At 44.6% G+C, this 144,179-nt stretch overlaps 1 protein-coding gene across 2 annotated transcripts; it reads right to left on the bottom strand.

The window, feature by feature from the left end:
• Window positions 1-41,534: 41,534 nt before the first annotated feature.
• asip1 (agouti signaling protein 1) lies at window positions 41,535-123,791 on the bottom strand. Of its 2 annotated transcripts, XR_013500317.1 has the most exons (6): window positions 123,747-123,791; window positions 101,182-101,289; window positions 60,915-61,096; window positions 55,632-55,702; window positions 46,030-52,104; window positions 41,535-45,922 (listed from the first exon to the last, which is right to left on the bottom strand). XR_013500317.1 is itself a non-coding variant. In XM_078236896.1 (5 exons), exons 2-5 carry the CDS (start codon window positions 101,199-101,201, stop codon window positions 51,913-51,915), a joined length of 465 nt encoding a protein of 154 aa, XP_078093022.1. In that variant the 5' UTR covers window positions 101,202-101,289; window positions 123,747-123,791; the 3' UTR covers window positions 41,535-51,912. The 2 variants fall into 2 exon arrangements, 1 of the variants encoding a protein (XP_078093022.1); XM_078236896.1 differs by having other exon boundaries at window positions 41,535-52,104.
• Between the last annotated feature and the right edge of the window lie 20,388 nt (window positions 123,792-144,179).

The following is a 144,179-nucleotide window of genomic DNA, read 5'->3' as shown; positions in this document are numbered from 1 at the left end:
TGTTAGTGAGTCAAAATCCTGGAATTTCCCCCCTAACATCATTGTGGGTTTCCCAACACCTCAGAGATTGCAGCAGTTCAATAAGCGAACTCACCACCACCATCTGAAAGATGTCTAAGGATGGGCAATAAATGCTGGCCTAGCCAGCAGTGCTCATATCCCATAAATTTAAAAAATCATCAAATTGAAATTTTACACTTTTCCAATATCCAAATCATTTATATACTTCTTGTCCACAATCCTCCATTCTTAAAAAATAATTTTACTACAACTTGCTGTTTTTGTCCTGAAGTCTACTTTTATCCAAGTTGACACCCTTCAATTCCTTGTACCTCAATTTTGTACACCAGCCTTTTTGTGTGGTACCTTATCAAAAATGTCAGTTTGTTCAGTCCAATTAACTCATACCTCTCCATGGGTCACTTAATACTTTACCTGAGTACTGTTTCTTTTTTAAGATGACTGGGCTGCAGTATTAGGAATATCCTTTACATGTTTATTAAACAAGGGTGCATTTATCCTTTTCCAATCCACTTGGACATTCCACATACCTAGGGAAGTTTGGAAGCTTATGGCAAATATTTTGCTATCTCTATCCCCACTTTCCTCAGCAACCTGGGTTGCAAACCATCTGGACCAGGTGACTTACCACTCATACTCATTCAGTATTCTAGCATTATCCTGTGCCCATAAGTGTATATCCTCTTCTTTGACTCTCATCGGATCTATCACACCTCTTACTATATTTTATTATTTACCATTGGAAGATTTTTGGGCTCCCTTTTATGTTAACTGCTATCCATTGAGATGGCTCCTCAAAATAGTCCTACCTCTGGATGGGTTTCCCAGGGCAGGCTCTCAGTGGAATTTGGAACCCACTTGTCAGAGGTGAGAAAGCAATTAAGATACTTAAGGCCTCAATTAATGGTGAGTTTTAAAGTGAAGTCAAAAGAGAAAATGCTGGAAAATCTCAGCAGGTCTGGCACCATCTAAGGAGAGAAAAGAGTTGACGTTTCGAGTCCAGATGACCCTTTGTCAAAGCTAAAAGGCATAGAAAGTGGGAGATATTTATACTGCAGGGTGAGGGAATGAAAGGCGAAGGGACTCTTTCCCCCTACTTTATCCGCCTTCCCTTCCCTTTTCTCCCCCTTTTCTAAATTTTACCTCTGTCCCATAATTCCGCCCCTCCCCCCCCCCCCCCCCCCCCCCCCAAATCTTCACCTATCACAGCTTACCCTCTCATTTTAGCTTCTCTGCCGTTTGGCCATTCACACCCTTTATTCTCTGTGGACAGCTATTAGCAGCCTTCCCCTGATTTCTGTGGTTTTGACTCATCTTTCATTCCCTCACCCTGCAGTATAAATATCTCCCACTTTCTAAGCCTTTTAGCTTTGACAAAGAGTCATCTGGACTCGAAACGTCAGCTCTTTTCTCTCCTTACAGATGCCGCCAGACCAGGTGAGATTTTCCAGCATTTTCTCTTTTGGTTTCAGATTCCAGCATCCGCAGTAATTTGCTTTTAAAGTGAAGTGTTGCATGGGCACCATGGAACTTCAAAGATGGTCACAGCACCCTCATTGTGTGCTGTAACATAAATCTGGAAGAAATGATCAGAAAGGCAAGTGTGCATGTGGTACATCCTTAGCTGAATTTATTCATGTGGAGGCTTCCCCTTGCAGACTGATGGCCCAGATAATTCTGGGACTTCATTTTTCGCATACTACTTGGATTCATGAAGACTTCCAATTTGAGGTGCCACCCTGCTGTCCCTCTGCCTGAGCAGCACTGATTGTCGTAGTGGGTGTTTTGGTTAGCTCTCTGTCAGGCTTTCCGATTGGTCCTCACAAGTTCATTTTTTTAATTCATTCGTGGGACATGGGTGTTGCTGGCTGGCCAGCATTTATTGTCCATCCCTAGTTGCCCTAGGAAAGCAGTTGAGAATCAACCACATTGCTGTGACTCTGGAGTCACATGTAGACCAGACCAGGTAAGGACGGTAGATTTCCTTCCCTAAAAGACATTAGTGAACCAGATGGGTTTTTACGACAATCGACAATGGTTTCATGGTCATCAGTAGATTCTTAATTCCAGATATTTTTAAAAATTGATTTCAAATTCCACCATTTGCTGTGGCGAGATTTGAATCCGGGACCAAGATTGGATGGCAAATGTGAAGGTAGCGAGTTAATTGACTGCCTCACATAAGATTGTGCAGCTGACAAGGGTCAAGTTGAGACAAAAATGGTCCTGGTCCTCATGAATTTTATAAGTCTCGAACGTTCTGGCCATGTGGCAAGGACATGAAAGGTACAGGACCAATTATCCCTTCAATTAAGTGAGTTCTGAAAGGCAACTGCAGCAATGCAAAACTGAACACAGTATCTAAAAATGATTATCTTTGGACTTGCTAAAAGGTTAGAAACATGCAGTATGAATTGAGAAAATAAGAATAGTGTGAAGAAATCTCCAGTGTATATTTAACGGAACAAAATAATGCTCAATTCAAATTGATAATTTGTAAAAAAAAAATAGACAGCTTATTGCAAAAGCCATCTCCAGTGAATATCCTTTCTTGAGGCCATGAGCGAATTTTTTGAGAATAAAGTTCGACTGCATTTTGCCAGAGCAAGAAGTGAAAAAGTACAGATTCCAGATCTTAAGGGATGTGGTCCATTTGCAGAAACCTTTGGCAATTATGTAAAAGCTACAAAATCTGTAACGGCAGATGTTTATTTAGCGCAGTGAGGTGCTGAATTAGGATTTGAACTCAAATTTATAAGTTTTAGTAGTTTTAGGCTTTTTCATATTTTCCATTCATTTACCTTTCTGCTTATTCAAGATAGGGGGCTTGGAAAACCTTGGATTTTAAAAAATATATATACAAGATATTTCCTAACCTAACACTGATGTGTTTCAAAACAGTTTCGATCTTGAACATCTTGCGGCTCTTCGCAACAATATATAGCTGAGTATCTTCCACCACTGGTGATATGTGCATTTCATTCCACATATGATATATAATTCCATCTGACAGAACTGTGACAGAAATAGGAATTTCTGTCATTATTTGACATGATTTTAGATAGTTACGGCATATATGAATTAGAAATTACATTAACCAGCTGTCTTTCTCTCTCTCGAATGTCTATGAAATTTTCTATGTGCTATGGCAGTTAGTCTCATGGGGCCCAGTGCATGTGGTTGGGTACAGACAAACAGGTGTTGCTAAACTGTTTGAAATGAATGTTTAGTCTGACTTTTATTCTGTGGAGATATATTCCGAAAAAGCTTTGATGTGACTTCCCCACTTGGGGAGGTCTGTCTAAAAATGTAAGAATAGAACTACCTGATCTCCCTATATAGTCTAGTCCCAGTGCATGGAGGGAAAATGGGTGGGATGGACTACGCACCCCTTAATGAGCCTGCCCAATTTTCCTTTATGTGCTGTCACCACAAAAAACCAATATGCTTTGAATGTAAGAGCATGCAAATCTGTTGTAACTTTAAACAAAATCAGAAACTGATTGAAATATAGCAAGTCTATATATGTTGAGAGAAAAAGGTAGGTTAATGCTTCAGACCGTGGGCCTGATTGAACCTGATATTTTACCTTTGGGAATGTCATCGATGAACAGCATTCAAATGAGAATTGAAAGGGGCCATGGATAGCAACCTTGGGCGATAGAGTTAATGGTGGTAGAATGGGAGGTTATAGCTATAATTGGATAACTAAGAGTCAAACTAGGTAAGGAGAAACCAATCAACTGATTAATGAGGTGCATACCCAGCCAGTTCAGCTCATTCCATATGACATTGAAATCGTTGTGTACACCAGAAACAGCAAAGGCTGAGTCCTGACAACATTCCTGCTGTAGTACTGAAGACGTGAGATTTATAGCAATTCTGATACAGCTGTGAAGCTGATATCTACTTGATAATGCGGAGATTTTTAAGCTTTGCCCTGTATACAACCTAGCCAATCACTGCCCTACCAGCCTATTTGCAATCATCTATAAAATGAAGAAGCATTCAATAGTCCCATAAAGCATCAATGCAGTAATTCAGCCAAATACCAATTTCCCGCCACCAACACCCTTTATTGTGTACCAAAGGAAATGTCCATTCAGTGGCTTACAATCAGGTACTTAATCCACTAGCAATAAAGGCTAATGTGCCATTTACTTTCCTGTATGCTAACTTTCTCCGTTCCTTGTGTAAGCATACTCAAGTCTTTTTGAACATCAACACTTACAAGTTTCTTACCTTTAAAAAAAATTCTGCTTTTTTCTTACAACTTCATACTTCCTTATATTCCCAACTACCATCTTGTTGCCTGCTCACCTAATCTGTTTATATCTCTTTACAGCTTCTGTGTTTAGTCTGCAGCTAACCTTTCCGCCTAGCTTGGTCTCATCGGCAAACTTAGAAGAGAGAATAATGTCTCCATGTCATTAATATAGATAGTAAATAGCTGATCCTTGCAGCACTCCACTGTTCACTGGCTGACAACTTAAAAGAGCCCGTTTATGCCCATTCTGTTTTCTACCTGCTAACTAATACTTTATCTGTGCTAATATATTGTCCCCAATTCTATGAGCCCTTATCTTACCTATTAATCTTTTTTGTGGCACCTCATCGAATGCTTTTTGGAAATTCAGGTTTACTGCATCCACTGGTTCTTCTTTATCTACCCGACTAATTACATCTTCAAAAAATCCTGATTTATTTGTCAAACAGGATTTCCCTTCAGCAGACATACAAGACATTTCTAAGTGCATTGTTAAGACTTGCTTAAGTATAGATTCCAGCATTTTCCCAACAACTGATGTTAGACTAACTAGTTCGGTTTTCTCTCTCCCTCCTTTCTTGAAAAGCAGCGTAATATTTGCCAACTTGCAATCTAATATTCGGCAACTGTTCCTGAATCTAAGGAATTTTGGAAAATTATAGCTAGCAATCCACTATCTCTGCAGCTATCTCTTTTAGAGCTCTAGCATGTAGGCCATCACATCCTGAGGGTTGTTGGATTTTAATCCTTTAAATTTCTCCAATACCATCTCTGTTGATATTAATTTTTCTAATTTTCTTTTTTTTGCCCCAAGACTATCATCTATTTGTAGTATGGAACCTGTGTCTGCTACTGTGAAGACAGACACAAATTATTTGTTCAATGTCCCCACCATTTCCTCATTTGCCATGACATTTTCTCCTGCTTCTGCTGCTTCATGACTTGGGCATCGCTTGGAACCTGCCACTCATGGTGAGGATCTCCTTCCCCAGGCTTTCCACAGCGGACACCACCTTTGCAGTGTTGGCCTGGGAATCAGGCAAGACAGGCAAAAGCTGGTCTGCCTGGAAGATTGGGGAACTTAATTAAAAGACACAAAGCTGGATAGGCAATGGCCACTATTTTAAGATCACATGCAAGCATTGCAACCATTATACATTATTTTCTGGCATAGAAACATCAGAAACAAAGTGGTACAGCCATGGATTGCAAAAGAAATTAAGGATAGTATTAGATCCAAAGGGGACTCACATGTAGTTGTTGGAAAAGTAATAAACCTGAGGATTGGGAGCAGTTTAGAATTCAGTAAAGGAGGACCAAGCGATTGATTGAGGGGTAGAGTATGAGAGTAAACTTGCAAGGAACATAAATGTGGACTGTAAAAGCTTTTATCAGTACATAAAAAGAAAAAGATTAATTAAGACGAATGTAGGGCCTTTACATTCCGAAACAGGAGAATTAATAATGGTGTACAAGGAAATGGCAGAGCAATTTAACAACTAATTCAATTCTGTCTTCACAGAAGAAGACATAAATAACGTCCCAGAAATGCTAGGAAAACCAGAGTCTAGTGCGAAGGAGGAATTGAAGGAAACTAGTATTACTAAAAAAATAGTGTTGGAGAAATTAATGGGACTCAAAGGTGATAAATCCCCAGTGCCTGATAATCTACATCCCAGGATGCTAAAGGAGGTGTCCATGGAAATAGTGGATGTGTTCACTGTCATCTTCCAAAATTCTGTGGATTCTGTGATAGTCCCAGCAGACTTTTTTATTAGAAATTCATGGGATGAGGGCACCCTTGAACTGAGCAACGGAATTAGACAAAGTCAGCATCAGTTTTTGAAAGGGAAATTATATTTGACAAACCTACTGGAGTCTTTTGAGGACATAAGTACTAAGAGCTTAGTGTTCAAAATTAAAGTGCATGGGATTGGGGGCAATATAATGTAATAAATTGAGAATTGGTTCGCAGACAGGAATCAAAGTGTAGGAATAAATGGGTCTTTTTCGGAGTGGAAGGCAATGACTAGTGGAGTCCCACAGCAATCAGTGTTTGGATCCCAGCTATTCACAATATATGTCAGTGATTCAGATTAGGGAATCAATTGTAATATTTCCAAGTTTGCTGATGACACAAAATTAGGTGGAATTATGAGTGGTGAGGAGGAAGTAAAGAGGTTTCAAGGCGATTTAGACAAGTTGAGTGAGTGGACAAATACATGGCAGATGCAACGGATAAGCTTGAAGCTATCCACTTTGGTCAGAAAACCAGAATGTCGGAGAATGATTTAAATGGTAAAAGACAAAGCATACCGTTCATAGAGGAGGAAACAACAGAGTACAGGATGTAGTGTCACAGTCATAGCTAGGGTGTAGAGAAAGATCAACTTAATGCAAGGTAGGTTGATTCAAAAGCCTGATGGCAGCAGGGAAGCAGTTCTTGAGTCGGTTGGTACGTGACCTCAAACTTTTGCATCTCTTTCCCGACGGAAGAAGGTGGAAGAGAGAATATCCGGGGTGCGTGGGATCCTTAATTATGCTGGCTGCTTTGCCGAGGCAGCAGGAAGTGTAGATAGATTCAATGAATGGGAGGCTGATTTGTGTGATGGATTGGGCTACATTCATGACCTTTTGTAGTTTCTTGCGGTCTTGGACAGAGCAGGAGCCATACCAAGCTGTGATACAACCAGAAAAAATGCTTTCTATAGTGCATCTGTGAAAGTTGGTGAGAGTTGTAGCTGACATGTCATATTTCCTTAGTCTTCTGAGAAAGTAGAGGCGTTTGTGGGCTTTCTTAACTATTGTGTCGGCATGGGGGGATCAGGACAGGTTGTTGGTGATCTGGACACCTAAAATCTTGAAGCTTTTGACCCTTTCTACTTCGTCCCCCTGATGTAGACAGGGGCATGTTCTCCTTTACGCTTCCTGAAGTCGATGACGATCTCCTTTGTTTTGTTGACATTGAGGGAGAGATTATTGTCGCCGCACCAGTTCAGCAGATTCTCTATCTCATTCCTGTACACTGTCTCATCATTGTTTGAGATCCGACCTACTATGGTGGTGTCATCAGCAAACTTGAAAATCTAGTTGGAGGGGAATTTGGCCACACAGTCATAGGTGTATAAGGAGTATAGTAGGAGGCTGAGAATACAGCTTTGTGGGGCACCGGTGTTGAGGATGATCATGGAGGAGGTGTTGCCTATCCTTACTGATTGTGATTTGTGGGTTAGGAAGTTCAGGATCCAGTCGCAGAGGGAGGAGCCGAGGCCCAGGCCATGGAGTTTGAAATTGCAATAAGATTTAAATACAGGAGCAAGGATGTCCTACTGCAGTTGTATAGGGTCTTGGTGAGACCACACCTGTACAGTTTTGGTCTCCCTACCTAAGAAAGGATATACTTGCCATAGAGGGACTGTAAAGGTTCTAGACTAATTCAGAAGTATAAAATACTGGATGCAGGGACGATGTTTCCCCTGGCTGGTTGGGGTGGGGGGAAGGGAGGGGGGCGGGGAAGGGGGTAGAGGTCTGGAACAAGGGATGATTGTCTCAGGAAAGGGGGTAGGCCATTTAAGACTGAGAACGTTCTTCACTCAGAGAGTGATGAACCTGTGGAATTCTCTACACATTAGGCTGTGGAGGCCAAGTCATTTAAGAAAGAAATAGATAGATTTCTCAACATTAAAGTGTGTAGGGATAGAGCAGGAATATGGCATTAAGATAGAGGATCAGCCATGATCACATTGAACGGCAGAGCAGACTCAGTGGGCCGAATCACCTACTTCTGCTCCTATTTTCTATGTTTCTAAGAGATATATGACTGTTACACAATTAAGATTTGGGACTGTATTCTCAAGAACTGGAGTTGACTGCTGCAATGATGTCCTTAATGTGGTCACATCTCAACTGACAGTCTGAGTCTAGGGGACTCTGAGTGGCCGGCAGAGACTAGTGAGGTACCAATGAGATCAGTTCCTGGGCCCCAGCTGTTCATGACATATATAAATTACCTGGATGAGGGAGCCAAATGTATCATTTCCAAGTTTGCTGACAACACAAAACTAGGTGAAATTGTGAGTTGGGAGGAGGATACACGGGGGCTTCATGGTGATTTAGACAAGTTGAATGAGTGGTCAAACATTAGATGCAATACAACGTGACTAAATGTGAAGTTATACACTTTGGTATAAAGAACAGAAAGGAAGAGTATTATTCGAAAGGTGATAATATTGGGAACTGTGGATGTCGAAAGGATACTGGATGTCTTTGTACATCTGTCAATGAAAGTGGAGGGGTAGGTGCAGCAAGCAATTAGGAAGGCATATGTTGACCTTCATTGCAAGAGGATTTGTGTTCAGAAGTAGGGATATCTTACTGCAGTTATGTAGGTGAGACCACACCTGGAGTATTGCGTGTAGTTTTGGTCTCGCAACCTAAGAAAAGATATACTTGACATAGAGTGCAGTGAAAGTTCACTAGGCTGATACTGGGGTTGGCAGGAATGCACTATGAGAAGAGATTGGTTCAAATGGGCCTGTTTTCACTAGAGTTTAGAAGGTTGAGAGGAGATCTGATTGAAATATACAAATAATCAAAAAATATTTTTTTTTAGATTTTAATGGCATCAAGGGGAAGGAAATGAAATATGGCATTCAGAGAAAGGATCAGTCATGATCATATTGAATTGCAGAGCAGGCTTGAATGGCTGAATGGTCTACTCCTGTTCCTAGTTTCTCTGATTAGTGATGCTTTTAATCCTTACCCGTTCCCTCTGCAATTATGGCATTGTTTGGGGTGGATGGAGATTGTAGGGCTGAAATTTAACTCAAAACCTATTAAATTTAAACAGACACAAAAAAAATTGGACACATGTGTATCTCCAAAAAAACAACTGAAGGCCCCAATGTGAGGTGAGGATCCAGTATGTTTGTACCTTTCCAATGAATTCCTGCCAGGGTTGTACCAGCAAATTTATGGATTTACAGGCCCAGCAACTCCTTTGTATGCTGTACTAGGCAGTAATTTTGAAGCGAAGTGACAAGTCCAGTCATATTTGAAATTCAGAGTGCACTCATGCAGTCAGCCATCCTCATTCAGAAACAAAATGAGTTTTCATGGAGACAGTCAAATCAGGCTGATCTATTATATTGTGGGCAGATACAGCTTTCAAAGAACACTGAAGATTTTGGCGTGCAAAGATGTCCATTTTTCAGAGAATCATATAGCAAAGAAGAATGTAATTTGCCCCATCATATTACTCTAACCAGCTTCTCTGACAATCCTTGCAATTTGGTCACCGAGCCAAGAAACCTCATGTATCTAACTGACACCAAAGCATGAAGAGTATAAATGAATGGACAACGGTACAGTTAAGTGTCTTCAACAGAACTACTAAATTGATCCAGTCAGGCAGCATCAGCAAAGGAGGTCTGAGGAATCGGATGACCTCCTACGGGGTGCTTCAAGTCAGTGGACTGGTCCGTATTTAAAAACTCTGCAACTACCCTGAACGAGTATGCCACTACAGTAACTGACTTCATTAGTAAGTGTGTAGAAGACTGTGTGCCAAAGAAGAAAATCCGTGTGTTCCCCAACCGAAAATCATGGATGAACTGGGATATCCAATACTTGATGAAGTCCAGATTTGAGGCGTTCAAGTCAGGGGATACTGACCTATGCAAGAAAGCCAGATACAATCTAAGGAGATCCATCAAAGATGCCAAAAGACAGTACCGGACCAAGCTAGAATCCCAGGCGGCACGGTAGCACAGTGGTTAGCACTGCTGCTTCACAGCTCCAGGGTCCCGGGTTCGATTCCCGGCTCGGGTCACTGTCTGTGTGGAGTTTGCACATTCTCCTCGTGTCTGCGTGGGTTTCCTCCGGGTGCTCCGGTTTCCTCCCACAGTCCAAAGATGTGCGGGTTAGGTTGATTGGCCAGGTTAAAAATTGCCCCTTAGAGTCCTGAGATGCGTAGGTTAGAGGGATTAGTGGGTAAATATGTGGGGGTAGGGCCTGGGTAGGATTGTGGTCGGTGCAGACTCGATGGGCCGAATGGCCTCCTTCTGCACTGTAGGGTTTCTATGATTCTATGACACCGACCCCCACCGACTATGGCGACGTCTGCAAGACATAACAGGCTACAAGATGAAGGCATGTAAAATCGCTGGCTTCAACGTATCCCTCCCCGATGAACTCAATGCATTCTACGCCCATTTTGAGCAAGAGGTCAGCGAGAGTATGCCCTCCACCCTGGAAGCCCTGGATGAACCTGTATCTGGGGTCACCATTGCAGATGTCAGAGCAGCCTTCTCAAAGGTCAACCCATGGAAAGCGACTGGCCCGGATGGGGTACCCGGACGAGCATTCAGATCCTGTGCAGATCAGCTGGCGGGGGCATTCACAGACATCTTCAACCTCTCTTTACGACAATCTGAGGTCCCTATCTGCTTCAAGAAGACGACACCATCCCAGTACCTAAGAAAAACCAAGCAGCGTGCCTTAATGACTTTCGTCCGGTGGCTCTGACATCCATCATTATGAAGTGCTTCGAAAGGCTAATCATGGCACGAATCAATTCTAGCCTCCCAGACTACCTGGATCCACCACAGTTTGCCTACCACCGCAACAGGTCCACAGCAGATGCCATTTCCCTGGCCCTGCATTTAACCCTGGAACACCTGGATAACAAGGACACCTATGTCAGACTCCTATTTATTGATGACAGCTCAGCCTTTAACACTATTATTCCAATGAAACTCATCTCCAAACTCCGTGGCCTGGGCCTCAGACTGTTGCCCATCAGTAAGGATAGGCAACAACACCTCCTCCACGATCATCCTCAACACCGGTGCCCAACAAGGCTGTGTTCTCAGCCCCCTACTATACTCCTTATACACCTATGACCGTGTGGCCAGATTCCCCTCCAATTCGATTTTCAAGTTTGCTGACAACACCACCGTAGTGGATCGGATCACAAACAATGATGAGACAGAGTACAGGAATGAGATAGAGAATCTGGTGAACTGGTGCGGCAACAATAATCTCTCAATGTCAACAAAATGAAGGAAATTGTCATCGACTTCAGGAAGCGTAAAGGAGAACATGCCCCTGTCTACATCAATGAAGTAGAAAGGGTCGAGAGCTTCGAGTTTTTAGGTGTCCAGATCACCAGCATCCTGTCCTGGTTCCCCCATGTTGACACTATAGTTAAGAAAGCCCACAAACGCCTCTACTTTCTCAGAAGACTAAGGAAATCTGGCATGTCAGCTACGACTCTCACCAACTTTTACAGATGCATCATAGAAAGCATTCTTTCTGGTTGTATCACAGCTTGGTATGGCTCCTACTCTGCCCAAGAGCGCAAGGAATTACAAAAGGTCATGAATGTAGCCCAATCCATCACGCAAACCAGCCTCCCATCCATTGTCTCTGGCTACACTTCCCGCTGCCTCGGCAAAGCAGCCAGCATAATTAAGGACCCCACGCATCCCGGACATTCTCTCTTCCACCTTCTTCCATCCGGAAAAAGATACAGAAGTCTGAGGTCACGTACCAACCGACTCAAGGACAACTACTTCCCTGCTTCTGTCAGACTTTTGAATGGACCTACATCGCATTAAGTTGATTTTTCTCTACACCCTAGCTATGACTGTACACTACATTCTGCACTCTCTCGTTTCCTTCTCTATGAACGGTATGCTTTGTATAGCGCGCAAGAAACAATACTTTTCACTTTATGTTAATACATGTGACAATAATAAATCAAATCAAGTCAAAAGAGAAAAACAGAGTTAATCTTTCAGGTCTGTTTAGAAAGGCCATGGACTTGAAATATTGGACTGAATTTTATGCCTAACCAGAAAGAGTTTGCTGGAGGGTGAGGTTGAGAGGGGGTTGTAAAATTGGGCTCAAGGCCAGGAGTGCCATTCCCAACGTGCACCCATCCCAACTGCAACTTTACTCCTGAATGGGGGCCTGCTGGCCTGCCACTAATGAGACCCCACCCCCAACACTTAACTTCATATCCAGCTCCAGGGTGATTCCTGTCCGGGACGGAATGCAGCTGCCACCACTCCCAGGGGATAAGAAGGAACTTATTCTCTCAGAGCGTAGTGAATCTGTGGAATTCTGTGGAGGCTTGGTCATTAAGTATGTTCAAGGCTGAGATACGGATTTTGAATCAGTAAGGGAGTCAAGGTTATGGGGATAAGTGGGAAAGTGTAGTTGATGATTATCCTATCAGATCAGCCATGATCTCATTGAATGGCAGAGCAGACTCAATGGGCTGAATGGCTGACTTCCGCTCTTACGTCTTATGACCTTATGGGACCAAAATAGGCAGTGCACTCTCCTCATGCAGCAAGAGCTATCTGTCTGATGGGAGGTGTCATCTTCAACTTTCTATCTTAACTCATTTTGAAATGTTCTATAGTGGTTGAAAGATAACCTCAACTGCTAGATTCAATACTTGTGCTTCAAAGGATCAAGGTGGTTGTGCTCCCATCAATTTAAAATGAAGAAAGCTCGGAAGCAATACAACAATATTGCAGAGAATCTTTCCAGGTGAAGCATTCAACACTTGTAATTTTTACCTCCACTTGGCAGCTATAAATACAAAGTTATAAGAGAATCTAACTGTAAATAGGCATCACTGACAAGGCCAACATTTATTATCCATGCTCAATTGTCCAGTCTGCCTTCTTGAACCCTGTAGCCCGGGCAATGCAAAGTTTGCAAGCTGCCTTCATTACTTGCAATGTGATCCCTGTGCTGGTTTCCAGAGTTTAACCCTTGTTAGCTCTATTCAATCACAGACAGTTTTGTAATATAGACTAGTATCTACTTGCATTGAAATTGCTCAAACTCATTTCAAAAATGACTTACTACAAGCAGAGATTGGATCACAATCTAGATTGGATTTGAATAAATAGGCCAGAAAATGATGGATGCAAATGATTTACAACAAAAATTCATACTTAAAAATGTATACCAGACACATGCAGACGGGTTTGAGTTATGAAAGCTGAAATCATTCAGTGATTTATACAGAAATAATATTAAGTCCCAGTGTCTTACTGCAACGTATTTTGTGATATTCAATAATGATGTTTGAATTGATTGATGTATGTAAGCAGACTTTTACAGATGTGACCCAGGTCTACAATGATGCTATTTAATTCAGTGCCATTCTCTGGTAACTTATACCATATGCCTATTAGGCTTTGGATGCACGACTTCTGCCTGACTTCCCTTTTAAACCTTGAGGTTTAACTGGAGTTGATACTTATAAAAAGAATAAAACTTAGGTGACTTCTACAAGCAGTTCCCTAGTCAGTGGGTTTATAATTTCCTTCCATTCTGAAATAATTGCTTCCCTTGCCCAGACGTTTCTGTGGTCTTCAGTAACAGACTGATTTCCCAGCAACTTGAACTTCTGTCTGCCAGTAATGATATTATTCCCATCTGCATCAGATGGGAGCCAGAGTTGGGGCATGTGAATGAGACCTGGCTGTTAACATCACTGGGGCTACACGCAATGATAGACTAAATAATTCACCACCCTATTCCCACCCCTCCAATTCCCACTCGACTTACAATTTGCCTTTGTATTGTGCATCATTCCTTTTATTCATTTATGGAATGTGGACATCGCTGGATAGGCCAACATTTATTATCCTTAGTTGTCCTTGAGCTGCCTTCTTGAACTGCTGCAGTCCCTGAGGTGTAGGTACACCAACAGTGCTGTTAGGGAGGGAGTACCAGGATTTTGACCCAGTAACAGTGAGGAACAGCAATATATTTCAAAGTTAGGATATTGCTTGACTTAGAATGGAACTTCCAGGCGGGGGTGTTCCCATGTGCCTGCTGCCCTTGTCCTTCTAGATGATAGTGGTCTTGATTTGGAAGGTTCAGCCTGAGGAGCCTTGGTGAGTTCCTGCAGGGCATCTTGTAGGTGGTACTTATTGCTGCCACTGTTTGTAGGTGGTGGAGGGAGTAAATGTTTGTTGAAGGGGTACCAATTAAGTGAGCTGTTTTGTCCTGGATGGTGTCAAGCTTCTTGAGTGTTGGTGGAACTGCACTCATCCAAGTGGAGAGTATTCTGTCACTGTATTTATATGGCTAGTCCAGTCAGTTTCTGCTCAATTGCAATCTCCTAGGGTGTTCCGTAAGAAGTCCCACAACACCAGGTTAAAGTCCAACGGGTTTATTTGGTAGCACGAACTTTCGGAGCATTGTCCCTTCATCAGGTGAGTGAAGAGTTTGATTCACAAACATGGCATAATTAGACACAAACTCAATTACAAGATAATGGTTGGAATGCAAGTCTTAACAGGTAATCAAGTCTTTACAGGTACAATGTGAGTGGAGAGGGTTTAGTACAGGTTAAAGAGGTGTGAATTGTCTCCAGCTAGGACAGTTAGTGAGAATTTGTAATCCCAAGCAAGTCGTGGGGGTTACAGATAGTGTGACATGAATCCAAGATCTTGGTTGAGGCCGTCCTCATGTGTGCAGAACTTGGTTTCTGCTCAGCAATTCTACGTTGCCGTGTGTCGTGAAGGCCGCTAAAGGAGGCCGCTAAATGTGAAAGAAGCCATCCCTTACGGCCAAGCCCTCCGTATACACAGGATCTGCTCATGAGGAGGATCGCAACAGACACCTACAGACGCTGAAAGACGCCCTCGTAAGAACAGGATATGGCGCTCAACTCATCGATTGACAGTTCCGACGTGCCACACAGACCTCATCAGAAGACAAACACGGGACACGGAGGACAAGAGTACCCTTCGCCGTCCAGTACTTCCCCGGAGCGGAGAAGCTACAACATCTTCTCTGGAGCCTTCAACATGTCATCATGAAGACGAACATCTCGCCAAGGCCATCCCCACACCTTCACTACTTACCTTCAAACAACCACGCAACCTCAAACAGACCATTGTCCGCAGCAAACTACCCAGCCTTCAGGAGAACAGTGACCATGACACCACACAACCCTGCCACAGCAACCACTGCAAGATGTGCCAGATTATCGACGCAGATGCCATCATCTCTCGCGAGAACACCATCCACCAGGTACACGGTACATACTCTTGTGACTCGGCCAACATTGTCTGCCTGATAAGCTGCAGGAAAGGATGTCCCGAGGCATAGGTATATTGGGAGACCATGCAGACGCTATGACAACGGATGAATGGACACCGCTCGACAATCACCAGGCAGGAGTGTTCCCTTCCTGTCGGGGAGCACCAATCGGACAATATCCAGGCCTTGGCTGACAAGTGACAAGTACCATTCACACCACACAAATGCAAGGCAATGATCATCTCAAGCAAGAATTTAAAAAAAAAATTGGAATTAAAAGTCTAATGATGACAATTAAATCACTATCAATTTTCATAAAAACCCATTCTGGCCCACTAATGTCCTTTAGGGAAGGAAAACTGCCATCCTTATCTGGTCTGGCCTACACATGACTCCAGATCCACAGCATCGATGCTGACCCTTAAGAACCTTCTGAAATGGCCTAGCAAACCATTCAGTTCAAGGACAATGAGGGATGGGCAATAAACACAGGACCAGCCAGTAACGTCTTCATTCCATGAATAAATAGAAAAAAATCTCCAACAAGACAGAATCTAACCATCACTGAATCCCCCACTATCAACATCCTAGGATGTGGCGTTGCCGGCGTTGGACTGGGGCAGGCACAGTAAGTACTCTCACAACACCATGTTAAAGTCCAACAGGTTTATTTGGCAGCACGAACTTTCGGAGCGTTGCCCCTTCATCAGGTGAGTGAAGAGTTCGGTTCACAAACAGAGCATATTTAGACACAAACTCAATTACAAGATAATGGTTGGAATGCGAGTCTTAACAGGTAATCAAGTCTTTACAGGTGCAGACAATGTGAGTGGAGAGAGGGTTAAGCACAGGTTAAAGAGGTGTGCGTCTCTTGACATCAACTTACCTCCTTGTCTGTTGGCATCTCTTAGGTACATGATAGGTTCTGCTGGATGTGTGCACTCATGTGGCTCGAAGGTCACTGGCACTGAGGTAGTTCTTGTCACACACATCCAGCCATTCCTCGAGGCAGCTGTTGCTGGTGCATGGTACTCTCTTGTCCCCCTGGCTGATCTCTGCCCACTTTAACAAATTTAACACACTTGTACCATTTGTAATGGTGAATTTAAAATGTTGGTAATGTTTCTTTGATTGTAATGAAGCATTTCAGATTGCAACATAATGTATGTAGGAAACCTTATTAATGCACTTTGTGTGAAGGTCATTTTGAAATCTTTGAAATGTTCTTTCAGATATTTTACAAATAAAGTTTATTTTTGCAAAAAAAAATCTCTCCCCACTTTGAAACCCACCTAACAGCCACAGAGCAATCATTCACTTAGGCTCACATGGCTGTGCAGAGTTGGTCATTGACCTACTTCTGACATTGTACCCATGGCACAGCTGAACTCCATAGCTGCCAACTTCCACTGCTACGTCTCTCCATGCTTCCTTTGTCAGTCTGCAGGTTTTTGTTTTGATACCTGTTAAAAACAAAGCCCCCTGCTGTTCCCATGCAACTTGCAGGGAGACATTGCAGAACTGTGGGACATTCTCCTTTTGCCTTGTGCCATTCCCCTGCTGACCAGCCCCTTGTTCAGCTTCCAGATACTGGTGATGAAGGATGTTGGTGTGGCCGATGAGGAACCTAGATCTTCCTGATATACGTTTTATGTCTTTCAGGTGAAGGCTGATGGTTTCTATTGTACAGTGGATCCTTGGTGCAGGCACAACAAACTGACTTACACCACTACAGGTAGGCCTGGCCAGTTGCGCTGTCATCATGTTTGGCCAGAGGGTTAAGATCCAGGCCAGAAGCTCCAAGGTGTTTTATAAAGTTGGCCTAAGTTTTACATTGATTTTGGCCACGCTGAGTATTAGGTGTTTCACTCCAGGTAGGATTTAAGTGACCCACTAGGAAGCTTTTATCAAATAAAGTTTATTTAAGAACACAATTAAAATATAACATAAATAAATTAGCATAACTTTTACTAATTACAAGATTTAAACATAATCCAGTGTACTCCTAACAGCTAGCTATCTCTGTTGTTCCAAGTTAAACATCATCTCCCAGACATGCACCCTTCAGACTTGGCACAGAAACCCGTATGCTCATGTGATGCTGGCTTTTCGGCTTTTTAATACCTGCTGTGAATTGGTCCTTTGAATGTTGCATGGTCTGCTCCCCGCCCGCTACGATTCACATGGCAGGTGGGGTGGGAAAATCCCCCCCTTTGCGTGTAAATGCATGAATGGCCATAGTTTCATTTTGAGTATCTGAAGATTGGTTGCTGGGCCTGATAACATTTAACCTACAATGTTGCAGAAATCAGAGAGGTATTAGGCAAGCTATTTAGCTGAATAATTGTTCTTTGGAATCTGTACTAGTTTGAATTGACTGGAGAAAGAGTTTGATGCATGACTGCATTCACACATGTGCCAAGACCCATTCATTGATATCTAGATAGGAACATATGTGAGCAAGGGTAGGTCATTCAGCTGCTTAATCTTGTTCTGCCATTGTGGTTGATCTGTAACTTAACTCTATTTACCCAGTTTTGTTCCAAAACTTGTAATTAAAACTGTAATTCACCTTTAAATAGACTTGAATTACACAATTAAACTGTTGCATAACGAATTCCCAGCTATGTTAAAGATTCAGTGATTCATGGTTTGATATAAAATGCCAACAAGCACTAATATTTTTCACACCAGTTTTCACTCCAGATCTTATGACACTCTGCCAAAGGAAATCAAGAGGGCGTGTTTCATGCTGTCATACGGGAGGGGGAGGGGAGTGGTGCAGTGGGGGTGGGGGGTGCGGGGTGGGGGGGGGGGCCTCAACACGCCAGCAAAACCCGGCTGCACAGAGATCTGGGCGCCATCATTAAAGGTTGCCCTGATCATAACCTGAGAAAACCTCCCCACTACAGCCCACTACAGAGGTCTCAGGGGCTTCCCTTATCATTGTGGATTGGAGTTAACACTTCTCTACCCGCCCCTGACCATCAGCCCTTTCCCCCCGTCCTCACACACCGATCATCAGCTCTTACTTAACCCCACCCCCCCGATCATTGGCCCCCTTCCCCCACCCTCCTCACCACCTCAGTCATCGGCCCCTTCTAGATCTACTCCACATTCTGAGCCAGAACTCATTCCCACCTCCCCCCCACCTACCCCAACGGCCATTGCTAGCATCCCCACCTCCTCTGGCCTCTCCTGACTACCACCATACCTAAATGAATCTACCCCCCCTCCCCATCCCATCCCATGAGACTTTCAATGGGGCCCGCCCTTGGCACAGATTGGCATTGCCAAGTTGGCACAGAAGTGTCAAATCTGTGCCAAGGGGCAGTGCCAGGCCACTGTCTGACCGTGTCGCTCTCCTCCGGTGGCTATGCATACTATTGCGCCCCCAGGAGACCCTCATGATAGGTTCACATCTAGGTGTTAATATACGGCAGAGGGTCAATATCTGGCAAGGGGACAGGTGAATTATATTAAAATCCATTCAGTTCCATGTAAAGCAGGTTCACATTGCCAGCGAGGGGTGGGGAAGATCCAAAATCGTGAAATTCACCAGTGAAAACTGTGACTTCTGAATTTTAAAGTTTATTTGTTAGTCACAAGTAGGCTTACATTAACACTGCAATGAAGTTACTGTGAAATTCCCCAAGGCGCCACACTCTGGCGCCTGTTCGGGTGGACTGAGGGAGAATTTAGCATGGCCAATGCAACTAACCAGCACGTCTTTTGGACTGTGGGAGAAAACCAGAGCACCCGGAGGAAATCCACGCAGACACAGGGAGAACGTGCAGACTCCGCACAGACAGTGACCCAAGCCAGGAATCGAATCTTGGTCCCTGGCGCTATGAAGCAGCAGTGCTAACCACTGTGCCACCATGCCACCCTGGATCTTGAGCTCTCTTCAACATTCACACGGACCTCGGACATGGGCTCAAGATCCCCCATAGTCTTTTATTGAATCTGGAGCATGGAATATTCTCGGAATGTCGTTGTTATCCATGAGCCTTAATCTGGCAGGCTGGAGCCTGCTAAATTTTGCTCCTGGTCATTGCCATAGGAGACCCTTAACCTCCACAAAGGCAGCTTTTTCCTTGACTACTGCTGCAGTGAAACCTAAAAAAAAACTCCTTTTGCCTCCGTAGAGCAGAGTACCTTTCTGTCTAGCCAGGCACAGAATTGCCTCCTTGACATGATATCAATGGAATTTAACAATGAAAGGCCTCGGCCACTGCCCGATATTTGGCTTAGACTGCAAGCTTTGGTGCACTCGGTCTAGCAGTGGCATCTCAGGCATATCCAGCAAGTCTTTCATAGCTGTGCCACAAATTCAGAAAGACAGAGGGCCCTCACAGTTTTTCCACACCCCAAAAATCCTCAACTTGGATCTCCTCGATCTTGTTTCAAGGTCTTAGGTTTTAACCATCCATTTGTCAACTACAGATGAAAACAAGATGTATTTATTCTCAAGTTGCACCACTCACCCTTGAGCCTGCTCTACGATTTGATAAGATCATGGAATCATAGAAATCATCATAGAATCATAGAAACCCTACAGCACAGAAGGAGGCCATTCGGCCCATCGAGTCTGCACCGACCACAATCCCACCCAGGCCCTACCCCCATATCCCTACATATTTTGCCCACTAATCCCTCTAACCTACGCATCTCAGGACACTAAGGGCAATTTTAGCACGGCCAATCAACCTAACCTGCACATCTTTGGACTGTGGGAGGAAACCGGAGCACCCGGAGGAAACCCACGCAGACACAAGGAGAACGTGCAAACTCCACACAGGCAGTGGCCCAAGCCGGGAATCGAACCCAGGTCCCTGGAGCTGTAAAGCAGCAGTGCTAACCACTGCGCTACCATGCCGATGATTATGGCCTCTATTCTGATTTGTTTTATTTACTTATGGGATCTGGTTTTTGTCATGTTGAGGTAGTTAGAGCACTGCCTGCAAACTCTAGGGGTAATAGCGCCTTCTCCAGACCCTACCACCTTGACCTCCCTGTTGGCCTTGCAGCAACTTGGCCTGTGCCTGTCCTCTAAAATTGTTATATACATAAATTATATAAGTGAAAATGTGGGGATGAATGTTGAACAAGTTTGCAGATGACACCGAGATTGGTAGGGTGGTTAATAGTGAAGAAGATGGCCGTAGGTTACAGGAAGATATAGAACATAGAACATAGAACATAGAAAGTCACAGCACAAACAGGCCCTTCGGCCCACAAGTTGCGCCGATCACATCCCCACCTCTAGGCCTATCTATAGCCCTCAATCCCATTAAATCCCATGTACTCATCCAGAAGTCTCTTAAAAGACCCCAACGAGTTTGCCTCCACCACCACCGACGTCAGCCGATTCCACTCACCCACCACCCTCTGAGTGAAAAACTTACCCCTGACATCCCCCCTGTACCTACCCCCCAGCACCTTAAACCTGTGTCCTAAATGTGTTAGTCAGATGGCAGATGGTATTTAACCCTGATAAGTGCAAGGTCATGCACTTTAGAAGAAGAAACAAGACAAGGGAGAATTTAATGAATAGCAGGAGACTGGGAAGCTCAGAGGAACAGATGGATCTTGGCATACTTATTCACAGATCCCTGAAGTCAGCAAAGCACATGAATCAGATAGTTAAGAAGGCATATGGGACACTTGCTTTTATCAGTGATATTTTATTATGGAGTATATGAGCAAGGAGGTAATGTTGGAGTTGTACAGAGCATTGGTTAGGCAATGGTAGCACAGTGGTTAGCACTGTTGCTTCACAGCTCCAGGGACCTGGGTTCGATTCCCGGCTTGGGTCACTGTCTGTGTGGAGTTTGCACATTCTCCTCATGTTTGGGTGGGTTTCCTCCGGGTGCTCCGGTTTCCTCCCACAGTCCAGAGATGTGCGGGTTAGGTTGATTAGCCATGCTAAAAATTGCCCCTAGTGTCCTGAGATGCGTAGGTTAGAGGGATTAGGGGGTAAATCTGTAGGGATATGGGGATAGGGCCTGGGTGGGATTGTGGTCGGTGCAGACTCGATGGGCCGAATGACCTCTTTCTCTACTGTAGGGTTTCTATGATTTCTGTGAACAGCTGGAGTTTGGTGTGCAGGTCTGGTCACCTCACTGTAGGAAGGATGTGATAGCACGACAGGTGGTATAGAGGAGATTCACCAGGATGTTGCCTGTGATGGAGCATTGGATCTATAAGGAGAGACTGGATAGGCTTGGATTGATTTACTTAGAATAGAGAAGGCTGAGGGAGAACATGATTGATTATGACGGGTATGAACAGGGTGAGTAGGGAGCAGCTGTTCCTCTTGGTTGAGAGGTCAATCACGAGGGGGCATAATTTTAGGATAAGGGGCAGGAGATTCAGGGGGATTTGAGAAAAACATTTTTCACTCAGAGCATAGTGGGAATCTGGAATGCACTGCCTTAGGAAGGTAGAGGAGGCCGGAAACCTTACAACCTTTAAAAAATACTTGGATAAGCACTTGAAATATCATAACATTCAAGAATATGGGCCAAGAGCAGGAAAGTGAGATTAACATGCTTCTAGTGGTAGTTATTGTCGGTGCAGACTCAATGGGCTGAAGGGCTGTTTCTGTGCTGTATGTCTCTGTAACTCTAAGGTCTCTTCCCGGGATGCTGCCTGTGCAGACTCCTCCCCCTCCTGCCCCTTTCTTTTTCAGAGGAAGAGGCTCTTCAAGTCGGCCCTGCCCCCGACCACTCGGGGGCCTTCAATGGCCTCCGGACCCACTGGTGAGGCCATCATGTCAGGTCCCCGTTGCTGGGACCATCTGTGATCCTTGACAGCGAAGACCACCACCAGTGAGGTAGGAAGGGTAAGTGAGTCCAGACTATTGCGTTCCGAGCTCATTATTGACACGACAATCATGTTATTAATGGCATGAGGCTGATCTCGCCAGCAGAACAGAGCCTGCAATATCGCAAGAGGTGAGAAATCAGGCGCAAATCCCAATTTTCACCTCTCGCTCATACTTCCTGTTCTGCTACACTACTCGACCAACGCAGCGAGGCAAAATACTACCTATAGAGTTATATAGTTTAATTCATCCATACCACTTGGAATCTTAAAACTTTGATAAGGTTTGTCTGGAACCCCTACTTTAGTAATGTACGGTGCACTTCCCATCCACAGTGACTAATTCTGGTCATCAAGGAAAAAGTTATGACTGAATCATGACTAAGGTTGAAGCACGAGTTTGCTGACAAACTTCAGCAAAGAAACCTGAAATAAGAAACACATGCAGCTAGCAAAAGCTGCTGCCATATAAAACCATAAATTGCACGTCTTTTTAAAACTAATTGACATTTGTTTTTAATCATAATGATTTAAAGTTTATGCAATGTTTAATTTCTGCTACTTCTCTTATAAGGTTGGGGCTGTGTCAGCAGTGATTTACATTTAACCTAACTGCAATGTTATTTTGGATGACAGAATTAGACAGATCCTGCAAGCAGTCCGTCTTGAACAAACTGCACTAAGAGTGCATTTAATTATACTTAAGCAAATTTATTTGTTTTTTATGCCAATTCAATTTCCAAAGCAAACATCTTTGCTAATCTATCAGCGATGTTTTCTGAACAGCAAGTGAGGATTTCAATGCCGAGTTAAAACTATACTTTTATTTGGTAATGTGCTCAATCCAACGTCCCAGACAAAGTTTAATGGATAATATTTTTCTATTCTGTTGACATCTAAATTGGTTTTCATTTTGGCCCTATTTTGGACTTTAGATATATCTTTGCCTCAAATTTACGTTCCAAGGTCAGGAGCGTGTGCAATATTGAGGTCAGCAGACTGGTGTGGGAGTTGGAACGCAAACCTGTCAATGATTAAAGGGCCAATTAAGGCCATTTAAAAGCACACTGACTGCAATTTTACATTCATTTCAAGGGCAACAGGCAAGCGGGCAATAGATTTTTATCAAATTGTCATCCAAGCATGGGCTAAAGGTCCCTGGAACACATGAATTTTTAAGTTTATTTGTGAGTTTGCTGCTGTCTTGCTTCAGCGTTTTGCCAGATTTCCTTTCAATGGCCGTTGCTGTTTAAGCCTGCCTAGCAGTATTTGATGACATAATCTTCTCTGGAAGCTCTGCCTGAGGATTGCAGCACAATGAACACTTAATTGCAAGGCATGTCCTTGTGCATCTCATTGCACAAGGACATGCAATGTTCAGCGCCATTTTGCGACTCCTCAGATACTGAAGCAGTCCATGGCCAAATGCAGGAAGACCTGGACAATATTCAGGCTTGAGCTGACTTGTGGCAAATAATGTCCACACCACACAAGTGCCAGGCAATAACAAGAGATGTTCTAAGCATCGCTCTCTGACATTCATAGAATCCCTACAGTGCAGTTGGAGGCCATTAGGCCCATCGAGTCTGCACCGCCTCTCCAACAGAACATCTTACCCAGGCCGTAGCCTAGTGTATTTACCCTGCTAATTCCCCTTAACCTACCCATCTTGAGACACTAAGGGGAAATTTAGCATAGCCAATCAACCGAACCTGCACACCTTTGGACTATGTGAGGAAACTGGAGCACTTGGAGGAAACCCATGCAGACAACAGGAGAATGAGCAAATTCTGCACAGTCGCCCAAGGCCGGAATTGAACCCTGGTCCCTGGCACAGTGAGGTAGCAGTGCCACTGTGTCACCATGCCGCCCTGAATTGGACTAACCATATAAATACTGTGGCTACCAGAGCAGGTCAAAGGCTGGGAATCTTGTGGCAAGTAACTCACCTCCTGATCCCGCAAAGCCTCTCCACCTGCAAGGCTCATTTCAAGATTGTAAAGGAATACCCTCCACTTGTCTGAATGAGTATAGCTCCAACAATACTCAAAAAGCTTAACACCATCCAGGTGTTAAAGCCCACTTGATTGCTACCTCTTTCAGAACAATTCAATCCCACCATCACCAACGAACAGTGGCAGCTGTGTGTACCATCTACAAGATGCACTGCATGAACTCTGCAAGGTTCCTTAGACAGCACATTCCAAACCCATGACTACAACCATCTAGAAGGGCAAAGGCAACAGAAGCATGAGATGCCAGTGATTCAAGAAGGCATCACAACCACCTTAAGAAGGGCAGCTAAGGATGGGAAATAAATGCTGTTCTAGCTAGCAATGACTACATCCCATAAAATGAAACTTAAAAAATCAAATGGGGATAGTATTTATTAATTTTATTTATTAGTGTCACAAGTAGGCTTACATTAACACTGCAATGAAGTTACTGTGAAAATTCCCTAGTCGCCACACTCCGGCCCCTGTTCGGGGACACTGAGGGAGAATTTAGCATGGCCAATGCACCTAACCAGCACGTCTTTCTGACTGTGGGAGGAAACTGGAGCACCCGGAAGAAACCCAGCAGACACGGAGAGAATGTGCAAACTCCGCACAGTGACCCAAGCCGGGAATCGAACCTGGGTCCCTGGCGCTATGAGGCAGCAGTGCTAACTACTGTGCCACCATGCATATATTCAGCTGATGGATCCTCCTCTGAAATGAAGACAGGGGCAAGAGGGAGAAGAGGCCAGGTGAGTGTGATATTATTCCAGGCAGAGGAGACCGTTGGGAGGAGAAGAATAGGCTCAGTTGGTATAGGCCCAGCAGGGATGTTAGGGCAGCATGGTCTGCAGAAACAGGCATTGCTCCAACAACCTCAACATGTGTGAGGTCCAGTGCTGAAGGAGGCTCCATCTCTCCAGGGACACAGTGACAGCAATATGTCAAATAATTGGACTGGAAGTTGCCATCAACTACATGGATGGGCATCCAATGCCAGTGGTTTTGAAGATCACGGTGGCCTTCAATTGCTACTCTCTTTCCAGGGATTAGCAGGGAATATTTGTGGTGTGTCTAAATCAGCTGCATACAATTGCATGAAACTTGTCACTGACTCTCTCTTCAGGCACGTTCTCACATTTATTCATTGCTGGACAGATGAGGCCAGCCAGGTGGAGAGAACCAGAGGCTTTGCGGTGATTGTTGAGTTTCCCCACATCCAAAGTCTCATCGGTTACACTTATGTGGCCCATCAAGGCTCCAGCAGGTGAGTTGGGAGTCTTCATCAACTGAAAGGACTGCACTCAATGAATGTGCAGAAGGTCTGTGACCATAGAATCATAGAATCTCTACAGTGCAGAAGGAGGCCATTCGGTCCATTGAATCTCCAATGACCACAATCCCACGCAGGCCCTATTCCCACAACCCCACATATTTAACCTGCTAATCCCTCTGACATTAGAGTCAATTTAGCATGGTCAATCAACCTAACCTGCACATCTTTGTCATGAATGCTGCAAAACCTCTGGCTCTCTCCACCTGACCACCCGATTCTGCAAATTTGTATCCATTATCCTGGGTGCTCACATGATATTTACATATTGGAACACAGACACCAAGACTGTTCATGACTCTGCGTGACGAGCTCTATCCCTTGAAAAGGTGGCTCATGATCTCACTCCAGCATAGAAGAAGAGAAGCGGAGGAGATATACAACAGGAGCCATGCCTCCACAAGGGCAGTGGTGGAGAGGACAGTTGGGTTGCTCAAGATAGACTTTAGATGCCTGGACTGATCAAGGGTGCATTTTTGAATCCTCCAGTGCATGTCTCACTTATAGTTGTAGCATTTTGCATTCTGCACAATCTAGCTCTCGCAAGGGGGACCACCAGGAGGCTGAGAAAGTGAGGCAGCTCCACAACCACAGAGGGTGATTTCAGTAATGTTTCTGCTGAGGAGCCCAAGGAGGCACAGTGTGACAATGTCAAGGCAGACGGGGAAACAGTCAGGGAGACAGGGACACCAAGGGTGTCTTGATCTTGTAATCCTTTGACTAGGCCTCCAAGGCATCATTGCTAGGTCATCCAACTGTATCATCTTCTTTAGAAACAATCATGATATGTTAGACCAACCCCCAAACTCCATCTGTGGACTATGCAATACAGTTACAAGCTTGAGCTGCATCCAGTTCCTATTGTAACCATCAAGCCAGCTCAGCCCATTCAAGCAAGTATCGATGTATACGTAATTTTCAATGCACCAAAGAAAACATTCTGGCCACACTGTACGCAAATTTCTAAATAGTGAGTGTAAATAATGTCGCCTATGACAAGCCCCTGTGTGCTCAAGGTCGTTGTGAAGGATGTTAGCCCTGAGAAATGGCTCTGGGATCGTCTCTCCCAGGTCAGGGACAGCACAGGACACTGAAAGTAAAAGCTGCTTCTATTCTGTCTCAACAATGAGCCTCAATAGAAGTGCAGACTCTATTGCAGCAGTACAGCATTATTTCCTAAACCTCTCTGAAATAAAAGGCAGAATTCTACTGGCTGCTGAATGGCGGAATAAGAGGAGAGGGCCAGTAAATCACAGGGGAGCTGCATTGCATTGGCTTCCTAACATAGTTCTGCCACCGGGGAGGTTTCCCTGTCTTGGGCTTGGCTGCCCGCCAACTGGAAGCAGGAGGCCTCTTTAAAGACAATCCTCTCTGCAATCTCTTTAGCACCTCTACATTCTATTTATAACCAGAATTGCATACAGTACCCTTAGTGTAGTTCAATGAAGGCTCGATACATGATTAGCATAACTTCAGTGATTACTGTGTTTGTACCACATGATCCCTTTGTTGGTCTACACCACCGAGACTTGCATCCCCAATCTTCCTACCAAAATATACTACTTCACATTTATCCTTAGAACCATAGAACCATAGAAAATTACAGCTCAGAAACAGGCCTTTTGGCCCTTCTTGTCTGTGCCGAACCATTTTTTGCCTAGTCCCACTGACCTGCACTTGGACCATATCCCTCCACACCCCTCTCATCCATGAACCCGTCCAAGTTTTTCTTAAATGTTAAAAGTGACCCCGCATTTACCACTTTATCCGGCAGCTCATTCCACACTCCCACTGCTCTCTGCGTGAAGAAGCCCCCCCCCAATATTCCCTTTAAACTTTTCTCCTTTCACCCTTAACCCATGCCCTCTGGTTTTTTTCTCCCCTAGCCTCAGCGGAAAAAGCCTGCTTGCATTCACTCTATCTATACCCATCAAAATCTTATACACCTCTATCAAATCTCCCCTCATTCTTCTACACTCCAGGGAATAAAGTCCCAACCTATTCAATCTCTCTCTGTAACTTAGCTTCTCAAGTCCCGGCAACATCCTTGTGAACCTTCTCTGCACTCTTTCAACCTTATTTACATCCTTCCTGTAACTAGGTGACCAAAACTGTACACAATACTCTAAATTCAGCCTCACCAATGCCTTATATAACCTTACCATAACACTCCAACTTTTATACTCGATACTCCGATTTATAAAGGCCAATGTACCAAAGGCACTCTTTACGACCCTCTCCACCTGTGACATCACTTTTAGGGAATTCTGTACCTGTATTCCAAGATCCCTCTGTTCAACTGCACCCTTCAGAGTCCTACCATTTACCCTGTACGTTCTACTTTGGTTTGTCCTTCCAAAGTGCAATATCTCACACTTGTCTGCGTTAAATTCCATTTGCCATTTTTCAGCCCATTTTTCTAGTTGGTCCAAATCCCTCTGCAAGCTTTGAAAACCTTCCTCACTGTCCACTACACCTCCAATCTTTGTATCATCATCAAATTTGCTGATCCACATTATCATCCAGATCATTGATATAGATAACAAACAACAATGGACCCAACAATCCCCATCCGCCACCACTCTCCTCCACCTGGCTGAACTGGTTCTCTCACTCAACAATTTTTCCTTTAACTGGTCTCACTTCATCCAAATAAAAGGTGTGACTATGGGCACCCGCATAGGTCCCAATTATGCCTGTCTCTTTATGGGTTATGTGGAGCATTTCCTGTTCCAGTCCTACTCCAACTTCCTCCTACAACTCCTTTCTCAGTATATCAATAACTATTTTGGTGCTGCTTCATGCTCTCATCTGGACCTGGAAAAATGATCAATTTTGCTTCCAATTTCCATCCCTCTATCGCCTTCACATGGTCCATCTCTGACACTTTTCTTCTCTTCCTTGACCTCTCCATTTCTGGTGATAAACTGTCCACCTGTATCCATCACAAGCCCACCGACTCCCACAACTACCTTAATTATAGCTCGTCACACCCCACATCCTGTAAGGACTCCATCCCATTCTCTTAGTTCCTTCGCCTCCGCTGCTTCTGTTCTGATGATGCCACTTCCCAAAATAACACGGCCGATATGTCTTCCTTCTTCCACAATTGTGGTTTTCCACCCACTGTGATTGACAGGGCTCTCAACCGTGTCTGACCCATTCCCCTGTGACATTAGTGTACCTTTAATAAATGTTTTTTTAAATCATGTTCTCCGCAGTTTTGATTTAATTGCTGCCGAGTTGACTGGGCGGCACGGTAGCACAGTGGTTAGCACTGCTGCTTCACAGCTCCAGGGTCCCGGGTTCGATTCCCGGCTCGGGTCACTGTCTGTGTGGAGTTTGCACATTCTCCTCGTGTCTGCGTGGGTTTACTCAGGGTGCTCCGGTTTCCTCCCACAGTCCAAAGATGTGCGGGTTAGGTTGATTGGCCAGGTTAAAAATTGCCCCTTAGAGTCCTGGGATGCGTAGGTTAGAGGGATTAGCGGGTAAATATGTGGGGGTAGGGCCTGGGTGGGATTGTGGTCGGTGCAGACTCGATGGGCTGAATGGCCTCCTTCTGCACTGTAGGGTTTCTATGATTCTATTCTATGACTGTAGAAGTCTTTTTATTGCTACTTAAATGGGGTTTGTTTATTTTTACTCTGGGATGGATCTTTTATGACCCTGCATTGTTAGGAGGAAGGTCATGTGTTTTGGACAGTTTTTTTTCCTTCCTAGTGAATCTAAGGTTTCATTTTCTGTTTGGCTGGCAGCAGTGTTAGTTTAGAAGGGACATCAAGCTTAAAAGAAGAATTTCTCGCTCTCCCTAGTTTTGGAAATTCTGCTGGTTAGCTGAAAGCAAGGCTTCTTGCCTTCCTGGAATAGAGAATCTGCTGCGGGTGGCTTGATCAGATTCTTTCCCTGATGTTCTGAGAAGCTGTTCTGACTCCAACCTTGTCTGTGTGTGCCTCAAGAGAACTGTAGCATTCATCTGAAGGACTCAGTTTCAGTATCACGTGAGCATTAGTCTTTGCTGTGTTAAACCCTTGGAAAGGGTTTTTTTGTCTATGGGAAATTTTGTTTGATTGGAACATTTTAGATATATTTGTTAAGGGTTATACATCATCGTGGTTGTTTTGCTTTATGTTTGTAATTGATCAATGTTATTGCTAATTTTCTTTCCCTACATGTTAACTATATTCTGAAATAAATTTTGTTTGCTAAAAGCTCCCTAGTGGGTCAGTTGAATCATACCTGAAGTGAAACATCTCATGCTTATCCCAGCCAAATTCAAAATGTAAAACTTACGATACACACAGGCTTCATAAAACACTTTAAAGTTTCTGACCTGAATTATAACATAGAGTCATAGAGGTTTACAGCATGGAAACAGGCCCTTCGGCCCAACTTGTCCATGCCACCCTTTTTTTTAAAAACCCCTAAGCTAATCCCAATTGTCCGCATTTGGCCCATATCCCTCCATACCCATCGTACCCATGTAACTATCTAAATGCTTTTTAAAAGATAAAATTGTACCCGCCTCTACTACTACCTCTGGCAGCTTGTTCCAGACACTCACCACCCTCTGTGTGAAAAAATTGCCCCTCTGGACACTTTTGTATCTCTCCCCTCTCACCTTAAACCTATGCCCTCTAGTTTTAGACTCCCCTACCTTTGGGAAAAGATATTGACTATCTACCTTGTCTATGCCCCTCATTATTTTATAGACCTCTATAAGGTCACCCCTCAGCCTCCTACGCTCCAGAGAAAAAAGTCCCAGTCTATTCAGCCTCTCCGGACTGAACATCCCGGACCACTGCTTTCACCCCCTCCCCTCCCTCCCAAAACCAGGCTAGGGTCGCCCTTATCCTCACTTTTCACCCCACCAGCCTCCATATTCAAAGGATCATCTTCCATTTCTGCCAACTCCAACATACTGCCACCATTCAACACATCTTCCCCTCACTCCCGCTGTCAGCAATTCGCAGAGACCCTTCCCTCTGGGACACCCTGGTCCACTCCTCTATCACATCCAACACCTCACACCCTGCCCACGGCACCTTCCCATGCAATCATAGAAGGTGCAACACCTGTCCCTTTACCTCCTCCCTGCTCACCATCCCAGGGCCTAAACACACCTTTTAGGTGGAGCTGCGCTTCACATGCACCTCCTTCAATCTAATCTATTGCATTCACTGCTCCCAGTGCAATCTACTCTATATCGGAGAAACCAAACGCAGACTGGGTGACCACTTTGCTGAACCCCTTTGGTCCATCCGCAAGCAGGACCCAGACCTTCCTGTTGCTTACCACTTCAAAACACCACCCTGCTCTCCTGGCCGCATGTCTGTCCTTGGCCTTTTGCAATGTTCTAGTGAACCCCAATGCAAACTGGAGGATCAGCACCTCATCTTCCGATTGGACACTTTACAGACTTCCAGACTGAACATTGAGCTTCAGAGCATGAACTCTTCCCACCACCTTCACCTCATTTCCATTTTATTTCATCTTTCATTCTTACTTCCATTTTTCCACTTTTCCATTCTCGCTCTCCTTCTGCTCCAGAATTGGGGCGGGCGAGGCTCACAGAACGGCATTCTACATGGGCCTCGGGCAGGATCTTATGAGCCTTGGGCGGGTGAGTTAGTAAAATACCGGCCGTTAGCTCTATTCTCCCTCCACAGATGCTGTCAGACCTGCTGAGACTTTCCAGCGTTTTCTGTTTTTGTTTTAGATTCCTGCATCTGCAGTATTTTGCTTTAATCCACTAAATTGCTGATCACCCAACATCTATTCCTGTTTTCCATGCTAACTAATTTATTAATGGTTTGTCCCTTCAGATTTTCCTTTGACAGATTTGACCATCAATCACTCTATTTTGTGGGGGAACCCAGAAGTGGGATGCTGATGCCAAGACTAAGTTAAAGAGCCACAGTAGAGTCAGAGAGTCATGGAGGTTTACAGCATGAAAACTGGCCCTTTGGTCCAACTCGTCCATGCAGCCCTTTTTGATGTGGAGATGCCAGCGTTAGACTGGGGTGGGCACAGTAAGAACTCTCACAACACTAGGGTAAAGTCCAACAGGTTTATTTGGAATCATCAGCTTTCAGAGCGCTGCTCCTTCACCAGGTGAGTCAACCTGATGAAGGAACAACGCTCCGAAAGTTCGCAATTCCAAATAAACCTGCTGGACTTCAACCTGGTGTTGTGAGAGTTCTTACTGTGCCCTTTTTTAAATCACTAACCTAGTTCCAATTACTCACGTTTGGCCCATATCCCTCTATACCTATCTTACCCAGGTAACTCTCTAATTGCTTTGTAAAGTACCTATCTCTACTACTACCTCTGGCAGCTCGTTCCAGACACTCGCCGCCCTCTGTCTGAAAAAATTGCCCCTCTGGATCCTTTTGTATCTCTCCCCTCTCACCTTAAAGCTATGCCCTCTAGTTTTAGACTCCCCTACCTTTGGGAAAAGATATTGGCTATCTAGCTGATCTATGCCCCTTATTATTTTATAGACCTCTGTAAGTTCACCCCTAAGCCTCCTACGCTCCAGGGAAAAAAGTCCCAGTCTATCCAGCCTCTCCTTATAACTCAAACCGTCAAGTCCTGGTAACATCCTAGTAAATCTTTTCTGCACTTTTTCTAGTTTAATAATATCCTTTCTATAATAGAGTGATCAGAACTGTACACAGTATTCCAAGTGTGGCCTTACCAATGTTTTGTACAACTTCAACAAGACGTCCCAACTCCTTTATTTCATGTTCTGCCCAATGAAACCAAGCATGCCAAATGCCTTCTTCACCACTCTGTCCACTTGCGACTCCACTTTTAAGGAGCTATGAACCTGTGCCCCTAGATCTCTTTGTTCTATAACTCTCCCCAACGCCCTACCATTAACTGAGTAAGTCCTGCCTGGTTCGATCTACCAAAATGTATCACCTCGCATTTATCTAAATTAAACTCCATCTGCCATTCATCGGCCCACTGGCACAATTGATCAAGATCCTGTTGCAATCCAAGATAACCTTCTTCACTGTCCACAATGTCATCAATCTTGGTGTCATCTGCAAATTTTCTAACCATGCCTCCTAAATTCTCATCCAAATCATTAATAAAAATGACAAATAACAGTGGACCCAGCACTGGTCCTTGAGGCACACTGCTGGTCACAGGCCTCCAGTTTGAAAAACAACTCTCTACAACCACCCCCTGGCTTCTGTCTTCAAGCCAATTTTGTATCCAATTGGCTACTTCACCCTGGATCCCATGAGATTTAACCTGATGCAATAACCTACCATGCGGTACCTTGTCAAAGGCTTTGCGAGAGTCCATGTAGACAACATCAACTGCACTGCCCTCATTTACCTTCTTGATTACCCCTTCAAAAAACTCAATCAAATTTGTGAGATATGATTTTCCACTCACAAAGCCATGCTGACTGTCCCTAATCAGTCCTTGTGTCTCTAAATGTTTGTAGATCCTGTCTCTTAGAATACCTTCTCACAGCTTACCCACTACAGGTGTTAGGTTCACTGGCCTGTAGTTCCCAGGCTTTTTCTGCAGCCTTTCTTAAATAAAGGCACAACATTTGCCACCCTCCAATCTTCAGTCACCTCACCTGTGGCTGTCGATGATTCATATTTCTCTGCTAGGGGACCCACAATTTCCTCCCTAGTGTCCTACAATGTCCTGGGAAACACTTCTTCAGGTCCTGGGGATTTATCTACCTTGATGCACTTTAAGATTTCCAGCACCTTCTTCTCTAATATGTACACTCCTCAAGACGTCTCTATTCATTTTCCCAAGTTCCCTAACATCCATGCCTTTCTCAACAATAAATAGCAATGTGAAATATTCATTTAGGATCTCGCCCATCTCTTGTGGAGCCGCACATAGATTACTTTGTTAATCCTTTAGAAGCCCGACTCTCTCCCTAGTTACTCTTTTGCCCTTTATGTATTTGTAGAAGCTCTTTGGATTCTCCTTTGCCTTATCTGCTAAAACAATCTCGTGTCCCTTTTTTGTCCTCCTGATTTCTCTCTTAACTCTACACCTTGATCCCAGCTGCCTATGCATGTCATTTGTCTCCATCTTCTTTTTGACCAGAGCCTCAATATTCTGAGTCATTAAGAGTTCCCTACTTCTATCAGTGTTACCCTTCACTTTAAAAGGAATGTGTTTACCCTGAACCCTGGTTAGCACACTTTTGAAAGTCTCCCACTTACCTTTGTCCCTTTGCCTGCCAACAGACTCCCCCAATCAACACTTGAAAGTTCCTGTCTAATACCATCAAAATTGGCCTTGCCTCAATTCATGGTTATCTTAAAACGAATGGAATTATGGTCACTGGTACCAAAGTGATCCCTCACTAACACTTCTGTTAAAAAAAAAGGGTGGCATGTACAGGTTGGGCTGAAGGGCCTGTTTCCATGCTGTACACCTCTATGACTCTATGACCTGCCCTTCCTTATTTCCAAAAAGGAGGTCAAGTTTTGCCCCCTCTCTAGCAACGCTCGAACAAATGGATTCCCAACCCTCTGTTGGCCTCTCAGTTGCACGCAGATCTGTGATGTTAAACTTTTGCCCATGTTTCTGGTCAATGATTGTCTGAAAATTTCAGAGATATCTGATTTTTTTTATTACAAAGTTAAAGTTTGTTTTTGAAAGTTGGGTTCTGTAATAAGATCATTTTCCATTCAAGGACAAAGGAGGGAAATTATGCGTAGAACCAAAGGAAGTGGGTGAGATCCTTAATGAGTACTTTGCATCGGTATTCACAAAGGAGAGGGACACGTTGATTGATGGTATCTCAGAGGGGTATGTAAACCCTCCAGAGCAATTCATCATTACAAGGGAGAAAGTGTTAGGTATATTAAAAAGCATTAAAGTAGACAAATCCCCAGGGCCAGATGGCAGCTATCCCAGATTACTGAGGGAGACGAGAGGAAATTGCTGGGCCTCTAACAGAAATCCTTGTTTCCTTGTTGGTGAGGTCCCAGAGGATTGGAGGATAGTCAATGTTGTCCCGTTATTTGAGAAGGGTAGCAAGGATAACCTGGGTAATTATAGGCCAGTGAGCTTGACGTCAGTGATAGTGAAATTGTTGGAGAAGATTCTTAGGAATAGGATCTATACACATTTGGAACTGCATGGTCTTATTAGCAACAGACAGCATGGTTTTGTATGAGGGATGTCATGTTTCACCACTTTGAGGTTTTTGAGGAGGTGACAAAAATGATTGACAAGAGAAAGGCTGTGGATGTTGTCTACATGGATTTTAGTAAAACATTTGACAAGGTCCCTTATGGCAGGCTGGTGCATAAGGTTAAATCACACGGGGTCAAGGGTGAAATAGCTAGATGGATTCAGAACTGGCTTGGCATGGATGACAGAGGGTTGCAGTGGAAGGGTGTTTTTCTGAATGGAGGTCGATAACTGGTGGTGTTCTGCAGGGATCAGTGCTGGGACCTCTGTTGTTTGTAATGTATATAAATAACTTGGAAGAAAACGTAGCTGGTCTGACTAGCAAGTTTGTGGATGATACTAAGGTTGCTGGATAATACAGTAGGATATTGATAGGTTGGAAAATTGGACGGAGAAATGGCAGATGGAATTTAATCCGGACGACATAGAATCATAGAATCCTACAGTGCAAAAGAAGGCCATTCGGCCCATCGAGTCTACACTAACCACAATCCCACCCAGGCCCTACCCCCATAACCCTATGCATTTACTCTAGCTAATCCCCCTGACACCATGGAGCAATTTAGCATGGCCAATAAACCTAACCTGCACATTTTTGGAGTGTGGGAGGAAACCAGAACACCTGGAGGAAACCCATACAGACCCGGAGAGAACATGCAAACTCCACACAGACAGTGATACAAGGCCGGAATTGAACCGGCGGCATGGTGACACAGTGGTTAGCACTGCTGCCTCACAGCGTCAGGGACCCGGGTTCGATTCCGGGTGCTCCGGTTTACTCCCAAAGTCCAAAGATGTGCGGGTTAGGTTGATTGGCCATGCTAATTCTCGCCTCTCGCCCTATTGCCGCCCCGGTTCTGCTGGTGAAATTAGCCTCACGCCTGGGAAGGGCAGGAGGCTGATTTAAATTAACAAGCCTGGGACACAATACACACACTTACTTTTCCCACCTTGCTAGTGGCAGTCCTCACCAGCAAGGATCACAGATGGTCCCCACTAACCAGATGTGATGGCCTCATCGGTAGGACTGGAGGCCATTGAAACCCCCCAGGTGTTTGGGGGCAAGGCTGAACTGTGCCCCTTGCGCAGTGTCAGCCTGACACACTGGCACTGCTAACCTGGCACCCAGGTACTGCCCACCGGGTACCTCAGCACTGCCAAGAAGTGAGGTAAGACAGGCCAGGGTATGGCTGTGCAGAGCCTGATTGGCGGGGGTGGGGAGGGGGGGGGAGGTCCATAGGAGATGAAGGAAGGGGGGAACTCTGTATCGGGGGTGGGTGCTGATGGGGGGAAGGGGTGGCAATTTGTCGGGGTGTTGATTGGTGGGGGCACGGCGATCGGGGGGGGTTGCAGGCTGATCGAGGCGGTGCAGCGATTGGCAGGGGTGGCAATCGGGGGGGGGGAGCAGTGTGGCGATTGGGGGTTGTAAGCTGTTTATGGGGGGCGGCGATCAGCCGAGACGGTGATCTGGTGGGCGTCCATGGGGATTGAGGGGCAATGTCCGTGTGGGGTGATGGGGGGTGCAATCTCCCAGTATACTGTCTACTGGCGAGATCTACTGGCTTCTGTGTTGCACAGAGTGCTGCAAATTACCACCACTTGCCTCGCGTGAAAAACGGGTGAGAAAACCTCCTGTTTTCTCCCCTGTTTTACTCTTAGAATATTTCTGAGAAAATTCCGCCCAATTTTTCCAGGTTTCGCTCTATTGTGAGATGACACTGGCCACTAAAACATATCTCCATCACAAACAGAGCCAAACATCTGAGTAGCGTCATATTCAGTAATACTCAGGAAGAATATTTTAACTATGTGGTAAGAAATCTCTGGAAGAGATAAGAATTTCACTTGCTCACTTTACATATGCTTCAAATTATTCTGAGTTGGATTTATGTGCAGTAGTGGATGAAACCGGTTCTAACTGTACAGCATGAACTGAACATTTGAAATTAAGTAAAAATTGACTGAATTCCAGAGATAAACTTTCATGGTAAGAATGTTTTTTTCCTTCTAACTATCGTGCAGAGGCTTCTGTTTCTGCATCTGACAGGTTTATTACAAGAGTACAGTGCATCGGGGAAAATTGTGTGTACTCCTTTAGGACTGTGCGTTCGTGTTTACTCCGATCTCTCCAAATGCTGCACTATGATGCTGTAAAATAGCCAGGTGCGGGAACAGGAAAATCTGCTCTGAATATCTAATTCAGGCATTAAATGGATCAAAATGGACAGAAATATTTTTTCTTGAGGGGCTAGATGGCCTACTCCTGCTCCTATTTCTTATGTTCTTAAATTAGAAAGCTATCACTAATAAAACAAAGTTAATAATTTTAATTTATTCTATTTGTCTTAAGGATCAAAGAGGAGGCAATGGCACAGTGGTATTGTCACTTGACTAATAATCCAGAGACCGAGGATAATGTTCTGGGGACCAGAGTTTGAATCCCACCACGGCAGAAGGAGGAATTTAAAAACTCAACAGGTTATCTAGAATTAAAAGTCTAAAGATGACCATGACCATTGTTGATTGTCATAAAACTCCATCTGGTTCACTAATGCAGTTTAGGGAAGGAAACCCGCCGTCCTTACCTGGTCCGGCCTACATGTGACTCCAGACTGACATCAATGTGGTTGACCCTTATGTGCCCTCTGAAATGGTATTCAACCACTACAAATGGAGCATACAGGAATGGACCACCCAGCATTGACCTAGGCACTGTAAACAACAACAATTCCATCCCAGCCGGGTCGATTCTGAAAAATCCTCTTTACTAACATCTGGGAGGCTTGTGCCAAAATTGGAAAAGCTGTCTCACAGACTGTTCAAGCAACAGCCTGATGTAGCCATACTCACAGAATCATACCTTACAGATAATGTCCCACATGTCACCATCACCATTCCCGGGTATGTCCTTTCCCACCAGCAGGACAGACCCGGCAAAGAGAGTGCTACAGTGTATACATTCAGGAGGTAGATGCCTTGGGAGTTCTCAACATGACTCTGGACCCCATGAAGTCCCATGGCACTAGGTCAAACCTCCTGCTGATTACCAAAAAAACCTCCCCCCTCAGCTGATGAATCAGTGCTCCCCCATGTTGGAGGAAGCACTGAGCATGGCAAGGACGCAGAGTGTACTCTGGGTCATCGCCGCCAACCCCCCCCCCCCCACCCTCCCAAGCAGCCCATAACCCCCAATCACCAAGCGTGGCTTGGTAGCACCATCACTGACCGAGCTGGCCGGGTCCTAAAGGACTGTGGCAGATAGTAAGGAAACCAACAAGACGGAAAAACATACTTGGCCTCATCTTCATCAACTTGCTTGCTGTAGATGCAGCTATTCATCACAGTATCGATAGAAGTGACCACCGCACAATTGTTGTGGAGGTGATGTCCCGCCTTCACATTGAGGATACATTTCCGTCATATTGTCAAAAGGTGAACCTGCCATTTTTTCATTAATCACTGATGCCAAAACCATCAGCACTATTGAGCTGAATTTTGTGGCTGAAGATTTCAATGGTGCAAACAAACAAAGGCTGCTGCTATTAAAACTAAACAATATAGGGTGGAATTTTCCAATTTTGAAATTGTGTGCAATGATAGGTGGGTTCCATGGCGTGTTTTCTGCTGGTTAGAATGGCGGAAAATCATGCCTGATTCATCGCTTGAAATCTCATGAATTATGCACAGATGTATATCTCTCTGAATGATCTGGTGGGTTGGCAGCTGATTTGTCTACCCTGTCATTACCTGACTGCGTCAAAGGTCCGGGCATCATAGTTAAACATCAATCAAGTGCACACATCTCATGCTCTCCATCTCATCTGTCTTCAGGAGATGTATTGAGTTGTTGGGTGACTGGAGGAGGAAATCTTCAACCTGTAAGAAGAAGGGAACACCCCACTTCTTTCCCGACATCCTCAAGGTTTTGATACAAAGAGAGTGGGAGCAAAGGTATATGCTGAGGCATGGATCCAAGAAGCATACCGGCCTCACCTTTCTGGCCTGGGAGGCCATTGTAGGGGATGTCAGTATATCTGGCCACCACTCCTGCAATACCATCTGGTGTATGCAGTGGACGAATGATCTCACCCACTCCACCAGGGTAGATGATCCTTCAATTTCCTCCAAAATCAAGCTCTCAACATGGTATCATGTTTTCAAAGAGCTATTCTCTTCAGGGATCTCAAAGTACTATGAGTGGGTACACATAGCACCACTGATTATCTCATGGAAACTTTCACATCACCACCACCACTTCATCTAATATGCTGCGCAACTCCATCTTCAGCCCTTCTAGGGAGGGTTCACTAGACGCAGAGGACATGCATGTTTCACAACCTCTGTTCCATCCCTTCTCATTGCATTCCTTTCTTTGATCTTCATCCAGGACAAGCCAGCCCACAGCAGACAGGAAAGATGCCAGACTGGATGAAGGGAGGCCGAATGTCATTCCCATCATGCAGTTCCAGGAGGATGCTGCTGAGCTGGCTGGGAAGACAGGGATCACTCCTGTGGGGAAGGGGAGATCAGATTGTCCCAGCAACCTAGTATGGTGACATGCAATCTTATAGTCCACCTGGTCGTGACCTAAAACCCTCTTCTGTCTTTTATAGGTACCAGCAGGTCAAGGCACACAATGATGGCCAACATAAGCCACATCAGATGAGGAAAGTGAGGATGAACTTTCACTGCGCTCACCAGTATCCTCATAGACACATAACTTTATGGTGCATAGCTCTTGATTGGGCTTGGGGGTCACCTACTGCAGAACACCTCACTAATGCTTTCCCACAGCAGTCAGAGGCAGGGACAGTCTCCGTCTCCGGCACTCAGAGGGCTGCTGGAGACTGTTATGTATTGCACTTGTAAGATAAAAGAATGTAAAATGATAGTATGTGGGGTTGAGTGAAAATAACAATGCAGGTTTATTGATGAGCTGTTGACCCTCCAGATGCTTGATCGAGACTGGGCAAAAGCCCGCAAAGCAACCCACAGACTGTACACATGACGAGACTCTTAAAGTGGCAGCGCAACAGCACAACAACAACAACAGGTGGCGGGCCAGTGGAAATTCTGAAATCACTCAGCAGACCAGAGCACAGGATGGAGTCCATCAGCATTCTGTCTGACGTGGCTCCGACATGCAAGTGTCTCGAGGTCACCGTGGGAAGAATGCCGACCACCCATGGAGATCTTGGTCCAACAGGTTTTGCTGGATTGGCAGTAGACCCTAGACTCCATGGTCACACAGACTGGTGGGCACAATCAATATTTGGGCTAGTGGGGGAATGAGACACCTTGACCTCCTTCCAGGTGTCCCTTCTCCTTAAGGAGTCACAAATCCACAGGGGGGATGTGCATCAGCCAGATATTTTACAATTCAGTACATTCCAAGGGTGTCCAGCTGCTCAAAATCCCTCTGGCTGTGACCCATCTACTCCAGCTGCTCAGGCCATCAAGCGTGCACTGAGCAGGAGACCCTTATCAGGCCAGGGCCCTCCAGGCCTTGGGCCACTAAAGGACGGGGTCATCACAGATTTTAGGATGCAGCAGGCTGCCTCCACCTCAGCTGTGGATGTTGGGGCTGCACCTTGGCGGAGTGGTAGGGTTAAGAATGTTAAGAAATATTGAAATTACTTTTGAATTATGGGTGTACAACCACTGTAAAAATATTGCACTTCTGTTAGCACATTTGATCCTTGTGTGAATGGCTTGGTCAACTGAAGACATTGTGATTCCATACATATGAATCCTTTCATTTTGCCGTTTACCATCCTCCCTCAGGTGAATCATAAGGCTGGAAGGTGCAAGTCTGAATGCTGAACCTGCTTTCAATGTGACTGGTTGGACATCCAGGGCCAGAAGAAGTAAGACCATCTCCCCTTGCCTTCACTTTACTCTTCCTAGAGTCTGGTGGTAATAAAAGTGGCATGGTCGTGTCTTCCACATCTTGCTTCCTCGTAGGCGGCATCCCATGGAAGTTCCCCTTCATCACTCTCTTCAGTTTCCTGGCCCATCTGCTCTTCATTCTGCAAGGAGCTCTCATCCTCCTCCATTTATGAAAGGTGCAACACACCATGATAATGCAGGATACCGTATCTGGAGTGTACTGCAGTGATATACAAATACCAGAACCATATCTTTAGAATGCTAATGGTCTGCTTGATTAGGGACCGTGTGGAGATGTGAGCTACATTGTACCTCTCCTCTGAAGCACTCTGAGGCCAATACACAGGTGTCATGAACCAGTGTTTCAGTGGGTGCGTCTTATCCCCAAGCAGTCATCCCTGAAGAAAGGACACTCGAATAGAAGGCCCCATTCCATGAACGTCCAAATTTTCTGTGACCAGTGGCTGGACATCGTGTATGTGTGTGCAGGGTTCCCAGGAAGCATACTTTATGACAGCTTTATACTGCGGCACTCACATATACCTCGGGTCTTTGAGGACCACCTCAGGCTGCCAGGATGGCTCTTGGGGGATCAGGCCTACCCATTAACGTCAGGGCTGATGATGCCAGTGTGGAGGCCTGAGACCGAGGCAGCTCCATAAAACCCTGCTCTAAACTAAACTCCCCCCCCCCCGGAAAAACCTCCCCACTCCCACCCTCATCCCCACCACTCCGAAGATCTCATTGACATCTTGCCAGGGTGATGGGCCTGGTTTGACCATGTGACTGTGTCGTTAAGAAAAGGATAAGAAAAGGATCCACTACAGAACATGGAGGAAAATCACAAAACCTACCATGGAACATGCAATAGAGTCACGACAAAAACATTAGATGGAATATTTCTTCATTGCAATACTGACTGTTTGTGCCAATAACAGGTATCCTTTATTTATTTAGTCTAATGAAAGTTGCAAAATAATGAAGTTAGAGAGCAAATGAAATCCAACTTAAATCAATACAGCAATTTATTAGATATTACAGAGAAGCAGATAACAGTAAGAGCAAAATATACTGCTTTCAAAAACGATAAAAATAAAGCAATGTTCCTCTCCACACAATACTGATTACATTGGCAATGCATGGTTGTCAGCTATGTAAGACATGACTGTTATAAAACCACAGACCCAGCTGCAGAACAAGCAACTAACAAAAATATGAGTAGGGAACCTGGGTCAGATGTATCTAGAATGATGGAATTAAAGTCTCCTTGCGCTGATGGCTTCAAGTATTCCATAAAAGGAGTCTAGGGCCGTCTTAACCCGGTTTCTTGTGGACATTATCACACAGCAAAATCTGGTGCTAAATTGGTAGCCTCATTCAAAGAAAGAAAAATCTTGCATTTATAAGTGGCATCATTTTGCAGCTGATTAAGTACATGTTTTTGAAGTGTGGTCAATGGTATAATATAGGGAAATGCAACAGCCAATTTGCACACAGCAATTTGCAGAAAGAATGAAGAGATAAATGACCAGATAATCCATTTTTGTGGTGTTGCTTGATGGATAAATATTGACCAGGAAACCGGGAGAATTTCCTTGCTCGTCTTGGGATAGTGCCATGGAAATTTTACATCCATCTGCAAAAGTAGTCAGGACCTTTGATTAAGATCTCACCAGGCTGGATTTGGTTAATTGCTGAGGGAGGGGACGGATGATTGCAGTTGGGATTCTGTTTGTGGGGACGTGGAATAGGGCCTTTTCTGAGTGGTGTGAGTGCTTCTATCACTGAACTGGAAAATAGTTTTGGTTGGTGGGCTAGATTGAAACACTCGTACTCCTGACCCACAAGTCATGCAGGAAAAACACTTACCTGTTCCATGCAGCAGTTCTCACCTCCCTTTAACTGTGAGTCTCCCAGGGGTTGGGAAACACAGTTGGCCAGTGTCAAAGCTGAGAAACTGGTTAAAATCTGAAGTACACACTCTGCTTAATAGAATTAAATGAGTGACCTACTTTCTGGAAGTGGTTAGGTTACACACTCCCCATACCTCCCTAAAAGTGGAAGTGTGTGCGTTGATTGAATTAATTTTGTTGATTCATAATTGTTGCTGCATATTACCTTAGTCAGAGTGCTCAAAACCCACATATTAATTATATTTGACTATTGGGGTATTTAACAATGAAAGTTTCTGGGTGAATTATGTATTATTTACCCTTGGTCTTTTGTCAAGCTTCAACATGTTACCCTAACTACTTCAGCAATTAACAGAAAAATAAATTCATAAGGAAATAAGGGAAATTAATTAATTTTATTTATGAGAAGAAAATCATAATGGTATTGTGATATGTTGGTAAAATAGAACATGCGCCCATTCATGTGTTAATCTTTATTCCAGTGTCAGTATCTGTACATTTTTTTGGAATCAATTCCTGTGTCATTATCTGAACCTCTGCTGGTCTGTATTTCTGCGTCAGTATCTATACTCTATGGGCGGAATTTTACGCCCGTCTTGCGGCAGGAAAATGTCGTAAAATCAGGCATAAAGTGGCTAGCGTGAATGGCGCCGGTTTTTGCGCCTGTCACGATTTTACGACACCCGGATTTCTGCCGTGGTCAGCCTCTCGCCAAGAATGGGCGAGAGGCAGGTTAATTTATTGAAATTTATTCAACCGTTAATTTCAATGTGTTTAGTGAGCCTGGCGCTCAATCGTCCGAGCTCGCTTGCCTTTATGATCTCACTGGGAGAGGTTCACTCCAGCGAAGAAAACACCCGCTCCCCATGACTGGGGAACAGCTTGTGTTGGCCTTGGCGGTGGAGGGAGACCAAGTGCAAGGCAGGGATGCACCTTGGGAAGTGCCAGACTAGCAATGCCACCCTGGCATCTGGGCAATGCCAGCCTGGTACCTGGGCAATGCTAGCTTGGCACCTGGACAATGCCCACCGGGCAATGCCAGGGAGCGGGGCCAATGGGGGAAGGGCCAAAAGGGCAGGCCAGGGGCTGGGCAATGGGGGGTCCCACTACACTCTGCATGCGATTGGTGAGAGGGAGGGGGGCCACGATCAGTCTGGGCAGTGGGGCCGTGATTAGTCTGGGCGGCAGGGCCGCGATCAGTCTGGGCAGCGGGGCTGTGATTGGTTTGGGTAGTGGGGGACAGCGGGTGAGTGGCGGGGGCTGCATCTCAGGCCGGGGGAAGCTAGTTGAGGGTGCCTGCAGCAGCAGGAGCCTGACAGCTTTCTCATTGTCTGTCAGATCCCTGCTACTGTTTATGTGCATGTGCAGCATCAGAGGTCTGCACATGCGCAATACCTCCCTCTACAGGCTGTCTGGTGTGTTAAGCCCCACCATAGCCTCTCTGGCTGGAAACTGACTGGCCTATCCTTTTACAGACAGAGTGCATTAGATTGAGTGTGAAAACTCACCCAAAAAACAGATCTGGAACTCTCCCATTTTCAGATTAGCTGGACTCTTAGAAAAATCTCGTAAAATTCCACCCACCCTATTTCTGTGTTGGTATCTGTGGGGGCGATTTTGAGCCCACAGTCTCCATCTGCGGGAATGGTGGCACGTGCTCAAAATCCAGAGAGCGCAATTTGAGCTGGGAAGTTTCCGAGTTCCCATCTTCCCGGCCCCTCACTGGTGGAGTGGCAGGAAACACATCGCGGGACCACAGAAAGCTCATTTTAATACATTAGCATGTCACTAACAAGCACTCTCTCTGGGACTTACCCCCTCACCGGATATTCACTGGGCACCAGCGTGACATCACGCTGCTGCCATTTACAACAGGTCTACATAAGTGTGAACCTGGCGTCTTCACCTCCAAGGGGGATTTTGGAGGTGAGCACTCAGGCAGCCAGCACCCTCCGTGGTGTGCACTGCTCAGGGGCATTGGAGAGGATCAAGGGACACAGATAAATTCAACTCGGGACAGGGGACGGGTGTCCCAGAATTGCCATTTTGGGGAGAGGGATCAGGAGAGGTCACTTGTGGGCCTTACCTTCCCTTCATGTTGGGACACCCCTTGCTTTATAAGGTTGTGAAGTCTGGTTTGCAGACAGCGCTTCCCCTGTCCTCCTTCCTGGGTTCCTGTCCATATCAGAGCTGAGGGAGTGCCCTTCCTTCGGGGGGGCTAACAAGAAGGTGGGAGGGACATAGCACTGCCATTCTTACACTCCACAGGGATGAGATGCTGGATGAGCACAGTGGTTCCCCCAAAGTTGGTGGCATGAATAGACAGGATGGAGGCTCTGTGGGTGAACAAATTGAAATTTATTGCCAAATATTCAAAACAAAATGGTGACCTATCTACACTAGTGCCTATATTCACCCATGCCCACTAAATGCCTATGGTTTCTTAATCTTCCTGACCCTCCCACTACGTCTAGTTGTATCCCTCGGATCTATAACTGAGGTTGAGGTGGCCTGCCGACTTCCATGCCCTTTTGCCTAAGATGATCCTGGTAGGCGTCCTGGGGTCTAGGACCTTTTGGGCAGCATGGATGCTTGACTGCTTCCCTCCTCGGTGCCAGGGTCTGAAGGTGTGTCGCTCATAGGGAGGGAGTGTCAGATAGGCTGGAGACACCCAGGGTCCCCTGGCTGGAGGGCCCCGGGCTGTACTGCTGATCCTTTTCACTTTGGGTTCCTAGGGGCCCCTGTGCTCCTCCATGGGATGGAGGGACAGATAGAGTGAGATCCAGAAGCCCCACCGTCCTCTGGTGCTGACTCTTGTGGATTCGTACCAATGCCTGCACCATGCAGTTGAAGCCCTGCACCATGGTTCGGACATCTCCTATCATAGAGCGAACGCCCTGCACCAGGGTTTCCACTGCGGACGCCACCCCCACAGTGTTGGCCTCGGTGCGCTGCAATGATGGCACCATCTCCTCAGATAAAAGGTGATAGGACTCTTGCAATTGGCCTTGCACTGCAAGGAGGGCTGCTGTCATCCCTTGCTGATACTCAGGACTCTACTGTTGCAGCTCCAGCAGCTGTGGGACAACTGGGCCCAGGGGCACATCATCAGCAAGGGGCTCAGCAGAGTCCTGCTCTTCAGCATCCCTCTGAATGCTCGTTCCCTGTGACGTCCCTGTCTCCGCCTGCTGTGTATCTTCAGCTGTGAGGTGCTCACCAGTGAGTGACCCAGAAGCCTGCCTTCTTATTGGACCCACCGAGGTTTGAATATCTGTGCTGGTTCCGAGTGCAAGTGACAGCTGTGAGGCCTCTTTAATGGTGGGGTTGGAGAAGTCCCCCTCTGAATTGTTGGAGTCCGGTGAGTCCAGGGGCTGCAAGGATGTTCCAGCCTGTTCCATTGGCTGGCCTGCAAGAGAATGGACATGGCATCAGTACAATAAAGGGGACATGGAGGGAACGTTGATACTCACTTGAGACTTGAGGAATGACACCATATGTGTTCAGGATTCTTACGTTTCACTGCTGTCCCACTTCACCAGCAGTACAGGCATGTTCTTCATCCTCCATGGCCAGCTGAGGGTTTGCTCCTCAAAATGTGTGAGGGTTCTCAACTCGGGCATGACTCCAGCTGGCTGTGCCCAGTGACACCTGTTGTGGTTGAGTTGGTCCTGCAATGACACAAAGAGGAAGAGTGTAGGTGGGATGTTGACATTTAAGATGGTGATGAGGTGTGGCAGGTGTGGGTCTTGAGTGGGAGCTGGAGTGTAAGCAGCATAACAGCAACTGGGGAGCATGGTGATTGTGAGGGGGAGGGGGGGTGCCTGGTGTTGGCAAAGGCCAAGGTGACTGAGTGAGAGAAAGAGTTTGGGGTGTGACGGATGTGCGAGGGGGTCCAGTGGGAGACTGGGAGTGGTTCACTTATCTTGGCTGATCAAAGATCATTCATCTTCCGACACTGCTGCCCTGTCCTCTTCCAGTTTGCTGCCATTTCATCCCAGGCGGTGGTGGTCACCCTGCGAGACAGCCATCTCCTGGAGCAGGGGTCTAGAGGGGGGGGGGGGTGTCCCGCCTCTGCACCACTCGATGAAGCAGTCTAGTGATGGCCCCCTCTATAAAGTGCGGAGCTGGCTTCTTGATTGCCATCCCCTGCAGTCTTTGTGGAACAAACGCTGGGGAGCCATTCATATGACGTTTCTCAGTCTTTGCAGCAGTTAAGTCATTGCGGGGTGGGCGAATCAGAGGGAACATGCTGCTGGAGTGCCGCGCAACTCTTGGACATAAAAATTCTTGCTCATGAACCGCTCCATTTTTCATGTTGGAGCCAACACTCTGCCATTTTTTAGTAAGATATCGCCCTGTATCTATGCCAGTCTTTATTCCTTGATTGATATATGTACCTGTAGTGGTACATATTCCTGTCCCAGCATCTGTCCCTGTACTGGAATCTGTTCCTTTATCAATATCTCCAGCTGCTGAAATCTACAGATGTGTCTACTTGTACCTGTACTGGCAATTATTCCTCTGTCTGTCCTTGTCTTATATAATTCCTTTGTCGACATCTGTCCCTGTCGTATTATTTATTTCTGTGTCTGTTTTTGTACCTGTTCAGTACTGGGATCGATTCTGGTGTCAATATCTGTCATTTGGTGGTATCTAATACTGTGTGGGTATTGTTATTGTGCTGGTATTTAATATTTTGCGAACATCTGTCCTTTACAGATATCTGAAATTGTGCAGGTATCTGTTATGGTGGTGATATCAAACACTGTATTTTATATTCTGCTGTTATCTGCCTCTACTAGTATCTGATATAATGTAGATATCTTTTTCTGTGCTAGTGTTTGTCCATGTCTTATTGCATGAGTATCATTCCATGTGTTATTATCTGTCCCTGTACTGGTATCTGATATTTTCTTGGCATCTATAGCTCTCCAAGTATCTATTTCTATGTTCTCATCTATTCCTATGCTTCTATCTGTCCCTATTTGACAATATGTAGGTTGCTGTACCTGTATTGGGTTTTGCTATTATGCTGGCTCTTGTTCTGTTCAGTTATCTGTAATTGTTGTCCCCCTCTCTGTTGGTTCTATGACTGTGCTTCATTTATATATATTCTGGTGCCTCTTTTTGCAGTGCAGCTATAATGTGCATATGGCTGACATGATGTGGAGATGCCGACGTTGGACTGGGGTAAACACAGTAAGGAGTCTAACAACATCAGCATCTCCCACTCACCTGATGACGGAGCAGCGCTCCGAAAGCTAGTAGAGTTTGCTACCAAATAAACCTGTTGGACTTTAACCTGGTGTTGTTAGACTCCTTACCATATGGCTGACACCAGTGCTAATTAAGGTTGTCTTCTGAAGTTCTGAAATTTCTTGGTGAATAAGCACTCCCTCAAATTTAAAAATAAATGTCAATGAATAGTCACTCTTACAGTTTATGTTATCCCCAAGGTGATTTTTTTAAATTCATGGGACATGGGTGTCGCTGGCTGGCCAGCATTTATGCCAATCCCTAGTTGCCCGAGGGCAGTTGAGAGTTAACCATATAGCTGTGGGTCTGGAGTCACAAGTAAACCAGACCAGGTAAGGACAGCAGATTTCTTTCCCTAAAGGGACATTAGTGAACCAGATGGGTTTTACCAACAATTGACAATGGTTCATGGTCATCAGCAGATTCTTAATTCCAGATATTTATATGGAATTCAAATTCCACCATCTGCCGTGGCGAGATTTAAACTCAGGTCCCCAAAACATTAGCTGAGTTTCTGGATTAATAGTCTAGCAATAATGCCACTAGGCCATCGCCTCCCCTCATGCTTACTTCATGCTTCTGCACCACCTTCCAATGGTGGAGACATGAGTTGTTAACTTCTTTTGGACCTATTTCTCCTGAGCTCTCACAATTATAAAGCCAAAGGTGCAAATTGGGAATAGGTGAAATTGCTAACTACTTCACAACCTGATATTTAAATCCTTATTTATTTTGAAACATACCAACTGCCATGCCAGTAGAGAATAGAAAGAACTCTTTTGGCTGAAACTAGAATTTAGCAAAAATTGGCTGCCATTATATTTTTCCAGAAATGGTAGTCAAACCACAACAGAAGACACGGGTAAGAATATAAAAAATTGCAAAACAGTATTGTGTCCCAGCAGATAATTTGCAGCATTTGAAAAAAAATTACTTCTTTATCTCATATCCTTAGGGTCCTTGCATGTCAAACATCTGTCCAGTTCCTTCTTCTGCATTATGCTGATCCTGCAGCTACTCCTGGGGAAAAGCTGGAAATCCCAGTGTTGTAGGGGTATAGACCTGATGCAATGGATCTCTGTCCTTATTTCCTCTCAACCCTTCCTACGAAGTAGTGTTCCCCAGAAGTAACAAAAGAAAATATCCTTTATCTTGTACCAGTTGTGAAATGAAATTTTAGTTGCTTATATATCCAATGACTCCTTGACAGAGCAGATAAGTCTTTGGGTTTCTTTGGGGTTGAATTGGCTCCATCTTGACATGTGTACAGGAGACTGGAACTGTGTTGTTCCTCATCAATTGCATTGTTGATGAGTGATTAGTTAGACTGGATGAGAACTGGAGAAGCAGACCTGCCATTGAGAGTTAAAAGTTCATCTCAGCTCCAAATAACCATGGAAACCAATGATCCAATAGCTGCGGGGAAGTGGGGGAGGTTGTTGTTAGCTGGATAAGAACTGGAAGAAACTCATTGCTACATGCAGGTAAAAAAGTTGGTTTTAACTGATCAAACTACAGCAGTGTCCCTGTGCATGTTTCTAATTTCTTCGTTCTTGACTCGAGGCAACCTATATATATATCCAAGTTCTCTGGATTTAATTACATGGGCTCTGTTCCTATGGCCAGAAAGTGTGCATCCTATAATCAGATAAATAGAAATTTTAATTTAATGTAAATTAATTTCAGGTGGAATGCAGTCTGCCATTTGCACTGATATAGTTGAAGTAACTGTAGCATAGTGGTATTATCACCAGACTGATAATACAGATACTCAGGATAAAGCTCTGGGGACTTGGGTTTGAATCCCACCATGGCAGATGGTGAAATTTGAATTCAATAAAAATCTGGAATTAAAAGTTTAATGATGACCATGAAACCATTGTTGATTGTTGCAAAAAAATACATCTGCTTTACTGTTCTTTAGGAACATAAGAACTAGGAGTAGGCCATGTGGCCCCTTGAGCCTGCTCCGCCATTCAATAAGATCATGGCTGATCTTTCCATGGACTCAGCTCCATTTACCCACCCGCTCACCATAACCCTTAATTCCTTTACTGTTCAAAAATCTATCTTTGCCTTAAAAACTTTCAACGAGGTAGCCTCAACTGCTTCACTGGGCAGGGAATTCCACAGATTCACAACCCTGAAGTCTTCTCTAGGAAGCAACCATGATCCTCCAGTGCCAATATTTTACATTTCTTTCAACTTCAAACTAAGTTTTCTTATTTATTTGTGCATCAAGTGAACACACATGGCCTTCAGAATTGTGTCTCTTTCTTTTCATGCAATCTTTGGCATCATGGAAAGGTCAATGAATCATATGTTTATCCAGCTTCCAAAGGAAAAAATTGATCTGTTTTTCTTCCTGCTGCTGGTTAAGATTGAAGAACAATATGCAACAATATTGTTCCATAAAAATTGAGCACTAGACTTCATACAAGTTTTTTTTTTAATTGTTCACGGGATGTGGGCATCTCTCTTATTGCCCATCACTGAGGTCATCTGAGAGTCAACCACATTTTTGCTGTAGATCTGGAGTCACATGTAGGCCAGACCAGATGAGGACAACAGATTTCCTTTCCTAATTCACTAGGTTGATTCCGGATTCACTGGGTCAATTCTGGAGTTGAGAGGGTTGGCTTATTAGGAGCGGCTGAGTAGACTGAGGCTATACTTATTGGAATTTAGAAGAATAAGAGGGGATCTTATAGAAACATATAAAATTATGAAGGGAATAGATAAGATAGAAGCAGGGAGGTTGTTTCCACTGACAGGTGATGCCTATCAGAGCAGACAGCAAAGTGGATTTAGGGCCACAATCAAATCAGCCATGGTCATATTGAATGGTGGAGCTGGCTCAAGAAGCCAATGCCCTACTGCTTCTATATCTAATGGTCTTATGCCAGTTATATTGCTCGTGCTCAATGGTGAACTGTAATACAGCCAATTATTCCTCCAAGATTGCACAAATCTGGGTGATGAACTGGATCTTGCAACATGTCTTCTTACACAAGATCACATGATTGCTCTGAAAAAAAGTGTCCAAATGACAACAGACTCCAGTTAAAAATTTGGAAATTAAAAGTAAGAAGGGAAGACAGTTGAAACTTTTTCACTAAAGGGGGAATAAACTTGTGGAAGTAGCTATTAAAGTGGCGTCATAAACTGGCTCATAAGGCAATTAGATACATTTCTAGAGAGAAAAGATTGAGTAGAATAATGAGAAGGTGACCAGGTATGGGAGAGTTGTAGCAAATAGCAGTTCATTTGTTGAGGTAGGTTTTCCTCATTAGTGCTTTGGTATAACCCTTTCTCTAAGCTTCATCTGATAAAAGAAACACAAGCATGGAAAACTATCAGTAGGTAACAAAATTTTCACAATGTTCCTCTTTATGTTTTGCCTAATCTTTGCTTTCTGAGTTCTGTAGAGAGGGGATTGCGCTCTCAATCCATTTTGTTATACTTCATAGGTCAGTTACTTCAACTACATCAGTGTAAATGGCAGACAGCATTACACCTGAAGTTAATTTACATTAAATTAAAATTTCTATTCATCTGATTATAGGATGCACACTTTCTTGCCATAGGAACAGAGCCCATGCAATTAAATCCAGAGAACTGTCTTTCAAGAGTCAAGAATGAGGAAATCAGAAGCATGCACAGGAAGACTGTAGTAGTTTGATCAGTTAAAACCAACTTGTTTTCTCATAAGTGGTAATATAGACCTCAGTGAGCTGGAGCTCCCCCACTCTCATCTTTCTTCGGTGATTCTCTCAAAAGCATGCTGTGTTTACGATGAAATGTTCAGTAAATTTGTTTTTATTTGTTTACAAAGATATTGCAGGATGATCAAAATCACACCATTGCATTGGCCATTGATAAAAAACTCTTCTAGCTGTTCTCCCTCCTTCCCTCACTCCCTAAAAACATTTGCCAAACATTTCTTTAGATGCAGCCAATGATCCTTTAATTTCAGAGTTATTATTGTTGATTTGTAGATAATTCCCAGTCATTTGGGACCTATGTCTACCTTTATCATAATCCAAATGAACAATAACCAAAAAGAAGGCATGCATATTATTTACTGTTGATTTTATATGCTGGCTGGCTGTGCTTTTTTTAAATCATGAGACAAACTGCTTATGTTCGATCCAGACACTTGGCATTCAGCTTCCGGCAATAGCAGACAGTATTGAAAAAACGGCAGTGGCAGAAGGCACAGGGGTTGCAACATGGTGGAGATGGCGGTAGACACATTCCCCAGAGCTGCACACAATGCCCATTGTATGGCCTTAGCTTCTTCACCTTATGGACCATTGTAATTCCGTTGTTCTGTATTTGAGGAAATGAAAATTAAAGATGAAAAGATTGCAACATAATCACTATAACAATCATCTATACAAAGATCCTGTTAAGGTTATATTTCATTACCAATCTGCATTCTCTTCCTAATGAATATTGGAACCAAGATCCAAACTTCAAGACACCATCAAAGAGTGAAGAGAATGGATTGAAAACGAGAGAGCTCAAAAGCTAGGAGTTGCGGCAGCACCAAGCTTAGGTTTTAAATACTTTTAGATTGCATGAGGATGGGAATGTTGAAGGATGGAAAGAGTTTTGCACGTTCCAGGCAGGATTGTATAGCATTTAGAGACTGTAAAGAATTTTGATTAAAAGAAGGATACAGGGAGGAAGAGCATATAGATAGAACTCTGTATTTGGAGTTTTGAAGCAACAAGTTTAGAGAAGGAATAAACAGCAATATTGATAAATAGAGGAAGATGCAAGAGAGATTTCAATGCATTCATTTCTATTTTCTTTCACTTTTTTCCTTCAATACTTTGCACCACACCATGCACCATTTGCTTGGCCAGCATAACAGGAAAGTGATATACGGCTCGGTGCTCTGCCAATTCCAGCTTTATAATCAGCTGTCCAGCACTTGGCTGAGAGTAACTCCCAAAGATGACTCACTTCTGTTGTCCCTATCTGTGAAAAACTGCTTCCTCCCATAGAGACAAAACGGAGATCAGATTCAAAGCCATAGATCCTGCCTGCCACCCTGTGGCAGATCAAGTTAGTAATCCAAAATGTTGAAGTACAGAAAATGAAGTAATCTTTGGTGTCAGAATGCATGCAAAACAGACAGTGATGATTTTCTCCCATCTTTAACTTTACTATAATTCTTAATGAAGAGAGCTCATAATAACAAGGCACCAAAGATGCTCTCAATAGTTGAGGTATGTCATGTTGCATTGAAATCCCTACAGGTTTTAAACAAGATAGAGGCCTGAATTTTCTCAAATGATGGAGAAAGTTTCCAGCTTATCCAAAATGGCCTGAATCCAGCGGTCGCATCCCTGATCCTGGCCCCCATCATTTTCGCAAGATGGGGGACTGGAATGAGTTGCACTTTTGACACTGTGGTTCATGTAGGCAACTTCATATGTTAAAGTGAAGCTGCCTTCTGTCAGATCCAATTTTCATTACTGGGATGTCCAGAAGTATGTCTTGTGCACTTTAGATCTGTCAGGAGAAGCTCTACAGTTAGCAAAGTTCTTTGGAGAGGTATGTCCCTCCTACTGGTTATGGGGCTTCTGGATATGGCCCGGGGACACATTTCGGAGAGGTCAAGTGCTCTTTGGAATTATTAAAAGTATGTAAAAAGTGGATAAACCCATTTGAACTGTCAAACTCATTGGAATTGTCAAGGTAACTGTCAAAGGAGGTTTCAAAATGACTGTCAAAGGAGCTGTCAAGCTGTTAAGTTGTGAAGGAATTTAAATCTCCTGCACTTTAAATCTTTGGAAAAAAAACTGTCTACAGAGTTAAAAGGAACAGTGCTCTGAATGTTGACATAAATCTGAGGGTTATCATTTCAGGATTAGTGCTGCATGACTGATTTCATAACCTATCATTATCACCGTATGGTACCTGCCAGTTAACAATTTAATTGACAACTTCAAGTGCTTTTAAAGACTTTGGAGTATGACTATGAATACAATTGCCTGTTATTTTATAAGGGATTGAAGTGTTTTTTAAAAATTCATTTATGGGATGCGGGTTTTGCTGGCTAAGTCAGCATTTATTGCCCATCTCTATTTGCCTTTGAGCTGCCTTCTTGTACTGCTACAGCCCTGAGGTATAGATATGTCCACAATGTTACTGCTGCCAATGTTGGCTGATGGTGGAGGAACTGAATGCCTGGAAGGAGTAGCAATCAAGTGAGCTGCTTTGCCTTGGATTTTGTATGAGATTCTTGAGTGTTATTGGAGCTGCACACATACCGGCAAATGGAGAGTATTCCATCACACTCCTGACTTATGCCTTATGGATGGTTGAAGGAATTTAAGTTATTTAAATGTGATTTTTAAAAATCAATATGTGCTTTTAAATCATGAATTCATCAATAGACACTTAAAAATGTATTTTATTTTCTCCCTGCCTAGATCCTAAGGTCAGCCATGGTGGATACTGAGTGAGTTGGCACAGAGGATGTAAGGGAAATTGGTGGTTATGTGTGAGGCATGTATTTGTATGAGTTGGCACTAAGTTGACATAGGGGCTATAAAGTGCCATGGGGTGTTGGTGGAGAGAGCTAGTTTGGCATGGAGGGTATGACAGGCTGAGGGGCTGATTGGGGCCATAGGTTGGCATGGTGAGCATGAGGGTCCATGAGTTATGGATGGGGAGCATGAGTTGGCATGGGCATGGGAAGTGTGGGTGTTGACAGCTAGAAGACTATTTTTGTTTCAATGTCTCATTATTTCAGCAGGGACAAAGAGCCGGGTCATTGAGGTTGGCCTTTTGTCTGGCCGATCTACACACCCATCAGCTACTGTGCTATCTCCAAACTGTTTCTGGAGTCATTGGGCATGATTCCCATTACACCCTGAGCCCTCGGAATAAAAATCAACAAGCCACACAACAGTCGGAAACCGACCATATGATCTGTTGCGAAAAGGGACAAAAGAGGAAGGAGAGACAGCTGAACCCTGGCTCCAGAATCCACCTTCTTCAGAGCAATTAGTTCTCTCTCTGCCCAAAGAGCTGTTGCTTCAGGAGTGGCCAGCTGAGTTACCCAAGAACACAAAAATCACAAAAGCTGGTATACAATTTCCTCATTTTGCGGGAGTGATGACAATGATGATGCGGTGCGATAGGCCTGCTTCCAGTTATGTTGGTGCAATGAAGTCAGGATCTTTGGCAGACAGCGGGATGAATCCAAGCTGTGCTACCTAATGAATCTGCTGGCAATATTGGCTGACTCATGTTCAGTTGGCTCGTCGTTGAGCTCTTCTCCCCCGTAAACAAACAGGCTGCCATTTTAGTTTCAGCGACTTAAATAAAACACATTCTTGCTCCCTCAGCTTCAGAGATCGAGGCCCCAAGCCGTTTTTCTCTTAAAAGTAACAATTATTATATACTGTTGTTCTGACACCACCTGTTAATGTTAACTCAGCTGTTCTCCACAGATGTTGCCTGACTTGCAAAGTATTTCCAGCATGTCTTGTTTTTCTAATTAATGTTAATAAGCCACTTAACTGTGGGTAAGGAATTTTAACCAAGCTAAATCCTACCCACAGCTGACATTCATACTTGCATTCTGAAAGGCTCATTGGATAGCAATAAGAAATAGCAACCCTAGCCAGGTTGTCTCTTTGACCCATGGGCCACATGTCAACTTTAAATCTGGTTCTGTGGCTCTGCCTCAGGAGCTAGGACCAGATATTTGGATTTGTGACCTCCCTGGGAGTATAACTCAGTGTCACATTGGACAGTGTATTTACCCATTAAGTAATTTGAACAATTTTAAAATGTAAGCATCAGTCTACAAAAAACTGTCTGATTTTACTTACTTTTTTTTGTTGATTGGGGCTTATTCTTCCACCAGCTCTTCTGAAATTTATTTTTCTACTATTTGGCAGTTCTGTAAGGAAGTTGCAAAAGGGTTGGGAAACAGCAGAATCGATGTCTGAAGCACAGTAATAACTATCTGAAATCATCATAGAAATTATAGAAACCCTACAGTGCAGAAGGAGGCCATTCGGCCCATCGAGTCTGCACCGACCACAATCCCACCCAGGCCCTACCCCCACATATTTACCCACTAACCTATGCATCTGAGGACTCTAAGGGGCTATTTTTAACCTGGCCAATCAACCTAACCCGCACATCTTTGGACTGTGGGAGGAAACCGGAGCACCCGGAGGAAACCCACGCAGACACGAGGAGAATGTGCAAACTCCACACAGACAGTGATCCGAGCCAGGAATCGAACCCGGGACCCTGGAGCTGTGAAGCAGCAGTGCTAACCACTGTGCTACCGTGCCGCCCCTCTGTCATCTGTCTGATAGAAGATGAACCAGAACTTCTGAAATGTAACAATGGTCACGATTTTCCCAAAAAGGATTAAAGAGGCGATCTTAAAAAAAAAATTCTAAGTGCCAAACTAGCATGAAAACGAGAGAGAATCGCGCCCATTTTTTTGGGCATGCTCCCAGAACAATCCAGTATGGTACTTAGGAAAAAAAATGAGGTAAAATGTGATTCTCGCGGCTAAGACCCCCCTGCACTCCACCGGCAAACCGGAGGTTGTTGCTCAGTGTTACTCACCTTGCTCACTCTCATCACTACTGCATCACTAAACCATGCTTATATAGAGCAGCTATAATTCTCATTGGCGCCCATAGAATTCTGAAAGATAATCACCAATGTGTCCATTGGGAGGAATCTTACCAAAATATTTAGGACGGGATCAAGGTGGGAAACTTCTTGCCTGTTGCCATCAGACTTTTGAATGGACCTACCTTATATTAAGTTGATCTTTCTCTACACACTAGCTATGAATCTAATACTGCATTCTGCATAAGTGAGGGGGGAACATACCTTAAATACATGCTCTCTAGTCTTTGATCCCTCTATCAAGGGAAAGGTTCCTTCCTGTCTACTCTATCCATGCCTCTCATAATTTTCTACATCTCAATCATGGGACCCCCTCAGTCTCCCCTGTTCCAAGGAAAACAACTCCAGTCTATCCAATTTCTCCTCTCTCCTGGAGAGAGTGCACGCTGATGATATGCTGATGTATTAAAATGAGCTTTCTCCGGTCTTGCAGCGTGTTTTGCGCCACTCCACCACTGAGGGGCAAGATTGGAACTTGGAAGCTCGCTGGCGTAAATCACACTCTCCAGATTTTAAACACGCATTGCCATTCACGGAGACGGAGATTGCAGGCTCAAAATCACTCCGTATGCCTCGGCCAATAAAGGCAAGTATACCCATATGCCATCTTAACTATTTTATCCACCAGTCCCGCTACCTTAAGGGTCTGGTGTACATTCACACCATTCCCTCTGATCCTCGGTGCTGATAGCACTGTTGATGACCCTTTCCATCACTATCAATTACGAAGAGCAGATTGATGGAGCAGTAATTGATTTGATTGGATTTGTCCTGTTTCCTGTGAATAGGACATATTTGGGCAACTTTCCACATTGCCGGGTAAATGCCAGTGTTTTAGCTCAGGGCATGGCAAGTTCAGGAGCACAAGTCGTCATTACTTTTGCTGAAATATTGTCAGGGCCCTTAGTCTTTGCAGTATCCAGTGTCTTCAGCCATTTCTTGATATCATGTGGAGTACATCGAATTGGCTGAAGACAGATGTCTGTGATGCTGGGGACCTCGGGAGGAGGCCGAGATGGATCATCCACTTAGCACTTCTGGCTTAAGATCATTAAGAATGCTGCAGCCTTATCCATAGAGTTATAGAACTTGGCCCAACTTGACCATGCCGCCCCTTTTCTTAACCACTAAGCCAGTCCAATTGTCCACATTTGGCCCATATCCCTCTATACCCATCTTACCCATGTAACTGTCCAAATGCTTTTTAAAAGACAAAATTGCACCCAGCAGCTTGTTCCAGACACTCACCATCCTCTGTGTGAAAAAATTGTCCCTCTGGACCTTTTTGTATCTCTGCCCTCTCACCTTAAAGCTATGCCCTCTAGTTTTAGACTCCCCTACCTTTGGGAAAAGATGTTGACTATCTCCCTGATCTATGCCCCTCCTTATTTTATAGACCTCTATAAGATCACCCTTAAGCCACCTATGCTCCAAGGAAAAATGTCCCAGTCTATCCAGCCTCTCCTTATAACTCAAACCATCAAGTCCCAGTAGCATCCTAGGAAATCTTTTCTGCACTTTTTCTAGTTTAATAATATTCTCTCTATAATAGGGTGACCAGAACTATACACAGTATTCCAAGCGTGGCCTTACTAATGTTTTGTGCAACTTCAACAAGACGTCCCAACTCCTGTATTCAATGTTCTGACCAATGAAACCAAACATGCTGAATGTCTTCTTCACCACTCTGTCCACCTGTGATTCTACTTTCAAGGAGCTATGAACCTGCACCCCTAAATCTCTTTGTTCTATAACTTTCCCCAATGCCCCACCATTATCTGAGTAAACCCTGTCCTGGTTCGATCTACCAAGATGCATTACCTCTCATTTACCTAAATTAAACTCCATCTGCCATTCATCAGCCCACTGGCCCAATTGATCAAGATCCCGTTGCAATCCGAGATAACCTTCTTCACTGTTAACAATGCCACCAATCTTGGTGTCATCTGCAAACCTACTAACCATGCCTCCTAAATTCACATCCAAATCATTAATAAAAATGACAAATAACAGTGGACCCAGCACCAATACCTGAGGCACACCGCTGGTCATAGGCCTTCAGTTTGAAAAACAACCCTCTACAACCATGCTCTGTCTTCTGTCATCAAACCAATTTTGCATCCAATTGGCTACCTCACCCTAGATCCCGTGAGATTGAACGTTATGCAACAACCTACCATGCGGTATCCTGTTTAAGGCCTTGATAAAGTCCATGTAGACAACGTCAACTGAACTGCCCTCATCTACCTTCTTGGTTACCCCTTCAAAAAACTCAATCAAATTTGTGAGATATGATTTTTCACTCACGAAGTCATGCTGACTGTCTCTAATCAGTCTTTGCCTCTCTAAATGCCTGCAGATCCTGTCTCTCAGAATACCTTCTAACAACTTAATCACTACAGATGTTAGGCTCACTGGCCTTTAGTTTCCAGGCTTTTTCCTGCAGCCCTTCTTAAACAAAGACACAATGTTTGCCACCTTCCAATCTTCAGCACCTCATCTGTGGCTGTCGATGATTCAAATATCTCTGCTAGGGGACCCACAATTTCCTCCCTAACCTCTCACAACGTCTTGGGCTACACTTCATCAGGTCCCAGGGATCCTTATTGCACTGATGTGCTGGGCTCCTTCATCACTGAGGATGGGGATATTTGTGGAGTCTCCTCCACTGAGTTGTTTAATTGTCCACTACCATTCACAGCTGGATGTGGCAGGACTAGATCCGATTAGTTGGTTGTGAGATTGCTTAGCTCCGTCTATTATTTGCTGCTTATGCTGTTTGGCACGCAATTAGTACTGTTTTGTAGCTTCACCAGGTTGACGCCTCATTTCTAGGTATGCCTGGTGTTGCTCCTGGCATTCCCTCCTGCATTCTACATTGAACCAAGGTTGGTCCCTTGGCTTGGTCATCATGGTAGATGGGGGATGTGCCAGGCCATTTGGTTACAGATTGTAGTTGAGTACAATTCTGCTGCTGATGGCCCACAGCACCTCATAGAAGCCCAGTCTTGATCTGTTTGAAGTCTATCCCATTACGCATGGTGTAGTGCCACACAACAGAATGGAGGGTATCCTCAGTGTTAAGAAGTTTCTACAAGGACTGTGCAGTGGTCACTCATGCATCTGCAGCAGGCAGGTTGGTGAGGATCAGATCAGATACGTTCTTCCCTCTTGTTGATTCCCTCACCACCTGCCGTAGTCCCAGTCTAGCAGCTTTGTGCTTTAGGACCCAGCCAGCTCAGTCTGTTGTGGTATTACCAAGCCACTCTTGGTGATGGACATTGAGGTCCCCACCTAGAGTACATTCTACATCCTCACCAGTGCTTCCTCCAAGTGGTGTCCAACATGGAGGAATACTAATTCATCAGCTCCCACCGTGCGTAATGGGATAGACTTCAAACAGATCAAGACTGGGCTTCTATGAGGTGCTGTAGGCCATCAGCAGGAGCTTTCCTTGCTCGAGTTTGACCTGGTGCCATGAGACTTCAGAGTCAATGTTGAGGACTTTCAGGGCACCATGAAAGGACATTAGTGAACCAAATGGGTTTTTACGAAAATCATTTCATGGCCATCATTTTAATTCTAGATGTTTTATTGAGTTTAAATTCCACCACCTGCTATGGTGTGATCTGAACCTGAATCCCCAGAGCAATACCCTGGGTCTCTGGATTACTAGTTCAGCGACAATACCAATACGCCAGTGCCTCCCTATTCCTTTATAAGAATTTTTAAAATTCAGTTTTACTTTTCATCCTTTCCCCTGTTTTGATTGTCAAGGTCTCTGCCAGAGAGGGTAGCCCTGCTGTTGCCCACTCCAGCTATTTAAATAATCCTACACATATGGTTTAGGGGTGAGGTCTCTATTCATATCCAAGGACAGATGGGAATTCTACTCCATTACATTTCTGGTTTAAGAATGGTATTTCCAGAAATTTGGCTCCTAAGAGTTTGCCTGTAACTGATTTTAGATTAATTGAGTTAAGCATGTAACCCAAATATTCAGTTTTCACTGCAGTTACTGTGGTTGATTGGGAGAATCCCCAAGGAAATTAGAGACGTGAATTTTATTTCATAACATTTTCCCAGAAAGATGTTGAAAGTTAATTGAAAAATTCAAATGATATATGAAGCAAATTGGAATCATTATGTTAAACACCAAGTTCAGAGCTCTTTGTAACCTCTGCATGTCAATGCTGTAATGGGAGAGCAGACTATTTCAGGATCAAGTCAAAACCAAGGAGAACCCTTTAATAGTAGAATGCTGAATGCTTTAAACAAAATAACTTAATTGCTCAATCATATTGGAAGTGATTGTCAATATCTCCATTGACTGTTTGACCCTCAGTTTGAATGCCAAGCAACTAATTTAAATACATTTCTGCTCCATCTTGACACTCGCTTCCCTGCACCTGCCCCATCTCCCCAACACTGAGTTAACAGACAATCTCATGACTAACCTACTATGGAAATGCCAGTGTTCTTGGATTGCCTCTCAGGATGGAGATCAGAAATATTCTTGTTTTGTGGAGTTCCAGGGGATTTTTCTTCCATAACTAGATGTGAGTATACAAGGAGACAACAGGTGTATTGGAGAATCCAGCAAAAATGCATTGCCCTAGCCATCTTGAATGTTGGAGAACTAAAAAATAGATAAAATAAAACAATTTATTACTTGTGCATCTTCAACAAAGACAACATATTTTCAATGATAAATAAATAATGCTTTTTACAGCCTGAATATAGCCTGAACCACTTTACACTCAATAAAATACTCTTGAAGTGTAATCACTGTTGTTATTTAGGCAAAGATGCCAAGCACTATTTACAAAGGAAGATATCAGAATTTTTCATATAGTTTCACAGATTTGTTACAGTGCAACAGGAGGTCATTTGGCCCATTCTGTCTGCACTGCCTTTTGAATACTTCTATTGAGTCTCCTCTCGGCTTTCTTTTTTTGAAGGAAAACAGCTGCAACTTCTCCAATCTACCTTCCTAACTGAGGTTCCTCACCCCTGGAATTATTCTTATACAAATTCAACATAACCTCCTTGCTCTTGTACTCTATGTACCTATTAATAAAGCTTAGAATACTTGATGCTTTATTAACTGTACTTTCAACTAGCCCTACCACCTTCAATGACGATTGACATCAATACCCAGTTCCCTCTAATCCGGCACTCACTTTAAAGTCGTACTTTTATTTCATATTTTCACAATAATAAATCAAATCAAATCCTAACCTACACATCTTTGGATACTAAGGGGTAATTTAGCATGGCCAATCCACCTAACTTGCACATCTTTGTACTGTGGGAGGAAACTGAGGCACCAGGAGGAAACTCACACAGACACGGGGCGAACTTGCAAACTCCTCAAACAGTCACCCAAGGCTGGAATCGAACCCGGGTCCCTGGCACAGTGGGGCAGCAGTGCTTACCAATGTGTCACCGTCGCGCCGGAAATCCAAACCTGGGAGACCCAAGCGCGCGGTGTGAATGCTCGCGGGAATCCCGCGATTTGGCTCATGCGCAATTCTCCCAGCCCGCTGCACTAAAGATCAGTCATAAAAAATTAAAAATCTTGTCTGAGTGCAGTTTGTACATTCTCCCCGTGTCTGTGTGGGTTTCCTCCGGGTGCTCCGGTTTCCTCCCACAGTCCAAAGATGTACAGGTTCGGTGGATTGGCCATGCTAAATTGCCCCTTAGAGTTGGGGGACTAGTAGGGTAAATGCATGGGGATATGGCCTAGGTGGGATTGTGGTTGGTGCGGACATGATGGGCCGAATGGTCTCCTTCTGCACTGTAAGATTCTATGATTCTATGAATGGTATTCATAGTTAACTCCTGACTGCCCTACATTGATGCGATGGCTTGCATGATACAGCTGTGCCCCTTCACTGTTGCCTTCATTCTCTAAGCTTCACTCCTACCTTATAATCTGTCAATGACAAAACTTGATGTGAGGTTACAGAGTTCTGTCAATCCTTTTAATAGTGCTGAAATGACTGGCTTTCTGTTGCTTCTTGGACAACAAGACCTACCTTTGTAACTGATGTAAATCTTGTCCTTGACACCAAAAAGTGAACGTGCGTTCCAAGAAGGAACCCCATAGCATAGTGTATCATGGTCCTCCCACACTATCTCATACGCCTCCTAGACAAAATCAATCTCACTTTCATTTTTGCATGATGTTGTTGTTGTGGGACCTCAGAATGGTGCTGTACTTTAGGATCGAGTTCAACCCTCCCTCCCTCATGTGCATGTACCTCCAATTCACCTGGACAGCCTCACAATGTGCAAATTGAATTACCTCCTGCTATTCTCCATCCTATCCCATTAATGCTAGATCTCTTCATTGCAGCGGTCCAACCCTCCCCCTGAGCCCATCACCTGCAAAACACTTACGTGGACCTCTAGACACCTCATCTGAAGGCTGTGTGCAACATTACATACAGAGGTGAACCACCCCGCCCTCCCGCTCCCCCCCCCCCCCCCCCCCCGCCTCCCCTCCTTCCCATGAGAGCTTCACTTCTCTCCCGTATTATGTCTTCCTACAAGTCTCCAATCACCATCATCATTTTCTCTGTAGCCAAGTACTGAGCCAACCAGGCTCAGGGACATCCCTGCACACTAACCTGTGCTTTTTTTTGGTGTGGAGCACACAGCTCTTGCCCTTCCCTGTCGCTGGAGTACACTTTGCTTCCAATGACTGCCCCTGCTGCACTTCTGCACTGTCTCCAATTGCTGACTTCTGATTGTGAAGTCCATAGAGCCCTGGACTGCTTGTCATCTGCGACTCTTTTCTATTTCACAGGAGGAATCTCTGCAACCTGACTCCTGTCTGCAAGCCCCTGAACTAAAACGGGAACCTTGACATAGAGGACTAAGGAGTGGCCCACCCAAAGCACAACAGCCCCAACTTCTGATTGTTGGTGCGAACCACCCTCAATGTGCCATACTAATGAGCTTCCTCCACCCCCCCCCCCCTCCCTTTGGCCATTCTGGAGTCTGCGTGCATCCTCTTCAAGTAGACAATGTGGTATCCCTTTCCGCAAGAAACTACAAAGGGTTGGGGATGAAGCCTAGTCCATCACTCAAACCAGCCTCCCATTCATTGACACTGTCTACACTTCCCACTGCCTCGGCAAAGCAGCCAGCATAATTAAGGACCCCACTCACCCCGGACATTCTCTCTCCCACCTTCTTCTGTTGGGAAAAAGATACAAAAGTCTGAGGTCACATACCAACCGACTCAAGAACAGTTTCGTCCTTGCTGTCATCAGACTTTTGAATGGACTTACCTCACATTATCTTTCTCTACATCCTAGCTATGACTGTAACACTACATTCTGCATTCTCTCCTTTCCTTCTCCATGAATGCTATGTTTTGTCTGTATGGTGTGCAAGAAACAATACTTTCCACTGTATATCAATACATGTGACAATAATAAATCAAATCAAATCACTGCAATCCCTAAACCTCTATTATTATGCAGCATTATAAATTCAGTTTAGCATTTAGCCAGGACCCAGGGGACATCCTGGTCCACTCCTCCATCACACCCAACACCTCATCCCCTGCGCACAGCACCTGCCCATGCAATCGCAGAAGGTGCCCCCTTTACCTTCTCCCTGCTCACTGTTCCAGGTCCGAAACACCCCTTTCAGGTGAAGCAGCGCTTCATGAGCATCCCCTTCAATCTGATCTATTGCATTCGCTGTTCCCAGTGCAGTCTACTCTACATCGGAGAGACCAAACGCAGACCGGGTGATCGCTTTGCTGAACACCTTCGGTCCATCTGCAAGCAGGACCCAGACCTTCCTGTTGCTTGCCACTTCATCATATTTAAGTTTAAGTTTATTTATTAATGTCACAAGTAGGCTTACATTAACACTGAAATGAAGTTACTGCGATATCCCCCAGACCCACACTCCGGTGCCTGTTCGATTACACTGAGGGAGAATTTATGATGGCCAATGAACCTAACCAGGTGCTTGGGGGTGGCACAGTGGTTAGCATTGCTGCCTCACAGCACCAGGGATCCAGGTTCAATTCCTGGCTTGGGTCACTGTGTGAAGTCTGCACATTCTCCCCGTGTCTGCATGGGTTTCCTCCAGGTGCTCTGGTTTCCTCTCACAGTCCAAAAGACGTGCTGGTTAGGTGCATTGGCCATGCTAAATTCTCCTTCAGTGTACCCGAATAGGTGCTGGAGTGTGGCGACAAGGGGATTTCCACAGTAACTTCATTGCAGTGTGAATGTAAATCTACCGATTGGGCACTTTACAGCCTTCCGGACTGAACATCGAGTTCAACAACTTCAGATCATGAACTCTCTCCTCCACCTTAACCAATTTCCATTTATTTTGTTTCATTTTTCTTCATCTCATTCATACATTTTATCATTCATCTTTCTTACTTCCATTTTTCCACTTTTCCATTTCAGCTCTCCTTATTGTCCTTTTTCCCCCCACTTCCCCACCACCAACCGCCCCCCCCCCCCCCCCCCCCACAACTCCCCTCCTCCCCCAACCCCCTCTTCAGGGTAACTGCCGTAGTCCCCAGGCAGTCCCTTAACCATCTTTTGATTTGATTTATATATCTGTACCTCTGCTCTGCCACTCACACATTTTGATCATGTAATGGACACTTTTAGCATCTTCTCAGCCTTCTGTATCCTCGTTTACATTTCCTTTGTCCCATTCCACCCTCCCTCTCCACCCCCAAAGTATAAATCTCGGCTGATTCTCTTTGCTCTTAGCTCTGACGAAGGGTCCTCCAGACTCGAAACGTTAGCTCTATTCTCTCTCCACAGATGCTGTCGGACCTGTTGAGATTTTCCAGCATTTTCTGTTTTTGCCCCAGGGGAGACAGTCTCTGCTTTAGTCGCCAGGCTTTGCCAAATGGCTGAACATTGTGAGTTTGACCCATTTCTAATCGATATATTATGTGACCATCTCATATGTGGCATTAATAATTTAAACATTCAGAAGAATTTGCTGGCAGAAACGAAAATATCCCTAGGCAAGACAGTTGAATTGGCTAAAGCGACTGAAAGTGCTGAACAAAGCGCTTTTGAACTGCAAGGTATGCAAAGTGAGGTGAATCAAATATGGTGGGAAATGGCAGTCACTCAAAGTACCATAGTGAGAGCACAGCAGAGCATGAGAAAAGGAAGAGAAGTCATCAACCACATGGGTTTGACATGTGTTATCGTGGGAGAGACCATCCCCAAGACAGATGCAAATGTAAAGAGTTAATTTGTTTCAGGTGCAATAGGAAAGGCCACATACAGGCAGGATGCAGAGTCAAACAGACTATACCTCGTTTCAAACAAAAATGACGCCAGTGAATTGGCTTGAAAAAGATACAGATGAAAAGTCTAAAGTTTATAAGCTCAATTTTGTGAAGTTAAATAAAACAATCCTATTGAAATCACCCTTATGGTTAATGGGCATGCATTAACTGTGGAGGTCGATACAGGCGCTTCGGACACAGCATTACAAGAGCAAATATACCAAAGTTTACAGGGAGGTTTGCAACACTAGAGGCTTAGTAATACAATGGCCAAGTTGTCAACCTATACAGTGGAGGCACTGAAGATAATGGGCATGATGTCAACACCAGTGTCATATCAGCAGCAGTCTTCCCAGGTTCCCCTGATGGTAGTAAAAGGACAGAGGCCCAGCATCTGGGCCTCAGAGCGAGATTGACTAAAGCAAATCAAGTTGAACTGGCTGGAAATATTCAGCATTATGGATGGGGATTTCCAGAAACTCTTGTGCAAGTATCAAGAAGTCTTTTAGAGAGAACTGGGGTGCACATGAGGAGTTAAGCCCAAAATTTATGTGAACCCTGGACCAACGCCAAGATTATTTAGAGCTGGGCCTGTCCCTTATGCCCTACATCAATATGTTGAGGTTGAGTTGAAACGATTGGAAGACCTTTCAACGCACCATGAAAAGTCTTCTACAAGGGATCGCAAGAGTTGTGTCTCTGGACAATGTCTTAATAATGGTGGGGGTGTGGGGGAGGGAGTGGGGAGGGGTTCACCCAAAGAGCATATGGCCAATTTGGAGGAAGTCCTCAAAAGTTTCAAGGAAACTGGTATCCATCTAAAAAGAGAAAAATGTACTTTTCAGACTGATGAGGTCACACATTTCGGATTCAGAGTTGATACAAGAGGCTGGCACCCACTAGATAAAAAGGTAAAGACAATAAAAGAGGTGCCGGCATTGAACAATGTATCAGAGATGAAGTCCTTTTTAGGGATGGTCAACTATTAAGGCCACTTTTTGCCAAACCTGCCTACCATTTTGGCACCCTTGTACCAACTTTTAAAATATTAGTGTTGGCAATGGGAAGATTCTCAGAGAAAAGCCTTTGACCAAGTGAAACAGGTCCTATAATCATCTACCTCATTCATCCATTTTGACCCAGGCAAGCAGGTAATAGTGATGTGTGATGCATCAACTCATGGCACAAGGGTCGTACTGTCCCATGAGATGGAAAATGGCACGGAGTGGCCTGTCCTTTTTGCTTCCAAGACTTTGTCGGATGCTGAAAGGAAGTATTCACAGATTGATAAAGAGAATCTGGCAGTCATGTATGCCATCAAAAAATTCCACCAATATGTTTATGGCCAACACGTTGCCATCATCTCAGACCACAGGCCATGACTAGGGCTGTTCTGAGAAGATAAACTGGTTCAGCGATTTCATCAGCCTGACTACAAAGATGAGCTGCTTATGGCTGCTTATAGTTATACTTTTCAACACAGACAAATGCCAATGCACTATGTCAGCTTCCACTTCCACAGGTGGCACCTTCACTGCCCATTCAACAGGAAGTAATGCTTGCTTTGAATGATCTGGACACTCTGCCCATTTTGTCGGCCCACATCAAGAAATGGACCCAGGGGGACCTGGTTTTATTGAAGGTTAAAAGAATAGTTTTCACCATTTGGCATTTTGACAAATCTGAACAAGGCAAAAGAATAAAATCATCTGGGAAGACAGGGTGCATTTATGGGGGAGTTGACTGGTAGTACTGCCCCTGGGGTGACAAATACTTCTCCAGAAGCTGCACAGTGCACCCTGGGCACACCAAGATAAAGATGTTAGCTCGGAACTATATTTGGTGGCCAGGAACTAACCACAATAGAGAGTGTGGTCAGCCATTGTGAGCATTGCCAAATATAGCAGATCCTTCCGCCCGCAACAAACTTACACCCCAGGGACTGGGCCAACCACCCTTGGATGAGGCTCCACATTGACTTTGCTGGCCCTTTTATGGGAATTATATTCTGTTGTTTAAAAAGAGTACAAAGTGGGCAAATTGTTAGAATTGATCCTGAGAGATCAGATAAACTGTCATTTGTAAAGGCATGGAGTAGTCAGGGATAGTCAGCATGGTTTTGTTAAGGGAAGCTAGCCTTACAAATTTGATTTAAATCTTTGAGGAATGACAAGGAGGATCGATGGGGGCAATGCAGTGGATGTTGTCTACATGGATTTTAGTAAGGCATTTGACAAGGTCCCACATGGCACTCTGGTCAAAAATGTAAAAGTCCAGGGGATGCAATGTGGCGAAATAGATCCAAAGTTTTACTAGAATATTGCCAAGGCTCGAGAATTGTAGCTACAAGGAGAGATTGGAGAGGTTGGAGTTGTTTCCTTGGAACAGAGAAGGCTGACAGGTGACATGATTGAAGGATACAAAATTGCGAAGGGTAGAAATAAAGTAAACGGTGAACCCATTTCCCTTGGCAGAGAGTTAAAATACCAGAGGTCATAGATTCAAACTAACTAACAGAAGAATTAGAGGGGACATGAGGAAAAACAATTTTATGCAGAGGGTGGTGGGTATCTGGTATTCGCTGCCTGAGTTGGTGGTGGAGGCAGAGGCCCTAAACTCTTTTAACAAGTACCTGGATCTGCACCTTAAGTGCTGGAAGCTGCAGGGTTATGGGCTGTTACTAGGACGATGGGATTCGAAAGGGCATCTGTGTGTCTTTGGGTCGGCATGGACAAGATGGGCTGAATGGCCCCCTTCTGTGCTGTATCATTTCTACGGTTCTATGATTTTTAATTATAGTGACTTAGTTTTGTCCAAAATTTTGTTTGGAGATCAACAAAGAACAATACAGCACAGGAACAGGCCCTTCGGCCCTCCAAGCCTGCGCCGCTCATGCCCAACTAGACCATTCGTTTGTATCCCTCTATTCCCAGTCTGTTCATGTGGCTATCTAGATAAGTCTTAAAGGATCCCAGCGCGTCCGCCTCAATCACCTTGCTTGGCAGTGCATTCCAGGTCCCCACCACCCTCTGTGTAAAATACGTTCCCCTGACATCTGTGTTGAACCTTGCCCCCCTCACCTTGAACCCGTGACCCCTTGTGTTCGTCACCTCCGACCTGGGAAAAAGCTTCCCACTGTTCACCCTATCTATGCCCTTCATAATTTTATACACCTCTATTAGGTCGCCCCTCATCCTCCGTCTTTCCAGGGAGAACAACCCCAGTTTACCCAATCTCTCCTCATAGCTAAGACCCCCCATACCAGGCAACATCCTGGTAAACCTTTTCTGTACTCTCTCCAAAGCCTCCACGTCCTTCTGGTAGTGTGGCGACCAGAACTGGACGCAGTATTCCAAATGTGGCCTAACCAATGTTCTATGCAGCTGCAACATCATATGCCAACTTTTATATTCTATGCCCCGTACAATAAAGGCAAGCATGCCATATGCCTTCTTGACCACCCTCTCCACCTGTGCTGCCACCTTTAAGGATCTGTGGACTTGTACACCCAGGTCCCTCTGTGTGTCTATACTCCTGATGGTTCTGGCATTTACTGTATAGCTCCCCCTTACATTAGATCTACCGAAATGCATCACTTCGCATTTATCTGGATTAAATTCCATCTGCCATTTCTCCGCCCAATGTTCCAGCCTATCTATATCCTGCTGTATTCTCTGATAATGTTCATCACTATCCGCAACTCCAGCAATCTTTGTGTCGTCCGCAAACTTACTGATCACACCAGCTACATCTTCCTCCAAATCATTTATATATATCACACACAGCAGAGGTCCCAGTCCAGAGCCCTGCGGAACACCACTAGTCACACACCTCCAACCAGAAAAAGACCCCTCCACTGTTACCCTCTGTCTTCTATGGCTAAGCCAGTTCTCCACCCATCGAGCTAGCTCACCTTTTATCCCGCGAGATTTAACCTTTTGCACCAGCCTGCCATGAGGGACCTTGTCAAACAGCTTGGTTACCCGGGAAGATAATTGCAAGGAGCGGCCCAGTATCTTATGTTGTCGACCTACAGGGCCACAAAGTGCAGAGGCACATAGATCACATCAGAAGGCAGGAAGCTGCAGCCCCCATTGCCAGTCATCTGGACCCAGTAGTATAGTCAAGTGTGCCGAATCAGCTTTAGCAGAACTGATAAAAGTTTATTTATTAGTGTCACAAGTAGGCTTACATTCGCACTGAGATGAAGTTACTGTGAAAATCCCCTAGTCGCCACACTCCGGCGCCTGTTCGGGTACACTGAGGGAGAATTTAGCATGGCCAATGCACCCAACCAACACATCATTTCGGCTGTGGGAGGAAACCGAAGCACCCGGAGGAAACCTACGCAGACATGGAGAGAACGTGCAGATTCCACACAGACAGTGACCCAAGCCGGGAATCGAACCCGGATCCCTGGCGCTGTGAGGCAGCAGTGCTAACCACTGTGCCACCGTGCTGCCCCCGATGCTTCCCAAGGGGAAATCTCACCTGTCAGTGGAAGCGGAGGAAGAGGGCATCAGCCCTGGATCATCATCGGTATCTGTCAATCTACATACCATTGTCATAGACTTCGATACTCAAGCTTAGAGAAACCAGACACAGAAATACGGCACTCTGCAAGAGTTTGAAAGTCCCCAGACCAATTAACCTTATGAACTTTGCCAAATTGCCTCCTTTCTGGAAATTCTGATTTGGCTGTACTTAGTTGTAAAAAAAGGATTTTTTTCAGTATGCTTGTAAGGAAATTTAAGGGGAGGAGCAGAATGTGATAGCGTGGCCCTTTCAAGGGTGATTGTTCATGGGTCACATGACCCTCGCGAGACCTAATGGAATGAAATGAACGAACCTCAGCCTATTGATTATTCAGGCACAGGTCCAAGGAGGTGGAACCTGCAATGTGAACCTGGGAGTCGGTGGGACTAGACCTGTATCTGTGCCATGCTTGTCTGTATATAGTAATAAATATTGTTCAATAATTCACTGTTGTGATTTAAAGCTTCCTCATCGTATTAGCTCGCGCTACAATAATTAGTATCTCACGCATTTTTTTAATATTGATTTTTACAGTATTTGAGCATTGCTGGCTAGGTCAGCTTTTATTGCCCATCCCTAATAGCCCGAGAGAAGGTGGAGACGAGCTGCCATCTTGAACCATTGCAATCCATGTGGTGTAGGTACACCCTCAGTGCTGTTAGGGAAGAAGTTGCAGGACTTTGACCCAATGACAGTAAAGGAACAGTGATAAATTTTCAAGTCAGGATGGTAAATGACTTGGAGGGAAACTTCCAGGTGGTGGTGTTCCCATGTGTATACTGCCTTTGTTCTTCTAGATGGTAGCCCTTCTGGGTTTGGTAGGTGCTGCCTAAGGAGGCTTGGTGATTTCCTGCAGTGCATCCTGTAGATGATACACACTTCTGCTGCTGTTCGTCGGTGGTGGAGGGAGTAAATATTTGTGGATGGGGTACCAATCAAGTGGGCTGCTTTGTCCTGGATGGTGTCAAACTTCTTGAGCGTTAACGGATCTGCATTCATCCAGCAAAATGGAGAGTTTTCCATTATACTCCTGACTTGTATCTTGTAGAAAAAAAACGGATAAAAGAAAATTACTGCGGATGCTGGAATCTGAAACCAAAAGAGAAAATGCTGGAAAATCTCAGCAAGTCTGGCAGCATCTGTAAGGAGAGAAAAGAAGAGAAAAGGGTCATCTTTGACAAAGGGTCATCTGGACTTGAAACATCAGCTCTTTTCTCACCTTACAGATGCTCCAGACTTGCTGAGATTTTCCAGCATTTTTTCTTTTGTATCTTGTAGACGTTGGCTAGCTTGCAACTTCTTCCCTAACAGCTTCTTACCTGCTCTTATAGCCACAGTATTTACATGACTATTCCAGTTCAGTTTCTACTAACCCCCAGAATGTTGATAGTGGGGGAGTTAGTGATAGCAATGCCATTGAATGTCAAGGGGCATTAAAAGACCACTTCACTGGAATTAAATTCTCCCCCTAAATTAAGTTCCCTACCAGCGAGAATGTAGAATATTCATTTTTATGACTGCATACAAGTCGCATGCATCTGGCGAGTCTCACCTCTTCCAAGACTTTGAGGTCAGTAGATGTTGCATTTGCTTTCTTGGCATCCATGCATCAGTGTTCAGGCAAGAGAGGGGCAGTGGGTGTCCAGGGAAGTGGGGAGAGAAGTGTGTCTTAGAGAATGAGGCTTGTGATTTCAGTGGCGTAGCCAGAGCCTGGGCAGCAAGAGGAAGCGGGGCTTCAAGAAGGTCAAGGTATTGGTGAACAGGGTCCACTTCAATGGCAAGCATTGGTCCGACCATGAATGTATAGCAGGCAGTCTTCTTATCTTGAAATGAATGAAAGGCAATCCTAGAAGCATTCTCAGATATGCTGGGATGTGGTTGCTCATATCTGCCAGCTTCTTCCGTACAAGCAACAGCTGCAGGAACTCTGAAGGAGTAATGCGAAGCTTTTGGCCTACATTGAGTGATATGGCACCAGGATGTTGGACTGCATGAGGGGTGGCACAATGGCACAGTGGTTAGCACTGCTGCCTCAGAGTGCCAGGGACCTGCGTTCAATTCCAGCCTCGAGTCACTGTCTGTGTGGAGTTTGCACATTCTCCCCGTCTTTGCGTGGGTTTCCCCCAGGTGCTCCAGTTTCCTTCTACACTCCAAAGATGTGCAAGTTAGGTTGATTGGCCATGCTAAATTGCCTCTTATGAGTCAGGGGGACTAGCAGAGTAAATACGTGCGGTTATAGGGATAGGGCCTGGGTGGGATTGTTGTCGGTGCAGGCTCGATGGGCTGAATGGCCTCCTTCTGCCCTGTAGGAATTCTATGAAGGTAATTGCCCAGCGGGAATCATGTTGGTTTTCCTGCCTGCCACCCCAGAACAGAAGATTGTGTCCTATATTTGCATCGGTTTGTCATTATAGCTAACATATAATTTTGGCACCTTTCTGTAATTTTCTTGAAAATTTGTTCCTCTACATTCTTTCCACTAGATTATGGCCAATAGATTACACTGAGCAATGTAATTGCACCTGTTTTATTCCTGACCACTCGTCAAGTATAATCTGTCCTTGATCCCTCTGGGACACCCTCTTTCTCCAGCACTGCAATGCTTTCCCTCATCAATACCACCACCCCTCCCACCTTTTGTTTCTTTCCTATCTTTCTTGAGCGCATTTTCTCTTGGAATATTTAACACCCAGTCTTGTCCTTCTTTGGGCCAGATCTCTGTTATACCCACAATGTCATATCCACATGGTAATCTGCATCTCTAACTCACTAATCTTATTTACCACACTCTGTGCACTTACAAATGTAGTAGCCCTGATTTAATACTTTTGACCTTATTCTGACCCCACTATTAACTTAATATTTCCTATTCTAGTGTTATTGATTTCTCCCAGTATTCTGTGGACTTTGGTAAACCTCTTTGATATTACTTCCTGGTTTCCAAATCTTACATGCTTGTATCAACATTACAGACAGTAATGGAATAAATATTTGTTTATTAGTATCACAAGTAGCTTATATTGACACTAAGTTACTGTGAAAATCCCCTAGACCAGTTTAGCTGATCTGCTGGTTGAGGAATAATTGTTGAATAGGAGTGTTATGTTTATGTTTTTCTTATTCATTCATGGGACATAGGCATCGCTGGCTGGTCAGCATTTATTGCCCATCCCTAGTTGCCTGAGGGCAGTTGAAAGTCAACCACATTGCTGTGGCTCTGGAGTCACATGTACGCCAGACCAGGTAAGGACAGCAGATTTCCTTCTCTAAAGGACATTAGTGAACCAGATGGATTTTTCTGACAATCATTTCGTGGTTATCAGTAGATTCTTAACTCCAGATTTTTTTTTATTTGAATTCAAATTCCACCATCTGCCATGGCAGGATTTGAACCCAGGTCCTCAGAACATTAGCTGAGGTTCTGGATTACTAGTCTAGCAATAACACCACTAGGCCAACACCTCCCCATGCACAAATTTTGGAGTGAGTCATCTTTGACTCTGATGAGAGAGCTCCCATCTACGTACTGAAAAGCATCTAAGTATTCTTTAGAATGGAGGCACTGCAGTTGACATTGCATAAAAGGAAAATGGGAAAAATTGGACCGTTGAAAGAAATGGTTTTTGAAAGAGGGTGGAAGATGGTGATTTTGACGGCTTTAAAAGGGAAATTGTGGGGTTAAAAATGACTTACATTTATATAGACTTTCACAACATGAGACTTCTCAAAGTTCTTTGCAGCGAATTAAGTACTGTTGAAGTGTAGTCACCACTGTAATGTAGGAAACATGACAGGAAATTTGCACACAACGCGATTGCATAAACAGCAATGTGTTAATGACTAGTCTGTTTTTCAGATACTGAAGGTAACTGAGTGACCATGGAGAGAAAATCATTGGGCAATGTTAGGGCACTGCAGAAGCCACAGTTAGAGAGTTGTTGGGGCACTACTGTTAGGGACCAGATGAGAAACTCCAAGGTATGTTATGAAGTTAACCTAGATCTCAACTATCTTTGACTTTGGCATTAGTGCGAGCATAAGGTGTTTCACTCCAGGTTTGATTCTATTGACCCACTAGGAAGCTTTTATTAAAACAAATTTTATTTAACAACACAGTTAAAATATAACAAAAATAATTAGCATAACTTTAACCAATTGAAATACTTAAACATGACAAGATATAATTCTTAACTGCTAACTACTTTTAATAATTATAATTTAAGCAATATACCCATAGACATAAACTCCTCTTCAGAATCAGTTAGCAAGGCACACAGGCTTCTGTGAATTCCCAGTCTTCCAGTCTTTTAACCCCTTTGAACAGAGATACAGAAGACATCTTTTTCTCAAAAGAGCAGAACTCCAGAGAGAGAGGAAAAAACACCTCCTGTCTTGAGAGATACCTATTTTCTGTCAAGTCCCAAACTTCCAATTTCCAGAGAGCGAGAAGAGCTGCTGTTCCTTTTCAAATTCAAACAGCAAGTGCCTGCTTCTTTCCTCCCTGTAAATCTAGCTCCACCCACAATAAACCTAATCAAATCCTACTCTGAAACCCCAGGGAACAACGCTGAAGTATACAATAATGCATTAGCCCAGATTAAAACAAACACTCCAATAATTAGGAGCAATTAATCTTCTGAGCATCCGTACGTGTCCTGTTGGCTGTAGACAATTGGCACCATAATCAGAGTTGAAGTATAAAACAGTCCCTTTAGAAGAAACATGATAAAAATACATTTTTTAAAGGCACAGTATTGTCACACTACCAAGAACCACAAGGATGGTTTGGAAGCACAGACTCTTAGATTGTGGGGGGAACTGAATTATGTTTACATTGCTGAAAAGAATCATGAAATGTTACAACAGCAGCTTGCACATACATAGCACCTTTGATTGAGTAAAATGTTTCACGACATTTCATAGGAACATTATATTTTTAAAAATTGACACTGAGCCTCACAAAGGGATATTAGGACCCATGGCCAAAAGCTTGATCAAAGCAGTGGGTTTAATAGGGCATCTTAAAGAAAGGAGATAGAGAGATAGAGAGCCAAAGATTTAGGGAGGGAATTCCAAACTTTAGGGCCCAGACAGCTGAAGGCATCCCACAGTCAAAATTGGGAATGTTGCGCAAGCCAGAATCAGATGAGCAGATATCTTGGTTTGCTATGGGAAATTACAATGTCTAGACTATTTGACCTATCAAATCTCACTAGTGTTTTTCTTGACGAGTCAAACAATCTAATCCTGCTCCCCTGCTGTTTTCTCATAACTTTTTAAAAAGTATTTATCAAATTCTCTATTTTAAAGTAGACTGGAGGTACTGAGCTTTAAAGAAAACATTTGGGATAAAGTTTTTTCACGTGACAGGATGTCCCATGTGCAAAGGATTGAGAGAAGTCAGAATTCAGATCTTTAAAATGAAAGGCACTTTTAAATGCACATTTAGCTTGATTGCAATTTTCCTGTCATTTGCCATTTCTCACCATCTTGCTCTCATACCAACATGTCCAGTCCTTGGCCTGCTGCAATGCTCCCGTGAAGCCCAATGCAAACTGAAGGAACAATACCTCGGGGGCGATTCTCCCATCCTGCTGTGTTACAAAATCAATGCAGCGGGCCAGGAGATTTAAGCAACATCCAATCCACGGGATCCATGCTGGGTATCCGGCCCTGAGCATACCTTCCAGCGCCAGATTTCCGGCATTGTCAGCTCTGTGCCGGAAATGGGCGGCACAGTGGCATAGTGGTTAGCACTGCTGCCTCACAGTGCCAAGGACCCAATCGGGGCCAACCAGGGGGTTAGGCGGTGGGGTGGGGGGGACGTGGTGCCCCCTGGGCATGGGCACCCTGGCAGTGCCAGCCTGTGCCCCTGGCACTGCCCAAGGGGCAAACTGCTCATGCCCAGGGGGCACCTTGGCACTGCACATTGGGCATTGGGCAACACCAAGTGGTTGGGGCCTATTGGGGGTGGGGTCTAGGGGGCAATCGGTGGGTGTCCCACTGCCCCTCTGCCGAGGGATCGGTTGGGGGTCGGAACTGCGAGGGGGGGGGGGGGGTAACTCAGGGGGAGAATCGGTGTGGGGGGGGGAGTGCTGGAGAGATTGGAGCGGGCCAGGAGGGGGGGTTCGGGGCTGGTTGGGGGGCCAGCAATTGGGTCATGGTGGGGGGTAGGGGGCTGCGTGGGCCAGCATTGCAGGGGTCCCAGAGCTGGCCAGCGAAGAGGGAGGCTGCCAGTGCGAGGCCACTACGCATGCGCCCATCTCGGCACTGACAGATCGCCGCATGCAGTGGCCCGCCCAACGCGCTGGTTTCAGCCTCTCCAATGGGAATAGGCCCTGCCCCCTGAAATTTAATGATATTCTCGCAGGTGGCCTCTGCAGTGCACAGAGTGTGGGAGATTCCTCTCTGAACTCCCACTGAACAAATGAGCCTAAATTACTTGTTTTCATGCAAATGCGACATTTAGAATTGTTTTGGGAAAATTCCGCCCGTCATCTTTCAGTCAGGCCCATTACAACCTTTTGGATTCAACACAGAGTTCAACAACTTTAACCTGAATATTCTCTCCTCCATTTTGACCCTTTTTTGTGTTTTCTTTCTTTGTCCCCTCCTACCCCCCTCCCATCCCACACATTCATTAGTCACTTGTTCTTTCATTTTACTTTCACTCAGCACTCCCTTTATTTTCCTATTAACACATTCTGTTATCTTGCCTTTGCCACTATCAGCACCTTCTTCAGTCATAATACTATCATTAACACTTCCTTTATTTTGCATCTATGACATCTTTGTTAATGTCGCCTTAGCTCCTACTTATCCCCGACCTTCTATTCTGCTCCATCTTCTCCACCCACCTCTCCAACTTTATAATTCATCCCATTTTTACCCCTCTTCAGCTCTGAAGAAGTCATATGGACTCGAAGCATTAACTGTTTTTTTTTGTTCTCCACAGATGCTGCCAGAACTGCTGAGTTTATCCAGTATTTTTTGTTTTCATTTTAGCTTAAGCTGTGATTGTAGAGTCACAGGTAATTAGTCCAAAAAAAGAGAAAGCTTAAATGAGATCAAGAGTTAGAAGTTGTTCCTTCTCGTACTTCAAGACATAACAGTAAACTAACAAATGTTGTATAGATTAAAAAAGAAACTGGACAATTATTTGGTTAAGAAAATACCTGTTGTATAGAATTCCAATTGTCCAAAATCCTTTCAATTCATTCAGCATAAAGGGTTGAATTTTCACATACCGTAAAAAATGGTGAGTGGGACTCAAGTGTGGGAGCTCCGCCCCATTTCCGACAGATTAGTTTTTTGTCAGCATGGAGGAGGAGGTCACGCAAGAGGGAAACCCAAACCCAGGAGGGCAATTTGAACATAGTGCTGAGTTCAAACAGACCTAATTTTGGCTATTGAAAGGATGTTAACATGCAGTATGGGAGTCTCAATTTATGAAGTAGATGTAATCACTCTTGAAGAGTGCTTACAGCTTGTTTAGGTGGTATGATCTGAAGTTTATTTTTAAATCTCCTGCTCTTTAAATAAAAACATCACATTGAAGCTGTTAGTGCGACATAAAAGAATCTCTGCTGGACTGCTTTAATTGACAGGTGTAGGTGAGAAAAACACTGCCATCTAGATATGTATTTTTAATAGAGTTCTTCATTAATATTTTCCCAAGGGCTAATATTCTTGTGTCATTATAAATGCTTAGCTGAGTTCCTGAAACTACAATTGTCTCAACAGCTGTTCTGAGTTTACAGTTTGATTATACCATTAAAGGGTCAGCCGTCTTTGATGTAAGGACTGAATAGAAGTTTGAAATAAAAACATAAAATGCTGGAAATATTGAGCAGGTCCGGCAGCATCTGTGGAGAGAAACAGAGTTAATATTTTGAATCCATAAATGCCATGGGGGTGAGTGGGGGGCGTGCGTTGACATGGACATGCATGAGGGAATGATGGGATGTGAGGGATTAGGGCTTTCTCACGCACACATAATTTCACTCACATATACACACACTCTCTCACACAACCATTCTCTTTCTCTCTCTCTCTTGCTCACACACGCTTTCACTCACCCACATTCCCTCTCTTATAAACACATACACCCTCTCTCTCTCATACACACACACACACACCCTCGCTCTCACGCAAACTCTCTCTCACATACACCCTCTCTCTCTCACACACATATCAGGGGCGATTCTCCCAGCCCGCTGTGCTGCTTGAGTAGCGCAGCGGGCCAGGAGACATCAGCAGTAGGCCTGTAGTGGGACTCTCTGGCCCTTTTTTCCAATGTAATCAGCCTTGCGCTGGAAATCAGTGTGAAGCTAATTACAATTTGAAAATTCACGTTCCTATGTCATCAGCGAGCCTGAGACACTGTACTCCAGGCTCGCTAGTGTCAGCCCCCACTGGGAGAGGTTCCCACCAGCGGGGATTAAAGCTGGTCCCCATCAACGGGGACCAGGCATGATTATCCTGCTGATGGGGACAGAGGCCATTGAGGCCCCCCAGGATGTCAAGAGTGGGGGGGCTGCTCCTTGCGCAGTGCCAACCTGGCATTGCCAGCCTGGCACTGCCCACAAGACACCCTGGCATTTCCCACCAGGCAATTAGCAATGCCCACCGGGCATGCCAAAGGGATGGGGCTGGGGGGGTGCGGAGTGTATTGGGGGCTGGGCTGAATGGTGGTGGTGGGGAAGGACTCGCTGAACACTCTGCAATGGGATTCATAGAAGAGTGAGGAAGGAGGGAGATCAAGGCTGCACATTGCGGGGAGATCAGGGCTGCATACGATAGGGGGTGATTGGGGGTGCTCATGGGGGGGGTCAGGGCTGCACATGGGGGGGTCAGGGCTGCACATGGTGGGGGGGGGAGATCGGGGCTGCATATGCGGGGAGGGATTGGGCTAGATGTAGGAGGATCAGGGCTACATATGGTGGGGGGGAGATCGGGATTACATATGGGGGGGGATTGGGGCTGCACATGGGGGGGTCAGGGCTGCACATGGGGGGAGATTGGGGCTGCACATGGGGGGAGATTGGGGCTGCACATGGGGGGGTCAGGGCTGCACATGGGTGGAGATTGGGGCTGCACATGGGGGGAGATTGGGGCTGCACATGGGGGGAGGCCGGGGCTGACCAAAAAGGGCTGGCGATTGGGGCTGGCCTGGAAGGGGGGTGGTGGTCGGGTAGGCCGGTGATCGGGGGGGATCAGGGAGGCCCGCGATGGAGGGAGGGGGGGGGGGTGCATTGGGAAGCCGGCGATCGGGAAGGGGTGCCTGGGAAGCAATCAGGAGGCCGCCGATCAGTAAGCGGTAATGGGAGGCCAGCACACGTGTGCCCATCTCCCCACTAGCAGATCAGCACATGCGCAGTGGCCAGCCCAGTGCGCTGATTCCAGCCTCTCTTGTGCGATGAGGCCCTGTCCCCCACTTGCCGCATGCATCCCCCTGAGGCTCCCATTTTACCATCTGTTGGGCACTTTCTTTGTGTGACACACGCACACATACTCTCTCTCTCACACACACACACTCTCTCATGCACCATCTCTCTCACCTCCCCTCTCTCACATACAAACCCTGTCTTTCAGGCACTCACCTTCTCTCACACACACACCGGATTTTTCTCCCAATTTGCAGCATGTTTCTCAGTGGTAGGAGGCGACATGCGCTCACCGAGGAGGGATCTTATGGTTCTTCTGTTGTCAATGGGGTTTCCCATTGAATCCACCCCTTGCCGGCAGGGGAGTGTCATCGGCACAGCCGTAAGATCCCACCGGTGTGAACAGGAGCAATATTTTGCCAATCCTCTCTCATACACACACACACACACACACACACACCCTCTCTCTTGCACACACATCCTCACACAGACTGAGACACACACACACACAGAAACACACACACACACATAGACACACAGAAGCCATGTTGATCCAGACATGTTCTAGACTAGTGTGCTTTTGCAGCATCCAATAGGATTCATGATATATCATGGTGTGCAGTATCAGAAGACCCCACTGTATATTTCACACTGGGCCTCCCAGCAAACTCTCGACTTCCACCCACTCCCGGGCCTCACTGATATCTATCCACTCGGTGGACCTTTCCGACTTCCATCCACTGCAGGAATCTTCTCAATCTGTTCCCAAGCCTCCTGATCTCTGTCCATTCAGTGGACCTTCCCGACCTCCATCTGCTCCATGAATCTTCATGATCTCCTCCCAATTGCTGAACATGTGTTGCTTCCAGCTTGCCACTGTTCCCACCGCTCCTCTCCCAAGAACAAAAGAACAAAGAAAATTACAGCACAGGGAATAGGCCCTTCGGCCCTCCAAGCCTGCACCGACCATGCTGCCCGACTTAACTAAAACCCCCTACCCTTCCGGGGACATAGAACATAGAACATAGAACATAGAAAGCCACAGCACAAACAGGCCCTTCGGCCCACAAGTTGCGCCGATCACATCCCCACCTCTAGGCCTATCTATAGCCCTCAATCCCATTAAATCCCATGTACTCATCCAGAAGTCTCTTAAAAGACCCCAACGAGTTTGCCTCCACCACCACCGACGTCAGCCGATTCCACTCACCCACCACCCTCTGAGTGAAAAACTTACCCCTGACATCCCCCCTGTACCTACCCCCCAGCACCTTAAACCTGTGTCCTCTCGTAGCAACCATTTCAGCCCTTGGAAATAGCCTCTGAGAGTCCACCCTATCCAGACCCCTCAACATCTTGTAAACCTCTATCAGGTCACCTCTCATCCTTCGTCTCTCCAGGGAGAAGAGACCAAGCTCCCTCAACCTATCCTCATAAGGCATGCCCCCCAATCCAGGCAACATCCTTGTAAATCTCCTCTGCACCCTTTCAATGGCTTCAACATCTTTCCTGTAATGAGGTGACCAGAACTGCGCGCAGTACTCCAAGTGGGGTCTAACCAGGGTCCTATAAAGCTGCAGCATTATCTCCCGACTCCTAAACTCAATCCCTCGATTAATGAAGGCTAGTACGCCATACGCCTTCTTGACCGCATCCTCCACCTGCGAGGCCGATTTAAGAGTCCTATGGACCCGGACCCCAAGGTCCTTCTGATCCTCTACACTGCTAAGAATGGTACCCTTCATTTTATACTGCTGCTCCATCCCATTGGATCTGCCAAAATGGATCACCACACACTTATCCGGGTTGAAGTCCATCTGCCACTTCTCCGCCCAGTCTTGCATTCTATCTATGTCTCGCTGCAACTTCTGACATCCCTCCAAACTATCCACAACACCACCTACCTTGGTGTCGTCAGCAAACTTACCAACCCATCCCTCCACTTCCTCATCCAGGTCATTTATGAAAATGACAAACAGCAAGGGTCCCAGAACAGATCCCTGGGGCACTCCACTGGTCACTGACCTCCATGCAGAGAAAGACCCCTCCACAGCCACTCTCTGCCTTCTGCAGGCAAGCCAGTTCTGGATCCACAAGGCAACAGCCCCTTGGATCCCATGCCCTCTCACTTTCTCAAGAAGTCTTGCATGGGGGACCTTATCGAACGCTTTGCTGAAGTCCATATAGACCACATCCACCGCTCTTCCTTCGTCAATGTGCTTGGTCACATTTTCAAAGAACTCAACCAGGCTCGTAAGGCACGACCTGCCCCTGACAAAGCCGTGCTGACTACTTTTGATCATACTAAACTTCTCTAGATGATCATAAATCCTGTCTCTCAGGATCCTCTCCATCAACTTACCAACCACTGAGGTTAGACTCACCGGTCGGTAATTTCCCGGGCTGTCCCTGTTCCCTTTCTTGAATATAGGGACCACATCCGCAATCCTCCAATCCTCCGGAACCTCTCCCGTCTCCATCGACGATGCAAACCTCTCCCGTCTCCATCGACCATATCCCTCTATTCCCATCCTATTCATGTACTTGTCAAGACGCCCCTTAAAAGTCACTACCGTATCCACTACCACTACCTCCCCCGGCAACGGGTTCCAGGCACCCACTACTCTCTGTGTAAAAAATCTGCCTCGTACATCTCCTTTAAACCTTGCCCCTCGCACCTTAAACCTATGCCCCCTAGTAATTGACTCTTCCACCCTGGGAAAAAGCTTCTGACTATCCACTCTGTCCATGCCTCTCATAATCTTGTAGACTTCTATCAGGTCTCCCCTTTAACCTCCGTCGCTCCAGTGAGAACAAACCAAGTTTCTCCAACCTCTCATAATCTTGTAGACTTCTATCAGGTCTCCCCTCAACCTCCTTCGCTTCAGTGAGAACAAACCAAGTTTCTCCAACCTCTCCTCATAGCTAATGCCCTCCATACCAGGCAACATCCTGGTAAATCTTTTCTGTACCCTCTCCAAAACCTCCACATCCTTCCTTAGGGCGGCACGGTAGCACAGTGGTTAGCACTGCTGCTTCACAGCTCCAGGGTCCCGGGTTCGATTCCCGGCTCGGGTCACTGTCTGTGTGGAGTTTGCACATTCTCCTCGTGTCTGCGTGGGTTTCCTCCGGGTGCTCCGGTTTCCTCCCACAGTCCAAAGATGTGCGGGTTAGGTTGATTGGCCAGGTTAAAAATTGTCCCTGAGATGTGTAGTTAGAGGGATTAGCGGGTGAAATATGTAGGGGTAGGGCCTGGGTGGGATTGTGGTCGGTGCAGACTCGATGGGCCGAATGGCCTCCTTCTGCACTGTAGGGTTTCTATGTTTCTATGTTCTATGTTCTGGTAGTGTGGCGACCAGAATTGAACACTATATCCCAAGTGCGGCCTAACTAAGGTTCTATAAAGCTGCAACATGACTTGCCAATTTTCAAACTCTATACCCCGGCTGATGAAGGCAAGCATGCTGTATGCCTTCTTGACTACCTTCTCCACCTGTATGGCCACTTTCAGTGACTTGTGTATCTGTACACTCAGATCCCTTTGCCTATCAATACTCTTAAGGGTTCTGCCATTTACTGTATATTTCCTATCTGTATTAGACCTTCCAAAATGCATTACCTCACATTTGTCCGGATTAAACTCCATCTGCCATCTCTCCGCCCAAGTCTTCAACTGATCTATATCCTGCTGTATCCTCTGATGGTCCTCATCGCTATCCACAAATCCACCAACCTTTATGTCGTTCGCAAACTTACTAATCAATCCAGTTACATTTTCCTCCAAATCATTTACATGTATTACAAACAGCAAAGGTCCCAGCGCTGATCCCTGAGGAACACCACTTGTCACATCCCTCCATTCAGAAACGCACCCTTCCACTGCTACCCTCTGTCTTCTTTGACCGAGCCAGTTTTGTATCCACCTTGCCAACTCACCTCTGATCCCATGCGACTTCACTTTCTGCACCAGTCTGCCATGAGGGACCTTGTCAAAGGCCTTATTGAAGTCCATGTAGACAACATCCACTGCCCGACCCTCATAAATCATCTTCGTCACTTCCTCGAAAAACTCGATCAAGTTTGTGAGACACGACCTCCCCTTCACAAAACCATGTTGCCTCTCACTAATACGTCCACTCATTTCCAAGTGGGAATAAAGCCTGTCTCGAAGAATCCTCTCCAATAATTTCCCTACTACTGAAGTAAAGCTCACCGGCCTGTAATTACCTGGATTATTCTTGCTACCCTTCTTAAACAAAGGAACAACATTGGCTATTCTCCAATTGTCTGGGACCTTTCCTGTAACCAGTGAGGATACAAAGATTTCTCTCAACGCCCCAGCAATTTTCTCCCTTGCCTCTCTCAGTATTCTGGGGTATATCCCATCAGGCCCTGGGGACTTGGCTATCTTAATATTTCTCAAGAACCCCAATACCTCCTCCTTTTTGATCTCAACATGACTCAAACTATCTACACATCCTTTCCCAGACTCATCATCCATCAAGTCCTTCTCTTTAGTGAATACTGATGCAAAGTACTCATTTAATACCTCGCACATTTCCTCTGGCTCCACGCATAGATTCCCTCCCTTGTCCTTGAGTGGGCCATCCCTCTCCCTGGCTACCCTCTATAGCCTTAGCTTGCTTCCCTTGCACTCTGCTTTTCCTTGTGACCTCCCTGCTCATTCTGCCATCTTGGGCCTGTGCTCCTTCAGCCGGAGCCTGAGCAGGAGGCCGATGGAGAGGACATTCTGAAAACAAAGGAGCAGCCACACACCTTCACACTACTCGCTGATCATCCCATCAGAGACTAATTCTCTCCTGAATTTGCTGATGATAACCTATCAGCTGCAAACAAAGGAGATAAACAGCCTGTAGTTTATTTATTTATTATTCACAAGTAGGCTTACATTAACATTGCAATGAACTACCTGTGAAAATCCCCAAGTCGCCACACTCTGGCGCCTGTTCAGGTACACTGAGGGAGAATTTAGCACGGCCATTGCACCTAAATAGCACGTCTTTCAGACTGTGGGAGGAACTAGAGCACCTGGAGGAAACCCACGCAGGCACGGGGAGAATGTGCAGACTTCACACAGTGACTCAAGCTGGGGAATCGAACCCGGTTCCCTGGTGCTATGAGGCAGCAGTGCTAACCACTGTGCCACCGTGTCACCTAGTGTAATTAGAGGAGCAGAACTTTCATTCAAGTTACCTGTAATTTAACCAGCAATTCCAAGTGCCGAATATAGCAGTGTCAGGGGCTAATTTGTTATTCAGGGGTTAGCTTGTGAACCGTGGGCTGAGGGTTGGACACGTCCTTTCTAAAACAACTGGGGCAAAGTACCAAACAACCCAGGCGGGACTTCTAAACAGCTCCCTGTGCCCGTCTAGGATCTGCTTCTGAGATTGGTGAGCTTGGATTTAACTCCACCCTCACCTCCTGGGAGCACGAATTGGATTTAACGGGGCCCTTTAAACTGTTTAAATTGGGAAATTTCCCAACTCAAGCTACTCATCTGGGTAGCAAACCTTCAGCCCATAGTGTTCCAATGGACCAAACCATTCCAAGCTGTTTACTCTGATTGTACAATATTCTGAATCCAAGCTTTATTTCCGAGTGGCTCATTGGAGCAGAAATATTCTGCAGTTATCTGGTTTTGATATTCACTGCAAATTGTCAAGCTGTAGCTGAATTTACATGTCTAATATGTTTGGTCATTTGTTCAGTGGAATTAGGCTGAATGAATGATTCAGTAGATTCATAAATTAATTATTATGTCTACAATTTATGGAAATTCTGAAAACGTTGCTGGGCAAATTATTTCCTGTTCACCATAATTGAACTGTGGTTTAGAAATGCACTCATATAGCTGAAAGAAAGTAGTTCAGGGAAAAAAAATCACTTACGCCCATAAGTGAAGGGCTACAGTGTTCAATTGCTGGGTGATTTGTGAATGGTATGCGAGTGACATGAGCAAGGCCAGCATTTGTACCCATCCCAAATTCCCCTTGAGAAGGTGGTGTTGAGCCACGTTGAGTTGCTGCAGTCTATATGGTGCAGATACATCTACAGAAAGAGGTTCCAGGTTTTTAACCCAGCGACAATGAAGGAATGGTGATACCATTCTAGTCAAGATGGTGAGTGAAGTAGGGGAACTTGCATGGTGGCTCCCATGAGTCTGCTGCTGATGTCTTTTTTGCTGGTACAGGTCACAGGTTTGGAAAGTGCTATTGACAGATAGGAGTGATATATACTTGCATTGAAGACAATTCATAGCAGGATCACTAGGTTGATTCCTGGAATGAAGGGGTTTGTCTTAAGAGACAAGTTTCAGCAAGTTGAGCCCATACTCATTGAAGTTCAGAAGAAAGTGAGATGATCTTTTGAAGCCAAAAAGATTACATCTGATTTTACAGTTTAGTCCACCCCAGTCCAACATTGGCATGTCCACTTCTTGACAGTTCAAATGTTGAGAGGATGTTCCCCTTGGCACTGCCAGCCTGGCACATTGATAATGTTCACTGGGCAGTGCTAGGGGGTGCGGCCTGAAAGGATGGGGCCTGAAGGGGCAGGGCCAGGACAGGGCAGCCCGATCAGGGAGGGAAGGGAGGCCCACTGCACATTCTGTAGCTGTGGACGGTGGGGGAGGGAGTGGAGACCGCTGCGCCCTCTGCAGGAGAGGTCGGGGTGCACGATCAGTCTGGGCGGTGGGGAGCAAGCAGGAGCAATATTTCCAGGCGATGTGGGGCTTGTGATCGGCCGTGCGTTCCCGCGATAGCCGAGGGGCTTTCTTTCTTTGAGGCCGGCTGCAGCAGCAGAGGCCTGACAGATCTCTCTCTCTCTGTCAGGCCTTTGCTGTTGCAATTGTGCATGTGCAGCCAACAGAGGTCTGCACATGCACAATAGCTCCCTCTGCTTCTAGAGCAAGCTGGCTGGCAATTTAAGCCCTGCCCACCACCTCTAGTGGCTGGAAATGATCTAGCCTGTTTTTTCATGCACTGAGTGCATAAGATTGGGAGTAAAGACTCACCCAAAAAACAGATCTGAAATTCTCCCATGTTCACACTAGCTGGGCACTTAGAAACTTTCTCATACAATCGCAATGTCTGTTGTCTGGGAAATTAAACGCAGAAATGCAGAAGATGGTATCCATGATTTCTTAAGTAATTTCTCTTCCAAAGGATGTGATGTTGAAATCTCCACAGACAGCAATCTTTAGAAATCACTGAACTAACGAGAACACACCTCCTTTTGCTCTAATGGCATTGTTCAATAAACCAATAATCCTGCCCACTCTCCCCTACAGATGCAGAACGTAGACTACATACCAGCATCATGCCAAGCTCAACCGCTTTCATGTTGAGCTACCTTTGGAAGCTTTTGTAGATCAGATAACAGGACAAAATGCCAGATACAGAGATGCTCACCCAGTTGGCATGCCAGCTATCCACAGCATATTGAAACAGTCACAACTGACTTGGGCTGATCTTTGAGCCATAATGCCCAACACTTGCTTACCAAAATGAATCTTCTATTGAGAGCTTCGGTTTGGGGTGTGCTTTTGTGGCGGTCAAAGGAAGCGCTGCAAGGACACTCTTCACTTAGGCTTCACTTAGGGAGTTTTGATATTCATTTCCAGTCCTGGGAGAAGCTCCACAAGGATTGCTGCACCTGGTGCAACTAAATTAAAAAATGGTGTGGCTTCCTTGGAAAGGAAGGCAGAGAGAAAACTCAAGGAGAGGAATTTCCAAGCCAGCAACTCCTCCAAAATGTATCCTCTATGGTATCCTGTTCTGTTTATAGCAAAATCTCTGGGTGCAAATTGGCCTTAGCAGATTGACCTATCGAGCTACTTGAACTCTACTAAACACTCCAAATGATAAACATGGTCATTTTTGCCTTGAAGGATGAAGAAGAAAGAGATCACTGTTTTAACAGGGGGAGCCACTTCTGTTGCAATTAGTCTCAGAGTTAGTTGGCTAAGGAGGAGCTGAGGATCAGCCTTTGTCAGTAGGTCAAGGTTTCCACTCCACCTTACCCTTGCTTAAATATGTGTGTATCTGTCTCTTTATAGCAATGTAGATTTGAAAATGATTCAGTCATGTTGATACATGAGGACTGGATCTGATTGGTATAGGTACACCCACAGTGCTGTTAGGAAGGGAATTCCAAGATTTTGATCCAACAGCAATATAGTTCCAAGTCAGGATCCTGTGTGGCTTGGAGAAGAATTTGAAGTTGATGGTGGAGCCATCATAAATTGCCCTTGTCCTTCCAGGTGGTAGAGGTTGATTTTGAAGGGACCTTGGTGAGTTGCCGCAGCGCATGGTGCATCTTGTATACAGTACACAGTGCTGCCACTCTATGCTAGTGATGGAGGAAGTGAATGTTTAGTGCATTGGGATCTCAAACATTCAAATAAGGGGGAATACAGGGCCTTAGTTTAATGTCTTAACTGAAAGGTGGTATCTCCGGCAATGCAGTGCTGCCTCTATTCTGCAGTGTCAACCTAGATTATATGTTCAAGTCTCTGAAATGGTTTGAACCTACAGATTTCTGACCTGGAGGTATGAACTGTTACTGCTGAGCTTTGACTTTTTTACAAATTAATTTTTAGATGATGTGGGTGTCACTGGCTAAACCAACATTTATCGCCTATCCCTAATTGCCCTCAAGAAGGTGGTGATGAGCTGCCTTGAACTGCTGCAGTCCATGTGGTGTAGGTGCACCTAGAGTGCTATTAGGGAGAGAGTTCCAGGATTTTGACCCAACGATAGTAAAGAAAAGGCAATATGTTTCCAAGTCTGGATGGTGACTGATTTGTAGGGGAACATCCAGGTGGTTGTGTTCCCATGTGTCTGCTGCTCTTGTCCTTCTAGATGATAGCAGTTGTGGGTTTCGAAGGTGCTGCCGAAGGAGCCTTGGTGAGTTCCGACAGTGCGTCTTTTTTTATTCATTCATGGGATGTGGGCATCGTTGGCTGGGCCAGCATTTACTGCCCATCCCTAATTGCCCTTGAATTGAGGACATTTTATGAGCCAACCACATCACTGTGTGTCTGGAGTCACATGTAGGCCAGACTGGGTAAGGATGGCAGATTTCCTTTCCTAAAGGACATGAGTGAACGAGATGGATTTTTATGACAATCATGGTCAATGTTAGACTTTTAATTCCAGATTTTTATTGAATTCGAATTTCATCATCTGCCATGGTGGGATCAATATCCCCAGAGTATTATCCTGGATCTCTGGATTCCTAGTCTATTGATAATCATAGATTCCCTACAGTACAGAAAGAGGCTATTTGGCCATTCAAGTCTGCACCGACCACAATCCCACCCAGGCTGTATTCCCCGTAACCCCACATTTTTTCCCCTGCTAATCCCCTGACACTAGGGTCAATTTGGCATGGCCAGTCAACCTAACCCGCACATCTTTGGGCTGTTCACCTACCTCCCCGTAACTTATAGATGGTACACACTGTTGCTACTTTCATTGGTGGTAGAAGAAGTGAATGTTCATGGAAGGGGTGCCAACAAAGCAAGCTACTTTGTCTTGGATTGTGTTGAACCTCTTGAGTTGGAGCTGTACTCATCCAGGCAAATTGACAATGATTCATAAAACTCTTGACTTGTATCTTGTAGATAGTGGACTGACTTTGGAGAGTCAGGAGATGAGTTACTCACCACAGGATTCCCAGCCTCTGATTTGCTCTTGTAGCCACAGTATTTACATGGTGAGTCCAGTTCAGTTTTTGGTCAATGGTAACCCTGCCCCCAGGATGTCGATAGCGGGGGGGCTTTAGCAATGGTAATGCCATTGAATGATGTGGAGATGCCGGCGTTGGACTGGGATAAACACAGTAAGAAGTCTCACAACACCAGGTTAAAGTCCAACAGGTTTATTTGGTAGCACAAGCCACTAGCTTTCAGAGCGCTGCCCCTTCATCAGGTGAGTGACTCACCTGATGAAGGGGCAGCGCTCCGAAAGCTAGTGGCTTGTGCTACCAAATAAACCTGTTGGACTTTAACCTGGTGTTGTGAGACTTCTTACAATACCATTGAATGTCAAGGTACAATGGTTACATTCTCTCTTGTTGGAGATGGTCATTGCCTGACACTTGTGCAGCATCAGTGTTACCTGACACTTGTCAGCCCAAGCCTGGATATCGCCCAGGTCATGCTGCATTTGTAAATGGACTGCTTCAATATCTGAGGGGTTGCAAGTGATGCTGAACATTCCCAATTCTGATCCTATGATGGAAGGAAGGTCATTCATGAAGCAGCTGAAGATGGTTGGCCCTGAGGAACGCCTGTTGTGATGTCTTGGAACTGAGATGATTGACTGTCAAACACCACAGTCATTTCCATTCCGCCAGGTATGGCTCTAACCAACAAAGAGTTTTCCCCTGATTCCCAGTTCACTCCAGTTTTGCTAGGGCTCCTTGATGCCGCACTTAGTCAAATGTTGCCTTGATATCAAGGCCAGTCACTCTCACCTCACCTCTGGAATTCAGTACTTTTGTCTCTGTTTGAACCAAGGCTGTAATGAGGTCAGGAACTGAGTGACCCTGGCACAACCCAACAGGTTATTGAGAAGCAAGTGCTGCTGAAAGCGCTGTCGATGACCCCTTCCATCATCTTACTGATGATCAAGAGCAGACTGATGCGGTGGTAATTGACCATGTTGGATTTGTCCTGTTTCTTATGTACAGGACATACTTGAGCAATTTTCCAAATTGTTCGGTAGATACCAGTATTGTAGCTGTTGTAGAACAGCTTTGCTGGGGGCATGACAAGTTCTGGAGCCCAAGTCCTCGGTACTATTGTCGAATATTGTCAGGTTGCATAGTCTTTGCAGTATCCAGTGCCTTAGCTGTTTCTTGATATCTCATGGAGTGAATCAAATTGATTTAAGACTGGCATCTGTAAAAGCCAAGCTTATGAAATCTTTTTTTAAAAATTCAGTATTCCGAGACTCTGACTGCAGGCACCAGATGTTCTTAGCCTGGTGAAAGCATGTTTGAAAGCATTTTCTCAATGCTATGTTAATACCAGTTTCTGTAAACCAAACTAATACTTAATTTGAGCTGCCTCGGATTTAATTCCTGCCTCAGGCACTGGATGGTGTTCATTATTAGTACCAGCCACTCAGTAGATAAAAACAGGAAGAAAGTCTCACCACTTGATTTGTAGCAGTAGTAGAAGGGGAGCACATAACATAAAACAATGGTGGATTCAGTTTTCTGTAACATGCACTTCATTTATTTCAAAAATTAGTGTCCTGAAATCTGTTTCAATTTCACTGTAATGATTCCATTGGTCAGGTTTAAAAGGATAACATCAGGAGCTGTCATCACATTTTGCTCCTTAATTTTGGGTCCCCTTTATTATTATCCGGTTGAGACTGTAAGAAAACGAAGAATAAAGAAAGGCCATGCATCCCAATATAGCACTGTTTCTACAAAACAGAGATAGTCGACCCATTAATGGATTCTACCACTTGTTTTAGAGTTCTTAAGAAGTACAAGAAACTGCTACAAACAAGAGAATGTTAATCAAAAATCATCGCTTGAGTATTCCAACTCACGGAAATAGTCAAATTCAACGGCCGGAATTTTACTGCCCGCCCGCAATGGGAATTGGAGCAGACGAGGGGCAGACAATGGAAAGGTCCATCAAACTCGGACAGAATTTTCCGCTTTCGGTGCGAACGCAGCTGGAAAATCCCGCCCAGCATCTTTCTATCTAACTTGGATCATAAATTATTACAAGCGTTAGTTACCCTTTGAGTAAAGAATTTTTTCTCAAAAGCTGCTCTTAATTTACTTTACACTTATTTAAATGCTTCCCACTGACTTCCAAGAGCCCTCCCTTCTCCTTTTTAGATAATCCCATGGATTGCAGATGACTCTAGTTTGATGGATTCTGAGATGGTTGATAAGTCAAATGCACATACAGACTCTTCCAAATGCAGATAGAGCATGAAGGACCAGACAGATGAGAGGCTGGATTCTCCAACCTCGTAAGAAGTTTAACAACACCAGGTTAAAGTCCAACAGATTTATTTGGTATCAAAAGCCACACAAGCTTTCGGAGCCTTAAGCCCCTCACCTGAGGAAGGGGCTTAAGGCTCCGAAAGCTTGTGTGGCTTTTGCTACCAAATAAACCTGTTGGACTTTAACCTGGTGTTGTTAAACTTCTTACTGTGTTCTCCAACCTCACCAGCAGCTGGGGACGGCATGGTGGCACCGTGGTTAGCACTGCTGCCTCACAGCGCCAGGGACCTGGGTGCGATTCCCGGTCACTGTCTGTGTGGAGTTTGCACATTCTCCCCGTGTCTATGTGGGTTTCTTCCGGGTGCTCCGGTTTCCTACCACAATCTTAAAGACGTGCTGGTTAGGTGCATTGACCCAAACAGGCACCAGAGTGTGGCGACTAGGGGAATTTCACAGTAACTTAATTTCAGTGTCAATGTAAGCCTTACTTGTGACTAATAAATAAACTTTACTTTGACCTTTTAGGATCATCCGGTCCCGCTGCAGTGAACAGAGATTTGGCTGAGCACCAAATTCTCTGTTCTCGCTGGCAGAAGTGGCGGGGTGTGAGCGGCTGGAGAATTCCAACCGAGATGTTAGAAGGATTGTATGGCCTTTTTGATGCCTTAACTTCACCTATGAGTACTCCTGACGGAGTCTCTCAATGTGATCTGCACCTTCCCAAATACATCTCCATTTGGGTTAGTCACAAGTCAGGGACTCTCATGTGTCAACAGGGAAGTTTGATCTCTTCAGAGAGACTTTGAAATCATTTCTAAAGCATTTCCACTATCCTCCTGGAAATGTCCTTCCATGGCTGAGACAATTGTTTCAGGAGTCTGACGTCAGGCATGCAAGTGACATTCCCATCCAGCTCAATGATGCTGGAGATATTGGTTCTTGATGTTACTGATCACCACCTTATCTAATCTGCCACCTGCATCAACCCGACCCCCAAACAGCGAAGGCAACAGAAAAAATGCCAAAAGAAAATTATCAATGGCCTCAAAATCCTACCAAAGTGGCCCTTCTCAGCGAGCACCCTAATGCCAAGCTCAATCTCCAGCTTGATTTGATTGAGAATTTGGTTTGGAATGTTTATTTTCTTGTGGCTTTTACTTTTGCATTGTGGCCAAGAGGACAATATGATTGCTGTTGACAAAACAAAGATAAGAACTGGGACTGTTGTTGAGTTGGAATTTGGGGTTGTGTTTACTGGCTCTAAACAAGTGTCATTTTGGACTTGAAACATTGAGCCAAGTCTTACCAAAAAGTGGCAGAGTGTTGTTTCCAGTGAGAAATTCATAACATGAGTAAAGCACCCACCCACCCTCCATCCCCCTGCCGCCCCCCCCCCCCCCCCTCCCCCGAGCCCAGCCCAGTACGGAGGTCTCAGGGACACCCCTCCCCACCCGATTAGAGTTGGCACTTCTTTATACTCTCCCCCCATCATTGCCCCTCTCCTCCTCCCCAATCATCGACTCCACCCCAATCATCAACCTCTAATCACCCCTTTCAATCACCAGCCCTTTCCTCCCCGCCACAATCTGAGTTGGCATGATACAAACCTGTGCCAAGGGCAGTGCTAGGGGGCATTGCCAAGCCACTGTCTGGCCTCTCTTGGCGGCTATACTTATCTGACCCAGCGAGACTCACATGACAGATTCATGTCTGTGTCAACTGCACCCCCCTCATGCCCCACCCCTCTTCATGCCCCACCCCCACTCAGGCCCCACCCCCATTCAGGTCCTGTTATTGTGCCTGATGGGTGCTGTCAGGATGCCTGGTTTGCATTGCCAGCATGTCCACTGAGCATTGTTAGGCTGGCAATGCCGATGGACACTGCCCAGCAATGCTCCTGACCCCTGGGGGCTTCAATGGCCTCCGATCCCCAGTTTCATGGGAAGACCTAACATACTGATACTTTTTCTATTGGAACAGAAAAAATTAATAGAACTTTAATGAATGTTTTGAAATTGATGAAGGATTCAAAGGATCAATTTTATTAATTTGAGAAGCAATGATAAGAAGTCGTCAAACTAAAATTGTCACTAAGCATGTGAAGTTTTGGGAACTTCCTTTACACAGATGCATGTTTTTAACACATGTAGAACTGGGATCTTTGTAGGTGCGGAATTTAAGCCTACTTTTACATGTGTGTTCAGGAAACAGCACTGTGACTGTATATTTATTGTTGCAAAGTGGCTTACGTAAGTAAGCCACTTCAAAATCAGACAAAAAACAAAAAAAAATCTAGCTCTTTGTTGAACACTATCTTTACATTAATTATTTTCCCTATATCTTTAACTGGATGGCTATGCTATTTACCAGTGCAATCAAACCCAAAACAGAAAGTTGGTCTCTTACCCGTGTTTAGAACATTGAGGCCCTATCAGGGACACATTCTCAAACAGTTTCAGTCTGTATTTCATGGATCTCGTGCCAAACAAAGTCAGGCAGTCAAACACATTAACCCTAATCCTCTTAGGTTGCTCACCAGGTCATCTTCACCATATTACCTCTGCAGGCATTCAGATAGCCCAAACTCATATTCTTCTGCAGGCACTCAGCCTCCTTCAAGCCCTCAGGTGAGACAACTCTCTTCAAGCCCTCTCTTTCTCTACCCATTCCTGTTTCAGTATAATGTCTTCTTGGAAAGATAGGGAATATGACCAGCTGTGTAGTTGTGTGTAGAGAGGGACTGCCCCTTCTCAACTTAAGCCAGTGCTGTGTTACTCATGCTAAAGGAATCAGAGGTTATTGTGATTTTGAGAGGAAGTTGGATAAATACTTGAAGTAGTGGAAGTTTTAGGACTATGGAGAGAGAGAAGGATATTGGGATTGGTTTTGGAATGTTTTATCAAAGAACCAAAAGAGCTGAGTGTTCTTACATGTTGTATCCCTATAATTTTTAATTGCATCAATTTAATCCATGTTTATGCTGAATTGCTTTGCCCAGAAATTGTACCACATATCTAGTATTATGAGGAAAGAAATTCTTCTCTTCTGACATAGGAGCAACATCACAATCATTAACATTTTCCTTTTTGATTCTGATGGCATCTTCTGGTCCCACGGAAAGTCAATGGACTTTGGTTGGCCCACCGCATCCCCTGCGGCGATCTCTCAATGGTGAGGGTAGAATCTAATTTAGAACAGGAAACTCAAATTCTAAAAGCATCCGAGTTATTTTTTTTCTGAACCCTCTCTAAACAATCAAGATGCCTTTGAAGGTTGGATGCATAAAAATGCACACAATATTTTAAATATGTCATCATTCAGTAGAAGGGCTTGTTTTGTCTAAAAGCCAACGCTGTAACCTACATACTGACCTATTTGATTAACATTGTTCATGGGAGCTCAACCTTGACCTGACGCCCTCAATGAAGGATCTATAATTATATCCAGGTTCCCTCCACCTTTTTATTGTCACATTTTTCCTACTCAAAAAGGGGCAACTAAAGTACTTGATTGAGAAATGTGTACAGATATTTTTTATAGACCTCCAGAGACATTTGATAAAGAACACTATTAGCTGAGGTTGAAGTTCATGGAACTGAAGGCAAATTATTGACTTAGTTAGAAAATTGTCTGAGCAGCAGGAGACAAAGAGTAGGGATAATGTGCAGGATTTGACTACTGTTGTCGATCTGTCTGGGGACCTCAACTATTCACCAAATTTATTTTAAAAATCTTTGATGATGGAATAGAATAGGACCCAAATTTACTGATGACAAAAAGATAAGCAGGCTTATAGCAGCGTAAGTGGAAGTTGAAAATTATGAAAAAATATTTCAACATAAAGTCAATCGGCAAAACTGTGGCAAATAGATTTCAATGTAGCAAATGTGAGATCATTCATTTTGGACCTAAAAAGGATAGAACAGAATACTTGCTGAATGGTCCAATGGATCTTAGAGATCTACATAGATCATTAATATGCAATGGATAGGAATAATCTAAAATCCTAATGGAATGCTAGGCTTTATTTTTAGAGGAAGAGAATACGGGGCGTAGACATAATTCAGCTATACAAGAGACCTAGTTAGAGCAGATTGGTCATACAATGAGCAATTCTGAGCACCATAACTAAGGAAGAATATTTTAACCTTGGAGGGAGAGTAGCATAGCTTTATAGAAACATAGAAAATAGAAGCAGGAGGAGGTCTTTTGGCCATTCGATCCTGCTCCACCATTCATTTTGATCATGGTTGATCATCAAAAGCAATACAAAAACCGAAAATGCTGGAGAAACTCACAGGTCTGACAGCATCTGTGGGGAGAGAATAGGATCACCCAGACTCGAAATGTTGGCTCTATTCTTTCTCCACAGATGCTGTAAGACCTGCTTAGTTTCTCCAGCATTTTCTGTTTTTGTCTCATATTCCAGTATCTGCTGTATTTTGCCTTTATCAAAATCAATATCTTGATCCCCCCTTCCTCCCATACTCCTTGACCCCTTTCGCCCCAAGAATTATATCTATTTTTTTCTTGAAATCACACAATGTTTTGACCTCAACTACATTTTGTGGTAGTAAATTCCACACACTCACCACTCTCTGGGTGAAGAAATTTCTCCTCACCTCAGTTCTAAAAGGTTTACCCCTTAACTTCAAACTATGACCCCTAGTTCTGGACTCCCCCATCATCGGGAACATTCTTTCTGAATCTATCCTGTCTAATCTGTTAGAATTTTGTAAGTTTCTATTTATAAATTCCCTCCCACTCTTCTAAACTCCAATTAATATAATCCTAATTGACTTAGTCTCCCCTCATATGACAGACCTGCCATCCCAAGAGACAGCCTGTTAAAACTTTGCTCCTCTCCCTCTATAGTAGAAACATCCTTCCTCAGATAAGGACATCGAAACTGCACACGATATTCCAGGTGTGGCCTCACCAATGCCCTGTACAATTGCAGTAAAACATCCCTATTATACTCAAATCCTTTCACTATGAAAGCCAATAAACCATTTATCTTCTTTACTGCTTGCTACCTGCGCGCTTACCTTCAGCGACTGATGCATGAGGACTCCAAGGTCTCATTGAGTATTCATCTCTTTCAATTTACACCCATACGAATAATAATCTGCCTTCCTATTTTTGCTACCAAAGTGGATAACCTCACATTTATTCACATTATACTGCATCTGCCATGCATATGCCCACTCACTCAGCCTGTCCAAATCACGCTGAAGCAACTCTGCATCCTTCTCACAGCTGACCCTCCCACCCAACTTTGTATCATCTACAAATTTGTAGATAATACATTTAGTTCCCTCTTCCAAATCATTAATATATAATGTGAACAGTTGGGCTCCTAGTGAAGAGCCCTGCAGACCCCACTAAGTCACTGTCTGCCAATCAGAAAGATACTCATTTATGCCAACCCTTTTCTTCCTATGGATGTTCTGCTGGAGAATTTCTCGAAGAGGTCCTGCGACCTCACTATAACATGGAATGAACTTAGAAAGATAATTTGTCATACCAAGTAAGTACTCTATCGCCATCTGTCGTATAGCTATTGTCCTGTCTGGATCGGGCTTTACCACATTGGCTGTGAGTAGATGATCATGTAAGGAACCTAGTTGATCCTCAATTTGCATTTTGTAGGGTTAAGCTTCCATCAAGGTCAAGGCAAAGATGTGCATCATTTTCTTGCTTAGTCTGACCCCAATCCCAGGATGCCATCAACAAAGATCTCGCAAGGTTGTCCGTAAACAGTTGCCCCATGCACTGCTGGGAAACCTCACTGCCAGTGGAGATCCCATAGAGCAAATGAAGAAACTAATATCAGCTACTGGCAGCATGAATGCAGTTAGTTTCAAAAGTTCTTGATCTAATGGCAGAACCCACATTTTGCATCGTGGATGTTGAACACCTGAGCATTTGGGATGTCTGCTATCATTTTTTTGTCTTCATAGGGTGATGAGATCTGAGCAGCAAGCACCTTGTTCAAGTGAACTGAGTCAATGCATATCCTGACCTTGCCATCTTTCTTTACTGCGGCCACCATTGCTGAAACTCATTCTGTGGCCTCATCTATAGGAGTTATGACACCGAGTGTTGTCATCCGATGCAGCTCATTGACTGCTTTCTGCTTCATGGCTTTTGGTACTCTTCTCAAAGCACAAACTGTTAGTGGTACTGAATCATCTCATCTCCTAGTTTACCAATGGCATCACGGTTGAAGAGGACTTTGTATGCTATAATTTCTGAGGCCTGGTTTTTGTAAAGCATTAAATTCTGGACCAAGTTGAATGAGTCCCAATTTAATATTATCCCGAAGACATATTAGTGGCAAACATTTTAGAAAGAGAGCTGGAATGAAGAAGTGGAAAAATAGAAGTGAGAAAGAAGTATGATAAAATGGATGAACGAGATGATTCATAGAAGGTGCAATACCTGCCCCTTTACCTCCTCCCTGCTCACCGTCCCAGATCTTATACACCCCTTTCAGGTGAAGCAGCGCTTCATGTGCACCTCCTTCAATCTGGTCTATTGCATTCGCTGCTCCCAAAGGAATCTATTCTACATCGGAGAGACCAAATGCAGACCGGGTGACCGCTTTGCTCAACACCTTCAGTCTGTCCGCAAGCAGGACCCAGACCTTCCTGTCGCTGGCCATTTCAACACACCACCCTGCTCTCCTGGACACATGTCCGTCCTTGGCCTTTTGCAATGTTCCAGTGAACCCCAATGCAATCTGGAGGAACAGCATCTCATCTTCCGATTGGACACTTTACAGCCTTCCGGACTGAACATTGAGTTCAACAACTTCAGAGCATGAACTCTCCCCTCCACCTTAACCAATTTCCATTTATTTTATTTCATTTCATTTCATCTCATTCATCCATTTTATCATCCTTCTTTCTCACTTCTATTTTTCCACTTCTCCATTCCAGCTCTCTTTCTTTCCACTATACCCCCCACCCCCCTACTTCAGTGCAACTGCCACGTTCGTCAAGCAGTCCTTTAAGAATCTGTACCTGTGTTCTGCCAATCTCACATTCTGATCACTTAATGGACACAGTTAGCACCTTCTCAGCCTTCTGTATCTTATTTACATTCCCTTTGTCCAATTCAAACCACCCCCGCCCCCCCCCACCCCGGCTCCTATAGTATAAATCACTGCTGATTTTCTTTGCTCTCAGTTCTGACGAAGGGTCTGATGAAATGTTGGCTCTATTCCTCCCCACAGATGCCATCAGGCCTGCTGAGATTTTCCAGCATTTTCTGTTTTTGTTTCAAATTCCAGCATCTGCAGTATTTTGCTTTTGCCTATAATTAATGCTTTTATTCCTGGTATCATTCTGATAATTCTGCCGAATGCTCTCCATGGCCAATATATCCTTCTTAAAGTGTGGTGCCCAGACTGAATGCAGTGTCCTAGATGCAGTAACAAAAGTTATAAATTACTGATCCATAATTTCTATCTCATTTTATTCCAGCCCTATTGAGAGGAAGGCCAACATTGCATTAACCTTTTAAATTATTTTTTGTACCTGTCCACTAACCTTTGGTGATTTCTATACATGAACTCCTCAATCTCTCTGCTCCTCCACAATTCCTTATTTTGATCATTTAGGAAAAAGAACAAAGAATAAAGAAAAGTACAGTCCAGGAACAGGCCCTTCAGCCCATCAAGCCTATGCCGATCATGATGCCCTAACTAAACTAAAGAAAAAACCTTCTGCCCTCTATTCCCTCCCTATTCATGTACACATCCAGACGCCTCTTAACTGTTGCTAAAGTGCCTACTTACACTACCTCCTCTGGCAGTGCGTTCCAGGCACCCACCACTCTCTGCATGATAAACATCCCCCACACATCTCTCTTAAACTTTCCCCCTCTGACCTTGAACCTGTGCCCTCTTGTGATTGACACTTCCACCCTTGGAAAAAGCCTCTGACTATCCACTCTGTCTATGCCTCTCATAATTTTGTAGATCTCTATCAGGTCTCCTCTCAGCTTCCGTCTTTCCAGTGAAAACAATCCTAGTTTATTCAACCTTTCTTCGTAGCCAGTACTCTGGAGATCAGGCAACATCCTGGTGAATCTTCTTTGCACTCTCTCCAAAGCTTCCGTGTCCTTTTCTGATCTCTTTGTTAGGTCCAAAGTGCTTTAAGGACAGAGCCTAGTCTTCTACTCCTTTCTTCCTATGAGAGTTGCATATTTGTTTTCCATCAGGGTTACTCCAGTTGATAGTTTATTAATGCTACTATTATATTGCATGTGCGATTTTACCTTGTGGCTAACTGGATATTTGAAAAAGACAGAAACTTTTCACCATGTTTAAGACCCCACAGATAAATGATAAATACACACAGGTAGAGTTTGCTTGAAATTTGAGCATACTCCCTCCCCCACAATGAGACATTCACAGAGTCATAGAGGTATACAGCACAGAAAAAGACCATTTGGTCCATCACATCTGCATCGGCCAAAGATAAACCACCTGTGGAAGGGAATTCCTAACCAGCTAATAAGATTTATAGGCAGAATGTAGTCTTTCAGAGGACAAGAAATCAGTAAGGAGTTATATGATTCTTAGACTAGCTAACACAAACAATTTTACATATATGTGAATGCAGTAAGACAATCAAAACAAGTAGTTATGATTTTAAAACATATATACTGATATTTTAAATGTATTTTAATGTACTGTTCACTTTGGTCAAGCAAAGTTACCAAGAGGCATGGTGGTAAATGTCATTAGTTTTAGCCAAAGGTCTGGGAACTAGTTAGTCAGCAGCAGCCTTATCGGGATTTCCTATGAGGGTATGTATTCTGCAACATTTATGAATAGATGCATTCACTGCCCAGGCACAAGGATAGATATGCCCCTGGACATAGGAACACATGTCTATTCAACTTGGCAGTGAGCCGGTGGGGAAGTCCATTTTGACCTTGCGATAGAGTCTGCTGTTACTGGCACGGTAGCACAGTGGTTAGCACTGCTGCTTCACAGCTCCAGGGTCCTGGGTTCGATTCCCGGCTCGGGTCACTGTCTGTGTGGAGTTTGCACATTCTCCCTGTGTCTGCGTGGGTTTCCTCCGGGTGCTCCGGTTTCCTCCCACAGTCCAAAGATGTGCGGGTTAGGTTGATTGGCCAGGTTAAAAATTGCCCCTTAGAGTCCTGGGATGCGTAGGTTAGAGGGATTAGCGGGTAAAAAAAAGGGATTAGCGGGTGGGGCCTGGTGGGATTGTGGTCGGTGCAGACTCGATGGGCCGAATGGCCTCCTTCTGCACTGTAGGGTTTCTATGATTTTCTATGAAACAGAGATGTGGTTAGAGCCAAGAAGTGTGGCCACATCCACTGGGCGAATGAGATATCACCATGCTATTAAGTATCATATAGTTGGCTGAGGTACTTGACAGAGATTTATATTGATGTATGACTGTTAAATGAAATTGATTTTAAGCTAATGAAAGGTGGAATTATTGATTCGAAAAAAGTATAATTGACCTGTATTTGACTCTGTACATCAGATCTTACAGAGTGGTTCTGTCGCTCTATCCTTAGAGGTATTTAATCCTTTTGGAAGTCTTCAGTCAGCTGTACGTTTGTTTTGTTCTATGTTAAACAAATTTTGTTATATCTTTGCACAGAAAGTTTTGCCTTGTGAGTTTTGAATTGTCTAAGTTAAGATACAATTGGCCACCTTGAAATTTCCCCACAACACCACCCAACTGTTCTAATCCCATCTTCCAGCACTTGGCCCATGGCCTTGTATGCCTTGTATGCCTTGGCTTGCAAGTGCATATCTAAATACTTCTTAAATGTTATGAGAGCCCCTGCCTCCATCACCCTTTCAGGCAGTGAGTTCCTGATTCCCACTACCCTTTGGATCAGAAAGTATTTCCTCACATCCCCTCTAAACCACTTGCCCCTTACCTTAAATCTATGCTCCCTAGTAATGATTCCTTCGCCAAGGGGAAAGTTTCTTCCTGTCTACTCTTTCTATGCCCCTCATAATCTTATATATCTCAATCATGTTCTCCCCTCAATCTCCTCTGTTCCAAAGAAAACACCACCAGTCTATCCAATTTCTCTTCATAATTAAAGATCTCTAGCCAAGACAACATTCTGGTAAATCTCCCTTGCACCCTTTCTAATGCTATCACATCCCTTCTGTAATGTGGATTCCAGAACTGCATACAATATTCTAGCTGTGGCTGAACCAACATTTTTATACTAATTATACTTTATATAATTAGTGTCCCGGACCAGAACCAGAAGGTATATTCTGAAGCCAGACTAGACCCCAACAATTTTTCTATTTTGGCATAAATGTGAGGAAAGGATGTTTTGCTCCAGGAGTAATTCCACTGCCAAATTAAGGATCATTTTTTTAAATCAAAAGAAGCTTTATTCTCAACACAATTTAAGCATAACTCTTAACAAAATGAAGCAGTTTAACTCTTAACAATTGAACAATCTTTAAACTTCAACTACAGCCCCCAGTCCTGACTATCCTCTGTTCCTGCTATCCCTCCCAACGATGCTGACCCCCCCCACCACCCAACCAGCTTCCCAATCAGAGCTGACTCCCCCACTACACAGTTACTGCCACCAACCTGACTGGCCCCTGAACCACCCCTCCCTCCTATCCACCTGTTACCTGTTACCATACCTATTTGTTCATTCATCCACTCACCCATTCATTATCAGTCACACTGGATATTTAAACTGACCATGCAGCAGTTAGTGCTGTGAAAAGAGGGCATGTCTTATCTTCCTGACGCTGCAGTGCTGTCATGGAGATCTTCAATTGACAATATGCTCTGCATTTCTGGAGAAGCTGGGCTTGGAAAACTGGCAAAAAATGCAGAGCAGCATCGAGGTATGGAAAGGTTCAAGTGGACTAGCAATCTGACGAAGATTGCTGCTCCATCGAAGATCCAGGCCATCATATCAGGGCAGTACTTGCAACTTCACAAGTATATACCTGAGGCCCCAGTTATACTTAACAGCCCCACACTGCTGGTAACTTGAGAGCATAGAGAAAGCATGTGCATCTGAAAACTAAGACTAAGTTTTCTCGACCTTTTGGCTAAGATCAAGTGTAGTACGGACAGGCTGCACTTGGTTGAGGTCATTAGGTTACATTTAAGCTTCATTTGAAGCAATTTTTAAAAGCAGCATCTTGGCCTTTTGGCTAAGATGCAAATGAAATCAAGCCTTGGAGGAGGTGAGTCTGCGCCTACTCCAATCAGCTTGGCTCATGTAGCTCAGGCCCAAGACAGGAGTGGAGACCCTGTCTTGTCAGCTTGGATCGGAAATGTCTCAACTTGTTGAGACTCTGAACTGGACTTGATTTGATTGAATTGGAAAAGTATTTAAAAAAATTAATTGAATTCAAATTCCATCAGCTGTCAAAATAGGATTTGAACCCATGTCCCCAGAGTGTTAGCCTGGGCCTACATGATGAATACATTATCACTATACCATCACTCAGTTCACAGCTACTGTCGACAACCTCACAGCCTTGTTTCTTGTAACTTGGTAAAAGTTTTAACAACACCAGGTTGTGACTTGTGACTTGCACAGCCAGTAATCCACATGGTAAACTTACAATCTTCCTCAATTTATGACAGAATAGCTTATCATTGAAACTCATAACTAACAGTCATAACCGACTGGCAGCTTTTCTATTGGGTATTGCTATAGTTTTGTGCCCAATTAACATTCTAACCATACACGAGACAGGTGGAGAAAAGTTGGTATATGCACTGTCCACTATGCAATTCAGTCACAGGTCAGATCTCAGCCAGTTCAGCAGTAGAAGCTCAAAAACTAACCTGAGTTCTTGTGGAGAATCATTAAGGGCTCGTGCTTCTGGTTGGCAGTTCACTACTGCTGCAAAATGTGGGCGTACAGATATTGGGTGGAATCTTTCATTCTGAAGCATAGGCTGGGCGTTGGAGCGGAAATGAGAAAGACTCCAACTCGGGGGTGGGATGGCTGGCTGTCTGTGATTTTGCACCATTCAGCTCAGTACATGTGAATGTGCAAAAAGCACAGCAAATCGTGTGGCGGGAGTGGGTAGGATGTTGCTGTCACTGCCCATACCTCAGACAGTTGAAGGTCTTAGCGGCATATATAAAAAATACCCAGATAGCCACTTGTTCATTACAAGCCAGAATCATCAGTGTTTGGCTGTCATTCAGGATTCTGCCTAAACCAGAATGTCTCAGAGAAGATAACATGTGGCCCCACCGTTTAGTGATGCCTCCCTACATGTTGCTTTCAGGCTGTCCAAGAAAGGCTTGATTTGATTTGATTTATTATTATCACATGTATTAACATACAGTGAAAAGTATTGTTTCTCACGTGCTATACAGTCAAAGCATACCGTTCATAGAGAAGGAAAGGACAGAGTGCAGAATGTAGTGTTACAGTTATAGGTAGGGTGTAGAGATAGATCAACTTAATGCAAGGTAAGTCCATTCAAAAGTCTGACAGCAGCAGGGAAGAAGCTGTTCTTGAGTCGATTGGTACGTGACCTTGGACTTTTGTATCTTTTTCCTGAAGGAAGAAGGTGGAAAAGAGAATGTATGGGGTGCATGGGGTCCTTAATTATGCTGGCTGCTTTTCCCGAGGCAGCGGGAAGTGTAGACAGAGTCAATAGATGGGAGGCTGGTTTGCGTGATGGATTGGGCTACATTCACAGCCTTTTGTCGTTTCTTGCAGTCTTGGGCAGAGTAGGAGCCATGCCAAGCTGTGATACAACCAGAGAGAATGCTTTCTATGGTGCATCTGTAAACGTTGGTGAGAGTTGTAGCTGACATGCCAAATTTCCTTAGTCTTCTGAGAAAGTAGAGGCATTGGTGGGCTTTCTTAACTGAAGTGTCGGCATGGAGGGACCAGGACAGGTTGTTAGTGATCTGGATACCTAAAAACTTGAAGCTGTGGACCCTTTCTACTTTATCCCCGTTGATGTAGACAAGGGCATGCTCTCATTTATGCTTCCTGAAGTTGATGACAATCTCCTTCGTTTTGTTGACATTGAGGGAGAGATTATTGTTGCTGCGCCAGTTCACCAGATTCTGAGGTTCTGTTTCCTAGAGTTGGCAGCAGGAGGCCCTTCCATCTGATCACAGCAACCTAGGCAGAGGCCATGGTGGAGGTTAGCACCCATGGGGCCCACAGGAGTCCCAGCCAGCAGTGTCAAAATAGGATGAACTGTACTCCACCAAGATAAGTGGCACTGCCTAATTACTGCAAATGACATTCATAATGGCATCAGGCAGCGTAAGTGTGCGAGTGCAGAGGGATATGGCATTTGGGTTACAGGGCTTAGCAGCAAGTGGGACTTGTGCACGGAATGTATGGCAGCCACTTCCTGCTGTCAATCTTCCATCAAGTGCAGGACATCATGCTTGTTCGTCACTTACTGGGGAGAGCTCAGGTGCTGACATAGGCATGTATGGTCCTAAAGTGTTCATGCATCCATTGGGATGACACTTAATCCTTCTGCCTGTCTGCAGGAGAAGTACAGGAAGAAAAGTGAGAGCAGGCTAGACTGATGGCATGCTGGACATTAGAGTCCACACTGTTGCCACTGTACATTAATGGTGAAGGAAGTGAATGTTTGTAGATGTGGTGCCAATCAAGCGGGCTGCTTGGATCTGGATGGTGTCAAGCTTCTTATTTGTTGTTAGATCTGCAATCATCCAGGCAAGTGGAGAGTATTCCATCACACTCCTGACTTGTGCCTTGTAGATGGTGGACAGGCTTTGAGGAGACAGTATGTAAGTTACTTGTCAGAGAATTCCTAACCTTTGACCTAATCTTGCAGCCACAGAATTTATATAGCTGATCTAGTTCAGTTTCTGGACAATGGTAATCTCAGGATATTTGATAGTGAGGGATTCAGCCATAATAATTAAAGCATGATGGTTAGATTCTCTAGTGTTGGACATGGTGTGTGAGGCAGCTCTCCTGAAGTAAAATATGGACTTATATTAGGAAATATTAAGGGGATATTTCAGAAAACTCAGAATATGTATATTCCTGGTGCGAAAGAAAATTCTAAAGGGAGGAGTTACCACCTATGTTCAACTAAGAAGTTAAGGAAAGCATCAAATTTAAGGACAAAATATAACTGCGCAAAGATGAGTGGCAGATCAGATGCTTTGTCGGACTATAAAGAACAGCAAAGAATGAGTAAAAGGTTAATCATGAGAAAGAAATAAGAGTTTGAGAGGAAGCTAGCTAGAAATACAAAAACAGATAGCAAGACTTTCTACATATATTTAAACAGGAAACAGTGAGTAAAGTGAGTGTTGGTCCCCAGAGAGGGAGAATGAGGAGTTAATAGCAAATAATAAAGAATTGGCGGATGAGATAAACAGATATTTTGCTTCTGTATTCACCATAGAGGATACAGGAAACATCCCAGTGTATGGAAAATAAAGGTAATTTTAAGGGATTTATATTTGTAAACATTAGAAATAAGGTATGGTTTTAAGTGGGTTTGATATGTTTCTATGTTAGGAAGGGTAAAATCAGATTAGATTAGATTCATGCTGGACAAAGGTATTTATATGTGTAGGGGTTGGTTTCAATTCCAACTTGATTCTATTGTGCTTAGAGAGGGCTCTGGCATGAAGAGTAAATAAATCAGCGGTGGTTGCTTAGCAACTGGGGCCTTGTAAGATAGAGAAGCTTTTAAGTTTTAGTTTAACTAATTTGATTGCAGTTGGAGATAGGTAGTGAAAGAAAAAGCAGAGCTAACAGCTCTTCTAGAAGCAGTTGGATTTAAAAGGCTAAAAAGGGAACACCTCAGCCTTGCCAGAAGCCAGAAATCTAAAGTATAGCTCACCAGGAAACTAGAGAAATGAAGATAAGGTTCCAAGAAGTTTAGAGTTAACAGAACAGAGGAATCTGGGAACCAGAACAGATTACTGTTCAGTAAAGTAATAGAGAGTTGAAAAGGCATTGGATTGCGAAGGTTTGTGAGAAATTATTACAGTTTGGATGACATTATTTGAAAGAATTGTGGCAATCAGTGGCTGGACCTCGAAGTATATGTAGAAGTCTTTAAGACAAAGGAAACCGGAAGGGAGAGGTGTAAAACCTGAAAGCGAAACCTTGATCGAAGCAACGGAGGGAAAACCAGTGACTCTGTTCCTCCATGTTTTATTAAAAAAGGTAGAAGTTATGGTCTTTTGAGCCAGGGTTCCATTTTGAGATCTTCTCATTCAGTTATAACATCAACTGGAAAAGTAACATCAGTAATAGCTGTAAATTGGAAGGTGGAGGGGAGAGGGGAACTTGGTGAAGTTACAATCATTAGGGAAGCAGTACTGAGCAAACTGATGGAGCTGTGGGCTGACAAAGCTCCACGTCCTGGTAGATTTCATCCTAGGGTTTAAAAGAGGTAGCTAATGAGATAGCAGATGAGTTAGTATTAATTTTCCAAAATTTATTAGATTCTGGAAAGGTTCCATCAGACCAGAAAGAAGCAAATATAACCTCTCTATTCAAGAAGGGAGGAAGCAGAAAGCAGGAAGTTAAAGGCCAGTTAGCTTGACATCTGTCATGGGAAGGTGTTAGAATCGATCATGAAAGAAGTAATAGCTGGGCACTTAGACAAGTTCAAGGTAACTGGGAAGAATCAGTGTGATTTTATGAAAGAGAAAGCATGTTTAACCAATTTACTAGTTTTTTTTGAAGGAGTAGCATAGAGGGGAACCTGTAAGCGTACTGTGCTTGGATTTTCAGAAAGCATTTGATAAAATACTGTTGGAGTAAACTTAAAATCGAGACTGTTTAAGCCATTATTGTGAATTCAAAACTTTTAAGCCATTATTGTGAATTCAAACCTGTGCCTACAAGAAAGGCTGTGTATGTAACTGTGGTTAACCACAAACACTCGAGCCCTGACTCAGTGACAAGCTGGGGTGAGCCATGTCTCATTTTAGTGTAAAAATGCAAAGCAAGCAGGAATAGTCAGACAGCAAAGGACAGGAATAGTCAGGTAGCTCAGAGGCTGATGGCCTGAAAGAGGAACTGAAAGAGTTAGGTATGAGCCTTGTTTCAACGAAATGTGATTGGGAGTTATTGATAACTAGCTATTGTCAAGGGGCCCAATTGGCCAAAGTATGTAACCGCCTATGGCTTGATGCAAAACTACCGATGTTTTAATGTATAAAAGCGCGCTTGCCGCCAAGCAAGATTAAGAAACTACCTGCGAGCACTGCGGGGCTGCCCAGGGTTTCTTCCGAAGCTTCGATTTAATAAACTACATGTTGAATCTCAAATCTGATCTCCGAGTGGTGACTTTTCCCACAACAATACCACATTAAAGATTATTGCAAAAAATAAAAGCTTATGGTATAGTGGGTAACATATTAGCCTGCATTGAAGATTGGCTGGCTGGCAAAAAAGGAAAGTATCCATAAATGGGTATTTGTCGGATTGGCAGGTTTTGATGAGTGGAGTCCTGGAGCCTCAACATTTTACAATTTACATCAATGACTTAGATGAGGGAGATGAAGACATGGTAGCCAAGTGTGTAGCCAAAACAAAGTTAGGTAAGAAAGCACATTATGAAGAAGATATACAGAGTTTGTAGATGGATATAGAAAGGTTGGGTGTGCAAAAATCTGGTGGAAGGAGCATAATGTGGGAAAGTATGAAATTGTCCACTTTGCCAGGAAGAATAAAAAGGCAGGATATTACTTAAATGAAGAATGACTGAACAATGGCAAGGTGCAGAGGAATCTAGGTGTTCTCGTACATGAATCATAAACAGTTCGTATGCAGGTGCAGCATGCAATTAAGAAGGCTAATGGAATGCTATATTTTATTATGAGGAATTTAACATAAAAGTAAGAATGCTATGCCTCAGTTATACAGCACATTGGTGAGACCGCATCTAAAATACTGTGTAAAGTTTTGGTCTCCTTATTTAAGGAAGCATTGGAGGTGTTTCAGAGGAGTTTTACGAGATTGGTACCTGGAACGAGCAGGTTATCTTATGAGGATCGGTTGGAAAGGCTAGACTTGTTTCCACTAGAGTTTAGAAGAGTGAGGGGTGCCTTGATTGTATATAAGATCCTGAACAGTATTGACAAATTTAAGTTTATTTATTCGTGTCACAGGTCGGCTTACATTAACACTGCAATGAAGTTACTGTGAAATTAGCCACATTCCGTTGCCTATTCAGGTACACTGAGGGAGAATTTAGCACGGCCAATGCACCTAACCAGCCCATCTCTCGGACTGTGGGAGGAAACCAGAGCACCCGGAAGAAACCCACGCAAACACGGGGAGAAAGTGCAGAATCTGCACAATGACCGAAGCCGGCAATCAAACCCGGGTCCCTGTGTAGCGGGTGTGCCGAAACCCCTGCTTTCTGAGACTTTTAAAACAAAGTAGACTAATTTAAAATAGGGACCATAGTGTGTCTTATATATACCAAAGGTATCACAATGTGCCTCTTACATTATTATACGATGGTATTGTCGATTAAGCACATTATAATCAATAGTAGTGAATTTTTAACAAATATTGTCATTTTAAAATGTAGTTTTGAATGTCTTGTAAGCTTTACAAGGGCGGGCATAATGGGACAAAGTAGAACCAGACAGGCCACATTCTCTGAAACAATGAAGTATAGAACTTAATCGGTGAAAGGCTTTGGAAGAACTTGCAGTTGTGAGGTACAAGATAATGGAATGAATAGAAGAATTCAATTGCTAATTAAAATGATAGGAACATTCCACCCCTCACTCTTGGCCTCCCTGTGGGGGCTGTGATGTTAAGGTATAGCTAGTTAGACAGGATGGCTCCCTGACTCACTTTTAGTTCTCATAGTATGCAGATGGCGAGAGCGAACCTTGAACCAGTTGGACATGCGAAGGTGAGGTTGCTAAACAGCGGGGGAAAAGATGTCCAGGTCCAGTTAACTAATGAGTTCCTAATTATGCTAAGGGATAGAATGCCAAGGTAAATAGTGCGTATGAATGTAATTGGACCATCCAGTTTATATGACAGTTTGGGTGAGGTATACGAATCTTCGAAAATAGTATATCAGATGTGTTCATGTGATGTAATTTTAGAGAGAAGTTGGAATCCATCTGGCATCTCACTCTCAATGCGTATTGGTCAAATAAAGAACGTCTTAATCTGCATACTGTCTCTTGCAAGTTTTGTATTAGCTGAATTTGACTCAATGCAGCACTCCCAGAGGGAAGCCCCCAGAAAATCCCCCTAACATCCTGGCACTGCGAGGCAGCAGTGCTAACCACGGTACCACTGTGCTTCCCATCGAGGTGAAAGGATGTTTCCTCTTCTGGGTGAGTCCAGAACTAGGGGACATTGTTTTTAAATTATGGGTCACCCTTAAGAAATGAGGAGAATTTTTTTTCTCTCAGAGCAACTTTGGAACTCATTTTCTCCACACAACCATATTAACCAGCAGACAAATTCTACATTAAGTAATTATGCTAAGAAATGATATACTTAGGTGGGCACCACAGTAGTTTGAGCTTAATTTTCAAGCTGATCTCAGAAATATATTTTAAGTTATTGAACTGGTATCAGGTTAAGATTTAGTCCACAAGTGATTTTGAGCTTATCTTTATATGTGAATGTAAATTTAGAAAGAAGCAAAATTGAAATTATTCACCCGATGCTCAGCCTGGATTTGAATCATAGAATGGCTATCGCACAGCAAGAGGCTATTCATTCCATCATATGTGCCAGCTCTCTGCAAGAGCAACTACTTAGTTCCAAGTCCCAACAGTCCCCATAGCCCTGCAAATGTTTTCTCCACAGATAATGATCCAATTCATTTGGAAAGCCACAATTAAATCTTTCTCCTCTTCACTCTCAGGCTGTGCATTCCAAATCCTAACCATTTGCTGTGCAAAAAGCTAATCCTCATGTTGCTGTTGCTTCTTTTGACAATGTCCTTAAATCAGTGTCAGTTCTCAACAATTTTTCCTTTAACTGGTCTCACTTCCTCCAAACTACCATAGTGTGACTATGGGCACCCACATGGGTCCCACTTATGCCTGTCTCTTTATGGATTATGTGGAGCATTTCCTGTTCCAGTCCTACTCCAGCTTCCTCCCACAACTCCTTTATTGGTACATTGACAACTATTTCAGTGCTGCTTCATGCTCTCATCTGGACCTGGAAAAAATGATCAATTTTGCTTCCAATTTCCACTCCTCTATCACCTTCACATGGTCCATCTCTGACACCTCATTTCCCTTCCATGACCGCTCTGGCTCCATATCTGTGATAAATTGTCCACTAGTATCCATTACAAGCCCACAGACTCCCATAACTACCTTGACTACAGCTCTTCACACCCCACATCCTGTCAGGACTCCATCCCATTCTCTCATAGAACATAGAACATAGAACAGTACAGCACAGAACAGGCCCTTCGGCCCACGATGTTGTGCCGAGCTTTATCTGAAACCAAGATCAAGCTATCCCACTCCCTATCATCCTGGTGTGCTCCATGTGCCTATCCAATAACCGCTTAAATGTTTCTAAAGTGTCTGACTCCACTATCACTGCAGGCAGTCCATTCCACACCCCAACCACTCTCTGCGTAAAGAACCTACCTCTGATATCCGTCCTGTATCTCCCACCACGAACCCTATAGTTATGCCCCCTTGTAATAGCTCCATCCACCCGAGGAAATAGTCTTTGAACGTTCACTCTATCTATCCCCTTCATCATTTTATACACCTCTATTAAGTCTCCCCTCAGCCTCCTCCGCTCCAGAGAGAACAGCCCTAGCTCCCTCAACCTTTCCTCATATGACCTACCCTCCAAACCAGGCAGCATCCTGGTAAATCTCCTCTGCACTCCTTCCAGCGCTTCCACATCCTTCCTATAGTGAGGTGACCAGAACTGCACACAATATTCCAAATGTGGTCTCACCAAGGTCCTGTACAGTTGCAGCATAACCCCACGGCTCTTAAACTCCAACCCCCTGTTAATAAAAGCTAACACACTATAGGCCTTCTTCACAGCTCTATCCACTTGACTGGCAACCTTTAGAGATCTGTGGATATGGACCCCAAGATCTCTCTGTTCCTCCACAGTCTTCAGAACCCTATCTTTGACCCTGTAATCCACATTTAAATTTGTCCTACCAAAATGAATCACCTCACATTTATCAGGGTTAAACTCCATTTGCCATTTTTCAGCCCAGCTTTGCATCCTATCTATGTCTCTTTGCAGCCTACAACAGCCCTCCACCTCATCCACTACTCCACCAATCTTGGTGTCATCAGCAAATTTACTGATCCACCCTTCAGCCCCCTCCTCTAAGTCATTAATAAAAATCACAAAGAGCAGAGGACCAAGCACTGATCCCTGCGGCACACCACTAGCAACCTGCCTCCAATCCGAAAATTTTCCATCGACCACCACCCTCTGTCTTCGGTCAGACAGCCAGTTACCTATCCAATCGGCCAACTTTCCCTCTATCCCACACCTCCTCACTTTCATCATAAGCCGACCATGGGGGACCTTATCAAACGCCTTACTAAAATCCATGTATATGACATCAACTGCCCTACCTTCATCAACACACTTAGTTACCTCCTCAAAAAATTCTATCAAATTTGTGAGGCACGACTTGCCCTTCACGAATCCGTGCTGACTATCTCGGATTAATCCGCATCTTTCTAAATGGTCGTAAATCCCATCCCTAAGGACCCTTTCCATCAATTTACCAACCACCGAAGTAAGACTAACCGGTCTATAATTACCAGGGTCATTTCTATTCCCTTTCTTAAACAGAGGAACAACATTCGCCATTCTCCAGTCCTCTGGCACCATCCCCGTGGACAGCGAGGACCCAAAGATCAACGCCAAAGGCTCTGCAATCTCATCCCTTGCCTCCCAAAGAATCCTAGGATACATTTCATCAGGCCCAGGGGACTTATCGACCTTCAGTTTATTCAAAACTGCCAAGACATCCTCCCTCCGAACATCTATTTCCTCCAGCCTATTAGCCTGTAACACCTTCTCTTCCTCAAAAACATGGCCCCTCTCCTTGGTGAACACTGAAGAAAAGTATTCATTCATCACCTCGCCTATCTCTACTGACTCCATACACAAGTTCCCACTACTGTCCTTGACCGGCCCTAACCTCACCCTGGTCATTCTTTTATTCCTCACATAAGAGTAAAAAGCCTTGGGGTTTTCCTTGATCCGACCCGCCAAGGACTTCTCATGTCCCCTCCTAGCTCTCCTAAGCCCCTTTTTCAGCTCATTCCTTGCTAACTTGTAACCCTCAATCAAGCCATCTGAACCTTGTTTCCTCATCCCTACATAAGCTTCCCTCTTCCTTTTCACAAGACATTCCACCTCTTTTGTGAACCATGGTTCCCAACTTATGCCCCCTAATTCTTGCCTAATCGCATCATAATTACCCCTCCCCCAATTGTAAACCTTGCCCTGCCGTACGGCCCTATCCCTCTCCATTGCAATAACAAAAGACACCGAATTGTGGTCACTATCTCCAAATTGCTCTCCCACAACCAAATCTAACACTTGGCCCGGTTCATTTCCCAGTACCAAATCCAATGTGGCCTCACCTCTAGTCGGCCCATCCACATATTGTGTCAGGAAACCCTCCCGCACACACTGCACAAAAACTGCCCCATCCAAACTATTTGACCTACAAAGGTTCCAATCAATATTTGGAAAGTTAAAGTCCCCCATGACAACTACCCTGTGACCCCCACACATATCCATAATCTGCTTAGCAATTTCTTCCTCCACATCTCTATTACTATTTGGGGGCCTATAGTAAACTCCTAGCAACGTGACCGCTCCTTTCCTATTTCTAACTTCAGCCCATATTACCTCAGTGTGCAGATCCCCCACGAAGTGCCTTTCCGCAGCCGTTAAACTATCCTTGATTAACAATGCCACTCCTCCACCTCTTTTACCAGCTTCCCTACACTTAGTGAAACATCTATACCCCGGAACGTCCAACAACCATTCCTGTCCTTGTTCTACCCACGTCTCCGTAATGGCCACAACATCGTAGTCCCAAGTACCAATCCACGCCCCAAGTTCATCTACCTTGTTCCGGATGCTCCTTGCATTGAAGTAGACACACTTCAACCCACCTTCCTGTCTACCAGTACCCACCCTTGACCCTGATACCTTCCCCAATACCTCACCACCCTCACTGACTTCTGGACTACAACTCCCTTTCCCACTCCCCTGACAAATTAGTTTAAACCCCCCTGAAGAGCCGTAACAAATTTCCCTCCGAGGATATTGGTGCCCCTCTGGTTCAGGTGCACCCCGTCCTGTTTGTACAGGTCCCACCTTCCCCAGAACGTGTTCCAATTATCCACGTATCTGAAACCCTCCCTCCTACACCATCCCTGCAACCACATATTTAACTGCACTCTCTCCCTGTTCCTCAACTCGCTATCACGTGGTACCGGCAACGTACCAGAGATGACCACATGTTTCGTCTTGGCTCTCAGCTTCCAGCCCAGCTCCAGAAATTCCTGCTTTAAATCCCCGTCCCTTCTCTTACCTATGTCATTGGTACCAATGTGCACCACGACTTGTGACTGTTTCCCCTCCCCCTTCAGAATCTGGAAAACACGGTCTGAGACATCACGGACCTTGGCATCCGGTAGGCAACATACCATCCATGAGTCTCTTTTGCTGCCACAGAACCTCCTATCTATCCCTCTAACTAACGAGTCCCCAATAACTATCGCCCTCCCGCTCTCCCCCTTTCCCTCCCGAGCCACAGAGACGGACACAGTGCTGGAGATCCTCTCACTGCGGCTCCCCACTGGTATGTCATCCCCCTCAACCGTATCCAAAGCGGAATACTTGTTGCTAAGGGGAACGACCACCGGGGATCCCTGCACGGACTGCTTCCTCCCAGCCCCTCTCACCGTCACCCATCTGTTTTCAATCCTCGGAGTAACTGTATTCCTAAAGCTTGTGTCTATGGCCATCTCTGCGTCCCTGATGATCCTAAGTTCCTCCAACTCCAGCTCCAGTTCCCTAACACGGTTTTGGAGGAGCTGCAGATGGGTGCACTTCCCACAGGTGTAATCAGTAGGGACACTGTCGTCGTCCCTCACCTCAAACATAGTGCAAGAGGAACATTGCACTGCCTGCACACCCATCCCCTCGAGATACCTTGCCAGTACCAGGTAGAAAGTGCAAAAATGAATTCAACTCACCCCTGCTCGCCCTTTCTGCCTAAACCCTGTGAGCCAAAGTCTTATAGCTCACACTCTGCTTCCCACACACTCCACTGCCCGCTCCCGACGCTGCCCGCTGTATACTGCAGCCTACCTTTTATACTTCACGCGCTTAAAAAACCCTTCCCAGACTCCTTTGCTGCCCACTTCTAGTTTTCACTTTAAACTTGAAAAACTGCTGTTAAAGTAAAGGCCAAAAAAATACACACACTAGCTGACTAATTAAATAAATAAACAATTCAATTAATCCAATTAATCTCTTACCAGCACTGCTGCTTTCAAACACCCCTCTCAGTTCCTTCACCTCCGCCGCATCTGTTCTGATGATGATACTTTCCAAAAGAGCGCTGCCGATATGTCTTTCTTATTCATCAATCGAGGTTTTCCACCCACTGTGGTTGACAGGGCTCTCAACCATGTCCAACCCATCCCCCAGGCCACTGCTCTCATCCCCTCCCCCCCTCCCAGAACCAGGAGAGGGTCCCCCTTGTCCTCACTTTTCACCCCACCAGCCTCCACATTCAAAGGATCATCCTCCGCCATTTCCGCCAACTCCAGCATGATGCCACTACCCAACACATCTTCCCATCACTCCCACTGTCAGCATTCCACAGGGATTGTTCCCTCTGGGACACCCTGTTTCACTCCTCCATCGCACCCAACACCTCACCCCTGTACGCAGAGCCTTCCCATGCAATCGTAGAAGGTGCAACACCTGTCCCTTTACCTCCTCCCTGCTCACCGTCCCAGGTCTTAAACACCCCTTTCAGGTGAAGCAGCGCTTCACATGTACCTCCTTCAATCTGGTCTATTGCATTCGCTGCTCCTAATGCAGTCTACTCTATATCGGAGAGACTAAACGCTGACTGGGTGACTGCTCTGCAGAAAACCTTCAGTCCATCCGCATGCAGGACCTAGACCTTCCTGTCACTTGCCATTTCAACACACCACCCTGCTCTCCTGTCCACATGCCCACCCTTGGCCTTTTGCAATGTTCCAGCAAAGCCCTACGCAGACTGGAGGAATAGCATCTCATCTTCCGATTGGGCATCTTACAGCTTTCTGGACTGAACATTTTCAACAACTTTAGAGCATGAACTCTCTCCTCCACCTTCACCCCATTTCCATTTATTTAAATTTCATTTTGTTTCTTCTTTTCATCTCATTCATCAATTTTTATCATCCTTCTATTCCATTTTTCCACTTCTCCATTCCAGCTCTCCTTCTCACCTACCCCCCACCCCCCTCCACCCCACCCCCCACCCCGTCCCCGTCCCCGCTCCCGCCCTTTCAGAGCGTAACTGCCACATTCTTCAGGCAGCCCCTTAACCATCTGTACCTCTGTTCTGCCATTCACACATTCTGATCACATAATGGACACTTTTAGCACCTTTCTCAGACTTCTTAATCCTCATTTACATTCCCTTTGTCCAATTACAGAGCCCGCCCCACCCCCACTCTCATAGCATAAATCTTTGCTGATTTTCTTTGCTCTTAGATCTGACGAAGGGTCATTGAGACTCGAAACGTTGGCTCTATTCTCTCTCCATAGATGCTGCCAGGCTTGCTGAGATTTACCAGTATTTTCTGTTTTTATTTCAGATTCCAGCATCTGCCGTATTTTGCTTTTATCCCTTGGTTCTCAATTTTTCTATCAATGGAGGCAGTTACTCCCTATCTACTCTGTCCAGGCCCCCCATGAGTTTGGACACAGCTATCAAGCTTCTTCTCAACCTGCTCTCCGCCTAGGAGAAAGCTTCAATTTTTCCAATCTGTCCGTTAAACCATAGTTCCTCATCCCCGGAACCATTCTTGTTAATCTTTTTATATTGTCTCGAATATCCTTCCTGAAGTATTGTGCCCAAAACTGGACACAATATTGAATTAAGGTCAACCAATGTTTTATACTTCCCTGGTTATTCTCATTACTTTCCTTTTCCATTTTGTTAGCAAATTGGAAAAGCCATTTTAATGTTAATAGAAAGCATCTAGACTCTCAGAAAAATTTACTGAAAAGCCTCATTGAAGGTGTAAGCCTGGTCTGCAGGGTTATGTTTCAAAGAGAATAGGATGGATGTAACAAATCCAGCTGAATAAGGTGCTGGTGAGGCCACACCTGGAGTACTGTGCACAGTTTTGGTCTCCTTACTTGAGAAAGGATATACTGGCACTGGAGGGGGTGCAGAAGAGATTCACTAGGTTGATTCTGGAGTTGAGAGGGTTGGCTTATGTGGAGAGACTGGGACTATCCTCATTGGAACTTAGTAGAATGAGGGGGGATCTTATAGAAACATTGAAAATTATGAAGGGAATAGATACGATAGATGCAGGGAGGTTATTTCCACTGGCGGGTGAAACTAGAACTAGGGGGCATAGCCTCAAAATAAAGGGGAAGCAGATTTAAGACTGAGTTGAGGAGGAACTTCTTCATCCGAAAGGTTGTGAATCTGTGGAATTCCCTGCCCAGTGAAGAAGTTGAGGCTGCCTCGATGAATGTTTTTAAGGCAAAGATAGATAGATTTTTGAACAATAAAGAAATTAAGAGTTATGGCGAGTGGGTGGGTAAGTGGAGTTGAGTCCCCGAAAAAATCAGCCATGATCGAATTGAATGGTGGAGCAGGCTCGAGGGGCCAGATGGCCTACTCCTGTTCCTAGTTCTTATGTTCTTATGGTCAGACAACACCAAGCTTATGCTTTTAAAACCTTCACATTATAAAACAGAAAGAACTTGCATTTATATTCTGCCTTCCGTACCTTTAGGATGTTTGAAAGAGCTTCATGGCCAATTATTTACTTTTGAAATATCATTGCTGTTTTTCAGGCAAAAGTGCAATCATCTTATGCCAAGTAAGATCCCACAGTCAAAACTGAACTGAATGACTAATCTGCTTCAGTGATGCTGGTTAAGGGTGAATTCTGCTAGAGTACCCTGAGAACTTCCAAAACTTTCTCGAAAATGTGTCTGAGGGTAATATCTGATCCAAAATAGAGGACTTTCAACAAAAATGCACTGCATCTGTACTGCACTGAAGTATCTGTCTTGATTCCTGGATGAAACTGCAACCATCTGTGTTGGAGAGAATGGTGCTATCAGGTTAAGATTCAAGTAAGGAGGTAAGCCTGGTGGAGGTAAGATGTCCTGGTCCTGGAGAGAATAAGTTAGAGCAGGAGATGGTGCAATGAGTGCCAGTTTCAGCCCACTGCGAATGTAGGGCATTTTAAGAGCATGTAGCACCGTGCATTTGAAGTTCAGGGAGAATAGCAGAGAAAAGTTCTTGAGTATTACTCAATCTGGCAGTGATAGTTTTATTTATCCTTCTCCATTCTATGACAGAGAAAGACAGAGAGCTATGGCAGACACGATGGGCTGAAGGGCTTCTTTTGTGCTGTATAACTCATCTCCCAGACAATAAGCTTTTTCTAACACAAAGGCGAAATACTGCAGATGCTATAAATCAAATAAAAGCAGAAAGTTGCTGGAAATACTAAGCAGCTCTGGCAACGTATGTGAAGAAACTGAGTTAACCTTTCAGGTCTGTGACCTTTTTCAGAACATTTTCTTACATGTCCAGGAGTGAGTCAGTTGTTCTTGGAGAGTCCCCTGGAATATCGGAGTAATATTCATGCATTGAAATGTTCCATAAAGAGTTAAAGTTCACAGTTAAGTGTTGCAAACATGTTTACAACATAACGTTTTCCACAGTTTTTATATCTGCAGTACGTAGTGTCACCTATTGAGGTTGTTCATCTATAGCTGGGGCTTTCTTAGGCAATTCTCTCCCACAAAGATTTTTTAAAATCCTTTATTTAAGGTGTCACAAGTAGGCTTACATTAACACTGCAATGAAGTTACTGTAAAAATCCTCTAGTCGCCACACTCCAGCACCTGTTCGGGTACACAGGGAGAATTTAGCATGATCAATACGCCTAACCAGCACGTCTTTCGGACTGCGGGAGGAAACCGGAGCACCTGGAGGAAACCCACACAGACACGGGGAGAATGTGCAGACTCCACATAGACACTGACCCAAGCCAGGAATTGAACTCAGGTTCTGGTGCTCTGAGACAGCAGTGCTAACCACTGTGCCACCGTGCTGCCAATTGTTACATAATTGTAATTCCCAAACTTCAACAGTTAACCATACAGGGGTTAGTTAGCCCCATTGATGGCCCAAATGACCAATGCATTGCTTTGTACAGAAGTGAGGCAAAGAGGCCAGAAGGGTCCAAGATTTCTGATGAGTCGTCTGATCACAGCTGCTAACACAGTGACAATGAAAGAAAAGAACATCAGCCAACATTCCCACTGCTGCTCACTCTCCAACAACCTCAAAATGAGTGCGGACATCACAGACCATAACTGTTATTGGCACCAGTACCTCCCCCTCCACCCCCCCCCCCCCCCCCCCCCGCCCCTCAACCCCACCTCCTCTCCTGGTTAAAATCTGGTAAACCTGAGGGAGGCATTTTCATGGCCAAATAACTGACTTAATGCCCACAACTTGAACTCTGATTTGTAGATTATTGTAGGTACATTGAGGTGGACCTGGTTCCAATGGAATCAGTGCCCTGATGAGTCAGGATTTTCTAAGGAAGTGGGAAGCAAAGTGAATTATTAATGGGCAGCAATAAGGAAGCATGTTTATACAATAAGACATATGTTCAGGGATATTGCTGTATTGAGAGCTACATGGTGTTAGGAGGCGGAAGATGTTACCAAAACAAAAAGCGATCTTCAGTGTGAGCAGAATTGTGCACTCTTGACTAAAGACATCTTAAATTCTATCCAAATTCAACCCAGATACCCACTTAAAACTAAAACCACGTCCTTCCTATAAGATGAGAGAGTTTCTAACCATCAAAATTCTCATCACTTCAGTTGCCTGACATTCTCCAATATATTTGTTTTCTTATTTCCAATAGTGCCTTCCTACTAATTGTTACTTTCTTTATCAGAAGCCACAATGTTCAAATATTGACACATCCCATTCTTACTTTTTGCCCCAAAGAGGGACATCATTTTTTGATCTGTATACCTGTAACTAGTGTATACATATTGGCATAAACAAATAGTTAGAGATTTGTATTCCAAGGTAACCTCCAAGCCACACACCATTCTGGCTTGGAACTATAGCACCGTTTCTTAGCTGGGTCCAATCCTGGAACATCCTCCTTAACAGCACCATGGAAATACCAACACCACATGGACTGCTGTGGTTCAAGAAGGCAGCTAGCCACCACTTTCTCGAGGGCAATTAGGGATGGACAATAAATGCCGGACCAGCCCATGAGAGAAGTAAAAAACAGCGTGGTATTTTATGAATGCATATATAATTGGAATAATTTCCGTGGTATTGCCAAATATACTGTGGTGTCTTTAAATGCTGAGATGGCATTTCATTTTTGCTTAACTGTTGCAAAGTTAGAAACTTAATTTCCAAAAATATAAACCTACAAAATCTTCAACAGAGGTTATGTGAAAAAGAACTAAACATAAGACACATTTTCCATTATGCAGATGACCTGAGAGTTCCTTTATACTGCCATTTTAGGCACTCCTCGATATGAAGTAGTGATAGTAAAGATACCGGGTAACTATGCTTTTTAAAAGATCATTTAATCTGGCGTTGCAACTTAACACGCCGATTGCATTATTTTGTGTTTTTTTTTGCGAATACCCCAAGTAAAATCAAGGCGGTTTCTTTGCAAAAAGGTAATTCCCGACTTTTGCCTGTAATTAATCATCCGCTAACAAATCACAGACATGTAATACATGAAACGTTCCGAGAGTGTGATGTTGTTATTGGATTGTTATCTATGAAGAAAAGTGCCTGTTTGTCATGTAACAAATAATTTCACCCATTGGGCCTTAACAAATGGATCCGTCAACTTACTTTCACATCCATGAATCAGTCTGAACCCAGTAAGAAGTTTAACAACACCAGGTTAAAGTCCAACAGGTTTATTTGGTAGCAAAAGCCACACAAGCTTTCGAGGCTTTTGCTACCAAAGAAACCTGTTGGACTTTAACCTGGTGTTGTTAAACTTCTTACTGTGTTTACCCCAGTCCAACGCCGGCATCTCCACATCAGTCTGAACCGCCCTAGATTTTGACAGTATCTGTGGAGAGAGAGTAGAACCAACGTTTCGAGTCTAGATGACCCTTCGTCAGATTTCGTCAGATTTTCCAGCATCTTTTTTAGTTTCAGGTTCCAGCAGCCGCAGTGTGTTGCGTTTACCGCCCTAGATTTTTCCCAGCTAGAATCCACGTTCAACACTATTCTGGTCATATTGTAGGCTCGATTCATTCATTCAAAGGTCTACCCAATTTCATTGCCAGTGCATCTAAATTGTATATCTTTTACAAAGCCTTTACAGTTCCCGTTTTAAACAGGACTTCTATAACCCTTAGTGGCTGGGAATTTTAAAAAATCCACCCGTCGTTATACACTGAGTTGCAGGTGTGAATAATGGAAACGAGTTCAGCGACAATAAATGTTTGTGTTAGCCCCAAAATATACCCATGAAAAATATATCCCAGGGTCCCTTTAAAATGTTTTATATCCCTTCAGCTGTAATCTTCTCCAGCCCTCAGCTACCCGAAAGCTCTGCATTCCGGATTTTAATCGCTCCATTACTCGCCAGGGCCCAGACTTTGGAAACTGCTCCCCAAACTCTCATTCTTTCTTTAAAGCCTATCTCTTTGGTAAGGCTTTTGGCCATCTGTCCCAATGTTTTACGTGTCTCGGTATCAGATTGTGTTTGATAATCGCTTCCGTGAAGCATTTGGGACATTTTACGGTATTAAAGGCGCTCTCTAAATACAAGTTGTTCAGTCACTGTTGATACTGAGGTAACACCAGCAGTCATTGTGTTCAGTCAGATCCCACAAACAACAAGGCTCATTTGTTTTTGGCGGTGTTATTTGAGGGTGTATGCTTGCCAGGATAACGGAACGACTCTCTTATTTGAATAGTGCCACTGAGTCATCGAAAGAGATACAAGAGACTATAGTTTAATGCTTTATTTAGTCCACAAGATGTTTAATTATGCAGTTTCATTAGTATAGCGTAAAGATTTTCCGTAAGCCGCAATTTTGACATTTGAGTTACATTAATCAGGCTATTGAGTAATTCTACCAGCTTCTGGTAGAAAGTGGTTTAAAAGGTAAAAAGGGGAAATTATATTTAAACATTTGATATGGGGAAAGTAAAAAGGGGGTTGAGAAGGATGGTTGGCACCTCTTTAGAAGAAAGTCAGGTCTATAACGTTGACAATGACACTGGTTGAAAGACCTGGCTGGCTGTAGAGATTTGCATTCTAATTAGTATTCTGTAACTTGATTTCTGTGTCTGTGTACTGTTGGAGAACAGATAACTACTCCATCTGACGAAGGGGCATCGCTCCGAAAGCTTATGGTATTTGCTACCAAATAAACCTATTGGACTTTAACCTGGTGTTGTGAGACTTCTTACTGTGCTTACCCCAGTCCAACGCCGGCATCTCCACATCATGAAAATCCAGGCCCAGGTTATATTTTATCCCCGTGCGCATGGTTTGCCTCGCCGTATTCTCCACAGCAAATACCAAATCCGAATGAACAATCTTCTCTTCAGAGTGACCGACTATTCTGACCTGGAACTCTGCTATTGGTACAACTAGTGGTCTAGATTTATTCCACGTCTAACTAGATTGCCCCTCAAAATAATTGTTTCTTTTGAAAGTCCATTGTATTCGGTTGCTGCTAAAAACTTGCACTCAGGAACAATTTATATTTAATGCACTTTTACCCATTGTTGTAACCTTGGGCCTTCCTAACAAACAACATTTGGCAGATCGAAATTTGAAGGAGGTAGAATTCAAAGTTTATATATTTTTAAAACATGTTTAGTTGTAAGTTGTAAGATAGTTGTAAGAAAAATTAACGGGTTACGGCTAAAAAGTATCAATCGACCAAAGTAATTGAACTGCAGGACTACAGACCAAAATGAAACCTCCCTTTCTATGAAATGAATTTGCATTTTATTTTACAGTCCGGAAAACTTCCCCGACAGTCCTGTGTGCAGAATTTCCTGCACGGTTTATGTTCCCCCCACCCCGCCCCTACGGCTACGCATTGTCATAATCCTTCCCGCATTTGTTTTTTTAAGTCCTTTTTACTCTCCGGCGGAGAAGGCCGCCGATTTAATTATTTCCTAAAACCTCAGAATTGAAAGAGTTTATATAATGAACGTGAATAAACACAACCAGAATGTCTCTTCAATCGCATCCTTCCCATCGCGAAAATAACCAATTCCTTGTGAAAGTGTTTTGAAAGGCTCGAGCATATCTGATCCCCACTATCAGAAAAAAAAGTCACAACGCGTTTGGGTTCTCCGAACCAACACATCTCCGAACGGGTTCGCTCAAAACGACAATAGCACCCCACCCCACCCCCCGAAATAAACCTTGCAATCATTAACGTTTCCGTTTCGTGAAATGTGCATCAAATCGAAGGTTGGAATGTCTGCAAACCGGTAAAAGCCACTGAATTTCAGAAGATTCTTCACATAGGAATTAAATCATTCTTTCGAACCACCGATATCACAAATATTTCTATTTGTTTTTAAAGGAAAGTTGTGTATTTTTAGGAAAAAAACATTTAGTCGAATTTAATTCACACACTAATAGTCTCCCCAATAGAAAATTTAAAGCACAAATCATTCAGAAATGTGTACACAGTCTGTACAAAACTCCGGCCGAATTAGTTGCTCACATATAGAGATTTGGGATGAATGATGACTGAATAAGTTCACCTACCCGTCAGACTGCTTCGTTACTCAAAGGAAGCTGGTTCTGGGTTCTGGAAATCTACAGCTCAGCCATCTGCGAACGACTTAAATAAACACTATTTTTGTCTTTCCCCCTCCCCGTCTCAAAATAACCTGGAGGCAGTACTGTATATCGTTTCCCTTCGTCCCCTGCTTTCTCCCACTCCCCTGGGCTGGGGTGGGGGAGGGGAGAAAGAATGGCACATCCCATGTCAACAGAAGGCAAACATTTGTGAACTGGCTGGTTGAAGGTTAAGAGTCAAAGAGAGGAGAAAGTTTTTTCTTTTTAAAAAAGAAACCATTCATTGAAAGAGAAAATAATTTGTTTAGAGTTCATATTCGAGTTCTTTAAAAAAAAAGTGAGCAATCAGAGGAAGATGGAAACTTTTTAAAAAGTGACTTAACAGGATTTTTTTTAACGAGATCACTGTTTGAAAAGGATGAATGACCAATTATAGACCTGACCATTATAGTAAATTAAATTAATTATTGTGGCTTATTTAAAGGGCTGGCAGGGCATTGTTTTTATTAAACTTGTGCAATCTATTATAACCCATCAGCGAACGCAATTTATGGAAGCACCCAGATAGACGTTTATGTAATCACTCAGGGGTTATTCAAGATGTGTTTGTTTTTGTCCTCTCCTACTTTACACGGTGAACCTTGGTGCTTCACCTGGATTTATCTTCAATGTGATACGTTCTAACTTACCTGGATAGCTCACCAAATTGGACATATGTACAACCAGTTCACGGACACACGCAGTGAGTCGCGCCATGAACTTGCGCCATCTGAACTTTCACTTGACAAGATATTTGAAACAAAGATTAAATTTAACAAACACTCTCTTGCATTCACTGTTTGTAATGTTGGATTCCAGTCCTATAATTTGCCAGTGGAAAATAAAAACAAATTAAAATGCCGCGCATCTTTGTATCTAATTAATCGCAAAATAGAGTAAGTTTGTGAGTAGAGAATTAATGAGATGAATTAAAATAGCTTTGAATTCAGCCCAAGGCAATTTGTTATTGGACAAACAAGAAAATGCAACAATCGTTTCTTCTGCAGAAACAGTCTCAAAAAGTTTGCGAATACCGCATCTAATTATTAATATTCAACTAAATATATCGGATGTAAATATGATTTTTAATTGTTTAGATGCATGTATTTGAAAATAATGAAGAATATTACCAATCACTGCGGCAATCAGTGCTTTCCCCGTTGAAAATGAAAAAAAACCCTTTCAAAATCCTGACTAAAATTATAAAACTAAATTTAAACGAACCTTCGAGTTTTGTTTCATTTTAACGCAGCTGGATTGTTTTCAGCCCCGTCCAGTCTCATGCATTTCTTTCAATTAAAAGGAAGTTTTATCACTGACTTTTCCGCCTGTCTTTTGTTTTTATTTATTAGTTTCAGACTGAACAATAAGTGTTTGAAGTTGCAGTATTTAGTCTCCATATACTTTATCAGAAAACTTACCGTGTAGTATTTTAGAAACACGTATGTGTGTTTCTGTGTGCTATGTATAAATAGAATTTTTTCAAGTTTATATTCGTTTTAAATTTTCCTCAAGTGTAGTCCCAGGGTGCCCGTTTCCTAAATGGGATGAAAACCGTTCCGAATTTGAACTTCATTACATATTAATATACAACCCTGCAAACCTCGGCTATCAATTGTTTATTTCTGCTAATCTCTGCTGTTTTGCGATGTTAAGAACTACTAAATAAATTCACAATTAAAACCATTACAAACGAAAACTTCCCGGCATTTTAAATCTAACACGGTATTCACGTCTATAAAAGGGTTATACATTCGAATGGATTGGAAAGAAGCTTTCCAACTTTGAAATCACCAAAACTGTAAGTTTGGATGACGATGATTCATTTCATTTTTTTGTTTATAGCTACATTTAAAAAAAAATATTCAATCGGATTATTTCCGAAGAAAAGATACCCAATGCTGGGCACACTTGAAAATAGAGTGTTAATATTTGAGCCCTGGGGGAAGATTAAATCTATTTGAGGAGTTATAAACTCAAATAATTTATTTTAAATCAAAACGTTACCGATTTTGATAGAGTGAAGGGAAAATAGAAGAATAGGGCAGTCACTGGCGAAACTCAACCAAGAGGAAAAAATAATTGACAAAATATTATTCAATACTAATCCTACCAGTAGAATTTATATGTAGCCACTGAAACGTATTGAGGTTCTTAGGTTTAAGGAATTCGTAAAATGTGAATGGAAATAAGATGAAAATTGCTAGCAGTAGTGTTAGTATCCAATATAGTCTAGTATTCATTGCAATTATCTATTCAGTGTAATATGATGTTTATTACACTGAGGGTAGTGAATAAAAGACATCTATTGCACTGAATATGATACAGTTTTTATTGCATATGTTATGGTTTGAAATTGAGCTGCTTACTCAGTTTGCAGCAGTTTTTGTTTTACACAGTATTTGTTTTATTCAATCTAATGTAAAATGAATAATGTAATGTATATTGTATTCATTATGCTTTGTCATTTGGTATATATTGTCACTTAATGTTTATTTTACTCACTAATGCAACATACTTCATGTAATAGATAATGTAGTAATACTTACACAGAGTGTAATGTGCAATATAGAACTTGTAACCAGAGCTCTGTATAGTGTGATTTTTTTCAATTATTTTCACAGGGTGTGAGCACGGCTGGCTGGACCAGCATTTGTTGCCCATCCCAAATTGTCCTTGAGAAGATGCTGGCAAGCTACCGTTTTAAACTGCTGCAGTCTATGTGGTGCAGGTACACCCACAGTGCTGTTAGGAAGTTCCAGGATTTTGATCCAATAACAGTAAAAGAACAGCAATATAGGCTGCGATACTCCCATCGTGACCCGCAACGTTTCTGGGTTGGGAGATACTCATCGCCAGCCTTGTTCCGGGATTTGCACATGCACCGGGAATGCATGCGCATCTCCCAGAGCCGGCGATCAGTCGCCGGTCAGACCACGCTCGAAACCGGCAGGAAGGCAGGGAAGTAATTTGAATCTGTTTTTAATATGTTTTAAATGTCTTTTAAATGTAATTTTCGGGAACTTACCGTTCCCAATTGAATCTCCCACGCCGCCAGGAGTACTTCATTCTGACGTGGTTTAGAGTAGCTCCCCACATTCGGGGAACTAGCGAGAGACCCCGTCGGAATGAAAGGGGGCAATCGGCCCCCCCCCCCCCCAGGGGGTCAGGCGGTGGGGGATGGTGCCCCCTTGGAATGGGCAATTTGCCCCTTGGGCAGTGCCAGGGGGCACAGGCTGGCACTGCCAGGGTGCCCATGCCCAGGGGGCACCTTGGCACTGCCCATTGGGCATCGGGGTGTGGACGGGGTCCATGGGGTGGGGTCTATGGGGTGGGGTCTATGGGGCAATCGGTGCAGGTGGGGGGTCCCGCTGCCAGTCTACAGATAGGCTCGGTCTGGAATAAGGGAGGGCAGCGATTGGGGCGAGCTGGGGGGTTGGTCTGCCCGGGGGACCTGCCTCCCGGAGGGGGGATCTGACTCCGGGGGGGGGGGGGGGTCAGCGGGGGGAGGGTCAGCTGGAGTGAGAGTGTGGGGGGATCGCCACTGCTGGATGGGCTGGACATCGGGGTGCTCCGGGGCGGGGGAGGTCAGGGCTGGCCCGGGAATTGTTATGGGGCCGTGATCGGGCCTAGGGTGGGGGTGGGAGCTGGAGGGGCAGCACTGCGGGGATCCCGGACTGGCCAATGATTGAGCTGGCCAGCAAACGGAGACTGACAAATGAGGACCACTGTGCATGCACAGAGTTCTGGAGCTGTCAGACTCTGGCGCGAATAGACCCCGCCCCCCTGGGTTTTTAATGAGATTCACAACTGGGACCTCTGCAGTGCACAAAGTGTGGAGATTCAGGTGAGAAGTTGAACTGACAAAACAATCAGAATCTGGAACAGTTTTCCTGCCAATTCAGCACTTTTGGGAGAATCGCGGCCATAGTTCCAAGTCAGGATGGTGTGTGGTAGAGATCACAGATTTGAAAGGAGCTGTTGAAGGATCCTTGGTGAGGTACTGCAGTGAATCATGTAGATAGTACATACTGCTGCTGTACTGTGCATTAGTAGTGGAGGGAGTGAATGTCCAAGGTGGTGGATGGGGTGCCATCAAATGGATGACTTTGTCTTGGATGGTGTTGAGCTTCTTGTTGGAGCACACTCATCCAAGCAAATGGAGCTTTTTAAAAAAATTCTTTCATGGCATGTGTGCATCACAAGCAAAGCCAGCATATGTTGCTCCTTCCTAATTGCCCACAAATGAGAGGCTTGCTAGGCTATTTCAGAAAACAGCTAAGAATCAATCACATTGCTGTGGGTCTGGGGTCACATGTAGGCCAGAAAATTTCCATCTTAAAGGATATTAATGAACCAGCTAGATTTTTGTGCCATTGAATTAAAGTTTAATGGTCGCTATCACTAATGTTAGTTTTCAATTCCAGATTGTATTAATTGAATTTAAATTCCATCAGCTCCTGTGGTGGCATTTGGACACATGCCACAGAACATTAGCCTTGGTCTCTGAATTACTAGTCCAGTGACATTAGCACTAGGCCAATGACTCCACCCTACTGCAACACACTCCTGACTTGAGACTTGTAGATGGTGAACAAGCTTTGGAGAGTCAGGAAGTGAGTTACTCACTGCACAATTCCAGCCTTTGACCTTTCCCTGTTGCTATTGTTATCTGTCCGGTCGAGATCTGTTTCTGGTCAACCATAACCCCCTCCAATATGTCAATAGTGGAGGTTTCAGGCATTGTAATGCCATTGAATATCAAGGGAAGATGCTCAAAATTCCATCTTGTTAGAGATGGCCATTGCCTGTAACTTGTGTGGCATGAATATTACTTGTCACTTATCACCCCAAGTCTGAATGTTGTCTAGGTCTTGCTGCAGATGGACATGCATTACTTCAATATCTGAGGAGCTGTAAATGGGTCTGAACATTGTACAATCATCAGGGAACATTCCCATTTCTGACCTTACCCTAGTGTATTTGGTTTGATTTGATTTAGATTTATTATTGTCACATGTATTAACATACAGTGAAAAGTATTGTTTCTTGTGCGCGATACAGACAAAATATACCATTCATAGAGAAGGAAACGAGAGAGTGCAGAATGTAGTGTTACAGTCATAGCTAGGGTGTGGAGAAAGATCAACTTAATGCAAGGTAATTCCATTCAAAAGTCTGACAGCAGCAGGGAAGAAGCTGTTCTTGAGTTGGTTGGTACGTGACCTCAGACTTTTGTATCTTTTTCCTGAAGGAAGAAGGAGGAAGAGAGAATGTCCGGGATGCGTGGGGTCCTTAATTATGCTGGCTGCTTTGCCGAGGCAGCGGGAAGTGTAGACAGAGTCAATGGATGGGAGGTTGGTTTGCGTGATGGATTGGGCTACATTCACAACCTTTTGTAGTTCCTTGTGGCCTTGGGCAGAGCAGGAGCCATACCAAGCTGTGATACAACCAGAAAGAATGCTTTCTATGGTGCATCTGTAAATGTTGGTGAGAGTTGTAGCTGACATGCCAAATTTCCTTAGTCTTCTGAGAAAGTAGAGGCGTTGGTGGGCTTTCTTAACTAAGGTATCATCATGGGGGGACCAAGACAGGTTGTTGGTGATCTGGACACCTAAAAACTTGAAGCTCTCGACCCTTTCTACTTTGTCCTCGTTGGTGTAGACAAGGGCATGTTCTCCTTTATGCTTCCTGAAGTCGATGACAGTCTCCTTCATTTTGACTGGCTGAGGAGGAGTGAGTTGGCTCCCTTTCTATTCAGCACCATTGGTTGGCCACAGAAAAGGTTTAAAAAAATCTATTTTCCCCATGAATGGCCTTTTCCCATCCAAATTTGTTTATATTTGTATTTGTTAATAAGGAGGCAATCAAACCAGGTTTCCATGAGTCAAAGTTAGATTAAGTTTATTAGTTACTAATCCCAAGCAAAAAAATAAAGACACAAAGCATGGGATTTTACGGCCACGCTCACCCCAAGACCAGAAAATCCCACCCGAGGTCAACAGACCTTTGCATGGTCCGTGTCCTGCCCACTACGATTCCTGCGGCGGGCTGGACCGGAAAATTCCACCCGATATCTCTCGCACACGCATGCACGCACGCACAAATTTCAGAAGTAGGCAGTTAGAGTCCAAAAAAGATAAAAGAAGATACGATTAAGTCCTCTGCTTGTCTTTGAGGTGTGGATTGTTGAACATTGCAGTACTTTTAAAATGAGGTGGTTTTCTGTAGAATTCTGGAGTTGACTTTGTTCAGATCTGCACACTGTTGAAGGAAGCTTCCAAAGAGAAGGCTGCTCGTTTCCAGCAGTGTTTTTAGAGTACTATAATTTTCTTTCTCCTCCTGCTTGCTCTTTCTCTGATTCTGCTTCAGAGAACAACTTCTCTCACTATACTAAGAACAAAGAAAATTACTGCCCAGGAACAGGCCCTTTGGCCCTCTGAGCCTGCACCGACCATGCTGCCCATGCAAACTAAAACCCCCTACCCTTCCAGGGGACCATATCCCTCTATTCCCATCCTATTCATGTATTTATCCAGATGCTCCTTAAAAGTCACTATCGTATCTGCTTCCACTACCTCCCCCAGCAGCGAGTTCCAGGCACCCACCATCCTCTGTGTGAAAAACTTGCCTCATACATCTCCTTTGAACCTTGCTCTTCATAACTTAAACCTATGCCCCCTAGTAATTGATTCGTCCACCCTGGGAAAAAGCTTCTGACTATCCACTCTGTCCATGGCCTCATCATTTTGACACATTTCAAGATATAAATCAACACGAGATGAGGGTTATTTTTTCCACTACAGCGAGTATTGGATGTCTGATGAGTATCTGGTCAAAGTCCATCACTTTGCATCTTTGATGCTTTTCTTTCAAGAGTGTCCCTATTCAAAGTCAACCTTGACAACCCCAGATGTGAAATTCCATATAACAGGTCTGCAGTGTGATTCATTTGCTAGAGAAGTGACATATCAGGAGAGGTCGTGGCACAGTGGTATTGTCACTAGACTAGTAATCCAGAGACCCAGGATAATAGTTTGGGGACCCTGGTTCAAATCCCATCATGGCAGATGGTGGAATTAAAGGATGAATTAAACCATTGTTGAAAAACCCAACACAACTGCTTCACTAATGTCTCTTTGTCTAATGACGAGGTAAAAAGGCTGATGCCCTTTAGGGAAGGAACCTGCCATCCCGAGCAATGTAGTTGATTCTTAAATGGCCTAGCAAGTCTCTCAGTTGTATTGAACCACTACAAAGAAAACACAAAGGAATTAAATCGGATAGATCACCATAATCATACTCACACAGAACCATACTTTATAGACAATGGGCGGGATCTTACGGATCGTTCCGAAACTGTAAAATCCCACCCGAGATCAACAGACCTTTCCGTGCTCTGCCCCTCACCCGTTCCGATTCCCATGGCGGGCGGGATGGTAAAATTCCGGCCAATGCCCTAAACACCACCATCACCTGCAGGACAGACCCAGCAGAGGTGGTGGCATAGTGGTATACCGTAGGGAGGGAATTGCCCTGGGAGTCCTCAACATTGACTCTGGACCCTGTAGTGTCATGGAACCGGGTCAAAAATGGGTAAGGAAACCTCCTGCTGGTTACCACGTACTGTTCCCCGCTCAGCTGATGTATCAGTACTCCTCCATGTTGAACACCACTCGGAGAAAGCATTCAGAATATATTCTGGGTGGGAGACATAAGTGTCCATCACCAAGAGTGGCTCAGTAGTACCATCACAGACCGAGCCGGCCAGGTCCTAGCAGCAGGGAATGAGGGAACCAACAAGAGGAAAAAACATACTCGCCCTCATCTTCTCCAAACCGCCTGCCGCAGATGCATCTGTCCATGACAGTATTGGTAGGAGTGAGCACCACACAGTATTTTTGGAGACAAAATGCCACCTTCACATTGAGAATTCCCTCCATCATTTGTGTGGCACTACCACTATGACCAGAGCCACCATGCAAAATGGGATGGACTTCGAACATATCTAGCAACTCAAGACTGGGCATCCATTAGGCACTGTGGGCCATCAGCAACAGCAGAATTATATTCAACCACAAACTGTAATCTCCTGTCTGGTATTACCAAGTCAAGGGGTCAACCCTGGTTCAATAGAAAGTACAGGAGGACATTCCAGGAGCAACACCAGGCATACCCTAAAAATGAGGTGTCAACCTGGTGAAGCTGGGACTTCTTGCGTGCCAAACAGCATAAGCAGCAAGTAATAGACAGAGCTAAGCAATCCCACAACCAAAGGTTCTGATCTAAGCTCTGTAGTCTTGCCACATCCGGCTGTGACTCACTGGAGGAGGAGGCTCCACCAATACCCCTTGCCTCAATGATGGAGGAGCCTAGCACATCTATTCAAAAGATTAGGCTGAAGGATATGCAACAATCATCAGCCAGAAGTGCTGAGAGATGATCCATCTTGGCCTCCTCCAGAGATCCCCAGCATTACAGATGCCAGTCTTCAGCCAATTTGACTCACTCCACGTGATATTTGTGTAGCCTCCTCTTCCAGTGGGTTGTTTAATTGTCCACCACCATTCATGGCTCCATCTATTACTTGCTGCTTATGCTGTTTGGCATGCAAGTAGTCCTGTGTTGTAGCTTCACCAGGTTGACACTTCATTTTTAGGTAGGATTGCCTTTGACATCAAGGCAGCATTTGACTGAGTATGGCATCAAGGAGCCCTAGCAAAGTCAGTGGGAATCAGGGGGAAAACTGCAGTGGAGGTCAATTATCTCAGCTCCACAACATCACTGCAGGAGACCCTCAGCGGAGTGTCCTAGGCCCAACCATCTTCAGCTGCTTCATCAATGACCTTCCTTCCATCAGAAAGTCAGAAGTGGGGACTTTCACAGATGACTGCGGAATGTTCAGCACCATTTGTGACTTGTCAGATACTGAAGCAATTCATGTCCAAATGCAGCAAGACCTGGACAGTATCCAAGCTTGGGCTGACAAGTGACATATAGCATTTGCACCACCCAAGTATCAGGCAATGGCCACCTCCAACAAGAGAGGATCTAACCTTCGCCCCTTGACATTTAATGGTATTACATTGCTGAAACCCCCAATATCAACATCCTGGGGGTTACCATTGACCAGAAACTAAACTGGGCTCACCGTAGAAATACTGTGGCTACCGGAGCAGGTCAAAGGCTACGAATCCTGTGATGAGCAACTCACCTCCTGACCCCCCAAAGCCTGCCCATGATCTACAAGGCACAGATCGGGAGTGTAATGGAATACGCTCAATTGCCTGGATGAGAGCAGCTCCAACAACACTCGAGAAGCTTGACACCATCCAGGACAAAGTAGCCCACTTGATTGCTACGTCTTCCACAAACATTCAATCTCTGCACCATTGGCGAACAGTGACAGCCATGTGTTCCATCTACAAGATGCACTGTAAAAACTCACCAAGCACCTTCCAAACCCATGACCACTGACATCTAGAAAGCCAAGAGCAACAGATAGCTGGGAACACCACCAGCTGGAGGTTCCCCTCCAAGTCACTCACCATCCTAACTTGAAAATTTATGGCGTTCCTTCACAGTCGCTAGGTCAGAAACCTGGAATTTCTTCCCTAACAGCACTGAGGGTGTACTTACACCTCTGGGACTGTGGCTATTCAAGATGGTAGCTCACCACCACTTTCTGAGGGGCAACCAGGAATGGGCAATAAATGTTGGCCTAGCCAGCGGTACCCACATCTCATAAATTAATTTTCAAAAGTAATGAGGTGAGTTGTGGCAGCCATTTTGATCTTTTTTTTCTAGCTGGTGAAGGTAGAGGTAGTTCACACCCAGTCACATTTTCCTGTTGTTGTGACACTAGAAGGAAAGTCATTGATGAAACAGCTAAAGATGGTTAGGTTAGGACAGAAGGCCAAGGAACACCTGCAACAATGTCTTGGGACTGAGATGATTGACCCTCCAACAATCATAAACATTTTCCTTTGTGCAGGGCTTGACTCCCAACCAATGAAAAGATTTCCCTGATTCCCATTGACTTCAGTTTTGCTAGGGCTCCTTGATGCCACACTTTGTCAAATGCTGCCTTGATTTCAAGGGCACTCTCCCCTCACTACTGGAGCTCAGCTCTTTTATCCATGTTTGAATGAAGGCTGGAATTAAGGTCAGAAGTTGAGTGATCCTGGTGGAACTCAAACTGGGGGTCAATGTGCAGGTTATTGCTAAAACGTTCCTCTTGATAGTGGCGTTCATGACCCCTTCCTTCACTTTACTAATGATTGAGCAGAGCATGATGGGCTGGGTTGGATTCTGCTTATTTGTCTGCTAAGAGGACATACCTGGGCAATTTTCCACAGTGCCGAGCAGATGCCAGTGTTGTAGCAGTACTGTAGTATCTTGGCTGGGGATACTGCTAGTTCTGGAGCACAAATTTCCAGTACCATTGCCAGAATGTTGTCAAGGCCCACTGCTTTTTCACCATCCCGTCCCTTCAGCCATTTCTTGATACTACAGAAAGTGAATCGAATTGGCTGAAAACTGTCATCTATGATGTTGGGGACCTCTGGGGGAGACCAAGATGGCACTGGGCACTTCTGGATGAAGATTGTTGCTAATGCTTCAGTCCTGTCTTTTACATTGTTGTACTGGGTTCTTCTATCATTGAGGACGGGGATATTAGTAGAACCTTCTCCATCTGTTATTTGTTCAATTGTTCATCACAATTCACTTCTGGATGTGGTAGGATTGCAGAGGTTAAGTCTGATCTGTCTACTTATCTGTTGGCTGTGGACTGCATAGGTCTGTCTGCTGGATGTGCTTTCTACTGTTTGGCACACAGGTAGTCTTGTGCTATAACTTCACCAGGTTGACACCTATGGGTGCTGCTGAAACCAGTGGGTGGTTTTGGCGGCACCCACCCCAGTGACTGGAATGGCAGAATCTTGTGCCCGATTCTGCACTTGGAAACTTATTAACTTTGCATAGGTGAGTATCAGGCCCAATCACCTGATGGGTCGGGAGCTGATTCGTTCTCCTGCTGTCAGCTGGTGAGGTAAAAATGACCTAGCGCCATATTTAAACACCACTCCAACAGATGCATCCCTCTTCCTCCAGCTCACCTGTCTTCAGGGAATGTCAGATACCTGGCCAAAAGAACAATGCTTTCAAACTCAAGAAGAGGCCTGCTTCACCTATCAGTTTCTCGTGGCTTTGATCAGAGGAGTGTAGGTGCACAGGCATGTATTGTTTCCCAGGGAAGGATCCAGGAAGCACACCAACATCACGTTTCTGGCTTGGGTGGCCATCATAGAGCACGTCAATATGGCAGCCATTTTTGACCAGCCCAACCTGCCATCTAATGCAGGATAAGGATGAATGATCCCATTCGTTTCACCTGGGTAAGTTATCCTTCAACTTCCTCCAGTATTAAACTGGAGTGGCACAGTAAGTAGTACAGTGGTTAGCACTGCTGCCTCACAGCACCAAGGACCTCGGTTCGATTCCCGGCTTGGGTGACTGTCTGTATAGAGTTTGCACATTCTCTCCGTGTCTGTGTGGGTTCCCTCCGGGTGCTCCAGTTTCCTCCCACAGTCCAAAGATGTGCGGGTTGGGTAGATTGGCCATGCTAAATTGCTCCTTAGTGATAGGGGCATGTCAGGCAGATTAGAGGAAATATGTGGCGTTACGGGGAGAGGGCTTAGGTGGGATTGTTGTCAGTGAAGGCTTGATGGGCCAAATGGCCTCCTTCTGCACTGTAGCTATTCTATGTATCGTGGCATCATGTACTCAAATTGCTCCTCTCTTCATGCATCGCACACATACATTAGAGGGGGACAAATATCAACACTCATTCTGTCATGGAGACTTTCACATCACCACCATTCCATCTGTCATGTTGCTCACACTCCATTCTCTCATTCTCTTGGGGAGAACTCACCACACACGAGTAACATGCATTTCATCCACCCTTTGCGTCACCCCTTCTGAACACATGCCTTTCTTTTGTCTTCATATGGGCTAAGCTGGCACACCATGGGCATGAAAGATTGCAAACCAGGGAGGGACAGTCGACATCGTTGCCCTAATTGAGTTTGAGAAGGGTCACTCCTGTGGACAAGGAGTGATCGGCCTCTCCCAGCAACCAATTATGGATCACAGCTCAATCAATTTCATCAAATCCTGACAATCACAATGAGTCACATGCAGCCTTATATAGCTAATGTTCACCAACTGAAACTCTTATTTTCTATTTTCTAGGCTCCAGCAGATTGTGGCCCACAAGGCAGCCAAATACAAGACCAAGCCACCAAACTCATTGGAAGAGCAAGCTCTGGGAGAACCATCACAGCGCTCACCCACGCCCTCCAGTGCAGAGACACACACCTTGATGGGGCACAGCTCTAGATTAGGCTCAGGCTCACTTTCTGAAGAACACCTCACTTACACAAACCCACAGCAGTCAGACGCAGGAACAGGCCAAGTCTTCAGCACTCAGAAGGCTGCTGGACACCAACCAGCCACCAACGATAAGGCTGCCAACTCAATGCTGGAGATACAACAACAGGCAATGGAACATCAGACAGGAAGTGACCTAGTCACTCAGCAGACTAAAAGTCCTTTTGCTTTCTGTCTGATGTCATGGCTTCGACATTTGAACACAGCGAGGTCACCATGGGAAGGTTGGCGACCACCATGGAGACCTTAATTCAACTGGTCTTGGTGGATTTGCGCTCGGCTCTGCCCTCTGGTGGGCACCATCAAGATGTAGGAGACATGGTGATGAAGTACCTTGACCTCTCTCCATGTGCACCATCTCCTGCAGGTGTCATGCTGGGGCCCTCAGGCAGCCACAGGGAGGGTGAGCTTCAGTTGGAAAGCCCAGGGCTCATCAAGGACACTCCAAGGGTGTGAGCAGCTGCTCACAGTCCTCTCTTCCTGTGACTGCATCTATTCCAGCTGCTCAGACTGGAAGGGCACTGCTCTACCTGAGTAGGAAACCCATACCAGGCTGGGGTCCTAGAGGACACTGGCAACTAGAGAACATCTGCCAAGGTTATCACAGACATCAGGCCGTAGCAGTCAGCAGACTGCCTCCACCTCTGCTGCGGATGTCGGGGCTACACTGAGATGTAGTAGAAGGGAAGTTAATAAATTTAGATATCACTTTTGGGGCAAGGTGTGCTGTCACTATAAAGAATTTGCACTTTTGTGAATACATTTAATGGTTATGTGAATGTTTGATCAAATCAAGGTATGGTGAATTTGTACATTGAAATCTTCTTATGTTGAGGTTTAACCATCCTCCTATTTAGTAATAGTGCATCACTCTCAGACTAACATTCAACATACAGCAGCCTTGTACGTTGTCAGGAAGATGTGTGTAAATCTTTATTTGAAGTGTGTGATGTAAGTATTTCTAACCCTTCTTCCTCAAGGGACACCAGTAATTGAGGACAGCTCATCAGTATTGATATTCTAGTGACATTTGTTTCTCTTCAATGATAGTGGCAGAACACAAGACATGTGCGGGAGGAGGAGATCCCTCGGCAGGTCCTCATCTCAGTCACTGCAGTGTTTGCATCATTTAATGGCAGTGAAAGCGTCAAGTCTTCTCTTGACTCACTCTTGTTCTTCAGTGGACTCTCAATACCCAGAGTGAGTGCATTCACAGGGCATGACAGACCAAAGCTGCAACCATGGCCTTGCGATTCATTGGGCCAGAGTGTGCAAGGGTGAATTCAAGACTCGTTCTTACTGCAAGTGGTAGGACATTCCATGAGATGAAAAGGGATGGCATTGAGGGCTGGGAGAAATGTGGCCATATGACCTCATTTATCTTTAGTCTTTTTGGCACCTGTCAACAATTAAAGTATCACAAGCATGTCTCCCACATCCTCCTTCCTCGCGCTCATATCGACTCTCAGCAGCCCCCTGAGATTACTGGGCCACCTGCATCTTCATCCTCTGATGAGCTGTTATCATCCTCCAGCCTCCTGCAGTTCAGGGCACCTTTGCTGTGGTGTAAGTGCTAGGTCCTGTGAGGGAATGCCTTTCTTGGGGGTAGCTGGAAATGGGTGGGAGCAAGAGCAGCCATCGGGTTAGCACAGGGGGTGACAGCGATGTCCCAAGGTGGGGTTGGGAGCCACTCCAGGTCAGCTGGCCACTGTGGGGAGAAAGACACTGCTACTGAGGGGACAACGATGCCACTTAACATATCACCCGCACCCTCAGGCTGCAATGCATTACTGTAGAGCCTGAATAATGTGGAGGGGCCCTACCAGGTCCAGGAAGCCTGACCAACTGGGCTGTTAGCATGGGCGGCTGGGTGTTAAAAATGTAAGGCCCTTATGAGTCAACTGGACAAGTCAATTCTGCCCATTTAGTTAGTTGTGTGATGGATAAATTTGCCACTGATTGGTTCTCATGAGTTAATTCTTTTGGCATGAGCCCCCCATGCATTAAAGTCCATAGCTTGCACTCATTCAGAGAATTAACAGACGTTCTGCACCCAATACAAGTGGGCGGCAAGGTGGCACAGTGATTAGCACTGCTGCCTCACAGCGCCAGGGACCATTTCTGGCTTGGGTCATTGTCCATGGGGAGTTTGCATGTCCTCCCCGTGTCTGTGTGTGTTTCCTCCGGGTGCTCCAGTTTCCTTCTACAGTCTGAAAGATATGCTAGTTAGGTGCATTGAGCCAAACAGGCGCCAGAGTGTGGCGACTAGGGAAATTTCACAGTAACTTCATTGCAGTGTTAATGTAAGCCTTACTTGTGACTAATAAATAAACTTTTTTTAAAAAGGGGCAAAGGTTACAGAGCTCAGCACTGTTGCAGCAGTGTGTCTGCTGATGTGCCCCCTCCACCCCCACCCCGGGATATCTGTGCACACAGCCCATCAGTGAACACATGTGCCCTCAGTTCTGACACTTGGGACGTCCCTAAGGGTTTCCGAGATAGACGCAGATCCATCATGCAGAGTTGGGAGAAGCTCAGGGGGGGTATGGCCATTGTGGGTGAGAGTAAGGGAGTGGAGTTCACTGGGAAGGTGCCCACAGAGGGAATGGCCACTGATGCACTGATGATATGCCCCATGTCTTGATCGGGCAATGAGTCGGGGATTGATAGGACTTCTCACTGCTCACATTCTAATTCCTCCCTTTCAGTTATCGGATTTATACTATCATGGTGGAGGTGAGTTGGTAATGACCCTTATAGCCATGGGGTAGGAGAGATGACGCCAGCATCAACTTGCAACTGCATGTCGGCAGGAGCAGCACCCTGAGCAGGAAGGGGTGGAAGGGGCTGCTGAAGACTGGGAAGTCACTCAGAGGTAACAATACTGGGGAAGAGTCTACCAATGGCATGGATGAGTTTCCTGCAGATGAGTGAGAACCAGTGCAGGTGGAGGCTGCAGATGCCCTGGTGATGGTCAACCACCTCTGCCAGGTCTGTAAGAGTTGGCACCACATGGGCTGGAAGGGCACCTACTGCCTGTCGCCCTGAAAGTGACAGCTACCCTGAATCTCTATGCAAGTGGCCCCTTTCAGCGCTGTACTTGTGACTTCTGAGGCATCCCTAGTCTGCCGCACATAAGTGCATCAGGGAGGCAACTGATGTGTTCTTCACAAGGGCTCATAGCTACATGAACTTTGACCGGCAGCAGGCTAACCAAAACGCCAGAGTCATGGGGTTTGTAAACACTGCTGAATTCCCCCAAATGCAGGGAGCAATTGACTGCATACATGTGGTTTTGCATTCCCCATGGCAGCATGATGTCCCTTCCATGAACCACAAAGGATTCCATTCCCTGAATTTACAGATCATCTGCAATGAACGGATCCTTCAGCTGTGTCCCCAGTTCTGGGGAGCATCCACGGCAGCTACATCCTTGGTCGCTCTAAGATCCCAGCAGTCTTTGAGGGGGAGAATTGGCTGGAGGGATGGCTCTTCAGACACCCGTTCAGATGTTGGCTGACAAAGCCTGTATGGAGGCCCCAGAGTGCAGGTGAGACGTGTTACAATTAGGTTCGTGCAGCAACTTGCGCGTTGATGGAGCAGATGATCAAGATGTGGCACCGGTGCCCTCCATTACAGCCTCCGGTGGGTATTGTGCATCATAGTGGTACGCTCCACACTCATTAACCTGGCGCTGAAATGGGCAGAGCTGCTGACAGAGGAGGAAATGGACGACTATCACATCTCCTCAGATGAGGAAGACATCGAGGAGGGCATCAAGAGAGAACTACCAGAGGAGGCAAGGAAAGGCCTGAGCCAATGGCCAGGGCCTGAATGGGACACCAGCCTCAGGACGCCCTGATACCCTCTCGCTTCAGGGATGACTAAGATTAGGGTGGGCATTGGTGTCCCTGCATGTGGGGTGGGCTGTCATTACCTGTGTGGTGTCAGTGGAATTTCAGCTCAGAGATTGCTCCTTTCATGGGCAGGGTGCGAAAGCCCAAGTAGCATAAGATGCAGTAGGGTGATGATGACTTGCAGTGAGGACGCAGCAATGCTCATCATACATATGGTGTAAATGTCTGACTCCTATCTGACTGAATGCTGCTCGCGAACTGCCACTGAACAGGGTGATCTCAGGGCTATGAGATACTAAATGACCCATCTCTGCTGATGCTGTATCCTCCAAGGTTAGGGGTGCCAATGAGGTTCTGCTTCGCTGGTGCAAGTTGAACGGCTCTCACAAGGCTTCAGCCACTGGCTTCCTCGTGCTGTAATCGGGCTTCTCCAGATGAACCTAAGAAACCAGGATCATGAGTAGGCAATTCAGCCTCTCGAGCTTACTCCGCCATTCAAAAAAATCATGGCTGACCATGTCTCGGTCTCAATTCCACTTTCCTGCCTGTTCTCCATAACCCTTAAAATTCTGTCTATCTCCTCCTTAAGTTTACTCAATGTCCTGCAATCCACCACACTCTGTGATAGTGAATTCCACAGATTCATGACCCTTTGAGAGAAGTAATTACTCCTCATCTCTGATTAAATCTGCTACCCCTTATCCTAAAGCTATGATTTCTTGTTCTAGATTGCTCCCCAAGAGGAAACATCCTCTCTACATCTACCTTGTCAGTCCCTTTGGCATCTTATATACCTCAATTAGATCTTCCCTCACTCTTCTAAACTTGAGAGAGTATAGGCCTAAACTGCTCAATTTCACTTTATAAGACATACCCTCATCTCTGAAACCAATCCAGTGAATCTCCTCTGAACTGCCTCCAATGCAACTTCATCCCTCCTCAAGTAAGGGGACCACTCTGAAGTTTCTTTCCATTTAGATCATAATTTGTCTTGGTATTTTTCCAACCAAAATGGATAACCTCACATTTATCCATGTTAAACTCCATCTGCTAAAACTTTACCCACTCACCTAACCTATGCATATCCATTTGTAAATTGCTTCTTTCGTTATTGCAAGTTACTTTTCCACCTATTTTAGTGTCACTGCAAATTTGGTTATAGTACCTTCTATCCCTGCATCCAAGACATTGATGTAGATTGTAAATAGTTGGGGCCCAAGGACTGAACCCTGTGACACACCACTAGTTACAGCTAGACAACCAGTAAAAGAAACATTTATCCCAATTCTCTGCTTTCTGTTGCTTAGCCAGTCCTCTATCCAAGCTAATAAATTACTCCGAAACCCATGTGATCTTGTCTTGTGTATTAACATTTTGTGCAGTACCTTATCAAATGCCTTCTGGAAGTCCAGATATTTTACATCTACAGGATCCCCATTATTCACTTGGTTTGTTACATCATTGAAAAACTCTAGCAAATTAGTCAGAAGGCAATGGCCTAGTGGTATTATCGCTGGACTATTAATTCAGAAACTCAGCTAATGTTCTGGGGACTCAGGTTCGAATCACACCACGGCAGGTGGTCAAGTGAATTTGAATTCAATAAAAATAATATCTGGAATTAAGAATCTACTGATGACCATGAATTGATTGTTGGTAAAATCCATCTGGTTCACTAATGTCCCTTCAGAAAGGAAATCTGTTGTCCTTACCTGGTCTGGCCTGCCTGTGACTCCAGAGCCACAGCAATGTGGTTGACTCTCAACTGCCCTCTGAAATGGCCCAGCAAGCCATTCAGTTGTATCTATCACTATAACGTCTCAACAAATTAATGAAACCAGACAGACCAGCTGGCGTCGGCCTAGGCATCAGAAAAGACAACAGTAAAACAAACAGCTCTGTCAACCCTGCAAAGACCTCCTTACTAACACCTGGGTGTTACTGCCAAAATTGGGAGAGCTGACTCTTCGACTAGTCAAGCATATTCATTCTCACAGAATCATACCTTACAGATAACATCCCAGACACCACCATTACCATCCCTGGGTATGTCCTCTCTCACTGACAGGGTAGACTAGCAGAGGTGCTGGTATACAGTTGGGAGGGAGTTGACCTGGAAGTCCTCAACATTGACTCCAGACCCCATGAAATCTCATGGCTTCAGGTTAAACATGGGCAAGGAAACCTTCTAGAAACTGCTAGATGGGGTCTGGTAGCTGATGAGGGAAGTAACAAGAGGGAAAAACGTACTTGACCTCATCCTTACCAATCTGTTGGCTGCAGATGCATTTGTCCACGACAGTATCGGTAAGAGTGACCATCGCACAGTCCTGTGGAGACTCAGCTGGACTCACCACATTAACACCTCACGTCGGTTCTGGGGAAGTTACTAGAATCTATTATCAAGGATTTATAACTCGGTAATTGGAAGGCAGTGGTATAATTAGACAAAGTCAGCATGGATTTACAAAAGGGAAATCATGCTTGACGAATCTATTGGAATTCTTTGAGGATGTAACTAGTAGCGTTGACCGAAGAGAACCAGTGGATGTGGTTTATTTAGACTTTCAGAAGGCTTTCAACAAGGTCTCACATGACAGACTATTGAGTAAAGTTAAAGCACGTAGGAATTGCAGGTAATGTCCTGAGATGGATAGAAAGCCGGTTAGCAGATAGGAAGTAAAGAATTGGCATAAAACGGTCATTTTTTGATTGGCAGTTAGTGACTAGTGGGGTTCCACTGCGATCTGTGCTCGGACCCCAACTGTTCACATTATATATTAATGATTTGGAAGAGGGAACTGAATGTATTATCCTCAAATTTGCAGACGATACAAAGTTGGGTGGGAGGGTGAGCTGTGAGGAGGATGCAGAGATGTTTCACCATGATTTGGACAGGCTGAGTGTGTGGGCATCTGCATGGCAGATGTAGTGTAATGTGGATAAATGTGAGGTTATCCACTTTGGTAGCAATAATAAGAAGACAGACTATTACTTGAATGGGTGTAAATTGAGAGAGGTGGAGTCTCAATGAGACCTTGGAGTCTTCGTGCATCAGTCACTAAAAGTAAGCGTGCAGGACAGCAGGCAGTAAAGAAGGCAAAAGGTATGTTGGTCTTAATAGCGAGAGGATTTGTGTATAGGGGTAGGGATTGATGAGGGTAGGGCAGTGGATGTTGTCTACATGGACTTCAGTAGGGCCTTTGACAAGGTCCCTCATGGCAGACTGGTGCAGAAGGTGAAGTTGCATGAGATCAGAGGTGAGCTGGCAAGGTGGATACAAAACTAGCTCGGTCAAAGAAGACAGAGGGTAGCAGTGGAAGGGTGCATTTCTGAATGGAGGACTGTGACAAGTGGCGTTCCTCAAAGATCAGTGCTGGGACCTTTGCTGTTTGTAATATATATAAATGATTTGAAGGAAAGTGTAACTGGTTTGATTAGTAAGTTTGTGGACAGCACAAAGGTTGGTGGATTTGCGGATAGCGATGAGGACCATCAGAAGATACGGCACAATATAGATCAGTTGGAGACTTGGGGAGAGAGATGGCAGATGGAGTTTAATCCGGACAAATGTGAGGTAATGCATTTTGGAAGGTCTAATACAGATAGGAAATATACAGTAAATGGCAGAACCCTTAAGAGTATTGACAAGCAAAGGGATCTGGGTGTACAGGTACACAGGTCACTGAAACGGGCAATGCAGGTGGAGAAGGTAGTCAAGAAGGCATACTGCATGCTTGCCTTCATAGGCCAGGGCATTAAGTTTAAAAATTGGCAAGTCATGTTGCAGCTTTATAGAACCTTAGTTAGGCCGCACTTAGAATATAATGTTCAATTCTGGTCGCCACACTACCAGAAGGATGTGGAGGCTTTGGAGAGGATACAGAAAAGATTTACCAGGATGTTGCCTGGTATGGAGGGCATTAGCTATGAGGAGAGGTTGGAGAAACTTGGTTTGTTCTCACTGGAACGACGGAGGTTGAGGGGAGACCTGATAGATGTCTACAAGATTATGAGAGGCACGGACAGAGTGGATAGTCAGAAGCTT

The sequence above is a fragment of the Mustelus asterias genome, chromosome 20, assembly GCF_964213995.1.
Source record: "Mustelus asterias chromosome 20, sMusAst1.hap1.1, whole genome shotgun sequence".
In the NCBI taxonomy this organism is placed as follows: Eukaryota; Metazoa; Chordata; class Chondrichthyes; order Carcharhiniformes; family Triakidae; genus Mustelus; species Mustelus asterias.
The sequence above is the reverse complement of the archived record's forward strand: the minus strand, read 5'-3'. Positions and strand labels throughout refer to the sequence as shown.

Coding starts and splice junctions, on each gene's coding strand:
- asip1 (XM_078236896.1), bottom strand. CDS start 101,201: ATGTACAGAGTCAAATACAG. Junction 61,097..101,181: donor ATGTACAGAGTCAAATACAG/GTCAATTATACT, acceptor TCTATTTTTTAG/TTCTCCAACATTCAAGATGG. Junction 52,105..55,631: donor GCCCCAATCAACAAAAAAAA/GTAAGTAAAATC, acceptor CCTCAAATACAG/AACAACGGAATTACAATGGT.